This window comes from Erythrolamprus reginae, chromosome 3, assembly GCF_031021105.1.
Source record: "Erythrolamprus reginae isolate rEryReg1 chromosome 3, rEryReg1.hap1, whole genome shotgun sequence".
Lineage (NCBI taxonomy): Eukaryota > Metazoa > Chordata > Lepidosauria > Squamata > Dipsadidae > Erythrolamprus > Erythrolamprus reginae.
This window is the reverse complement of record NC_091952.1, coordinates 185,464,439-185,608,617: the sequence shown is the minus strand read 5'-3', so window position 1 is coordinate 185,608,617 and position 144,179 is coordinate 185,464,439. Positions and strand designations below refer to the sequence as shown.

The 144,179-nt window shown below is 38.6% G+C and overlaps 1 protein-coding gene across 3 annotated transcripts; it reads left to right on the top strand.

Moving 5' to 3' along the window:
• Positions 1 to 50,710: 50,710 nt before the first annotated feature.
• Positions 50,711 to 92,500, top strand: CTDP1 (CTD phosphatase subunit 1). Of its 3 annotated transcripts, none has more exons than XM_070747422.1 (13): positions 50,711 to 52,700; positions 62,463 to 62,546; positions 65,189 to 65,282; positions 66,189 to 66,317; positions 67,178 to 67,328; positions 73,224 to 73,314; positions 74,371 to 74,537; positions 79,112 to 80,185; positions 80,549 to 80,690; positions 83,941 to 84,171; positions 84,993 to 85,152; positions 86,399 to 86,571; positions 91,536 to 92,500. In XM_070747422.1, exons 1-13 carry the CDS (start codon positions 52,393 to 52,395, stop codon positions 91,675 to 91,677), a joined length of 2,946 nt encoding a protein of 981 aa, XP_070603523.1. In that variant the 5' UTR covers positions 50,711 to 52,392; the 3' UTR covers positions 91,678 to 92,500. The 3 variants fall into 3 exon arrangements, with proteins under 3 accessions (XP_070603523.1, XP_070603524.1, XP_070603525.1); XM_070747423.1 differs by having other exon boundaries at positions 52,689 to 53,243; XM_070747424.1 differs by lacking the exon at positions 50,711 to 52,700 and adding an exon at positions 60,523 to 60,548.
• Positions 92,501 to 144,179: the final 51,679 nt, after the last annotated feature.

Below are 144,179 nucleotides of genomic sequence, written 5' to 3'. Positions count from 1 at the left end.
CAGAATCTTTAGGATAATCAAAAACGTTGCCCATTTTCAACAGCATCCCAGGGAATACAGATCATTTCGATAGTAATGAGGTCATCAGGTCTCCATCACTCACTCTCCTTTTTGTCTAGTAGTGCATTATCTTAGAAGCAGTTTACAACTTTTAAGTTTATTGACATGTATCATTTTGAAAGTATGACCAAATATGTTCTCTCTGTGGCTGTCAATCCATTCCAAGCTTCCTCTCAAATGAATACATTGAGAAGAGCTAAGGTTGGAAAGGTCAGCAACAAGACAGAAAAATGGAAAGGCACTAGTGGTATTCTTGCTGTTAATGGAAGCAATCATTTTTAAATTATACTTGGTGGGTGAGTGTGTTCTTTTGTGTTTCCTATAACTTTTCAGCTCACTGAATTCTTTTATAAAATAATATCCTAGAGAGCTGAGGAAATATACTTTTGAGATGAGTCAAAGGAAGACAGCATCACCACGCCCAATTAATTAGAAAAAAACTAATACAAAACAAATACAATTTGTAGCAAAATAAATTGCTACACATTATATCAGGAATCTCCAATCTTGGCAACTTTAAGACTCGTGGACTTCAACTCCCAGAATTCTTCAGCCAGCTTTGCTTTGCTGGCTGAGGAATTCTGGGAGCTGAAGTCCACAAGTCTTAAAGTTGCCAAGTTTGGGGACCCCTGATATATGTCATCTTTACCATCCTAAGATATACCTCATTAGGTTTAGATGATAGCAAAGCTTGCAAATTGGCTGGTCCAAAACTCCTAAATAATATCTTGCCATCCATTCTCAAATTGTTCTATTATCTGAGCAAATTAACTAGCTATCCACTTGCCATTAAAATATGTTTAATAAAAGGACCTGAATAAACTACCCCTTTTCAATCCAAGCAAACTAGAAAGATGCAGGTTGCAGAGCATAGAGAAGGTGCCCAGCCTTGGTAACTTTGTGGGCTTCAACTCCCAGAATTCCCCAGTCAGACCGGAGCTTTTGGAATGCTGGGAGAGGCTAAACAGATCTTTGAAAGAGATGGAAAGGCATGGGCGAAGGAAATGGGAGGATTTTCTTTCATTATTTATTCATAGCATCACTTGCAAGTCCAATTTTATGTCTTCTTCCTATGTCTCTGGCTTCAGCATATCCCCAAACCACAATTTACAAAATCTTACCCTGCTGTTTTTTATAACTCACATCAGTGGTGGCTTGCTGTCAGTTTGAACCTGTTTTTTTAGAACTGGCAGCAGAAATTTACTGCCACTTGCCAAACCTGCAGTGATGACCAGTGGTCCACTCTCTTGAACCAGTCGCCGTGGCTTGCAATCCCCCCACCTCTGCGCAAAGGCTTCTGCGCATGCACAGAGGGCTATTCCTAGATCTTTTGTGCACACTTCCATTGCGGTGCAAACCAGTAGGGAAGGTAAGTGGAACCCACCCCTGACTCACATTGGTCACAAAACATATAACAAAGCAAGGAGATTCAACAAGACACAATTTTACCGGCAACTCCTCCTAATTGCCTTAGGAAGGTCTAGGATCCTCAAAGCTCACCAGTAAATCAGCCAGAATTTTATATCCTAAAGCCATGGAAGAAAAATAATAACAAGTGGTTCAGGCATTGCTATTGGAAGCAACTTCTGCTTTTTCTGAAACGTATCCAGATAGAAACATAGAAACATAGAAGACTAAAGGCAGAAAAAGACCTCATGGTCCATCTAGTCTGCCCTTATGTTATTTCCTGTATTTTATCTTACAATGGATATATGTTTATCCCAGGCATGTTTAAATTCAGTTACTGTAGATTTACCAACCATGTCTGCTGGAAGTTTGTTCCAAGGATCTACTACTCTTTCAGTGAAATAATATTTTCTCATGTTGCTCTTGATCTTTCCCACAACTATCTTCAGATTGTGTCCCCTTGTTCTTGTGTTCACTTTCCTATTAAAAACACTTCCCTCCTGAACCTTATTTAACCCTTTAACATAATTTAATGTTTCGATCATGTCCCCCCTTTTCCTTCTGTCCTCCAGACTATACAGATTGAGTTCATTAAGTCTTTCCTGATACGTTTTATGCTTAAGACCTTCCACCATTCTTGTAGCCCATCTTTGGACCCGTTCAATTTTGTCAATATCTTTTTGTAGGTGAGGTCTCCAGAACTGAACACAGTATTCCAAATGTGGTCTCACCAGCGCTGAAATGAAATGTTCTTTTTTTTTTCATGTCTTGATTCTGTAATGGGCTAACAAAACAAACAAATGAACGTAGAAGCTGACATAGGTCAAGTCTTTAATTGTCTCAGTATCGTCTGAACCCACCATGGTAGTGTTGTGGCTGGTCAACGTCTGACTCAAGTGGTCACGGATTTCGAGGACCTGGAGATGGATGTGTATTGGTATCCTAGGCCAGTGTTCTTGTCAACTGAGTCTGAGAGTGAGAGTGATGTGGAGTTAGAGACTGAGGATCAACAAGAGACTGTAGTACCCCCAGTTATAGTATTGACTGAGTTAGAGGAAGAAGATGAATTAGAAGACGAGCCCATGTTAGATGCCAGAGTGAGGAGGACTATGTCCAGGCAAGAATATCTGAAAAGAATGGGGTCTTGGCATTAGTAGTTCTAGGGAACACTTGGCCATGCCTTGCACTATATAAAGGACAGTCTGGGGATAAGTGGCTGTGGTGAACAACATTTGCAAAAATCATGGCCGTGTGTGAGCTCCGGAGTTCCAGGAGCACTTTATGCTTTAAGATCGCTCTGACTCAAGAAATCTGCATCTCTGAAAAGACTCTGGAGAAACTATAAGTGCAGTTGATTAACAGAATCACTTCAAAGGAATTTTCCTCAAATGAGTTTTGGCTACCGGCCCAGGACCTGTTCTTATCTCAGAGACAATTAAGGTGGGAACACTGCCAAAATGGATTAAGTTTGATTTGATATTATTAATATTTTTCACCTGAACATTTTAATAGCAATGTACTTTTATATATGATCCCCTGAGTGTGTGTGTAATTTTTTCCTGATCGGTGACTTGTCCCGACAGAACAGATAGAAGCCACAATGATCTAGTTATCAGAGTGTAATTTGTTTCATCTGTGTGATGAGATAAGGATGAGATCAGTAGCCCCCTCTACTTGCCTCCTCTCGTTCTCATTATATCCTCGCCTATGATACCAACCTTCCCCAATCCAACGTTCTCTTGATTTGTTGACCTGCAATTCCCATTTTTTTAGCCAATTCCCATTGATTGAGAATGATAGAACTGTGATTTAATGTTCTTAACATCTGTAGAGGAAATTTATTTTCTAATAGGAAGAATCCAATCTTTTATTTATTTATTTATTTATTGGATTTGTATGCCGCCCCTCTCCATAGACTCGGGGCGGCTAACAACAGTGATAAAAACAGAATGTAAAAATCCAATACTAAAACAGCTAAAAACCCTTGTTATAAAACCAATCATACATACAAACATACCATGCATAAATTATAGAAACCTAGGGGGAAAAGAATATCTTAGTTCCCCCATGCCTGACGGCAGAGGTGGGTTTTGAGGAACTTACGAAAGGCAAGGAGGGTGGGGGCTGTTCTAATCTCTGGGGGGAGTTGGTTCCAGAGGGCCAGGGCCACCACAGAGAAGGCTCTTCCCCTGGGCCCTGCCAAACTACATTGTTTAGTTGAAAATGTTTGTCATAATTACAGCATGAAGGGAGTATATCATAGAGCAGTGTTTTTCAACCAGTGTGCCGTGGCACACTAGTGTGCCGTGAGACATGGTCAGGTGTGCCGTGAAGCTCAGAGAGAAAGAAAGCAAGAGAGAGAGAAAGCAAGAGAGAGAGAAAGCAAGAGAAAGGGAAAGAGAACAAGAGAAAGAAAGAGAGAGAGAGAGCAAGAGATAGAAAGAAAGCAAGAGAGAGAGAAAGCAAGAGAGAAAGAAAGCAAGAGAGAAAGAAAGCAAGAGAGAGGGAAAGAGAACAAGAGAAAGAAAGAGAGAGAGAGCAAGAGAGAGAAAGAAAGCAAGAGGGAGAGAAAGAAAGAGAGAAAGAAAGCAAGAGAGAGGGAAAGAGAACAAGAGAAAGAGAGAGAGAGAGCAAGAGAAAGAAAGAAAGCAAGAGGGAGAGAAAGCAAGAGAGAAAGAAAGCAAGAGAAAGAAAGCAAGAGAGAGAAAGCAAGAGAGAAAGAAAGCAAGAGAGAGGGAAAGAGAACAAGAGAAAGAGAGAGAGAGCAAGAGAGAGAAATAAAACGAGAGAGAGAGAAAGAGAGGGAGGGAAGGAGAGAGAAAGACATAGAGGCACATAGGGAGGGAGAGAGAAAAAGAGCAAAAAGGAGAGGAAGGAAGGGAAAGAAAGAGGGATGGAGAGAGAGAAAGAAAGAGGAAGGAAGGGAGAGAAAGAGGGACGGAGAAAGAAATAGAGCAATGGGGAGGGAGAGAGAGAGAGAATTATTTTGTCCAAACTTTTTTTAGCCCCCCCCCCCCCCCCGCTCAATGTGCCCCAGGGTTTCGTAAATGTAAAAAAATGTGCCGCGGCTCAAAAAAGGTTGAAAATCACTGTCATAGAGGCTCTCACAAATTATCTGTCCTGGTGAATTTGATATGTCAGAAAACACTCAGACTATCTTCTCCATCAACAACATTTGCCTTGAGGATTCTCTCAACCACTCCCATCTTGTGTTTATAAAAATTTTTATGGCTGGAAATTACACATTCAGTCCAAGCACAGAGCTGGAATAATTGCCATTTTTATTTCCTAAGTAGGTCTACATAGAAATATGGATCCCTCTAGATTTACTTGAAAATAATTTTTTTTTTAAAAAGTTCACTAATGCAAATCTGGCAGCTAACAAAAGTTTTAAAATACAACATATAAACATTTATACTATAAAAAGTGGAACGAGAAGAGCATCTTATCATTGTGACAGCTTCCTATTTCATTTTTTTAATAAGCAAAGAACCTGATGGAGATCAGGAATAGCTGCCTGTGGGTTCGTTGGCATTCAGGGATACTACATTCCCTATCCTTCTTCTGGAGGAGTTCAGGAGAAATGACAGTGATATCACCAGTAACACAATTCTATTCTGTTTCCCTAATTTACCTTAGTTGTCTAATGATGTCATGAAGTAGGAGACTTCACTTGCGCTACAGATACCCAGGGGTATCAAACTCACATCATCACGCCATTGTCATGTGACATATCGGGACCTCCTCCCTTTGCTAAACCAGGAGTGGGCGTGGCCTGCACTTGATACATCTGGGCCGGGATTTTAACAGCCCTGCTCTACCCTGTACAAGTTCTATAGCTATTAATTCTACAGTAGGCATACAAAGAAGTGTGCAGTTTGTTTACTTGATCCACTAAGATTCCTTTGGCAATTCTAGTGTTCCAAAATTCAGAATGAGTGTTAGAAAAAAAATATGTGCCCATTTTTTTTATTCAGGAAATTTTCAGGGGCTGAACAGATGCCTTAAAGCATACAATACATCCCTTAAAACTCCTGCACATCCCTCCACAACTCAGGCTCTACTTCAGAAGTATACAATCTTGGCAACTTTAAGGCTTGTGAACTTCAACTCTCACAATTCCCCAATCCCGTCCCCCGCACACTCTACTTCAACCCATGTTTGGTGGGCAGTATTCAATGTCTCTTGATATGCCCTTCAAACTGATTAAAGCTAATTTAACTACTTTAAATTTTAAAATTGTAAATTATTAGATTTGTTATGAATTGTTTTATTATGTTGTGAGCCGCCCCGAGTCTACGGAAAGGGGCGGCATACAAATCTAATAAATAAATAAATAAATAAAAGCTGTGTCCTTTCTCAACAGCAATGGAGTGTGCTTTCATTACAAAGTCTTCTTGTGTGCTTTCATTACAAAGTCTTCTCTTGATGTCTAGATTGAATCTAGTATCTTTTGAACAGATAAATCATAAATTACAGCAGGCTTACATGCAATCCATTTGCCAGGGGATACTGGATGGGTTCCATTTTATTCACGTTAATGGAACCTAGATTTGGCTAGGAATGAGAGTGAGAGTATGTATGTTTGTGTAGGATTTTTTATTCATGCTTTTCTGCTGTTTTTATGTATTGTTCTTATTTATTGGAAGCTGCTCAGAGTCCTTTGGGAGTTGGGTGGCATATAAGTACGATAGATAGATAGATAGATAGATAGATAGATAGATAGATAGATAGATAGATAGATAGATAGATAGATAGATAGACAGAGAGAGAGAGATTGAGAGAGAGAGACAGGTAGACAGACAGACAGACAGACAGACAGTAGGTAGGTAGGTAGATAGATAGATAGATAGATAGATAGATAGATAGATAGATAGATAGATAGAGAGAGAGAGAGAGAGAGACAGGTAGATAGACAGACAGTAGGTAGGTAGGTAGGTAGGTAGATAGATAGATAGATAGATAGATAGATAGATAGATAGATAGATAGACAGAGAGAGAGAGAGATTGAGAGAGAGAGACAGGTAGACAGACAGACAGACAGTAGGTAGGTAGGTAGGTAGGTAGATAGATAGATAGATAGATAGATAGATAGATAGATAGATAGATAGATAGAGATAGATAGATAGATAGATAGATAGATAGATAGACAGACAAATAGACAAATAAATAAATAAAATTGCCACCCATCAGCAAAAGCCATGTAGACCATCAAAATAAACCAATTTTTGAGTTGTATATTTATTATTACATTACATATTATTAATATTAATCTTTGGAAGGAAAATAATTTTCAAAGCCCAATACACTAAATTATTTTTAAATAAATATATTCTTACACAAGGGATGCAATACAAATATGAATATTAATTTTTATATTTGACAGCTGTGTAAACAAATTGCCCAGCCCAGCTGTTTACGTCTTGGAAATCATCTCCTTTAATTATTTTTGCATGTAGTCCTAGGTCTTCAGGTGAGTTAGTACAGCTGCATTCTGAGTCAGAGAACTAAGCTGTTATTGTTGTCGTTGTTGTTCTGAGGAATCTGCCAATATATGATTCAAGATTTCTATACTCACATTGAAGCGTTTGGTTAATTTCCAAGATTTGTTCTGCAACTGATTATAGCCAATTAGTAATCAAAATCAGCATTATCAAATATTCATATAATAGATTTAGCATAATAAGTATATTGAAATTCGGAATATTCACCCACTCTGCTTCATGCACATCTACTGAGTCATTTGCAGAGGAAAGTGTGAGAACTCTCTGGGAGTGGTAGTGTGTAACTTTTAGGTTTGATTTTTCAACTATCAGTCACTAGCAATTGTTGCATTGTGGGATAATAAACAAAGGAAACTAATTATTCAAAGGTAGACCAGCCATGAAAGACTAGATTTCTTACACTCAAATTCGAAAGAAAACAGAATTAACTATATTGGTGAAAAACACATTACAAAAATACGATCCACAACAAAACATTATAATAGGAAATATTTTCCTTTATTTGTCTGTCTTCTGTCCCATATCACCCCATTTTAGCAGGTAATCCTCAATTTATGACCACAATTGAGTCCCAGGCTCAATTGCCAAGTGAGAAATTTGTTAAGTGAATTTTGCCCTATTTTACGACTTCAGTTGGCACATTTGTTAAGTGAATCAATGCAGTTGTTAAATTAGTAACACGGTTGCTAAATGAATCTGGCTTCCCCGTTGACTTTGCTTGAAGGTCACAAAAAGTGATCACATGACCCGGGACCCTGCAACCGTCATAAATATGAACAAGTTGTCCAGCATCCAAATGTAAATAACATGACAAATGCTAATTAGTTCAAAATAGGTATAAGCAAACAGAAGAGCAAAATTAAGGGACATTTGTGTAATTTCCCCATTCTGAGGTATACTTTATTAGAGATTGGTTTCCGGATGCAATTCAAAGTGTTGGTTCTGACCTATAAAGCCCTACATGGCATTGGACCAGATTATTTGCGGAACCACCTCCTGCCGCATGAATCCCAGTGACCGGTTAGGTCCCACAGAGTCGGCTTACTCCAGGTCAATAATAATATCAACTATACCAGTGTTACCCAATCTTGGCTACTTGAAGATATTTGGACTTCAACTCCCAGAATTCCCCAGCCAGCTTGGCGGGACCTAGGGGAAGAGCCTTCTCTGTGGGGGCTCCAGCCTTCTGGAATCAGCTCCCCCCAGAAATTCGTATGGACCCAACCCCCCTTACTTTCTGTAAGAGTCTAAAGACTCATCTATGCCTCCAGGCTTGGAGCCATTAGCCCCTAGCCCTCTGGCTGATGAGTGTAAGCATGTTTTGCTGTGTGAATGGGAATGAGTGATTTTAAATGTGTTTGTTTGTTTGTTTGTTTGTTTGTTTGTTTGCTTGCTTGCTTGCTTGCTTGCTTGCTTGCTTGCTTGCTTGCTTGCTTGCTTGCTTGCTTGCTTGCTTGCTTGCTTGCTTGCTTCTTTCTTTATTTATTTATTTATTTGATTTGATTTGTATGCTGCCCCTCTCCGAAGACAATGTAAACAAATCTAATATTAAAAACAATCTAAAAAACCCCAATTTAAAGAACCACTCATACATACAAGCATACCATGTATAAATTCTATAAGCCTAGGGGGAAGGGAAATTTCAATTCTGACGACAGAGGTGGGTTTTAAGGAGCTTGCGAAAGGCAAGGAGGGTTGGGGCAACTCTGATATCTGGGGGGAGCTGGTTCCAGAGGGTCGGGGCCGCCACAGAGAAGGCTCTTCTCCTGGGTCCCGCTAAACGACAATTAGGGTCTTTAAAGACATTTTAGCTATATTAATTGCTTATATTAATTAATTAGATATGTATACTGTATATTGTTTTGATATGTTGTGAGCCCCCCTGAGTCCTCAGAGAGGGGTGACATACTGGTCAAAAAAATAAAGGGAACACTTAAACAACAGAATATAACTCCAAGTAAATCAAATTTCTGTGAAATCAAACTGTCCACTTAGGAAACATCACTGATTGACAATCAATTTCATTTTGTTGTCAGCACATTCAACTTTATACAGAACAAAGTATTCAATGAGAATATTTCATTCATTCAGATCTAGGAGGTGTTATTTGAGTGTTCCCTTTATTTTTTTGAGCAGGGTATAAATCAAATAAATAAATAAATAATGGAAAGTATCTGGCCTAGGTACACCTGACTGTTACAACATCCAATGAAACTCTTATTATTGGGCACGGCTAGGCTTTGGCATTTAATGATTGTGGCCTAAACAACATCCTGATTGATGATGCAACAGTTTCAACTTTCCTGCTTTCAGTAGGTTCTGTTAAGTTTTACTGAATGAAAGGGGGCAACTCTTTATGTATGCTCAGAAGTTAGAACTGTCTCGTTGGCTAACATGAGTAGAGAGGCCGCAAATGCATCATAGCCAGTGGTGTGCTGGTAAATGTTTAACAACAGGCTCTGCCAACTCCATTTATGTCCGTGTGGCTGGGCTGTTAGTCTCCAAACAGCTGATTGGTGAGCTCAGCATTGTAGTTTAACTCTGTTTTCAACCAGCTCACAAAATTCCAGAAGATTTAGCAATCAACTCTCGCAAGCCGATACAAGCTGGCTCCAGCACAGCCCTGATCATAGCATAGATATAATGTTTAGTTGGAACAAATGCATGCTTCCACAACTAGTAGCATTCTTAAATCCTGTATGAAGAGTTCTACTACATCTTATTGCTGCTTTAAAATAAAATTAAAATCCCCATTTCCTTATGAGAAGATAATATCACCATTCATAGTTGAGAATGAAAGATGGAATACTAAGATGGGTCATAGAACTTTCAAATAGTCTCACTGTTACCAGCTGCCTTCCTTGTGACCCTTTCATCAATTTACCGAATTTTATAATCATCTGCTTCACATATAACTTAAAATGAAGTCTGGGCAATAAATTCACTAGACTGACACTACATAATATTTCTAAGTTTGGCACAGCTTGTGTAAGATTCTTGGTAGTGAAGTGATAACTTCAAGGCTTTGCCTATAAGGAATTAACAAATACCTGGTGGAGCAGTGTTAAAATACTTCAAAATACTTTAAAATACAGTGGTACCTCTACTTAAGAACTCCTCTACTTAAGAACTTTTTCTAGATAAGAACCGGGTGTTCAATATTTTTTTTGCCTCTTCGTAAGAACCATTTTTTACTTAAGAACCCGAGCCCGGAAAAATTTACCAGGGAATTTGAGAGCGGCATGAAGGCCTGGGCAGTTTCTTGCCATTCTCCCTTTAATCCCGGCCATCTCGGGCCTTTCGGTTGCAGTTAAGGAGGCTTTGGCAGTCCAGAGCAAACGAAGCATTTTCCTTTCTCTGGGCGCTTGGACAAGGAATAAACCTCTGCCAGCACCCAGAGAAAAGAAACACTCCCTTCGCTCTGGGCAGCTGAGAAGTCACCACAGCGAAGGAACGGCACCAGCTACAAAGCGAGCGAGTGAGAGGACAGAGGAGCCTTTCAGCATGGGAAGGAAGAGGCAACAGGTATCAGCAGCAGCAGCCAGTGTATGGGAGGCAGCCTTGCGCCGGGTGTATGGGAGGCACGTATTCCTCCTCGCCGCCTCAGAGTCCCTCTTTTTTTTTTTAAGCCTTAAAGTTTTGGATTTTTTGTATTCCTCTCACTTCACCTTCTTCCTTTGGCAGCAACTCTCCTCCTCCTCTTCTTCTTCCTCCTCCTCCCACCCAAATTCCGAGCTTTTATTTCTTTCCTAATGGGTTTGCACGCATTATTTGCTTTCACATTGATTCCTATGGGAAAATTTGCTTCTTCTTAAGAACGTTTCTACTTAAGAACCTGGTCACAGAACGAATTAAGTTCTTAAGTAGAGGTACCACTGTACTTCAAAGCCTGTTGTGCTAAAAGCAGGGGTGGGTTCCTCCTGGTTAGGACCAGATCACCCAAACCATTAGCGACCAGTTGGTGACATGAAGATGGCATCCCGGATGCGGTTCCAGTAATGGGCCCCACGCAGTACAAATGGGATCGGCAATCCGGTAGGACTTTTTACTACGTTCCAGGGGCCAGCCCATCCTCGCATGTACCTGTCACGTTTGCAGGAGCCCCTGCACAAGATTTCGCTTCCGTGCATGTGCCTAAAGTGAAATCTCACACAAGGATGCTCATGCGGACAAGATTTTGGCAATTTTTCACCTTACTTTGCTTCTGCATGAAAAATCACTGACATCTCACCCGCGAGAGTATCCTCACACTGGCGCATGTGCAGAAGTGAAATATTACAAGGGGGCATGCACACATGCATAGGACGCCCTCCCACCCATTCCAGCCTCGGGATCCCGTACTGGTAGGAATCGGTAAGTGGAGCCCTTCACAGTCCAGTTTGCTCTACGCCCGTCCGTGCATACCGCCATCTTTTTTTCAGACTTTTCAGTCATTTTTTTTCTCTGTTTGGATGGCTTCTCCTCGTCCTCTGCTTTGGAAAAAGCCCTTCCATCCGCCCCTGGGTTAATACTGACCTTTATTTCTTTGCACGAAGCACAGCTGCGCAGCTCCTCCACTGTGTTTTGGGCTGTACCCACCTTCTGAGCATGTGCGGAAGTGAGTTCACACGAGAGGACGTGCATGAAACGTTGTGATGCAAACAGTGGCAAAGGTAAATGGAACCCATCCCTGGCTAGAGGGTCTTCATATTTAATAAATTTTATTATTTTAAAAAACAAAACACGACACACTTACATAAAAATACAAAATAAGACACATAACAAAGAAAGGAGCTACAATCGCTCCGCTCAGAATAGAAGTCTCCATGGTAAAAAAAAAAAGGAAACTTTTGTTAATTAGATCATTTCAGAGGGGAAAAAAGAATACCTACTTCATATCTCTGTTTATATACATTTCAAAATAAAAAATTTGTATAACCTTGAATTCATTGAGAATTTCTTCTATTCAACCAAATATAGGCAGTCAATCTCCCTTATCTTCCATTGATTCGGATGAAGACGTTTTGGATCCACGCAAGCGCAGAATTATGCGTAGAAGAGACCAAGTAAGGACGTATTACAGGAGATAAGAGCGGCCACCTGTGTTTGGTTGGGGCTCCAGTAATTAGGGCTGCTGCTATAAATAGCAGCATGTGGGTTTGGTCATTGTGGAAGAGTATCTGATCACAGTTCATCAGGAATCCTGTGTTGCTGGTTTCTGGACTTTGTTGATTTTTCACGCCTTTGAAAACAAAGCAGAGCAACGTGTGTGTGTGTGTGTGTGTGTGTGTGTGTGTCTCACTTCGTTGGAAGAAGAAGGGGTGTGAAGTTTCTTCACAGCTGCTAGCTAAGCACTTAATGACTTCTTAAGGGAAATTGTACAGACTACCCGGTTGTTTTGGGACGGGTGCTCTTTGCAATACAACAAGAGTGCTTAGTTTATTTTGACTTTTGGGATAAAGAACATTGTTTTGAATTTTCAAACGTGTGTGTGTCTGAAATTTGTACCCTTGAATTTTCGGGAGGCTCCTACCAGAGAGCCCGGCAGAATAGAGGGATAATCTATCTCCCATACTTTCTGCCCATATTTTTTGGTCATAGTTTTTCATTATGTTTTTGATGCACTTATATTACTCTGATTGTAGTTTTTTTAAAAGTAGGAGACCAAAACTAATAATAATTTGCTTTTCATTGACCAAAGAGCAACAACTAACAGGAGAGAACCTGAGCTTTGTGAAGCCTTCCAGGAAAAAAAAATATGCTAGAAAAGATTTAAAAGCTAAATAGATGTGGGGCTGCCTGAACTTGAACCAGCTGCCATTAATAATCTTTAGACTGACTTTAATGCGAGTTCTATTGACCTCTTTTATAAAAAAAAAAGTGCTGAGGGATATAGGTATAATGTACTTGTGTGGTTTCACATTTTTGAGGCTGGGAACAAGGCCCACAATTCCATATGATATTGTGAGAAAAAGTGGTTAACCAGCAAATGCTCTGCAGGTTAAAAGGAAGAAGAAGAAAAGAAATGTAGGAGTGTAAATACAGAGGCAATCACATATAACATAAGGAAGAATTCTGGCTTCAGACTATAACACAAGGAAGAATTCTGTCTTGAGTGATCTCCGAGTAAAGTCTGTAAAGGACAGCATTCTTATAGAAGCTGTAGTGGGCCCAGAAATTGAATGAACAATAGCAGGAGGGAGGGAGCGCACCACAATTAATGGCAGGTCTTGGCAAAGACAATTATATCAGGAGAATAGACCACCTACAAAGCCAAATGAACTAAATAAAATTTGCCACGTCTTCTATTCATTGTTGCAGAGTTGGAACTTCAGGATTTTTCTTTGATTTAAATACCAACAAGATTTCTTTTGTTTCCTTTTCCTAGCCATAGGACATTGTTCACTTTTTTTAAAATTTTGCTTGATTTAAAACAGCATTTTTCAACTTTGACAGCTTTAAGATGTGTAGACTTCAACTCTCACAATTCCCCATATAGCAAGCTGGCTGAGGAATTCTGGGAGTTTAGATTGTTCAGATTGCTAGAGTCGGAAGGGCCCTATTTGGACCCGGAGTCACTGATCACAGTCACTCATGCCCTCATCACCTCGAGGCTCGACTACTGTAATGCTCTCTACCTAGGGCTACCTTTGAAAAGTGTTTGGAAACTTCAGGTCGTGCAGAATGCAGCTGCGAGAGCAATCATGGGCTTCCCCAAATATGCCCATGTTACACCAACACTCCACAGTCTGCATTGGTTGCGGATCAGTTTCTGGTCACAATTCAAAGTGTTGGTTATGACCTATAAAGCCCTTCATGGCACCGGACCAGACTATCTCCAGGACCGCCTTCTGCTGCACGAATCCCAGCGACCAGTTAGGTCCCACAGAGTGGGTCTTCTCTGGGTCCCGTCAACTAAACAATGTCGCTTGGCGGGACCCAGGGGAAGAGCCTTCTCTGTGGCGGCCCCGGCCCTCTGGAACCAACTCCCCCCAGAGATTAGAATTGCCCCCACCCTCCTTGCCTTTCGTAAGCTTCTTAAAACCCGCCAGGCATGAGGGAACTGAGATACTCCTTCCCCCTAGGCCTTTACAATTTTATGCATGGTATGTCTGTATGTATGTTTGGTTTTATAATAAGGGTTTTTAACTGTTTTAATATTGGATTGTTATATGCTGTTTTTATTACTGTTGTTAGCCACCCCGAGTCTACGGAGAGGGGCGGCATACAAATCCAATAAATAAATAAAATAAATAAATCTTGTAGATCATCTAGTCCAACCCCCTGCTCAAGTAGAAGTCCTTACACCATTTCAGACAAATGGCCATCCAATCTCCTCTGGAAAGTCTCAAATGTTGGAGCTTTCACAACCTCTGCAGGCAAGCTGTTCCACTGGTTGATCGCTCTCACTGTCACAAAGTTCCTTTTTATTTCTAGGTTGAATCTCTCCTTGGTCAGTTTCCATCATTATTCCTTGTCTGGCCTTCTAGTGCCTTGGAAAACAATGTGACATCCGGACTTCTTAAAGTTCCCAAATTTGAAAAACACTGATTTAAGTGATTGGTGCTTAATGATACCATTTCTAAAAAAATTATTTATTAAATTTGTTTGCCGCCCATCTTGTCACAAGGCAAGTCTAGGCAGCTTATTGATGGCATTCACACAAGTAGTTAAAAGATTTGCAAAACTCAGGCTTTTATTGTCTGTTTGTTTATTTGGCTTCTATGCTGCCCAATCGCAATGGGACTCAGGGCGACTTACAGTAATATAAAAAATACAGTAGAATAGAATAGAAGAGAAGAGAATAGAAGAGAGAATAGAAGAGAGAAGAATAGAGAATAGAATAGAATAGAATAGAATAGAATAGCATTTATTGGCCAAGTGTGATTGGACACACAAGGAATTTGTCTTGGTACATATGGTCTCAACGTACATAAAAGAAAAAGATACATTTGTCAAGAATCATGTGGTACAACACTTAATGATTGTCATAGGGGTCAAATAAGCAATGAAGGAACAATCAATATTAATAAAAATCTTAGGATACAAGCAACAAGTTACAGTCATACAGTCCTAAGTGGGAGGGAAAGGATGATAGGAATGATGAGAAAAACTAGTAGAATAGAAGTGCAGATTTAATAAAAAGTCGGACAGTGTTGAGGGAATTATTTGTTTAGTAGAGTGATGGCGTTCGGGAAAAAATGTGTCTAGTTGTCTTGGTGTGCAGTGCTCTGTAGCGACGTTTTGAGGGTAGGAGTTGAAACAGTTTGTGTCCAGGATGCGAGGGGTCTTCAAATGTCCAGTAAGTTTATCCTGGCATGTGACGTCTCAGATTGTTATTGTTTCACCAGAAAAATGAGGGTCTTGTTTTATCAAACCAGCAAAAACAAAAACCCTGATCCATCTCAAAACCAATTTTCCTCTATGTGGAATACAGCAAGTTATAAATTTAAGCAAAAAGCCACTTAAAATGTTTTGCTAGTCGTCTTATTTATTTGATTCATTGAAGAAAATTCTAACCTGTGAAAATCAAAGCAACTATTTGCCAACTTCCAACAGATAGCATAGCAAATTAAAATTAAACCAATCAGGACTAGGTTAAAACCAGTCCTAATCCCTATTGGGAGGCTGTTCCAGAATTAACGTCTTCTACCTTTAACCCCTCTGAAATCTCTTGAAACTGTGGGATTGTGTATAATTTCTCCCTCAAAGTTCTGATTGGTTGGGTTCAGAGGTCGGTTCTAACATACCTCATTGCTGGTTCATTTCCTCATGTGCTTTGTGGGTGCTATGCAGGCATGCTTTGTGCGATAATGAACAATACTAAAAACACTATTTCTCCGCATGCGCAGGAGGAAAAACCAAGATGGCGGTGCCTATGGCGCCACCAAGAGAGCTGCTCAGGGGCATGGCCAGTCGGCCATTGCTGCCAGTTCGGCAAGCAGGGAGAATTCCCACTATCGGTTCTATAGAATCGGTCCGAACTACCAGCAACCCACCTCTGGATGGGTTGCCAGTAACTGGAATAGGTGCTCCCATAAGTTCCCTTATGGTACACCATGAGTAAAAACTAATAATTTAAATTGTGCTTAGAAGCCAATCGGTAGCCCGTGCAAGCCTGCAAAATTATTATTAAATGTCCCAACAATGATGGCTAGTAAGCACAAAAAACATTTGTTTGGAACAATTGCCATTTTCAAGCACTGTTCAAAGACAGCTCCATATAAAGCATATTGCAGTAGCCTGTAATATATCCAGTACTGGATTGAACTGGCTGACAATTCTGCAAACCTTTCAATCAAAGTGAGGCAAAAGGGTGTATACAACATATCCATGTAGACTCCTAAACCCTTAGGTGGTGCCTGGAGTGACTCCAAAAGTTGGCACCAAATTGACATTTTTAGTGTAATAAAGAATCAAAATAATTATACCAGGAGTAAAAATCTGAATTGTGTTTTATTAATTATGTTTAATTACATTTAAATTTAATCAAATTTAGTTTTTTGTTCTGGCCTCTAGCTTTTTGATGTCCTGGCCAACTAATTTAATATGTCTCAGCCATATCATCCGAAGGTCACATTCAGTCTTCAGCATAAAACAAATTGTGCACTGCTGCCATTTAAGTCTGTTACATATTTGACTTTATTGTTGAGTTATAATAATGCCAAATAATAATATATTTTTTCAAAAATATTGGGCAGGACTGATAGGCATCTCAGGTCCATCAACATTTGCAAGGACGATTAGTTCTTTATAGGTAGATGATCATGAATCAAAATACAGTGAAAATGCAGTGGACAGGATAGAAACATAGAAGACTGACGGCAGAAAAAGACCTCATGGTCCATCTAGTCTGCCCTTATACTATTTCCTGTATTTTATCTTACAATGGATATATGCTTATCCCAGGCATGTTTAAATTCAGTTACTGTGGATTTACCAACCACGTCTGCTGGAAGTTTGTTCCAAGGATCTACTACTCTTTCAGTGAAATAATATTTTCTCATGTTGCTTTTGATCTTTCCCCCAACTAACTTCAGATTGTGTCCCCTTGTTCTTGTGTTCACTTTCCTACTAAAAACACTTCCCTCCTGAACCTTATTTAACCCTTTGACATATTTAAATGTTTCGATCATGTCCCCCCTTTTCCTTCTGTCCTCCAGACTATACAGATTGAATTCATTAAGTCTTTCCTGATACGTTTTATGCTTAAGACCTTCCACCATTCTTGTAGCCCATCTTTGCACCTGTTCAATTTTGTCAATATCTTTTTGTAGGTGAGGTCTCCAGAACTGAACACAGTATTCCAAATGTGGTCTCACCAGCGCTCTATATAAGGGGATCACAATCTCCCTCTTCCTGCTTGTTATACCTCTAGCTATGCAGCCAAGCATCCTACTTGCTTTTCCTACTGCCCGACCACACTGGTCACCCATTTTGAGACTGTCAGAAATCACTACCCCTAAATCCTAGCCAAACCAGGATTCTGTGCTTATCCAGCATTCAAGATAAAGGTTCCAATAGAGCTAACAAACTTCAGAGGCTTCAGTGGAAAACTTTCTCCAAATTTTGGCAGATGTTGAGTTCTCCAGCATCGATTTCAAGAATGCAGAACAGCAAATAATTCATACAATGCAGTATGTATCAGTCAATCAAAAATCCAGTATATGAACAATGAGTTCATTATTCCTGGCTTAATTCTGAAGCATTGGTGGGAAGAGCTCAGGGGTCTCTAATGGCTTCAACCACTTTCTCGTAGAAGGTTTGTCTATAGAGTATCCACAGGAAATATTGTACTCAGTAAAGTATTTTGACTTTGCCTCCTTGCTTTCTTTTTTTCCCTTCTCCTCCACCCCTAGGTCAAATATATAAACAAACAAACATGTATGTATGTATGTATGTATGTATGTATGTATGTATGTATGTATGTATGCATTTGGTATATTTGGTTTTGTCGCCGTGTATCAAGAATGTTTTTGTGACATTTCAATGAGATCAAACTTAGTGAGATCACACTTCAATGAGATCACGTCATCTTCAGGCATGTCCTGGGCTTTGCACTTTTGCGAACAAAAAACAAACAAAATCTTTGTTCACAACAGTGCAAAGCCCAGGACACGCCTGAAGATGATGAGTGTGATCTCATCAAAACGTCGCAAAAACACTCTCGATACACGGGGAAAAACCCGAATATACCAAATACATACCTATACCTGTGAAAATCTATGAAAACACACACACACATATATATTCAAACTTAAAAAAGAACAGATGAAGAAATAAACGGAGATTAGTATTGGTTTGTTTCAAACTACTGTATTTAGCTCTCATAAGCAAGCCACATCCTACTAGGATTCTAGAAAGGCTAAAGGAAACAGTATACTCCCTCCCATACCTGGGTATACCAGGTGTTTGACAGAAAAACATTACAGGTACATACGTACATACATACAGTACATACATAATGTTTTTCTGTGCTCGCTTGCTCTCTCTCTCTCTCTCTTTCTCTCTCTCTCTCTCTTTCTCTCTCTCCCTCTCTCTTTCTCTCTCTCTCTCTCTTTCTCTCTCTCTCTTTCTCTCTCTCTTTCTCTCTCTCTCTTTCTCTCTCTCTTTATCTCTGTCTCTTTCTCTCTGTCTCTTTCTCTCTGTTTGTGTGTGTGTGTACGCACACACACACACACACATTAACAACACCAACCATCAATAGAGGCAATTGAGGATCAATTATTAATTCGTGAAATAGTTTGAAAACTGGTCTCCAGTTCTAGAGTGCAGTTACATTAAATATTAGTGTGTGGGTTTCTTTTAAGCTACCTAAGCATTGGGAGAAGGGTTTGAAGGATCAAATCTTCATTGTGTCAAAAATGGAAAATTATTGTCTCAGACATTAAAGGCCAGAATCTCTGGAGGCAATTGTTTTCCCTTTCCCCACCCCTCTTGCGGTTTCTCTTACAATGGGTTTTATCAGAAGAAACCGATCGCTGTCATGCCATATGAAAATTGGATTAGAGGAGGTAGGACAGTGGAATAAGTGCACCAGGGCCAGCGAGCTGCAAGCTGTACCCAGAATATCTTTTATACCTGTTTCAAATTAATCAGAGGAAATGTATTCTTCATATATCATTTAATGGCATGCTGCTGGTTGAATAGCTCTCTCTCTTCCTTTGTCTCTCTTAGATGAGAATGAGAATGCCATATTCTTAAAACTTTAGAAACCCATATTGTTACAGCTTGCAGACTGCAAGAACACTCTCTAGACCAGGGATGTCTAAACTTGGCAACTTTTAAAACTTGTGGCTTGCTGGGGAATTCTGGGAGTTGAAGTCCACAAGTCTTAAAGTTGCCAAGGGTGGATACCCCTGCTTTAGACTATGCCTTCTGAGACTACTAGACATTTTTGTGGCATAATGTGATTATAATATGTACAATAAAGAGGAACTTATTCATAACACTAGTCTAAAGGAGGACTATCCGGTATCTTTCTGAATGGGAACCAGCACTTGCAAACAGATTAAATGGGAAATTGCAGGCAAAAAGGATTATTTTCAATTGCTCCAATTGGCTATATAAACAATTTATTTATTTATTTTATTTTTAATTTATTTATTTTGTCCAATACACAATGAGGGTTTTAGTGGGTATATATATATATATATACTCATAGTAAAATATATCTAAGAAAGAATAGAAGAAAAGTTATAGGAATAGAACATATCAATGAAAGAATAGAAAAAGAGATATAGGAATAGAAGAAAGGAATAGGAGATATAGGAGAGCAATAGGACAGGGGACGGAAGGCACTCTAGTGCACTTGTACTGTGTGTGATGATCTGGTAGAAATATCCTAACACAGAATAATGAGAATACAGATATCTAAGAATGTTTGCTCCAGGTAGAGGAGACTTGTACCTTGGGACTATTCCAGAAATAAGCTGTACTCCAGAAATGAAATCCAGCATGTTCTGACAGGTTGTGAAGAATCGGTAGTGGAAATTTTGAATAGTTTGGAGAACCGGCAGTGGCAATTTTGAGTAGTTCAGAAAACCAAAACATACAACAGTGGGGTATGGTATAGCTCCAGAGTGGGGTGGGAATGGACATTTTGCAGCATCCTTCCCCTGGAATGGGGTGGAAATGGAGATTTTGCAGTATTCTTTCCTTGCCATGCCCACCAAGCCACACCCACAGAACTGGTAGTAAAAAAATTGGATTTCACCACTGCTGTACTTATAGTTAAGCAGTTGCCAATATTGTTCTTCATGATATATTTTATTAATTGACTATAATAGGGTTTTTTTATTCTTATAGTCAAAAACTAGATAAAAGTTCTATAATCTGGTTTATTACTATATATCCAGGGGTGGGCTGCTGCCCGGATGGGGTGGTGAAGCAATGGGGTAGCAAAAATTGAGCTCCACCTTAGATTATCCAATTTGCACTGAAAGATGTTGAAAGAAAATGCAGGGTGTCCTGTATAAGCCACGCCCACAGTGTGGTAGTAAAAAAATTGGTAGCCCTTCACTGCATATATCGTAGTCATAAACTATCCGAATTCCTAGCTAGGGCACGAGGTGAGACAGATTGATATGAGTTCTGGAAAAATAAATCCAGGGCTAGTGATTTGATCAGAAAGTTCTGGCTTCCTGACTGTTTAGGTCTAGGAATATATTGGTTATAACCAGCTGTTGCTTTTTTTTAATGTGGTTAGAAAAAATGTTTTTGCTAACTGTTGTATATTAAATGTGTGATATACTGAATTTATAAGGTTGGGTTTATACAACAAGTTAAATTTAAAAGGGGCTGGCTAGTTTATGCTGCCATTGGTTATAAGAATCCAACTGTTGTAGTGTCTTAATTTATCAGCAAAATGAAGGCAATTGAATTAACTGACTGAAACTATGGTTTAAATAATAACCATCAGTGCATTGTGTGCAGTTTAAGATATGTAGTTCATCAAAGCATGTTATCCAGAAGATGGTTATTGTTTTCCTACAGTCATTCAACTGAAAAGGAAAAATATTCTTGTTAAAATTCAGTTTCTCTTTTCATGAGAATGTAAAGCAAGCTAAAATGCATAGTTGCTTTAGCGTGGATGGTTATTATCATCATCATCATCATCATCATCGTTATCGTTATCGTTATCGTTATTTTATTTCTTAGATTTGTATGCCGCCCCTCTCCCTAGACTTGGGGGCGGCTTACAGCAATGATAAAAACAATATATAATGACAAATATAGTAGTTAGACTCTAAAATAATAATAATACATTTAAAAAGTCTAAAAAACAAAAAAAAACAATATATAAAAAACATACATACAGTCATATCATACACAGAAAACTACTTTGTTTTGCTTTGTTACACTTTTGTGGTAACACAAGAGAAGTGACTGCTAAGAAGGAGTTACATATTTGGAGAATAATTATTCTAAGTGCAGCAAAGGAAAAAATATAAAAAGTTTTGTGTGCCTGTCTTCCTTCTGATGTAGCTTCCATGAGCTTTCAAGTCATTTATCCTGAAGTACTTGTAGGCCCTCTAGTGGTCATAAAATGTCATGGCAAATGTTTGATTAATAATAATAGACAATATAGTAGCTGAATTTGAGAAAAACTTGTGCAAAGTGCAACTTCTCTTACCAACTCCAGATGAGCTTAATCATGGAAATTCTCTCCCAGCATTGCATTTCTATAACCCACTTGTGTCATCCAACCAGAAGTCAGAAGAGGTACAGAAACCAGAAGAGGTACAGAACAATTAGAAATAGAAAATGACTTGGAAGTCTAAAAAGAAGCAGGGATAGAAGCATTCAGAAGAAACAAGAATTTAGGACTTGATACTGAGAAGTTTAAAAACTGCAGCCATAAAACCAAGGATGAATCTGGCCAATGTAGTAATAGCTTGTCTATGATAAGATGTGGACTTGGTTTGGCAGTATCAATTCAAACTGGGAATTTTTGCTTTACATTGCAAACATTACAAACATTTATTTATTTTTTAAAAAGCTAAGAGGACCCATCTTACTTTATTTCTGTTGCACACTAACCCTCTTAAAGTAAACATATAAGTCTTCCTGGATTGCAAAAATCCACACGAACATTGCAAAGGGCTTAACTTTCCAGCGGTCATTTGGATTTTTTGCAACCCAGATCTTGTCACTTAATTTCGGCAGAACACATAGGTCTGAAGCTTTAGTTGACTAAATTCGTAAGGCCCTCATCTCAGAGTCTTTACACTGGTTATGATTACGCTCCCAGCCTTTCCCTCATGGCGGCGGTGGAGGCCTCGTGGGGGTGAACCCAAGCCATCCACTCCGTTGTTTGTTATTGACAATAAGCAAACCCAGTCTTCCACCACCACCGCAGCCCAGCTCCATCATGACAGGACAGCAACTCTCACGTCAATCGAGAGGCGCAGCACGGGAATCGCAGAGGAAACATCACCATCTTGAGTGTGGCGGTTTTGTCAAAGTGCCATCCTGAGTGTTGCTGCAGTCATTGAAGGTACTGTGGGGAATGCGGACAGAAGTCTCGGTTGCCTCACTGCACCTTCAACTCTCCCCTTCTGAGATTTCCCCAGAGCCTTTTTAGGAGAAACTGTTGCTGGCCTCCTGATCTTAAGGAGACATTTATTTCTGAGACAGGTTTCTATTGGGTGAAGCCCTTCCCATTCTGGAGATGTTTCCTATTCCCCCTCACAACCCCCCCCCCAAAACCCAAATGAGCAAGTCAGCCCAGGTGAGGTGGGTGGGGAGGAGGAGGCACAGAATTGCCTGTCAACCTTTTGGGGAATGATACTGTTCTGTTGGGCTCTCTGGTAGAATCCTCCCAAAAATTCACAGGTCCAAATTTCAGACACACACACGTTTGAAAATTCAAAACAATGTTCTTTATAATGAAAATTCACTTAAACTAAGCCCTCTTTTGGTGTAGCAAAGAGCACTCGTCTCCAAACAAACTGATAATTTATTCAAGTCCCTTATCAGTTCTGCGATACTTAGCTTGCAGCTGTGAGGTAATTCACAGTCCTTCTTTTTTCACAAAGTGAAACACACTTTGCTCTGGTTTAGTTTCAAAGCGGGGGAAAATCAGCACACAAAAAGTCAAAGTCAGTAAAGCAGTCACGAAACACAATGATCAGATAATCCTCCACAATGGCCAAACCCACAGGCTGCTATTTATAGCAGCCTCACTAATTACCACAGCCCCTCCCAACCACCGGTGGCCTCATTTTCTTTGATAATAATCTCTCAGTTGTTGTTGCCTATGCATCGCTCTCCCATGGGTGGCTGTATCATTAACTCTTATTTATTTATTTATTTATTTATTTATTTTATTATTTAGATTTGTATGCCGTCCCTCTCCGCAGAACTCTTGTTCTGAATCCAAGGAGGAGCTAGATAATTGATCTCCTTCTGAGCTGTCTGCCACACTCTCCTCCTCCCTGTCACTCATGTCTTCTTGGTCAGCAGATTCCACCGGGTGGGGGGCAAAACAGGCCTGCAGGGTGTGGATGTCTCCCCCACATCCACAGTCCTTGGGGCAGGAGCTGGGCCAGAGCTAACCACAACAGATACCAAGGAGCCTTGAGGGAGTGCATCCCCCACACACACACACATCACACTCCCAATGACTTGATTTGTCAGTGGCCTCTTGAGTCACGAAGGGGTGAACAGGGAGTCTTCGTTCTGTTTACGGGCCAGGGTTTTTATTTAACAATCTCTCTTTCAAAGCTCCCTCAGCCCCGCAGGAGTTTTGCCTTCCTTCGCTCAGAAGAAAGGCTTGACCAAGTAGCCCCTAGAATATGATGACCTGATCTTTCCAAAAATTGGGAGATTTTTGAAATGCCGTGGGATGCAAGACAAATTTTTAAAAAGTGGGACTGTCTCGCCAAAAGCGGGACATCTGGTCACCTTAGTATAGCAGTGGGGTAGCGAAAATGGAGCTCCACCCCAGAGCACCCAATTTATTTATTTTTATTTATTTATTTATTTTGTCTAATACACAATGAGAGTTTTAGTGGGTATATATATATATCCACAAATCCTACACGGGAAGAAACCCGAATATACCAAGACCGTCATGTATATATATATATATGACGGTCTTGGTATATTCGGGTTTCTTCCCGTGTAGGATTTGGAAATTTCTGGCGACGTTTCGATGAGGTCTCACTCATCATCTTCAGGCTGGTGTTTCTGTCCTTGTTCTGAGGCAAACACAGAACAAGGACAGAAACACCAGCCTGAAGATGATGAGTGGGACCTCATCGAAACATCGCCAGAAATTTCCAAATCCTACACGGGAAGAAACCCGAATATACCAAGACCGTCATACCTGTACCCGTGAAAATCTAATAAAACATATATATATGTTTTTAAACAAAAAAAACACCTCATAAAAATCACCATTCAATCCTTCTAATAATTATGATTTTGGACTTTTGAAATTTGGAAACCAGCCTTAAACAAAAAACACTTCATAAAATCACCATGTCAATCCTTCTAATAATTATGATTACACCAACCAATCAGATCACTGAAACATAATCACCAAATCTATTTGCTACATTCAAACCAAATCTCCACCCCCACACTATACACTAGGAAGAAATGACAGTTGCAGACATTCCATTTTACAACAGCACGAAGCTTGGAAACTTCAGCCTGATGATGGTGGATGTGATTTCACCGAAACGTCGCATAAACATGCAAAATATTACACAGGGCAAAACCCGAACTCAGAACAATCTACATACATATACCCGTGAAAATTTACGAAAACAAATATACATATATATATATGTGTGTGTATATATATATACACACACACACATAGTAAAATACATGATGAAGGTTATAGAGGAGATACTCATAGTAAAATATATCCATGAAAGAATAGAAAGAAGATATAGTAATAGAACATATCAATGAAAGAATAGAAGAAGAGATATAGGAATAGAAGAAATGTATAGGAGATATAGGAGAGCAATAGGACAGGGGACGGAAGGCACTCTAGTGCACTTGTACTTGCCCCTTACTGATCTCTTAGGAATCTGGATAGGTCAAGCGTAGATAATCTAAGGGTAAAGTATTGGGGGTTTGGGGATGACACTATGGAGTCCGGTAATGAGTTCCATGCTTCGACAACTCGGTTACTGAAGTCATATTTTTTACAGTCAAGAAAGATGCACTGAAAGATGTTGAAAGAAAATGCATAAGCCACGCCCACAGTGTGGTAGTAAAAATGTTGGTAGCCCTTCACTGCACATAGGCTTTGCCCACCCCAGCTCTGCGAAGGGGAAAATATCACACGATGGCAACATGACACAGCAAGTTTAACACCCATACATTAGACCAAACTAGCTCCTATCAATAGAAGCCTCTCTGTTTGTTTGTCTTTTTCAAATAGCTAGTGGATTATACCATTAGCCTAGTCTGGTGCCGTGTGCATACTTTATTTATCTCTCTCCATATATATATATACACATGAGCCTATATACTATATCACTTTATATGCAAATTACTTGTATTAATAGGTCATCAGTTATTAGCGAAGAAGCTACATGGAAAACGTCCGTGCTTACTTTGTTCATTTCTCTTTGAGACTTGCAAATTCCCCTTGCTAATAGCCCTTAAGACAAAACAGGCAATAAACCCACAGATAAAATCCATAACAGTTTGGAAAACAGATAATGAAACCATGAATTAACAGCAAAAAAGAAAAGAAAGCCATAGAGGCTTGTATAAAAACCCATAAAATCTAAAAATGCAGCAGATAAAATGACTTAAAAATCCCAGTATAAAGTGGAAATATATAGAAAATCTGAAGTTGTTGTGTGTCGTGGAAAGTATAATGAATTAGACACTTGTGTTAATTTCCTTGGAAAGCACATACTCTATTATCACCGGTTCAGCAAAAAATTTTACTACCACATTGTGGGCGTGGCTTATGCAGACGCTCTACATTTTCTTTCAACCTCTTTCAGTGCAAATTGAGTGCTCTGGGGTGGAGCTGCATTTCCACTACCCCACTGCATTCCACCCACCCCTGCACTGGTTGCTCCTGAAAAGGTTTATTTCTAAGCAGTCAAGTATCATGCCATATGTTGTAAGACTCCTCCAGGGCGAAGTGCACATGAAGCAATATCTGATGGCATGCGAGGCATCGCCCCCTATCAGCTCCAGCATGTATGTGCACCCTGGGCAGCTGATTTTTGGCCTTTCAGAGGGTGGGGGAGGCTGCTTTTGCTCTCGCCAGGCTTCAGAAGGCCCAACAGGCCTACTGGAAGTTCGTTTTCAAAATTCCGGTAGGTCTGCTGGGCCCACTTTTCGCCATCCACAGAGTCCGGAGGCTTCAGTGAGACCTGCACATGTGTCCGGGGCGGCGGAGCATGCACGCACACTGGGGGGATGCACGCATGCACAAGAGAGGGTATTTAGAGGGTATGAGACTTTTAATTATTAGTCTATGAGTCTATGGAGAGGGGTGGCATACAAATCAAATAGATAGATAGATAGATAGATAGATAGATAGATAGATAGATAGATAGATAGATAGATAGATAAGTATTAGATTTGTTATGCATTGTTTTATTGTTGTTGTGAGCCACCCCAGGTCTGCGGAGAGGGGCGGCATACAAATCTAATAAATAATAATAATTGTATGATGGGTGTGGGTACACGCATGCATGCTATTGCACACGCATGCACCCTTTTGGCACCTGAGCAAAAAAAAGGTTTGCCTAGGAGAATATCAATGGGGCATTGCCAAGAAAAAGATGAAAGACATGACAAGGAACAATGCAGAAGAGTGGAAGGCCGCTATTGAAGCATCCTGGTCTTCCATAACAGCTCAGCAGTGCCACAGGCTAATAGCATCCATGCAGTAATGGGCTGAAATGATCCGAGTAGACGGCTCTGAGTTAAAACGCTTTATTCTCAGCAGGAAACAAAACAGCCGCGACTTACTTTCACTCCCGAATGAATCTGACAGGAGGCGCGTAAGCCCGGTAGCACAGGAAAAGTTTCGCCCGGCAACAAGCGACGCCTGACAGCTCCTTCAGTTTGGCGCCAAAGCCCAGCGGCCAATCAGAGGCAAGTAAACAGCCCTGGCTGAATATAGTGCCTTTTGCTTAACAACAACTCTTTAACTATTTTTCCTAGTTACAGAAACTTCTGGATTTAACATCCCTCCCCCTTCTGGTTGGTTTATTACAGATGTTTTACTCAGATAGGTATGTAATAAATTCGTCCAAACGTGCTGGTCTTCTGGGTGCCCGCTCAGACCTTCGGGGTTCGTGGAGGACCTGGGTATCCACCGACGAAGATGGCTCTTCCGGATGTGACTGTCCAGCACCCCCATGGCTGGAGCCTGGCTGAGCTGCAGCTGCGCTGGCTTGACTAGTAAATCCAGGTAAGTCCCAGTCTATTTGTTCCTGGTTCCTAGTAGGTCTTGAGTAATTTCCTGTGGGGTGTGAAGGAGGAGAGGCCCCATTACTTATGGTAGCCATATTGTCCCTTATACTGGCAGATGCCATTCTCCCCCTGATGTGATCTATGTGCCTCTTCCAGAGGCGGCCATCATTTAATGCAATTGTATATGTCTTTGGACCTGTTTGTTCTGTGACTAGTCCACTCTCCCAAATTCTGCCCTTGTCAAAATTTTTGACATACACATTTTGACCTATACATACCGAACGTTCCGGAGTTGTGACATTTACAGTTTTTAACTGGACATATGCTGGGTGCAGCCTATCCAAAGATGACCTCAACTTCCTCCCCATAAGTAATTCAGCAGGGCTTCTATTTGTAGTCATACTCGGTGTGATATGTTGCATGAGAAGGAAAGTGTCCAGTCTACCTTGAATTTCCCCTGGGGATGACCTTTTGATGGCCTCCTTGGCCACTCGGACATACCTTTCCGCCATCCCATTAGCCCATGCTGCGTGGACTGAGACTAAGGCATGTTTCACCCCCAACGGGGCTAGGAACATTTCAAACTCCTTGGAAGTAAATTGGGGGCCATTGTCCGAAACTAGAACATCTGGACACCCATGTGTCGCAAACAATTTACGTAATACATTTGTCACTGATGTGGTTGTAGTGGACCCTAGTAACAATATTTCCAGCCACTTGGAGTATGCGTCCACCACTATTAAGAACATGTTATTGTTCACTGGCCCCGCTAGGTCGATATGTATTCTTGACCAAGGGCCCCTAGGGGTGTCCCACTGTGCAGGGGTGGTTTTGGGGGGATTTGGTCTTGTCTCCTGACAGGGCTTACATGTGGCAACCCAGTCCTCTATAGCCCTGTCCAGCCCTGGCCACCATAAATATCCCCTTGCCAAGGCCTTCATCCTGACCACCCCGGGGTGCCCTTGATGCAGCATCTGCATCACTTGAGGCCTTAGGGAATGGGGGATGACTACCCTATCACCCCACAACACACATTCATGCATAACCGACAGTTCCAACCGTTTTGTTTTAAACTCACCCACTATGGGGTCATCTCCATTAGCTGGCCATCCCTTTAAAATATAGTGCAGGACTTTACCTAATACAGGGTCAAGTTTGGTTTCCTTGGCCACCTCTTTAGCTGTCACCAGGGATGGTGTGCCTATGTCTATTAAGAGGACATCTCCTGCAGGGGCTGGGTCTACCACCTGTTGGCCTAATGGGCAGCGGCTCAAACCATCGGCATGATTAATTTGAGAGCCACCTTTATGCACAAAAACATAGTCATAGCCAGCTAAAAATATAGCCCACCTTGACATGCGGGGGGACATGAATGGAGGGGTAGGTTTCCCAGTGGCCAATAATCCCAGCAATGGTTTGTGGTCAGTAATCAATTGGAAAGGGCGCCCCAACAAATAATTATGGAATTTTTTAACTCCTGCCACCAATGCTAAAGCCTCTCTATCAATTTGGGCATAATTTCGTTCAGCCTGGGATAATGTCCTGGAGAAGTAAGCTATAGGTGCCTCTTGACCAGTGGGTAATAGATGGGCTAGGACAGCTCCCACCCCATATGGAGAAGTGTCGCATGTGAGCCTAAGGGGTAATGTGGGACTATATTGAGCGACCACACTTTATGAAGTTAGGAGTTGTTTGACAGCAGTGAAAGATGCCTGTTCTGTATCTCCCCAGTGCCATGGTGCCCCCTTGTGGAGAAGTCTATGAAGCGGCTCAGCTGCAGAGGCTTTATGCTTCAGGAAAGAGTGTAATTGGTCCCTTGTGTCCCCACAAATTAAAATATCATTGAAGTAAAGGATTACCCCCTTAAGCCCCCATAGTAAGCGTTCCATTAGTCTCTGGAAAATACCGGGGGCTACGCTAATGCCAAATTGCAGGCGTGTGCATTTGAAGGCGCCTCTGTGGGTAACTATTGTCTGGGCTAAAGAAGTGGCTTCATCAACGGGAAGCTGCTGGTATGCCTGGGCAAGGTCCAGCCTCGCAAAGACCTTCCCAGACCCTAAAGTGTGCAGCAAGTGCTGCACAACTGGAATTGGATAAGAATTGTGCTGCAATGCCTTATTCAAAGTGGATTTGTAATCAGCACACACACGCAGAGATCCATCTGGTTTAAGGGGGGTTACAATAGGTGTCTCCCATGGAGCGTGCTCAATAGGAACCAAGATGCCTTGAGATTGGAGTTTGTCCAATTGGGCATCTAATTTGTCAAGCAAAGGCAGAGGTACCCTCCGAGGTTTCAATCTCAATGGGGGAATGGCTGGGTCTAAGGAGAAGGAGATTGGGGGTCCCTTATATGTTCCCAAACCTGGTTTAAACACATCTGGAAACTCTTGCACAAAATCAGGTGTGTTGGGTGCAAAAATTTTGTGAACACCGGTGATGGCTAATCCTAAGGGAGCCATCCAATTTAAACCCAACAAAGAATGATTTGCCCCGTCAACGATTAATAGAGGCAACCTATGTTGCACCTTTTTAAAAGTGATAGGGACGCTAGTAGTACCCAACACACTAATTGGGTGTCCCTGAAAGTCTTTGATAACAATATCCGATGGCAGCAAAGAGTCTCGAGACAAGTCAGGTAAATAAAGTCTTAGTTTGTGCCATGGCATCAGAGTATATTTGGAGCCCGTATTAAGCTCCATGTGGCAGGGATGTTGATTTAACAAAAGAGGGACAATAATTTTATTAAGGGGAGAAGGAGTAGTTGCAGAAGCAGGGCTTGCAAGGTTACCTCGGTTGTACCACGGTCTCCGGTTTCCCCGTCCCTGTTGTCGGAATGGCCGGTAGGAACGCTGGGTAGGGAAAGTTGGCAGCAGGTCTTGGTTCCCTGAGTTGTCATCAGGCAGAGAGGCACGGCAGACAGCAGCAATGTGGCCCCGTTTGTCACAGCGGCGGCAGAAGGCGTCCTTGAAGGGACATCTGGAGCGTGGATGTTGACCTCGGCAGCCAGCACAAGCAGGGAAGTTTTGGCGGAGTTGGCGGGGAGGGGGTCCTCGAATCAGGCAGCAGTCGTCGTCCTGGGCATCAAAATCAGAGGTGTAGTAATCTAAAGAAGAGTTGACTTGTGCGCGAGGATGTGCAGTGAGTTTGCAGACAGTTGACAGCTTGTCATTTGATTTCAATTCAGCGGCAGCAGACTCTGCCACTTCAGCTGTCTGAGCTGCTTTGATCACGTCTTGCAGAGTAGAATCCTCAGTCGCTAACAGCTTATTTCGGATGGAGACATTCTTCATGCCGAAGATAATGGCATCTGTCAATCTAGCCTCAGGGTTTTCAAATTGACATTTCGCCAATATCGTCCTGAGGCGAGTTGCGAACTGATTAATTGTTTCCCCTTCGGCTTGGGCCGTGCGGGAAAATTGGTGCCGGTAAACCCTAGCGGGTTTAGTGGGTTTGAAATGAGTGGCTAACTTCTCTTTCAGAATTTGCCAAGAGACCGAATTGGCAGGCTCCGGGTCTGTCAGGGTGCCCGCCAGCTCAAAAATTTGAGTGCCGCAATAGTTAAGGAATAAAGCCCTTTTGCGGCTGTCAGCAGCATCTTGCATGCCGGCTGCCTCAAGAAAAATTTCAAATTTTGCCATATAGGCAGTCCAGGTTGACCGTTCAGGGTCAAAAAGCTCCGGCGGCTGTATGATTGACGGGGTAGACATAATGATTTAATGAGAAAAATATGTCCTCAAGACCCTCGTCGCCAATGAAATGATCCGAGTAGACGGCTCTGAGTTAAAACGCTTTATTCTCAGCAGGAAACAAAACAGCCGCGACTTACTTTCACTCCCGAATGAATCTGACAGGAGGCGCGTAAGCCCGGTAGCACAGGAAAACTTTCGCCCGGCAACAAGCGACGCCTGACAGCTCCTTCAGTTTGGCGCCAAAGCCCAGCGGCCAATCAGAGGCAAGTAAACAGCCCTGGCTGAATATAGTGACTTTTGCTTAACAACAACTCTTTAACTATTTTTCCTAGTTACAGAAACTTCTGGATTTAACATGGACAGCCAAAGTTTTTACTGCCACACTGTGAGTGTGGCTATTTTGTGGGTGTGGCTTAATGGTCATGTGACTGGGCAGGAGTGGCTTGTCGGCCATGTGACCAGGTGGAAGTGGCTTGAACAATCATCATCGTTCAAGTGAGCTGTTAAGTCCTCGACTTACCTTACCAGTGTCGTTTGCTGGAGTGACAACTTGCTTTGCATTTCCCGTGCTCTGCTTCCTGGGTCGCTCCCCCACCTAAGGCTGGGTAGTTAGAAACATAGAAACATAGAAACATAGAAGTCTGACGGCAGAAAAAGACCTCATGGTCCATCTAGTCTGCCCTTATACTATTTTCTGTATTTTATCTTAGGATGGATATATGTTTATCCCAGGCATGTTTAAATTCAGTTACTGTGGATTTATCTACCACATCTGCTGGAAGTTTGTTCCAAGGATCTACTACTCTTTCAGTAAAATAATATTTTCTCATGTTGCTTTTGATCTTTCCCCCAACTAACTTCAGATTGTGTCCCCTTGTTCTTGTGTTCACTTTCCTATTAAAAACACTTCCCTCCTGGACCTTATTTAACCCTTTAATATATTTAAATGTTTCGATCATGTCCCCCCTTTTCCTTCTGTCCTCCAGACTATACAGATTGAGTTCATTAAGTCTTTCCTGATACGTTTTATGCTTAAGACCTTCCACCATTCTTGTAGCCCGTCTTTGGACCCGTTCAATTTTGTCAATATCTTTTTGTAGGTGAGGTCTCCAGAACTGAACACAGTATTCCAAATGTGGTCTCACCAGCATTCTATATAGTGGGATCATAATCTCCCTCTTCCTGCTTGTTATACCTTGTTAGGAGAATGGGTACCCATTCTCCTTGTTAGGAGAATGGGTACTGCCAGAAGCATAAATGCTGCCAGCACCACTTCCACCCACATCTTCTCCTTGCACCTCAGGCGGGAGGTGGCCGTGTGAGGCTGGAGGGGAGCTGGGCAGGAGAGAGGGAAGCTCGTCCGAGGCCAGGAAGGAGGAAAGAGGAAAAAAGCAAAGAGCACAGACGCAGCAGCAGGGAAGAAAAGGAGAGCCAAGCCAAGACTAGTAATCCAGGAAGTAACAGCTGCCAATCAGCTGGAGCTGCAAACGCATCTTCATTTCCGCTGGTGGAACTGCGTTCCTCCCCGTCCTGCCTGCTGCCTACCCCTGCATCCATGTCATGCTGCATTGAGGCAGTAATTGCTGCAAAAGGGGCCCAAACCAAGTACTGAGTACATTTGCATGCTTATAGTCCAATATTGTTCTATGAACAATCCTTTTTTTATTGATCACATGTAATGTTCTAATTTTCTGAAAAGGGAGATTTGGGGTTTTCATGTGCTGTACCCCATATTCATCACAATTATGACAAATCACATCTTGAACTATCTTGCCTTACATATTATGAGTATCTCTCATATATTAAGCTTCACCTTTTAAGTTACATTACTGAAATAAATGAACCTTTGCACGATATTCTAATTTTTCGAGTTTCACCTGTATAAACTTTGAGAAACCCCTTCCAGTTGCATAAGTTATTAAGCAATACACATTCTAATCTAAAACAATATTTCTCAACCTTGGTGACTTTAAGATGCATTCTAGGACTTTAATTCCTAGAATTTGCTGCCCAGGGAATCCTGGGAGTTGAAGCCTATGTATCTTCAAGTTGCCAAGATTGAGAAATGTTGTTCTTAAATATTTTTTTAAATTTATTTCAAAAACATCATAAGACCATTTTATTTTTGCAGCAAGAAACTCGCTATGTATTTATATATAATTACAAATAAATATGTTTAAATATAAAAATATGTAATATCAATATCTTCATCAATAATATTTTTCAGCATAAAAATTCTGTCTAGTTCCTTTTGCTTTTTTTTTAAATCACTGCTTCAGCTGCATGTTTTAAAACTCTGAATATAATTTCCAAACCAGGGCTTTGAGGGACTTTCCTCAAACGGGTTCACTAGATATCTCTTCGAAAGCCAGACATCATACAGTGCTTTTAAGGAGGAAATAGAATGTTTAAAAGTAGATACAAATAAACATGGCTGACCCAAACTTCCCTTTTTGTTAAACTTAGGGAAAAGCCCTTTTATACTTTGAAGGAAAATGTGCCTAAGAGCAGAATCTGTCCTGCTTCTTTGGTCTTTGACAAGATACACTCATATACAGAAGCAAAATGGTGAAGAAGCATGAGCAATTTCTCCCATTAATCATGGAGATGAACTTCTCGTTTCTGATCAAGAAGAGAACATAGTTTCTGAGATTTCAGACCTGAGCTGGCAAAACAGTATTTCCAGTGTGTGACTAGTTCAAAAACCGAATTTAGTTTCTTGTGTGTCAATGACAAATTCATCAAATAAATATACAATTATTTTTAGGCAGAAACATATACCAGTAATATAATTCAGTATTTTAAAATATTGTCTCAGATATAGTTCTTCTCTATCGGTTTTCCCCCTTTCAGTTGTTGTTGTTGTTGTTGTCATTGTTGTTGTTATTATTATTATTATTATTATTATTATTATTATTATTATTAATTAGATTTGTATGCCGCCCCTCTCCGAAGACTCAGGATGACTCACCGCATACAATATAAAACAGTGAATACAGAGAAAAACCTAATTAATTAAAAACTACATAAGCTAAAAAACCCAATACTGTATAATAAAAATCAATCAACAAATTCAAATCACAGCTGTACATCACAATCAGGGGTGGACTACTGCCCGGATGACGGTGAACGCAGTGGGGGAGCCAGTGATGGGCTACCAAATTTTTTACTACCACACCGTGGGCGTGGCTTATGCATTTTGTTTCAACATCTTTCAGTGCAAATTGGTTGCTCTGGGGTGGACCTCCAAATTTTGCTACCGGTACTGTGTACCTGACCATACCCATCACTGGGGGTAGGGAAAATAGAGCTCCACCCTAGAGCACCCAATTTGCATTGAAAGATGTTGAAAGAAAATGAAGGGCATCTTGCATAAGCCACGCCCACAGTGTGGTAGTAAAACTTTTCGTAGCCCATCACTGATCACAATTATTGGCCAGGGAGTCTAGATCTAATTGCCCCAAGCCTGGCGACATAAATGAGTCTTAAGACTCACTTATGTGAGGAGGGTGGGGGCAGTGCGAATCCCTGGGGGGAGCTGATTCCAAAGGGCTGGGGCCCCCACAGAAAAGGCTCTTCCCCTTGGCCCCAACAAGCGACATTGTCTGGTTGACGGAACCTATAGACAGCCAACTCTGTGGGACCTAACTGGACGCTGGGATTCATACGGCAGAAGGCGATCCCGCAAGTTATATCTGACTCTTGGAGACTGTCCCTGCAATTTCCTTGGCAAGGCTTTTCAGAAGGGGTTGCCATTACCTCTTACCTAGAGCTGAGAGAAAAAGACTAGCTTCAGGTCACTCAGCTGGTTTGATGCCCAGGTGGAACCAGAATTCACGGTCTGCTTGTTTCTAGCCTGACTATTATACCAATCTGGTTGTCATTCTCCTTGCCATTACACCAAATTGGCTATCAATCAAGCTCAACAAGCACCAAGGACTTCTCATTTTAACCCTGAGCTACAAATATTCTCTTTTATTTGCTCTTATTCATTCTCTGATTAGGGGTCCTTGGTGCTCTTAGAGCTTGCTTGTTTTCTTGCAGATATTTCATTTCCTAACTAGGTAACATCATCAGTGTTAAGGATTCTCTGATATTACTGTATAAAATCTACAGTCTCTGATCTATATTTGCAGCAATTTGTGTTTGTGCAAGGGACGAGAGACAGTGCTTTAGTTCATTTTCTCCTTGGTAATTGCCCTCAATTTAAACCAAAAAACCCCATTAAATTCAACATAAGCACTTGCCTGGTGAAGTGAGTGGGAGCTAATTCACTTGAATCAATATGCCGTACCTTAGCTATGTTCAGAATTTCTAGCACAAGTATTAGGGCACTGTTAGAGAGGGGCCACGGTTGAAGAGTCAGGACATGGACTATCTTTCAGCACCTTTATTCGGCAGTCCCAATAGGTAAAAACCTGCTGGCAAGCTGCTGGACCTCTCTCTTTTAAGCAGCTCTGCCAGCCACTGAAGGAGGTTTATGTTTTCCATGGCTAAGAGAGCCAATCAGTGATGGTATGCAATTACCATGCTCCATGTGAGTATATTTTTTGATTTGATTTGATTTGATTTGATTTGATTTTGTCAGAGTTTAGTTGGAAATTTAATTCAACATGTTTAAACAAGAGACGACTAGCCCAGATGATAACTTGTCTCCCTGGTTTTGGCAAGATACTAACAGGGTATAACTCTGTGCAGGAACTGAATAAATGCAATTTTATTTGGTCTACAGAGCAGGGGTGGGCAGGAAATGGAATGACGTGGAACACCTTTCCCCCGGCGGAAATGGAGCTGTGTGCACCGCTCCATCACTGCCGTGCATGCGAGATTAAGCTTCTGCTCATGTGCAGAAGCCGAATCTCGCCGCCCCAGCCAGCAGCAACAGTGCCCCCTGCTAGGTGGGCTCAGAAAGCGTGGTGCTCATCCGGCCGGCGTGGCACATCTCTGCCATGGCAACCACGGGGCTGGGTCCTACAAGACACGACAGTGGTGGCAGTCAGTCCCAGCCAGGAGGCACCAGTGGGAAGAAATCCTCCAGGAATAATAATAATAATAATAATAATAATAATAATAATAATAATTATTATTATTATTATTATTTATTGGATTTGTATGCCGCCCCTCTCCGCAGACTCGGGGGGGCTAACAACAATAATAAACACAACATGTACAATCCAATAATAAAAAACAACTAAAACCCCTATTATAAAACCAAACATACACACAAACATACCATGCATAACTTGTAATGGCCTAGGGGGAAGAGCTATCTCAGCTCCTCCATGCCTGGCAGTATAAATGAGTCTTGAGTAGTTTACGAAAGACAGGGAGGGTGGAGGCAGTTCTACTCTCTGGGAGGAGTTGGTTCCAGAGGGCCGGGGCTGCCACAGAGAAGGCTCTTCCCCTGGGGCCCACCAAACGAAATCCTCCAGGAAGGAGAGCAGCACATCGGGGAGACTCTGGCAAGCGGGCAATGGGGGCAACGGGAGAGCGTTGTCTCCCCAACAAGCTGCTCTCCTTCCTGGAGGATTTCTTCCTGCTGGTGTCTCCCGGGCCGGACTGCTTCAGGCCCCAACTCTCAAGGGTGGGTGCACTACACACATGCACGCGCATCCCTCCATCATCGGAACGTTCCAGCAGGGCCGCGAATGGCTGCCCTTTTCTGCTACAGAGCGAGTTTTATAAACTGTATTTGTAAATGCTAAATTGCCTGCAGAAGTAAAAACCAGTCGCAATTGGGATTTTACTCTGACTTGTTTAAAACCTTGCTGCCTATTTACTAGAGCTAGTATATAAACTTGCTTCAATGTTTCTCATCCAGACATGGGTAAAAAAGTAAACATTTCCCCATCCGTTCTCTTAATGGGAAGATATGCATCTTATGCCACACAGGAAATGGCATTAATTTTATGGATGACTAGCTCTTAGCCAGGCTGATTCAGGCGTCATTAGAATGTGATTCTGCCAGGGAATAAAGATTTAGAATACCCTCTGCTCAACAACAACAATAGCAATAGTATTCCAATAGATAAACTATTGCTGCCTGAGCTGATGTATGTATTGTGATATAAATTGAAATAAATATTGTTCCTGTCTTCTGGAAATATCTAGGCATACCTGTGAAAGGCCTGTATCCCTCACATTGCTTGAAATATCTGTTACCTTTAATCAAAATTCCACCTAGCCCACATTTCTCTTTTTCTTTTAAAAATGCCAATTCTTTGATGCTGTAGGGAAAAACAAGAGATTTACAACCTTGTTTCTGCCCAATCACATTTATTTATATATTTACTTACCTACTTACTTAATTTCATTGATTTGGAGGCCACCTCCTCATTCTACACAACTTTGGGTGCTCAAAGCTAAAGCATAAGAAACAATATATCTATAAACAAAAAGACTCCGCAACTATTCAACCAACACTCAAACATCACATTGCCCCAAAGCCTGCAAGAATAGTCATATTCTTGCAGGTGATTTGGCAGGTACCAAATTTATGAAGGGATAGTATATTATTATTTTATGATTATTATTTATTAAGTTTGTATGTCGCCTCTCTCCGAAGACTCAGAGTAGCTCACAACAACGATACATAATACAAATCCAATGATTTAAAAAAATAGAACACTTAAAACCCTTAATTTAAAAACAATCATACAACCCAAACAAACCATACATAAAATGGGACAGCCGGGGGGGGGGATCAATTTCCCCATGCCTGGCAGCAGAGGAGGGTGGGGGCAGTCCTGATCTCCGGGGGGAGTTGATTCCAGAGGGTCGGGGCCGCCACAAAGAAGGGTTAGGCATCATGACAGAGAAAATATGTTTCCTGACTCCAATTAGATGAAACTATTATGTTGTTGGTTTGAGCTCCGAGTTTGGTTTGTGGGCTACTTGGGTTGGTTCATGGCCTGCTGAGGTTGGTTTGTGGGCTACCGTCAGGTTGTGTTGGTGCAGCAATCTTTCAATAGGAAACGCCAAAATATGTCCATTCTACCCAATCTCCACCAGACAGACAAAAACATCCAGATGTGTGTGTGTGTGTGTGTGTTATATGTGTGTGTGTGTTGACTAGGTTCATGTCCACTTATTTCCAAGCCTAGACAAGTTCATGACAGTAGCTGCCGACTATCTACTGTTAAGGAATCAGGAATTACATATAATGTAGCCTTTCTTATATTAGCATCTTACTAACATGTGTATTGTGGCAAAATGCTTTGCTGATTGTTTGATTCATTTGCTAGAACATGTTAAATCTTCTAATAAAGTCTAGTTTTATTATTGCGCAAGGATCTTTCCCCCAAGATTTAACAACTAGAAAATAGTGGCCAAGAGTCCTGGAGAATTAAACATCTTCCAAATAGGTATTGTCATCTCTGGTGTCAGATTTATATCTAATTATTATTTTATATTAGGATAAGCCTGTTCACTCATTAGACAGCATGGTAGTGCATTATTGATAGTTTATGGTATATATATCGATATACTGTATTGGATCACTGTTTTGCTTATTGATACATAAACGTTTCTAACATCAAGACATTTGAGATTAAAAAAGGAGCACAATCATGATGCATTTAGATTTATATAAAAAATAACAGAAAAACAATAACTCAAACAATGCAGCCTTAAATTATTCGCCAGTAATTGTACCACATTCATTTTAATAATTGAGAATAATTTTGATACATGTTATAGTCCTACTCAAGTGCCAAGGCAGAAAATTCAAATCTTACACTGCCATCATGTGGAAAAAAATAGAAACATCAGGTTAGTAAACATACCAGTCCATGGCAGGAAGAGTAAATTGTATCTAGAAAAATAATTACAGTTCAGGGACATCATACTGGCAACATTGATACATTCTGTCAAGGCTATAGTTTTTGTTTGTAGGCTATGGCTCTAAGAGCTGGATCATCAGCAAAACTAAGCAAAGAAAAATGTAAACCATTAAGTTGTGAAATTGCAGAAAATTATTAGGAACTCCTTGGACCAAAACAGAGGTGGATTCCTCCTGATTTGCACCATATTGCCCGTACTGGTAGCAACCTGCTGGTAATGTTACAATAGTGTCATGGATCCAGTTTGGTTAATGCCAGACTGTGGGCGCCATCGTCTTTTTTTAAAAAAAATGTTGTTGTTGTTGTTGTTGTTGTTATTTTTACTATTTGGAAGTTTTTTCCTCTGCTGCTACTTTGAAAAGGGTTCTCCCACCCATCCTGCCTGCCTGCCTGCAGGTTTATACTTACCTTTATTCAGGGGTGGGCTACTGCCCGGATGGGGGGGGGACGCAGTAAGGTAGCGAAAATGGAGCTCCACCCCAGAGCACCCAATTTGCACTGGAAGATGGGTTTTTATTAATATTAATTTTTTTATTGATTTTAAAATACAGTATATAGAGTATAAAACACACACACAACATACAAGAAGTGCTCAGTGATTGGTGCCCACCACCAGACAAACATTCACACGCCACCACCAAATTGGGGGTGTTTTTTATATATACCATTTCAACTCATGAGTAATCTATCTATTTACATATTATAAAGTGATTCCAATTTATTCCTTGTAGCTTGATCTTGGATTCTACTAACCGTATATCATCTTACCTTGTCCCACCGTCCCATCAGTTGTCGCAAATCAGTTTCATTAACTGAATTCATCCTTTTGTCCATAATCTCAAATTAAATATGATCCACCATGTACCGGTACCCACTGAAAGATGTTGAAAGAAAATGCAGGGCGTCCTGCATAAGCCACGCTTATGTAAAGCGTAAAAATTTTGGAAGCACAGCTGATAAGCTCCTCAGCTGTGTTTCGGGCTGATTATAGCTACTGTGCATGCGCGGAAGCAAAATTACACATGGGGGCTGTGTGCGGCCACAGAAATGGACCAAGCACGTACATGTGAAACATTGTAATGCGAACCAGTAGCAAAAGTAAGTGGAACTCACCCCTGGACCAAAAGAAGAACAAATAATTCAACATTACTCACTGAAATCACTAATAATGAAGCTTCAGCTTAAACATTTTGAACATATAATTGTGAAGACTAAAGTCATTAGAGAAGACCTTTAATTTGCAAAAACCAAAGGCAATAGAGATTAATAGAAAATAAGGTAGTTAGACACAATTTCTGAGAATATGAGCATACATTTGCAAAAAGAGAGAGAAATGTTTGCTTAGATACAGAAATGATAGCATCCAAACAACCAAACCAAAGTTGCAGAAGGGATTCTACGGGGATTTTAGAGTCAAATTAAACAACGTACATCTGCATTTTACATTAATGTAAACAACTTTGGATGATGGTCTGTTTTGAATGGGGGAATTAGCTCATTCATCTACTGCCATGATAAAGATAAAAAAAATAACTTTCCTAAAATCCTTATTTATCAAGTGAGAGAATCAACTACATGGGAGAGAAGGAGCTATTAATGCCAACATCAAAACCCACAACGCTTCTTCTTTTACAGTGACTTTGATGGGAGGGAAAGATAGTTTTGAAATCATATTATGAGTTAAAGTTGCACGATCCTAATCTGGATTCCCATCCTCGGGTGCTACTTTAAAATGCATGTTTGTGTTGTTTTGTATTTTGTGTTATAATTAGCAGGTATTTATTATAAACCACTTGGAATTACCTAGAAAACTAACTAGCAGAATTTTCTTTAACGCTAGATAGCAAAGGAGGAAATCATCCAGAGACCACAGCTTCAGATTCTCCTGGGAAGGGGCCAGGTCCATGAGTCCTCCACCCAGGGGTGGGCAGCAGGCAGGACGGGGTGGGACGCAATTCCACTGGCAGAAATGAAGATGCATGCACAACTCCAGCTGATCGGCAGCTGTCACTTCCTGGATTACTGGTCTTGGCTGGGCCACACAGGTAGCGGAAATGGAGTTGCACTTGCAGGTCCAGGTGACCAGCAGGGGGGCACATCTTCTCACAAGATTTGCTTCCTGCACATGCACAGAAGCCAAATCTTGTTCTGACGCACGCACGCTGGTCATCCAGAGCTGCATGTGCAACAGCACTGGTAATGGCGGTAAATTGGAAACTCCGCCTAGCTGAGACCAGGGTGAAATGCTACCCCTTCGGGCAGTTCCTACAACCTTAGTAACAAGTACAGTGATACCTCGTCTTATGAACTTAATTGGTTCCGGGACGAGGTTCGTAAGGTGAAAAGTTCGTAAGATGAAACAATGTTTCCCATAGGAATCAATGGAAAAGCAATTAATGCATGCAAGCCCAAAATTCACCCCTTTTGCCAGCTGAAGTGCCCATTTTTGCGCTGCTGGGATTCCCCTGAGGCTCCCCTCCATGGGAAACCCCACCTCCGGACTTCTGTGTTTTTGTGATGCTGCAGGGGAATCCCAGCAGTGTAAAAACGGGTGCTTTGCTGGCAACGGAGGTCCGGAGGTGGGGTTTCCCAGTGAGGGGAGCCTCAGCAAAATTGCAGCATCGCAAAAACATTGAAGCCCTCGAAACCCCACCTCGGACTTCCATGTTTTTGTGATGCTGTGATTTTGCTGAGGCTCCCCTCAATGGAAACCCCACCTCCGGACTTCCGTTGCCAGCGAAGCCCCTGTTTTTGCGCTGCTGGGATTTCCCTGCCGCATCGCAAAAACGTGGAAGTCCAGAGGTGGTGTTTCCCATGGAGGGGAGCCTCAGGGGAATCCCAGCAGCACAAAAACAGGCACTTTGCTGGCAACAGAAGTCTGGAGGCGGGGCATCCCAGTGGCGGCGGTTTGTGTTTGTAAGGTGAAAATAGTTTGGAAGAAGAGGCAAAAAAATCTTAAACCCCGGGTTTGTATCTCGAAAAGTTTGTATGATGAGGGGTTGGTAAGACGAGGTATCACTGTACTTCCGTTTCTCTGAACAGTAGTAAAAATGCTTTTAAAAAGTTTTTTTTAAAGTTCTCCCTGATTGTCACAGCTGATAAACCTTTTTTTATTTTTTTTAAAAAGCATTTCTGCCACCTATTTCCTGGAGCTGTTGGTTAAAAAAATACTTTAAAAAGGTTTTTTTTAATCCCAACTCTCAGCTGTTTAACAATCGGCTGAAAGGGGATCACTGGAATTAAAAAAAAACTTTTTAAAAGCATTTTTTAAAACTACCTATTCACTGTCTGTAACTGCAACTCTGTGAGGTTCCTGCTTTGTTGCAGGGGCCATTTTGTGTAAGGTCGAGCTGCTTTTGCATTGTGTGTGTCAGTTGTGTAGGAGTCAGTTGTGTAGATTTTGTGTCATTCTTATGTAAAGTGTTTTTGAGCTCTTTGTGGTTCTGTGAAGTTCCTGCTTGTTGTTGCAGGGGCCATTTTGTCTAAGGTTGAGCTGCTTTTGCATTGTGTGTGAGTCAGTTGTGTAGGAGTCAGTTGTGTAGCTTTTATGTCATTTTTATGTAAAGTGTCAAAGTTGCTTTTTGAGCTCTTTGTGGCTCTGTGAGGTTCCTGCTTGTTGCAGGGGGACATTTTGTGTGCTTTTGCATTTTGTGTGAGTCAGTTGTGTAGATTTTGTGTTATTTTTGTGCAGAGTGTAATAGTTGGTTTTTGTTGCAGGGCCCATTTGGTGTGAAGTCAGCTGCTTTTGCATTGTGTACTTGTATGGCTTTTGTGTTGTGTGTGAAGTGTGAAAATTGTTTTTTGAGCTCACCTGGTCACATGCCCATGACCACCAAGTTACATCATTACCAAGCTACGGCCACAGAACCTGTAGTGAAAATTTTTAGATTTCACCACTGGCTGAGACTATTGAAGCAGGGCAGGCCGATCAGGAGCCCAGCTACCAGGGAGGTGGCATTGAAGGGTGAGAGCACCTGCACAACATGGCTGACATAACCGCCCTCCTGTGTTTCCTTACATGGCCAGCAGAGGGGAGGGGAGGCAAAAAATACAATGAAGAACGGCTGGTGGTGGCAGCAACAGAAAGGTGGCAGGAGGTAAGAGGTGAAAGAGTGGACTCTTCATGTCAGTGATGCTTTACAACAGGGGTCCCCAAGCTTTTTACAGAGGGGGCCAGTTCACTGTCCCTCGGGCTGTTGGAGGGCCGGACTATAAAAAAAAAACTTATGAGCAAATCCCTATGCACACTGCACATACCTTATCTTAAAGTAAAAAACAAAATGGGAATGTACTTTTTAGAGGTGGGGAAGAAGTCTGAAATTCATATATGTTTATGTTTTGTTTTTAATTCTCTTTTGTTAATATCTGATTGGCTATACAAGGTTTTTTTGGCTTATAGAAAAATGCATAACGAAAGAAGGAAGCACTTTGGCATAATGGTTAATAAGTTAGAAAATAATTGGTGTTGTACTTTTTGAAGGAACATTAAGGAGGGAATTTAATTTAAAAAATGAATGTAACTGGATGACAAAATTAGAAAAAAAACTTTTGCAACTTTTTTGATGATTGATATTAGTTACTAACAAAATACCGCATTTTATTCATGGAAAATTAGATGGTACACTGTATTGTTTGAATGTATGTTAAGAGAAAAATTAAAAAAAATTACACCCCCCCAAAAACAGTCCTTCCTTCCTCTGTCCCTCCATTTCTCCTTCCTTCCTTCCTTCCTTCCTTCCTTCCTTCCTCCCTCCCTCCCTCCCTCCCTCCCTTCCCTACTTCATTCCTCTCCACTTCTCTTCCCCTCCCTCTCTTTCCCTTTTCTTTCTTTCTTGCTCTCTTTTACCTGTGCTCCTGTCAATCACCAGCGGGCCGGATAAATGGCCTCAGCGGGCCGCATGCGGCCCACGGGCCATAGTTTGGGGACCGCTGCTTTACAAGATGGCCAAAAGGGCAGAGATGGTAGGAGATAGGCAGTTGGGGGGAGTTGCAGCAGGAACAATTTGTGCATAGGCAGGAAAATGTGACTGTGGGATGTTGCCAAAATATACTGCTCAAAAAAATTAAGGGAACCACCCAAATAACACCTCCTAGATCTGAATGAATGAAATATTCTCATTGAATACTTCGTTCTGTACAAAATTGAATGTGCACAACAGCATGTGAAATTGATTGTCAATCAGTGTTGCTTCCTAAGTGGGCAATTTGATTTCACAGAAGTTTGATTTACTTGGAGTTATACAGTGATCCCCCAATTATCGCGAGGATTCCATTCCAAGACCCCTCGCGATAATCGATTTTTCGGGATGTAGTGGTGCGGAAGTAAAACCACCATCTGCGCATGCGCGCCCCTTTTTTCCATGGCCGTGCATGCGCAGATGGTGTTTTTACTTCCGCACCTGGGAAGACCCAGCAGCTGAGGAGCCGCCTGCCTGCCCGCTTGTCCGCCGCTTTTCCGCTTGCCCGCCGCTTGTCCACTTGTCTGGCCGCCGCTTTTCCGCCCGCTGCTTGTCCGCCGCTTGTCCGCTTGTCCGGCCGCTTATCCGCTTTTCCGGCCGCCGCTTTTCCGCCCGCCGCTTGTCCGCCGCTTTTCCGCTTGTCCAGCCGCCACTTTTCTTGTCCGCCTGCCGCTTGTCCGCCGCTTGTCTGGCCGCCGCTTGTCCGCCGCTCTGGGAGTTGAAGACCCAGGGAAGGTTCCTTCGGCTGCCCACCAGCTGATCTGCTCGGCAGCGCAGTAGCAGCGAGGAGCCGAAGATGGGGTTTCCCCGTTGCCCACGCAAAGGGGAAACCCCATCTTCGGCTCCTCGCTGCTACTGCTCTGCCGAGCAGATCAGCTGGTGGGCGGCCGAAGGAACCTTCCCTGGGTGCCGCCCGCCGCTCGAGAGCAAGAGGGGGAGAGATAGAGAAAGAGAGAGAAGGAAAGAAAGAGATGAGAGAGGGAGGAAGAGAGTGTGAGAGAGGAAGAAGCAAGAGAGAGAAAGAGAGAGAGAAAGAAAGATGAGAAAGGAAGGGAGTGACGTCATCGGGTGGAAAAATCGCGATATAGCGTTTCGCAAAGATTGAGATCGCGAAACTCGGGGGATCACTGTATTGCATTGTTTGAGTGTTCCCTTTATTTTTTTTCAGCAGTGTATTTGATCATAGGATAGCAGGGACACTATGATAGTCATAAGGGAAAGGACCAATCCTAAGTTCACTCTTTTCAGTCTTGTCATAACTTTGAATGGTGACTAAACAAATGAACATAGCCCAAGGGCTAGTTATAATTTATCCTGATAAAATTTTATTATCACATGATCATTGGCAAGTAAGTATTTATATCCCGAGATTCATAAAATGTTGGGATAGGAAGCAGTCAGTAGGTCGGCAAGAGTATAAAACAAATGAATAAGGCCTTAAAAACAGCAACATCACACATAATATCCTGCTAATGTGTTGAAAACTAATGACCATAATACATGGTTGCAACTTATTTTCTTTTTATGATATTGCGATAATGAGAACTCAAGATTGTCTTAATTAAACAACTATATAATGAGAGGTTGAAGCTTCAGAGCCTAGGTACATAAAATGCTGAGAATGAATGCTAATCCTTATTCATCATCATTATTCTAGATATTGTCTATTCACTGCAGGGTGAAGACCTCTTCTGCAGGTTTACAACCAGTACGGTCTTGAGCTTTCCTTTGCCAATTCATCCATCCTGTTTTAGGTTTCTTTCGTGGATGTGCTGGTCTTTCTATCTTGTCTGGTGATGCCGAGCATGTATCTTTCCATAGCTCTTTGCATCACTCATAGCTTTAGAATTGATTGTGAGGTTAATGACCACATTTCGCCAGCATGTTAGTCCCTTATCTATATGTAACTGAGTAATTCTAAGTTCTGAGTAATTCTAAACTTGTGACTGAGTTTCTCTTATCTTTGCTACTGGTTTGAGAATGGGAGCGCATGTTCACAATGCTTCCATGCATGCACAGAATGTTTTTGATGATATCTAGGGGGTGCGCGGAGCCTCCCACTGCCGCCACCACTGGTTTGCCAAACTGGTGTGAACTGGTAGCAACCTACCACTGAGGATAACCAATTCCCAGTTTATGCAGATATCTGGTAGAATTCTGCCCAATCATGACAGCAAACTAACAAAAGAATTTGCCCTGATATTTTGGGTTTTGTTGTGAATTTTCTTCCTATTATATAACCATGCCTTTATGTAGGCATAAAGAATAGTCCTTTTTAGTGAATTAGATACCTAGTAAAAGAAAGAAAGCAGCATTTCTAATTCCTGTAAAACCACAAGTGTTAAAATTCTGCCCGCCCTTTTTAACGTAGGCTTTCATCCTCCCTAACACATTTAATCTTTGTGAAAAATGAAGCTTTTATTTATGTTTTCATCAATCTGATTTCCCTTCAAGAACAGATGTGTTTATATAATTTTATTCCACCTTATTTTTATAAATAACTCAAAATAAACTCAAACATACCTAATACTTCTTTCTTCTACTTTTCACTTCAGGCATCTTAAGCAAAATCCCAAAATATTCCTCTTTTTTTTGGTACTGGTTTTCATTTTATCCACCCTTTCACTAGCTTCCTTTATAATTTTAAAATCCAATCTTACATAATTCGTGCTTATACAAACCTATTAAACTTGAATGCAGTGTGTGAATTCTACGCCTCCATTTTCCATTCTAGGTGGCTAAATACAGCATATATGCAAAAGACTTTTTTTAAAATGAAAGACATCTTTTATGGCCAGTACATTAGTAATGGGGGGGAAAGGCCCTCTCAAAATAGCTTTTAATACTTTCTCATTCGTTTATAAACATTTGTTTAGCCTTCCCCAACAGGTTGCCCCACAACTGCTAACCTTGCTAGATGATTCTATGGTGAAGAAACACCTCAGGGACCTACCTATTTTATTTTCAATTATTGTCTTGTGTCAAAGACTATGAAGAGTAACTCTGACACACCCACGTTTTTCGCCTCCTCATCCCTTGCCAAAGTGTGTGAGTACTGTACATGGTATATATACACCAGTTCTAATAGTGCCACTTTGGCAGAATTGCTAATAAACAAGCCATTGCTGTTTCCTGCATCACAGTCATATAATATGAATACATGTTTAATTATACATTCCATTCCTTAGTACATTTTAATCTTTTAATGAAGTCAGTGATAAATCATTTCAATAATTTTCTGCCCCAGTTAGCCAATGTGTAAAGAGCATTCAGTAATATGCTATACAGTGATCCCCCGGTTATTGCGTTCCCGACCATTGCGAACAGGCTAATTTGCGATTTTTCAACCCGGAAGTCAAAACACCATCTGCGCATGCGTGCCCTTTTTTCTATGGGAACGCATGCGTAGATGGCGCCGGTCAGATCAGCTGCTGGGTGGCTTCCCTGGGTCTTCTCCTGACTCCTAAAGCGGGGAAGTTCGCCAGGAGTCAGCGGAGAAGCGGCGCGCCTGTTTTAAAAAATCGGAACCGGCCTGGGGGGGCTTTCCAGCAACCCACGAGCCCCCAACCCAGGCTCGTGGGTTGCTGGAAAGCCCCCCCAGACCGGCTCCGATCTTTTAAAACAGGCGCGCCGCTTCTCCGCTGACTCCTAAAGCGGGGAAGTTCGCCAGGAGTCAGCGGAGAAGCGGCGCGCCTGTTTTAAAACGATCGGAGCCGGCCTGGGGGATCGAAGCCGGCCTGGGGGGATCGGAGCCGGCCTGGGGGGGCTTTCCCTTTCAGGGCGGGCGAGCGGCGGGTGTGGCAGCAGCGAGGAGTTCGCGTGGGCGGCGGGGAAACCCCAATCTTCGGCTCCTCACTGCTGGGAAGTAAAAACACCATCTGCGCATGCGCAGATGGTGTTTTTACTTCCGCAGCGCTACTTCGCGAAAACCCGCTCGTTGCGGGGGGTCCTGGAACGGAACCCTCGCAATGATCGGGGGATCACTGTACTGGAAATGAAGGTTCTATCCAAGCAAAACATAATATAGTTTTATGAAGAAGTACCATATTTTTCAGAGTATAAGACACATCTTTTTCTCCCCTAAAAGAGAGTGGAAATGTTGGTGCGTCTTATACACCGAATATAGCCATTTTTGGCTTCCGGAAGTCCAGGGGTGGGCTGCTGCCCGGATGGGGGAAAACGCAGTGGGGTAGCGAAAATGGAGGTCCACCCCAGAGCACCCAATTTGCACTGAAAGATGTTGAAAGAAAATGCAGAGCGTCTTGCATAAGCCACGCCCACAGTGGTAGTAAAAATTTTAGTAGCCCTTCACTGCTGAAGTCCCATCCCTGCATCCAATTTTTATGAATGGTGGGCTGGTTTTTTTCAAAAATGGCTTGCGGAGAGGGTTTGGGAGGCCTGCAGATGCTCCTGGGGGCTGGGGGAAGGCAAAAACACTCCCGTTTTGGTGAACAATGGGCCATTTTTCACAAACAATGGGGGCATTTTTGCCTTCCCCCAGCCCCCAGGAGCACTCTGCAGGCCTCCCAAACCCTCTGCCCACCCCATTTTTTGCAAAAAAAAAAAGAAGATGAAAAATGATCATTTTTTCTCAAAATTTACAAAATGGGGACATTTTTGCTTTCCCCCAATCTCCAGGAGCATTCTGCAGGCTTCCCAAACCCTCTGACTGCCCCATTTTTCACAAAAATGGGTCCATTTGTGCAAAAAAAAAAAGAGGGATGCTCGGAGAGTTTGGGAGGCCAAACACGTGGACTTCAACTCCCAGAATTCCTGAGCCAATCATGCTAGCTCAGGAATTCTGGGAGTTGAAGTACACATGTCATAGAAGAGCCAACTTTGCCTACCCCTGGTCTAGACTATTATTGCCTCTTGTGAAACAATTGACATGCTGAAAGTATACTGCTCAAAAGAAATAAAGGGAACACTCATATAACACTAGATCTTGTTGGTTGTGTGGGAGTTGAAGTACACATGTCATAGAAGAGCCAACTTTGCCTACCCCTGGTCAACTCATCGTGACCTGATGGACAGTGTTCCTCCCGGCCTTCCTGTTCTCTACCATCCTGTGGATGTACTTTTTTGATGTTTTTGATGTTAGGTGTCCATTTTAGATCTTGTGATATGATAGAACCTAGAAATGTGAAGGTCTCTACTCTTGATACTGTGTTGTCTAATATTGTAAGAGGTGGAAGTATAAGAGTATTTCTCCTAAAGTCTACCACCATTTCTACAGTTTTGAGTGTGTTCAGTTCCAGACTGTTCTGGTTGCACCACAAGGTTAGTTGTTCAACCTCCCATCTGTATGTTGATTCATCATTGTCTCAAATGAGGTTGGTTATTGTTGTGTCATCTGCAAACTTCAGTAGTCTTATCATTGAATCTGAAACTTAATATAGATCACTTGTGATTTATAGTTACAGCAATAGTAATGAGATCAGTGAAGAAATGGCCATGGTTAATTTGTGGAACTTGGCACTATCAAGTGTGCTCGCCACCAATTACAGGTAGTTCTTGACTTACAACAGTTTACTTAGTGACTGAAGTTACAAAGGGACTGAAAAAAGTGACTTCTGACCATTTTTCACACTTATTATGATCATTGCGCATCTTCATGGACATGTGATTTACATACAGATGCTTGACAACTGGCTCACATTTTTGTCCCGGGATCATGTTATCCCCTTTTGTGGCCTTGTACACAATTTTAAAAGGAAACTGGGGGATCAAATTGCCCATGCATATTCGTCTGAATAGGGACCTCCTTCCTCATACCTCATTGCAGCCAGTAAGGGCACACAGAGTTGGCCAGGTCCCATCCACCAAACAATGTCGGTTGGTGGGACCCTGGGGAAGGGCCTTCTCTGTGGCCGCTCTGACCCTATGGAATCAACTGCCCCCAGAGATTTGATTATCTCCTCCCTACCAGTTTTCTGGAAAACTGTTAAAGCCTGGCTTTTCCGGCTTCCTGGAATTAAGACTGATTGTTGCAAGTATGGTTTTATAATACATGTGATTTTAGTGATGCTTTTTATTGGTTTTATACTTAGAGTGTATTTATACTTGTTGTTAGCCATTCAGAGTCCGTTTGGAGTGCGCGGCATATAAATTAAATAATAAACAAAGAAACAAAGAAATAAATAGCAATTTACTTTCTCCAGATTGCACACTTTAAAATATTAACCGAGGAGCAATTTGGAGGAGAATTGTCATTTTTCTATGGAAAGGTAAGTATGTGATACAAAGTACAGTGTTCCCTCGATTTTCGTGGGGGATGCGTTCTGAGACTGCCCGCGAAAGTCGAATTTCCGTGAAGTAGAGATGCGAAAGTAAACACACCATTTTTGGCTATGAATAGTATCACAAGCCTTCCCTTAACACTTTAAACCCCTAAATTACCATTTCCCATCCCCTTAACAACCATTTACTCACCATTATTACGGGTACTCACCATTGAATAAGACACTTAGTGATTCTGATATTTATAAACATAATTATTTATTAACAATAATTATTTTTTTTGTTATTTATTTGCAAAAATTATTAGTTTGGTGATGATGTATGATGTCATCAGGTGGGAAAAACCGTGGTATAGGAAAAAAACCCCACAAAGTATTTTTTAATTAATATTTTTTGAAAAACCGTGGTATAGGCTATTCGCGAAGTTCGCACCCGCGAAAATCGAGGGAACACTGTACTGAATTTCATAGCTACTTCATTCTCAATTATTATTTTTTTGTAACCCAGTAATTCCTCAATATTATGTGTGAGGGATGTAGAGAAAGCTATGGCTGACAAATTTTCTCTTAATTCCCGAAATATATTTGATCTGATTTGAAAGTGATGTTTCCATATTTTTATCATGCAACACAAAAGCCATTAGTTTTATTCAAGTATGACCTCTGAGCAGAATCACTATGGTTGCTGTGCATCACTCAAGGAAAATTCTGCTGTATGTTTAATTGAAACAATTTCCGTTTTATTTACAAGAGTATCCTAAGATATTGTGCAAGGCATGTTACAGTATCATAAAAAAATGCATCCTATTAAACAATATAGCTAAAGAAGAGTTGCCTTGTCAATATTCTGTTTAAAAACTCTGAAAAACCACATGGAATAAAAACTACCTTAATTGGCCACCTACTTTTCATGACCATGCTGCTGCTATAGCAAATACAGTATTCTTAATATTTAACAATATTTTAAAAACCCATTATATGTATGTTTCACCCCAGAGTGTGGGCTATGTGTGTTGTGTTCCAATACTGAAGTGGCAGGAGGCAGGTTGAGTAACTTCAGTTCTTTATTGGTCAGTGAGCAAACATCAGCAAAGCCCCCAGGAGGGCTAAGGGTGAAGGTCTTAATCCCATCACCCAGAAGATGAAGGGGATACATCTTGTTATGTAGAATAGACTGGTCCAGGCTATTAATACTGTAAAGGTGAATCTGTTATTAGGAGTGAATCTGTTTCCTGCCTAAAAGCATATTTCTCTATTTTTCTAGGGCACAGGTCCCAAAACTTGACAACTTTAAGACTTGTGGACTTCAATTCCCAATTGAAGACTTGTGGACTTCAATTCCCAATTGAAGACTTGTGGACTTCAATTCCCAGAATTCTCCAGCCAGCATAGCTTGTTGAAGACTTGTGGACTTCAATTCCCAGAATTCTTCAGCCAGCATAGCTGTCTGGAGAAGTCGGGGAGTTGAAGTCCAGAAGACTTAAAGTTGCCAAGTTTGAAGACCTCTGCTCTAGGGATATTCTTTATAATATTCTGCCTTTTATTAATATCCCTCAAATATTTTATTCCTCTCGAAGGGAGGGTGGCGCTGACTTCCTATAGCAGGATTTAAACCATGGTTTGAGGGAGATGGATACGACTGATGTCTGAAGACGAATTGTTACCAACTTCGACAGTCAAAAAACCCCCACAGCCATCGAGCGGCTTTTTTCCTTGACCGCAATCTGGCGCGCATGCTCAAACCCGCCACAGAAATGCATGCTGGAACTTGTAGCTGAAGGAGGGGGGAAAACCCCTTTGCAACCACTCATCCCACAATTCCTCTCGAGGGGGCGAAAAACATGAGACTCTGTTATGCAGTCCACGCGGAGGGGCGGGCAAGCACAGTATAAGCCCGCACTTGCGTCACCGCGGAGGCGAACGAGGCCTGAAAGACGAAAATGGGCGTGGCTCCAGCGCCTACGTCAGAGTTGGGAACGAAACAAGAGCCCGTTCGGTTGAGCTTTGCTCCCCGACTCGCTCGAATTTTAAGCGTCTGTCCCTTTAAGCTTGTCCGGGCGCGAGAAAAGGCTGTCTTGCGCCTGCGCATCGGAAGATTGACCTCGCGCTCGTTTGGCGCTGCTCGTGACTACTTCTTGTTGTTATTTTTTTTTCTGAAGGTGGTAGTTGGGTGTGGGGGAGGGTAAAAAAAATAACGTTTTGCGTTCGATTCTTCCAATTCAACCGATAGAGGCGCCGCCGTTGCCATAGCGACCTGTCCTTCGACGGGCCCGGCCTGGGACGAGATCTCAGCGGCCGAGGCTATGGAGGAACCCGGGGCAACCGCCTCGGTCTGTGGAGACACAGTGGCTGCCGCCGGGTCTGAAATGACGGAAATCCTCGTTCCCGGCCCTCAGCCGCTACGGCTGCTCGAATGGAAAGTAGCGACCGGAACGGCCGTGAAAATCGGCTCCGTCTTGGCCGTCTGCGCGCCTATCCAAATCCCAGCGCGGCCGGCCGCATTGGCTGTCGAGCCTGGCCTCCAACGGGCGGCCGAGCGAAAGGTCAAAGCCGAGCGGCCGGGAATCGTACGAGAGCTGCGAGCCCAGCCGGGACAAGTCATTCCTCCGGGGTAAGGAAAAGGACGACGGCGAGGAAGACGAGCTGAGTGGGTGGGCCCGTCCCTGAGGGGCGCCGCCTCAGATCCGCGGCACTCGGAACCCCTCAAGTTTCGGCTTTCGGGGTGGAGAGATGGCGGCTGGGCTCGCTCGCTCTGCTTTTTCCTCAAGCGCGGTGAAAGATGAGGAGGTTTGGGGAAAGCGCGCGAGGGGCAGGCCGTCCCTTCCCCGCCCTCTAGCGCTGCGGCGCCGGTGACAGACGAGGCCCCGCTCCTTTTCTCTTTCTTCCCTCCCCGGTTGCAAGCCGACGCCGTCATGAGGGAGGCTTTTGGCAGGCCTAGGTTGCCGGCGGAGTGGTCGAGAAAAAGTCTCAGTGCCTGTTATATAAGCGCCTGACGCTGCGTGAATACGGGAGGGGGATCCTGCGGGTCAGCGCAAGGAAAAGCCGCAGTCTGCCTCCTTATGAGAGGACGCTCGATGAATTGGACTTTCTTTTATTGGATCTCTTGGATTTCCCCCTCCCCTTTTAGGGGGGGGGAGGGGAGGAGTGGCTAATTGTAAGTTGCGTGCATAAGTGCACCAGAGTGGCTTCCGTCCCCTGTCCTAATGTTTCTCTTTTACTAGTATCATGTATATAAATATTATATCTTTGTATACCACTTGACAAAACAAACAAGTAAATAAAATAAATAATTGAAACCAAAGCCTAAGAATTTGGAAAGAGGAAAGAATAGAAGATACATTTGTTTAGAACAGTGGTTCTCAACTTGGGGGTCAATAGACCGTTTCACAGGGGTCGCCTAAGACCATGGGAAAAGACAAATTTTTCATGGTGTTAGGAAGTAAAGCTTCTATTCTGGCACCTTGGAATATATGTTTACAATCTGACCAATCAGGTGTTTACAGTGGGGGTATTCCTCTGACCTTCCTGCCAATCAGCTTAAAGATCTGTGGGGAGAATTGGCGCTAGACTTATGGTTGGGGGTCATCACAACATGAGGAACAGTATTAAGGGGTCATGGCATTAGAAAGGTTGAGAACCACTGGTCTAGAATCATGAGGTACAACACTTAATGACTGTCATAGGGTACAAATAAGCCATAAGGAAACAATATTAATAAAAATCTTAAGGATACAAGCAACAAGTTACAATCATAAGTGGGAGGAAATGGGTGATAGGAAGGATGAAGAAAAAACTAGCAGTAATAGTGACAGTTTGACAGTGTTGAGGGAATAATTTTTTGAGCAGAGTGATGGCACTTGGGAAAAATGTTCTTGTGTCTAGTCGGTGTGTGGTTGGTAGGTTTTGGGGGTAGGAGGAAAGAGGAAAGTAAAAATTGAGAACTCAAACATTGCCCCCTTGATCAGTTTTTCATGTGTTTACATTTTGATTATGCATCCTGATGACTATGAGCTGTCATTCAATGTCACTTCTGTAACTGTATTAAGGGAGATGATATAAGAAGCCCGAGTAGACTGAGGCTGGCAAATCATTTGCCAGATATTTATTTATTTATTTAATTTTTTTTTTAATGTCGCCCTTCTTCTTAGACTCAGGGCGGCTTACAACATGTTAGCAATAGCACTTTTTAACAGAGCCAGTATATTGCCCCCAGAATCCCGGTCCTCGTAACTTGAATTATCTTGGTCAGAAGAATGGATGACTGCCATTAATTCATTAATCTTTTTCGTGTCAGTAGAGTGTGATCATCTCTGATGCCCTGGTAAGATTTTAATAAGTTAATGTTTTATGACTATCTGATTTAAGTCGAAAGACCTAGAAATAATTACACTGGCTAATTTGTTGCAATCCGCCCATAGTCTTTGGGAGTTGGGCAGCATATAAATTAAACTAATAAATAAGTGAAATAAATAAATAAGTTTTAGAGCTTAGAAGATATTTCAAAGTTTTTAAAATTTTATAATGTGCAAGTTCTGTTACATTGCCCAGTTGCTTTCGATATCTAGGGGTTTCGGATGAAGAGAATGCTGAACAGTGTGAAATACCATTTTTTATTTATTTTACTATATTCATTTGCATAATGAATGCAAATGAATATATATTCTCTGAAAACTTTCAGAATATCATCCATTACTCAGATACATTCAGAGGGAAAGATGAAAGAATACAGCTAACAGATATACAGTATTGCAAATAAACAATACTGCAGAAAACTGATTTTTTTAAAAAAAAGAACTAAAATGCATCAACTTTAACTTATAATGACCTTTCAGTGAGAAGGTAAATTATCTTCAAAAAATGCTTCCAGTGCAGAGAATTCATTTAAATATAACTTCATGAGAAATAATATTATTTATAAACCTCAGTGTATGGTTTGGAGCTCTGTAAAACTCAAAATGAGTATTTTTATTTGCTTTTGAATTACACCTAGAAAGAAACTAAACATTTTCAGGAAGTTTATATTTTTCTTTCTAGTATTTATCCCTCAAGTGCAGAGTGTTGTTGATCTGTTGGTTGTGACAGGAATTGACCAACCAGTTTGTCACCTAAGCCTGACATTGTGGGTAGTGACTGGTCCAAAGTCATCCAGCCAGCTTTCATGCCTAAGGTGACACTAGAACTCACTCCCCTAGTTTCTAGCTTGCTTCCTTAACCATCCAGACCAAATCTGCTGTCATAGTCTAGATTAGAAACTAGTCCACAGGAAGGATATCTCAGTAATCTTAAAGCAAAGATAAATGTGTTACATATGTACTTTCCTAAGGAAGGAATAAATTAGCATGCTGTTTTATTCAGAACTGGAATGAACAGTATTCCTGAGTACATGTCGTTAATATGGTATATAATTGCATCCAGAGGTTGCCAAATGTCATTTGATTTATTATAACCTTCTACCTATTTAGTATTTAGTATAGCAACTAAAGTGGATAATAATAGATAATTTGAGATTCTGAAATCTTGCTCCAAGCAGTAGAAATGTGATTCTATCTTTTTTTTTCTTTTGTACATTTGAAAGAGCAGGCAGATTGCTGCAGAATGATAGGTTTCCCTGTTACCTTTGCCTTCTAGAATTACATATTAAATACTTGAATCTTGATATTTTATGGACATGTGTGATTTTCTTCGCTATTTTTAATTAAAGATATAATAATTTTCTTGCTACCTATCTTACTAATCTGTGAAAATTACTGGTGCTTTTACCTTTAATAGAGGAAAGTGTTATTGGCTGGAGTTAGGGACAGGATTTTTTTATTAAATAGGAACAGCTTGTTTGTTTATTTATTTATTTGTTTATTTGTTTGTTTGTTTGTTTATTTATTAGATTTGTATGCCGTCCCTCTCCGGAGACTCGGGGCGGCTCACAACAACAATAAAACAATGTCCAACAAATCTAATAATTTAAAACACTAAAAAACCCTTATTAAAAGCAAACATACACACAAACATACCATGCATAAACTGTATAGGCCCGGGGGAGGGGGATATCTCAATTCCCCCATGCCTGACAGCAGAGGTGGGTTTTAAGGAGTTTACGAAAGGCAAGGAGGGTGGGGGCAGTTCTAATCTCCGGGGGGAGCTGGTTCCAGAGGGTCGGGGCCGCCACATAGAAGGCTCTTCCCCTGGGTCTCGCCAAACGACATTGTTTAGTCGATGGGACCCGGAGAAGGCTAACTCTGTGCGACCTAACCAGTCGCTGGGATTCGTGCGGCAGAAGGTGGTCCTGGAGATATTCTGGTCCAATGCCATGAAGGGCTTTATAGATCATAACCAACACTTTGAATTGTGACCAGAAACTGATCGGCAGCCAATGCAGACTGCGGAGTGTTGGTGTAACATGGGCATACCTAGAGAAGCCCGTGATTGCTCTCGCAGCTGCATTCTGCACGATCTGAAGTTTCCAAACAGTTTTCAAAGGTATCCCCATGTAGAGAGCATTACAGTAGTTGAACCTCTAGGTGATGAGGGCATGAATGACTGTGAGCAGTGAGTCCTGGTCCAGATAGGGCCGCAACTGGTGCACCAGGCGAACCTGGGCAAACACCCCCCTCGCCACAGCTGAAAGATGGTTCTCTAATGTGAGCTGTGGATCGAGGAGGACGCCCAAGTTGCGGACCCTCTCTGAGAGGGTCAATAATTCCCCCCCCCCCAAGGGTTATGAACCGATAGATGGAATTGTCCCTGGGAGGCAGAACACAGCCACTCTGTCTTATCAGGGTTGAGTTTGAGTCTGTTGACACCCATCCAGACCCTAACAGCCTCCAGGCACCGGCACATAACTTCCACTGCTTCGTTGACTGGACATGGGGTGGAGATGTACAGCTGGGTATCATCAGCGTACTGATGATACCTCACCCCATGCCCCTGGATGATCTCACCCAGTGGTTTCATGTAGATATTGAATACGAGAGGGGAGAGGACCCACCCCTGAGGCACCCCACAAGGGAGAAACCTAGAAGTCGACCTCTGATCCCCCCCTAACACTGACTGCGACCGATCAGAGAGGTAGGAGGAGAACCACTGAAGAACAGTGCCTCCCACTCCCAACCCCTCCAGCCGGCACAGAAGGATACCATGGTTGATGGTATCGAAAGCTGCTGAGAGGTCAAGAAGCACCAGGACAGAGGATAAACCCCTGTCCCAGGCCCGCCAGAGATCATCCATCAACACGACCAAAGCAGTTTCCGTGCTGTAGCCGGGCCAGAATCCTGACTGTTGAGCCTAGATAATCGGCTTCTTCCAAGGACCGCTGGAGTTGGAGCGCCACCACCTTCTCAACAAACTTCCCCATAAAGGGAAGGTTGGAGACTGGCTGATAGTTGTTAAGAATGGCTGGGTCCAGGGAAGGCTTTTTGAGGAGGGGGCGCACAAGTGCCTCCTTGTAGGGATCTGGAAAGGACGACCTCCCCAAAGAAGCGTTGACAATCTCCTGGACCCAGCTCCGTGTTACCTCCCTGCTGGCCGAGATCAGCCAGGAGGGACACGGATCCAGTAAACAGGTGGCGGAACTGACAACTCCAATTGCCTTGTCCACTTCATCAGGTGTCACCAGATCAAACTCTTCCCAGACAGGTGGACAAGTACGTGCCCCAGTCACCTCGACTGACTCGTTGTCAGTCGACTCTTATCCAATTAGAGTCGAGGTCTGCCCGGATCCTAGCGATTTTATCAGCAAAAAACATGTTAAAATCCTCGGCACTACTCTATAAGGGCTCCCCAACTCCCCCCTGTTTAAGAAGGGAGCGGGTCACCCTAAACAGCAGGACTCTTGTTCATGAGTTCTTCTTAAAACTTGTCTAAATTTAATTTCATTTTATTCACCTTGGGTGTCATATTACTGAATTATACCATAGTATTGGCTTTGACTGTTACACCTAGATTAAATTAAATGCAACTGATAGTTGTATTGAATATGACTTGGATATTTACTTTCTTGAAGTTTCCATTTAATGGTTTGAAGAGGCTATTCATTTGTTTGAATATTTCAGAGTCTCAAAGCGGGGTGAGAATAGGCCTGAATTAGCAGTTCCATCCTTTCCTCTTTCCACCCTTTATGCATTCAACAAGAGATCTGAAGACAAATGAAACAAAATGAAAAAGGAACTCATATTGACTTTCTATGCAATCCAGATTCTGAATAAAGCAGAATTTTTGATCATACTAACACTGTACTTTTCTTTCAAACCAAAACAAGTATAATTCCCTTTCACCTGAAACTATTAGGAATAGTTTTCCCCCCAGAGTTTTTAGATTGTAGTTTTTCTATTTGTTCTAGTAAAACAATTGAAAATGATGTGGATATTTTGCTTCCAGGGACATTTTTGCCGGGAATCCTTTATATATAAATATGAAGAGCCACATCATAAAGATATATAAAACTGAAATAATTTTCTTTATTTAGGATAATTAAGTAAACAGCACATTAGGAATGAAGGAAATTCAACCTTATTCTCCCATGATATTAATGATGTTGGAGTAGGTGTCAGCCACCCTTTCTACATTTGGAATTTTTCCCAGAATTTCTATAAATCATTCAAGATTTCTAATTCAGCTAGTGACCACTAGATTGAAGTGATATATAAATTTGATAATTAAATTCTCTCATAAAACGTAGGACAAACAATTCTCAGGATTTTGATAGTTTTTAAAAAATATTTTTATTTAATGTTGGAAGTTATAAACAGAGTTTGGGGTGTTTTTCATATTTGTAATGTAAATAGTGTATTTGAGACCAGCCATAATTTGACATTAAAATGCTGTCTACAAAGATGTCATAAAAAATAAATGTATTTGCCCTTAGAAAAGTGTATGCAATGAAACACTGATAATTATTTATACAAAAAGAAAACAACCCTTGAAACCTTGTATGCTGAGGTGAGACTGTCATGTTATTGTATAAAATATGACCTATCTATTTTCCCACTACTGTATATTAATCAATTTTATAACACTAGCTTATAAAAAGAGTTGTCACAGATGGTTGTGGCAGTATTGACCTAGTACTGTGAAATTCTCATATACTACTTTGTTCACAATTGTGCACAAGTAATGTTTGTTTATTATGGAATGAGTAATGAAGTCCAGGCTGATGTGTATCTTATTCCAGTATCTCTGAAACTATGTTCATGGAACATCAGTACAGTGATCCCTCTATTATCGCGAGGCTTCCGTTCCAAGACCCCTCGCGATAATCGATTTTTCGCGATGTAGGGTTGCGGAAGTAAAAACGCCATCTGCGCATGCGTGCCCTTTTTTTCTATGGCCGCGCATGCGTAGATGGTGGAGTTTGCATTCCCCGCCGCCCACGCAAAGGGGAAACCCCGATTCGGCTCCTCGCTGCTGCTGCGCTACCGAGCAGATCAGCTGCTGGGCGGCCGAAGGAACCTTCCCTGGGTCTTCCCCCTCTTGCGGGCGGGCGGGCGAGCGGCGGGCATCAGCGAGGAGCCAGGGTTTCCCCTTTGCGTGGGCGGCCGGGAAGACCCAGGGAAGGTTCCTTCGGCCGCCCAGCAGCTGATCTGCTCGGTAGTGTAGCAGCAGCGAGGAGCCGAATCGGGGTTTCCCGGAAACCCCGGCTCCTCGCTGATGCCCCCGCTCGCCCGCCCGCTGCCCGCCGCCCGCCAGCAAGAGGGGGAGAGATAGAGAAAGAGAGAGAAGGAAAGAAAGAGATGAGAGAGGGAGGAAGAGAGTGTGAGAGAGGAAGAAGCAAGATAGAGAGAGAGAGAGAGAAAGAAAGATGAGAAAGGAAGGAAGAGAGTGACGTCATCGGGTGGAAAAATCGCGATATAGCGTTTCGCGAAAATCGAGATCGCGAAACTCGAGGGATCACTGTATTCACCAGATATTGGAAGGAAATCTACAACCTGGTCCTAAGATAGGTTTTGTGGATCTTGGATCCATGTAATTTAGTTCATTGTCAAAAAGCTGGTGAAGGTTATCAAAAAGCTAGTGAGTCATCTGGAAAGGAGTTTTTTGTGCTGGAGGTGGAAGAAAAAAGAGGATTGTATGGAAAGGCGAGCTGTTTTTGCCAGAATAAAACTTTGATGCCGATTTGTCTAATATTTTTCTTTTTAAATTTGTGTTAGAGTGAAGTATGGAAGCAGCTGGACTATCAAAGGCTTTTTTTAAAATTCAACACTAAATAGTTTTTAAATTAGTCAAACCCCATGAATTACATATTTGCTTTGATTTTGAAATTTTGGAATTAAAATTTGATTTTGGAGACTATCGAAATTTAATCTGGAAAAATTCTGAAAGAAATAAAAGGAATTGAAGACCGCTCTGAATTTTTGTGTTGGTGACATCTGTTGGGGAGGCTGAAGTAGTAGTTGGTTGAATTTGTTATTCTTTCTTCACTGACTATGACCTTCATGAGATGGAGCTGAGCAGACTGTTGCCATAACAGGTGATAAGAAGCAGCTGGGAACTTGCTGAGAACCAGAAGAAAATATTACTGATTAGAACTTTATTTCAATTTGGAAGGAGTAAAAGACAGACAGTTGGCTTTATTGGGCATACATTGGTCTTTTCAAATTTGGACAAGATGGAGGAAATAAGAGATTTATTCAAAGAGATTATGCAAGACATTTGTGACTGAAGAGATCAATATGGAAATGTTAATACAGTATTGTTGTTTCAACTGAAAGGTTTAACCAAGACTATATAGAAAATGATGAAGAGGAAGGAGAGGAGCTATGAACAGCTGGGAAAAAACTCCTCAACAGCAAGATGTAGTAAGATAATGATGCAAATACAAAATCACTGCCAATTGAACTTTATTTTAAGATTGATCAAGGGAGGAAGGGATCCCAAAAGATAAATGATTTAAAAGGTGGTCAGTTTAAAGAGGGGGTAGAGGGTCACATGTTTGATGATGATTATATGAAAATAAGCACTATTATTGAGAATAGATGTGACCTGACACTTTGGAATGGGCAAAATAAGAAAGAAATTGGGATGGAAAATGGGAAATCTCTAAAAATTGCTTCTTTTGGCAGTAAGAGAGTGAGGAAGAAACTATATGATTTTCAAAAGATAAGAAATATTAGATATAAAACAACTGGGGTTTGGCAAGAGGAATGGGAATTTGAGGATGGTTGATTGATTATTAAAATGAATTGATGTAAGGATACAATTAGATTGAAACAGCATTGTTTTTACAAAGGATATATGAATATAAAATTGTATCAGAAGGATAGAATTATATGGATAATTTACAGCTACATTTATATTTATAAAACTGTAGTAAAAAGCTGATGTGAGTTAATGTTTTTTTGGAAATGAGTGTTTTCCTTTTCCTTTTTAAATATTAATTAAGCTTGGAAAAATCAAAATAGATATAGAAATTAAGGTGGAAAGGTATAATAAATGTATTGATTTAATTCTAATAGGTCATATGTTATATGATTACAATATTATGATAAAGGTTTAAAATATTGACCTGATTAGATTTTGGTCTTTTCTTTTTCTTTTGATTATTCTTAAATTCTTTATTAATATTAGTATTAATATTAGTAATAGTTTTTTGGTTCTTTTTTCTTTTCTTTTTTACTATTATACTTTCTTTTTTTCTTAGCTTATAAACTTTTTAATTTTATTTAGGAAGCGGTGGGAGGGGTTTCTAGAATACATGAGTAAGGGGAGTAAATATAATGTCTTAATTGTATTTGTAAGAATAAGATGAAATTATTGTAATAAGGTTAAAGGAAATCAACATGGACTTTAATTAGAAGAAAATTTGGATATCTGGATGACAAAATTAGAGGTCAAGGTTGGGGGGGTATGATTGATACCAAAAATAATTTAATTTGGAACTATTAAACTTTTTGGGGGGACAGTTATCTATGATTTACTAATTATATTTTTGTGACAGTGGATTTTTAATATTCGTTTCAGCCAAGTTCATATACCAAAATAAGCTGAATATTACGAACGCATGTTTAAAAATCTTCTAAATATTGATAATCAGTAATCACATACGCAACTACATATGCCCTATTAAAATTATATGCATAATCTCTATATATGGAGAAAATAAAATAATAATATTATTACTGAAGCTGTTCATAGCTGTTTCTCATTCACAATCAGTCATAAAGGTCCCTTGTTTGAAAAATTACATTTTGTTGGTTGAAAAATTAAAGAAATATTTCTTGTATAAAATAAGATAGCGGGTATACATAAATAATATACATTGTGTATTTAGTGTCTAGTTTGCAGAGATTGTGTATAATTGACATAACCTATTTTTGATAGAAACTTAAATTTGATCTTAAAACTTAATTTTTTTTATTAAATCAGATTCTTTATTTCTTTTCAGAGGTGTGCTACTAAGGCTAGAAGCATGTAGCCATCCTGTTGTTATGAAAGGCTTATGTGCAGAATGTGGTCAAGATTTAACACAGTAAGTACTATTGTATGGAGCTGGATTTCTCTTAATTATATATAATTAAAATTGATGATTATAGAGTCCTCGACTTACAACCAGAATTAAGCCCAAATTTTGTTGCTAAGTAAGATATTTAAAAAGTGCTATTGCTAACATGTTGTAAGCCGCCCTGAGTCTAAGGAGAAGGGCGGCATAAAAATTGAATAAATAAATAAATATTTGTTAAGTGAGTTTTGTCCTATTGTATGACCTTTCTTGCCACAATTCTTAAATGAATCACTGTTGTGATTTGGTTAGTTAATTGTTAAGTAAATCTGGTTTCCCCATTGATTTTGCTTGTTAGAAGATTACAAAAGGTGATCACATGACTCCAGGACATTGCAACCATCATAAATCTGAGACATTTGCCAAGCATATGAATTTTGGTCGTGTGACCATGGAGATGTGGCAATGGTCATAAGTGTGAAAAATGGTCATAACTTACTTTTTTCAGTGCTGTTGCAACTTTGAATGGTCACTAAATGAACTAATAATTTGAAGATAATTTATAGTAGAAAATTTAGTGTGGATTTAAAAGTTGGTATAGGTAGATATCGACTTACAACAGTTCGTTTAATGACATTCAAAGTTGCAGTGGCACACAAAAAAGTGATTTCTGACTATTTTTACAACTTGCGACTGTTGTAACATCCCCAAAGTGTCATGTGAGCAAAATTGAGGTGCTTCGCAACTGACTCATATTTATGACAATTGCAGTGTCCCGGGATCATGGGGCTACCTTTTATAACAATATGAGAAGCACAATGAATGGGGAAGCCAGATTTTTACAACTTTGTTACTAACCGAACAGCTGCAATGATTCACTTAACAATTATGGCAAGAAAGGTTGTAAAATGGGACAAAATTCATTTAAAAAATACCTCAGCAACAGAAATTTTGGGCTCAGTTGTTGTAACTTGAGGATTGCCTATACATAAAACCATAGTAAAGTACCTCTACTTAATAATGCCTCTACTTAAGAACTTTTCTAGATAAGAACCGGGTGTTCAACATTTGTTTGCCTCTTCTTAAGAACCATTTTCTACTTAAGAACCCGAGCCCGGAAAAATTTCCCAGGAAATTTGAGAGCGGCACGAAGGCCCGGCCAGTTTCCTGCCATTCCCCCTTTAAGCCCGGCCATCTAGGGCTTTTCTGGGCTGCCAGAGGAGTAATTCGGTGGCACTTAAGGAGGCTTTGGCAGTCCAAAGTGAATAAGCCTCTGCCAGCGTCCAGAGAAAAGAAATGCTCCCTCCACTCTGGGCAGCCCAGAGCAAACGGAGCGTTTTCCTTTCTCTCGGCGCTTGGAGAGGGAATAAACCACTTCGCTGTTGTGACTCCCTCACGCTGCCTCCCATACACCTGGCACAAGTTTTCCTCATGGAGTGTCTGGGCATAGAAAAGCGAAAGGGGGCGCTTTGCCCCGGCCGGATCAACTCAGCTTCAGCCAACTGGAGAGTCAGCACAGTGAAGGGAAGGCGCCGGCTACAAAGCGAGCGAGAGGAGAGGGGAGCCCTTCAGCATGGGAAAGAAGAGGAAGCAGGTAGCAGCATCAGCAGCCACCTTTCAGTCAAAGGAGCGGGAGGTCCCCCCCTCTCGCCCGCCTGGGTTTCTCTCTCTGGCGTAGTGTATGGGAGGTAGCCTCGTGCTGGGTGTATGGGAGGTGCGTGCTCCTCCTCGCTGCCTCAGAGTCCCTCTTTTTTTAAGCCTTAAAGTTTTGGATTTTTTGATTCCCTTCACCTCACCTTCTTCCTTCGGCAGTGACTGTCCTCCTTCCTCCTCCTCCTCCCATCCAAATTCTGAGCTTTTATTTCTTTCCTAATGGGTTTGCACGCATTACAGTATTTGCTTTTACATTGATTCTACTTACAAACTTTTCTTCTTAAGAACCTGGTCACGGAATGAATTAAGTTCTTAAGTAGAGTTACCACTGTGGTTCCTCTTCCTTAGTGAGGGCTAGTGAAGAGCAAATGAAAGGAAACGAAGCTTGGGAGGCAGCAGTGGAATTGATGCTGCTTCTCCCAGCGGCACTTCAAGTCCCCCCCTGAAGCATGTGTCTTATCCAATCCAAATTTTGATATTTAATGAGACTATCCAAATAGATTTTAAAGTTGTATAATAAATAAAAAGAGCCAGAAATCCTATTTTGGAAAAGACCTTGTGTTTTTTGTCTACTCTTTGAATAAACCTTGAGTGCTTGAAGTATGCTGTTTGTCAGGTTCTCAACGTATGATAATTTTTTTATGTTTTTTTAAAAAACCTTGCCTTTATTGTTTTTATAAATAACTCAAGGTGGTCAATATTCCTTCGTCCTCCTGTTTTCCTTACAACAGCCCTGTGAGGTGAATTGCCTTGAGAGAGCATGACTAGCCCAAAGTTACCCAGCTGGATTTCATACCTGAGGCAGGACTAGAACTCACAGTTTCATGGATGAGGATATGTGTGTGTTATGATGTTATATGGTAATTAAGCACAGTGTTTACTTGTGTACGACTACTTGACACATATAATGTATGAGATGGTTGTGAAAATTCATAATACAGTAAGTTGGTTGGCCCTTTACCTTTTGACAGATTATCAATTCATTTAATATTCTTTGTTCCCTTTCCCTCAATTATTAGGTTACAAAGCAAGAATGGAAAACAAAACATGCCCGTTTCCACAGCAACTGTATCAATGGTTCATAGTGTCCCAGAATTGATGGTTAGCTCCGAGGCAAGTATGCTGCTCCTTCTTTGTTTTTGAGAGAAGTCCAGAGTTCAGCAAATTTCATTAGAGATATTTCTTCATAGTGCACATGTTGTCCATCTTAGCCAGTATTGGAATTGAAAGCAATTCAATTTCAGAAACCGTTTTGTAAGATATTTTTTAAAAATCAGCTTTTGATGATGGAGCAGTTGCCTATTTTAAATGTCAGTATTAAATAGAGAGATGGCATATAAATCTTGTAAATTCCCAAAACAGGAAAATGGTCTTCTGCTGTACTATGTTACCCATGTTTATTACATGTATGTTTCCTTTTGGGGGGAAATACACTAATCATATTCTGATCCTGTCTTTTCCTATTGTCCTTGATGGGATATAATTGTGGGACTTATCTCTGTGGTGTTACATCTATACTTTACACATTCAGCTTAATATGCTAAGTTTGGAATATAGTATCCATCTCTAGCATATGTTTGCATGAATGGTAATAAAAACACTTATGTTCAATGATATTTTATAAAGTTTTCCCCCCTTTTTAAATGAAGCATTATACATAGCATGACCAATTATTTATGCATCAATACAATAACAAATAAGCAGAATTTAGTTTACACCACTCTTTCTCACAGTACAAAACAGTTATGTAGGAAAACATTCTGTTCTACTTCTTCACATGCATCTGCTACTTACTGTGAATAAAAATAAAACCATATTGGTAAAAAATTTCATAATTTAAATGTTAGTATAGTCTACTTTGAATAAATAGGTAAGTTTTAACAGGCTTGAACCTGAAACACTGCTACTTTCAGAATTCTAAGTTCCTCATTACAATTAAAAAATAAATATAATGATATTTCTTCCTTTGAGCCTATGGTGTTTGCATTAATATAATATAATATAATATATATATTTTAGCAAGCCGAACAGTTGGGGAGAGAAGATCAGGAAAGGCTACGCCGAAATCGAAAACTTGTGCTGATGGTAGATTTGGATCAGACATTGATTCATACCACAGAGCAACACTGTCCACAGATGTCTAACAGGGTAAAGCAACTTTATTAATTACTACTCTCTATAATAAGTATAAAACCATTTAAAATAATATTTTAAAGTGAAACTGATTTGTATGAAGTAATTCTTTAAAATGGCCATGATGGATGGATGGGCAGACAACAGATAGTTATATATGTAGATATAGGCTTGATAGTTATATATGTAGATACGGAGTGTGTACCAAAGTTTGACCCCATAGAAGATTGATTATATAAATTAAATATATAATTTATATATTATATAAATTTAATATTAAAATAAATTGCCATTTTCTTCTAACATTTCTTACTCATTTGATGCATGATTATTGAACTTAGCATAGTAGTAGAACACTATAGTTTTCTATAGTAGCGCAGTAATTTCTATTTGGGAGGGACATCAGAGGTGGGTTCTTACTGGTTCTAACCGATTCTACCAAACGTAGTCAACGGGTGATGACATCACGGAGCTGGTTCTGTCGGTGCGGGTCAGTGGCTGCCGCCATCTTGTTTTTTGACTTCTACGGATGCACAGAAACCAAGGTTTTGGCACTGTGCATGTGCGCGTGCTTTGCATAGCACAGTATGGCCACATGGCGCACAATGCGCGCACAGCCATGTGGTATAAGAGGAAGCAAACCAGTGGCAAGTTAAGTCAGAACCCATCCCTGAGGGACATCATACTGTGATTTGTCTGTGGAGCCTGACCTTACCAGATCCTAATTTCTTTGTAATCCAGCCATGGTTTTCTTTTGGAAAACCATGCAGATTTTTCCCCTCATTTTTCATATATGTTATCCATATACATATGGATAACATAATGTATATGACATAATGCCTTAAGGTTTTACTGTGGATCTTTTTCTCCCTTAGGGAATATTTCATTACCAGTTAGGTCGAGGCGAACCTATGCTCCATACACGATTGCGACCTCATTGTAAAGAATTCCTAGAAAAAATTGCCAAGTTGTATGAGCTGCATGTTTTCACATTTGGGAGCCGACTTTATGCACATACTATTGCAGGTAAGTAGTACTCTGCATTGGGAGATGCAGTGGCTCAGTGGTTAAGACACTGAGCTTGTCAATCAGAAGGTCAGCAGTTCAGTGGTTTGAATCCCTAGTGCTGTGTAACAGGGTGAGTTCCCGTTACTTGTCCCAGCTTTGGACAACCTAGCAGTTCGAAAACACATAAGAAATGCAAGTAGAAAAATACTGTGCGCCTTCGGTGTTTAGTCACTTATTTTCCAATAAATGTTCAGATCTATTTACATCAAAACCTTAATTATAATGCTCCTAAAATGTAAAAATATTAGTATTTAAGTTATGTACTAATTTCTAACAATCCTATACAGGTAGGCCTTGCTTAATTATCCCAATTGGGACCAAAATTTCTTGTCACTCAGCTATGCAGTTGTTAGGCAAAACATCACATGTCTGCATCACTTAGCAATAGCAATTCCCGTAGTCCAGGTTCTTGTCATTAGACTAGATCCTCATGCTACTCCTGCTCTGCTCTTCTCTGCATACTACTCCTGCTCTGCTCTTCACTTCAACTCCTTCCACCACTAAACCCCTTCATACCTTTGCCATTTTTCTTGCCACACAGCATATTACTGCCATTATTTACTCTTGAACCCTCCACCACCTTTTCCCCATTGACCTTTACCATCTTCTTCCATTATTGACGAGGTGCATCTGGACAAGACAGCTGCTGGTCCTTTGCGAGGTCAGCAGCAGAAGGAAGAAAATGGTGAAACTGGAGGTGACACAGGGGAAGCAGAAATAGGCAGTGGAGTGCAAGGTGGCCAGACAGAGCAGAGATGGACGGGAATTAGGGGTGTGTGTGTGTGAACTCCGTCACACACACATTGTGGCAGGAAATGTGGACAGCTCCCAAGCATCTGAATTTTGATCATCTGATCATGAGGATGCTGCAATTGCCATAATGTAAAGCACTAGCTATAGCTACCATTCGTTTAGCACTATTTTAACTTCAAGCAATTGCTGAACAAATAGTCATGAAACAAGGGCTACTTGTATTGGAAATGTTAGAATGTTTGAAGTTAAATATTCATCCCTTATATAAAACATTTACTTAGCTAAAGAGGAATAAGAATATAAATATTTCAACAGACAGTAGTTCATTGTTTAAATCAGCTGTAGAATTGTGTCTTGTGATTAGAATTCAGTGTTGGAATTTTAATTCTATTTTGATCCAGCATTCTTAATTTTTTTTTACATTTCTGAATAAAATATAATCAAGAATATCTATAGTTAAATGACCAGCTGTGTATTTTGTATATCCTTTTCTTTGAATTAATTTCAACTTTATCTGAGCCTATTAAATAATCGCTATAAACAATAGCTAAATAAAATCCTGAATGAATAGATGAAGGTGAATATATGTTTCATTCTTTTATAGTATAAAACAGCTCATTCTCATTCCAAAGTTAGCCTTGTTGAGTTAATTATAAGTAACCACTAGCAAGGATTGTGAGGAAAATATAGAATGTATCTATATTTAATAATTAAATAATTCTGATAATTGTTGTAATAATATACTGTACAAGTATTCTCTTATACTGTTATTATTTATCCATATATTCAAGGATTAACATTATTTATTAATCACTTTGATTGAGTCACCCAATAAATTGCTTAAATAAATAAAGGTATTAAAACTAATTGTAAATTTAATATTTTGGGCAAGATATGAAAGGATTGAAAACTTGCGGAGTTTACTTCTTGAAATATAAAAAAATAATCAAGCTGATTTTTTTGTTATTGGGGATTGAATGGTATACAATCCCCAGGAACCCCATAAATTAATTGGGCTAAAAATGTCAGCATTCTCCATTCCAATGTTGTCATAGTGTCTTTAACTATGATCCTGCAGTCCCCAGGACAGTAGAAGGACAGACTGGAAAAGTTTTCTTATAAACCAATATGATTATAAGAAAAAGAATAGAATAGGTTATTTGTTGTTTTCTTAAACCAATATCTTGAATTAATAGTAGAAAAAAACAAGTTTGTTTCTTCTTCAGTCAATTAGATATTATTGGATATGTTTATCCTTACAAATCCCATTTAGATCAGATAAGATATTGTGCCAACCTTTTAAAATGCTTGAAAACCATGCTTCAGAAGAAAATCAGATTGTTTATATACAAATCTACCTGGCCCATCATGAACAATGGATTCATTTAACAACTATGTCATGTCTTTAATGACCACATTATTTACTTTATGACTGCCACATTCGCAAAAATGGATTGTAAAGTTGTAAAATTGTTTCAGTCACATGATGATCCACTTTACAACCATCAGAACTTATGAGTATAATTACCAGGCTCAGGTATGCTCACAAGTCGAAGACTACCTGTATGTTTTATTTGCTTATGAAGCTTTTGCCCATTTCCTTACACCTTTCGTATCAAGCCTGTTATGTCTGTATGATTCTCTGCTAAATATGATATTACTTTTTAGAACCATGATGCTATAAACCATTTTGTAAGCTACCCCGAGTCTTCGGAGAAGGGTGGCCTAGAAATCCAATTAATTAATAAGTTGAAAGAGGCTATTTGAAACTTCGATTCGTTCTCAATACAGAGATCCAAATTCAGCATCAGCAACAAATGGTTCACAAACACACTGAAGCAGGAAGTCTGTCATGTTTGTACATTAGTTCCACCATGGAACAGCTGTTTTTGGTATTCTTTTCTAACATTCATTTGGGCCTGTCTAGTAATGTAAATGCATTGATCCTAGGCACATACTCTAGAATAAAACATGTTTTGATTTACCTTCTGACATAATTTTTTTTAAAGGCTATTGTGCATTTCTCCAATGTTCCTTCTCTTCAGGCTAATTATATCCAGCTCATTCAGTTTTTTCATTTCCTTCATTAAATTTCATTCTGTTAGTTTCATTCTCTTACCCATCAGGATTCTTTTATATTTGGTTTGCATATTATAAAAATATCCTATCCAATTTTGTGCTTTCTGCAGATTCGATAGCCATTCTTTTAGCTTCTTTACCCAAAATTAAGAGGACTAGGATTGAGCCCTGTGACATCTGTCAGTTTCTTCAGTTTCATGAAAAGCCATTGATGAGAACTCTTTGAATCAATTTAAGTCTGCTATTGCTATTGATACTAAAAGGGCAAATGCTATCTTGGCATGTTTTAACGGGCATAGAGTACAGATCAAAGGACTACTGTTTAATTCAACCCTGTCTGGTCCAAACCCCTCTTGGAATATTGTATTCAAAAAGAACAATAACATACTGGAACGTGTTTAAAGAAAACAGTGCAGGGTCTGGAAATGAAGCCCTATGAGAAACATTAAAGAAAGTTGGTCATCTTTGGTCTTTAGAAGAGATGACTGAAGGGACATAATAGGCTTTAAAGAATTATTATATACTAGACAGAGTCAGCTTATTCTTTATTATCCCAGTGAGCAGGATCAAACTAATAGTTGAAAGCTGCAGTGCAGGAATTAGATTCAGGATAGACGTCAAAAAAACCTCCTGGTATAAAGCTGTCCGTTTGTACAGCTGCCACACAAAGTGATGAGTTGTCCTTCCCCAGAGATCTTCAAACAGGCTAGATGGTCATCTGTTAGATGCACTGCTGGATCCTGCACTGAGGAAGAGGTTGGAAAGTACTCTTAAGGTTATTTCCAACTCTAGAGTTTGTGATAATTTTTTTTTTCATGGATACATATATAGCAGATCATACATAATTTAAGCTCTAGATGGCAGCATTTTGCAGCTAAATGTATGACATTTTTAAAAATGTATTTAACAGATGCTGTTTTTATTTTTAAAAGTACTTTTGTTCTACATCAAAATGAAATAGAACTTTATTCAGCTTTGACAAAAACATATTTTACATCTATGCCTGAAGTAATGTTTCTTAAATTTTACATATGTACCCAATGCTTAGAATTACAATTTTTTGTCCTTCAAAAATACAAAGAAATATCTGCTGTAATACTTTTTAATCCCAGAAAAAGACAATAGCAAAATATTTCAGTAAAGCTGACAGGGAGACTGTGGATTCAGTCAGTAGGAGTTAAATTTTACTTTTTAAATTAATTTTTAAAAATATAAATATATATAGAATATTGAGAGGAGGAGTTAGATTACTTTTGTTTGCTTATATAATGCAAGAGAAATAATTTTCTGGCTGTTTCTGTATTTATAATTCTTCATAAATGAAGACATGATTAAACTGTCTGCCCTTCTGAGCCTGTGTTTTGTATCAAATTATAGAAGAGTACATTGTTTAATTGTTATGTTGTTCCTTTGATTTAAATGTACTTAAGTATGTATACAGTACATTAATTCATACAGACTAGGGAATTCAATTAAGTTCCAAAAAAGATAACATTGGGAAACAAATGTATATTTATATTGCTGTTTCAGTAAGTCTTGCCTTGTCTGCAGGAGGTAATAGTCATTTGTGAGAAAGCCTGTATATATGAGGAAATTTTGGCTAAATGTGGGCTGTTAATCTAGTCAGAATTTGTTTCTTATGTAGGTACAGATACAGAAAAATAATTGACTATGTCTCAGTTTTATTTATTGAAATGTTTTTTATTTTAATATATTTATGTCCTTTTGTTTTCCAGTTAAGTGGCTTGTTTCACTTCAGTAATTTTATACATTTTTCTAAAGTTTATCTGGTGATGATTCTCTTTAGCTAATCTTTTCAATTCGTTATGTCTAGGTACTCAAGGGGTCTCACAACAGGGATGATTCTACATGAATTTGCTGAAATTCTTAAGCAAACACTGGTGAGTTAAGGTTGAATTTCTATCCTTAACTCTCACATTTTCTTGCTTTTGTGGGTTTTAAGTTATTACTTTAAGATGCAGTCGTTTTGGCCTACATGCATCAGCTTTAATAAATGACCTGTGATATCTGGAGGTGTTTTGCTAAAAGTCTTTTAACTTAAAGAAAATACTGTGTAGTTGCCAATAGATACTAAATGGCTCTAAGTGCATTACTTCCTGAATCACCAGTCATGTTTGAACATGGAATTCAGACAATTATGGTCAAAACTTTTAACTTTTTAAAAAAATATCTGCTTTAAAAAAGCAAGTTTGTATTGATTACCTCTAGAGTATAAGTATTATAGAACCAGCCAAGCTGGGTATTGCCTATCTGATATATAATTTATCAGGTGCTAAATATTTTACACTACTAGGCAAATGGCAAAATCAAGAGATATTTAAGATGATTTTTCTCAAATCAGAAATTTTGATAAAGTTGTGATAAAACTGATTTTTGTATACCACAAACTAGACAACACAATTATGATTTTTTTAAAAAACAATACTATTACAAGAACAGCTATGTGGTATTTATACACAAGTATTAGAAGTATAACTTAAACCTGCAACTGCAAGAAATTTCTATTGAAACTATTTCCTTATCTTGCCCATTTTGCTTAAGCATTACAGCACATCTATAGTACTTTGCCTAAAAGCAGCAAAACATTTATCAACATTGAGACATGCTATTGATAAATGAGAGACATTGTTCAATCCTGAGACTTGCAATGAAAATATATACGTGATCAAGATGAAGTATCTTGTTAATATTTACAAAATGACATAATGTTAAAAAGCAGACATTCTGATTTAAATTTCAAGTAGGAATTATAAAATAATAGACCAGCTTCAAAATATTTTGCTTAATATTATTTATTACAGCAAGTTATAATGTATTATTAGTAGATAAACATATTTTGGAATTTAATAATACATTTTATTTATATAGGAAAAACTAGATGAAAATGTATCCGTGTGTAATTTGTAGTAATCTAGAAGACAAACACAAAGTATACAAATCCCTGCAGAAAATGTATTAATAGTGGAAAAATTAATTTCAGGCTTTTTTTCCCTTTAAAAGCATTTTTGGACTCTGAAAAGAAGCTTTTTTCCCATCGAATATTGTCAAGGGATGAATGTATTGATCCATATTCAAAAACTGGCAATCTTAGGTATGTATTGTGAGTAAACTGTTATTTATGGAATAAACATACAAAGTATATTGGCTGAAATAGCAGATAAAAATAAAATAAATATGACCAGTATTTCCTCTATTCTAAACTTACATTTCAATTACATGCACAATTATTTCTGTCAACTTTTGAATAGAAAAATTTGTAGTAGCCAAATTGAATGCTGTGTTTGTGTCTGTATATCATTTGCCCTAAGCTTTATTTTGTGTATTTCTTTCTAACTTATACTTTGGGAGCAAAAACGAGTACTAGTTTATATGAATATTTAAGACATTGCTATTTTGTAGAGTACATTTTGGATTTTTTATTGTATTTTAATAATTTATGATGCTAAATATATTGTTAGGCACAAGAAATCAGGGACCAAGCCTTTCAAATGAGTATAAATTTATTCCATGCTAGCTCTCTACAGGCAAACTGGATATAGATAAGAGTCAATGGAAATAAAAGACTTAGATTTTTTGTGGCCTGAAGGGACTTCATACTGATGATGCTCCTGACACCTCCCTTGGGCTCAGCTGGTCATCCACATTTACCATGAGAATAATTCTAGTTTTGTTTATTGTGTTTTAATTTTTTAAAACTGATTTATTAAAATGTAATAGTGTATAACAAAAGTTCTAATTTATGTATGTACTATCTTACTAACTTCTGTGCATTTTATTTAGACTGTCAGGATCTTGCCATTGCTTTTTTTTTAGTGTATTGCATGAAGTTTGTTTTTTGTTAACTCTGGGTTTTTTCTCTTGATGCCCCTTCCTCGGTAATTAAGCTAAAGTATTCCACTGAGCAAACATATCTGTTTTTATCTTCATCTGAGATGAATTCCTTCTTTATCTAGTGACTGGTTGCTTTAGCCAACAGAGGATCATACTTGACTGGTTGATGGTAGAACTAAATAACAGATGAACCTAAAAAAATAAATGTTTGCTTATATGTTTCTGTCAACTTGTCATACCCTATTTATTGGTAATTATTTTAGAGTTATTTAAAAGTAGACAACCAAAATAAATTAATTTTGTTCTCTGGTTGTAGGAACTTATTTCCTTGTGGAGATTCCATGGTTTGCATTATTGATGACAGAGAAGATGTTTGGAAATTTGCCCCTAATTTGATCACTGTGAAGAAATATGTATATTTTCAGGGTATAGGTGACATTAATGCACCACCTGGCTCAAGGGAAGCTCAAATGAGAAAGAAAGGTAACTAATATACACAATGATGTAAAACTATGTTCCAATTTTCAATATTTGCATCATACAAAGTCAATTGCCATCATCTTTGTTTAAGCAAACTATTATGTAATCTATATTTCTATATATCTATATTTCTACTATATATCTATAATATTTCTATTATACGTTTAGTAGATATCTATGATCACTTTTTAAAATGATTACAAGATTGTTAGAAATGGATATATATAAAATGGTTTTTATTGCATGAGAAGTAATCAAATGCTAATAAGGCAACTTAGTTACACTTATCAACTACCGTATATACTCGAGTATAAGCCGAGGTTAGAAAATGCAGTGGCTACTGGTAACTTATAAAAATGGAAACCAATAAAATTACATTAATTGAGACATGTTTTAGAATATTTATTTTAAAGAAAACCAGTAAACTAGCTCTGTAAATTTAAAAGAGGGTAAACAAATTAACAATATTAACAATAAATTAAAAAGTAAAAAAAGTAGCTCAATCAGCAACAAAGCTAAAACCTAAGAGTTAGAATCCTTCAAAACTGGATTCCTTCTCATCATTAATTGGATTTACATTATTGTTCTGTTTTTATATATGCTGTCAGCCACCCTGAGTCCTTGGAGAGGGATGGCATACAAATCCAATTAGATAGATAGATAGATAGATAGATAGATAGATAGATAGATAGATAGATAGATAGATAGATAGATAGATAGATAGATAGATAGATAAATCTGTATCCAAAGAAGAGCTTCAGCATTAGCTGCTGTGAGGTTATCAGCATGACCTCCAACTCTGTTATTGTTGTTTGTTGATTTTGTTGTTGTTTTTGTTGTTGCTGCTATATTTTGTCCATGTCAGCCACATGGTCTACTAATGAGTCTACAGAGAGGGGCTGCATACAAATCTAATAAATAATAATAAAAATAAATAATAATAATGACAAGAAGCTAAGTTCACCAGTTTCTTCCAAAGCCAGGCTGAGCCTCCAAGATTGTAAAAGTTGAAGCCAAGTGATTGTAATTCTCACCGGCCCAGAGTTTACAATGAAGCAACCACATTTAGCTGGAGAAAAATATGCAGACTCATCTATTATGCCTTAACGATCCCTTAAGCCCTTTGCTCAAACGGGGAACTGGAATAATTGCTAAAGGAGAGAACAGGAGCCAAACTGCACCTGGTGAACCACAAACACGTGCGGTGCGGTTTTGGCAAGGTGGATTTTTTCCGACAGGCTGGTCTCCTGGATGTACGGCTTTGACGGGCTATTTTAAATGACGAAATGACAGAGAACTTGTCTTTCGAAACACTGTGAAGCGGCTGTGGGAAGGGTGAGTTGCCTCCTTTCCCCGGCACCAGCAAAGTTGCCAGCCAACTGCTCCGACGGCGTGCGAGAGGGGAAAAGCCGGTGAGGTCGGGGGGGGATTCCTGCTTCATGAGTCCCCCCCCCCCGACCTCACTAGCTTCGCATCGTCTTTTCCCCTCTCGCACGCCGTCGGAGCAGTTGGCTGGCAACTTTGCTGGACCCGGGGAAGGGAAGGTAGCTGCCCTACCCTTCCCACAGCCGCGTCACTTGGAGCCCCCTTTTACTTCCCTCTTGGAGCTCCTGTCGGCATCTTGCAGCTGCCTTCCCTTCTCCGGGTCCAGCAAAGTTGCCAGCCAACTGCTCCGACGGCGTGCGAGAGAGGAACAGACGATGCGAAGCTGGTGAGGTGGGGGGGGGCTCATGAAGCAGGAATCCCCTCCCCCCTGACTTCCCATCGTCTGTTCCTCTCTCGCACGCCGTCGGAGCAGTTGGCTGGCAACTTTGCTGGACCCGGAGAAGGGAAGGCAGCTGCAAGATGCCGACAGGAGCTCCAAGAGGGAAGTAAAAGGGGGCTCCAAGTGACGCGGCTGTGGGAAGGGTAGGGCAACTGCGTGCGAGGAGAAAAAGGCGAGGGGAAGCCGGCGAGGTGGAGGGGGGGAGAGAGAAAGGGCGCATGCAGGCACCCTCTCTCTCTTCTTCCCCGCGACTGCCCCGATGGCGTGCAAGGGGGAAAAGGCGAGGGGAAGCCGGCAAGGAGGGGGGGGGAGAGAGAGAAAGGGCGCATGCAGGCACCCTCTCTCTCTTCTTCCCCGCGACTGCCCCGATGGCATGTGAGGGGAAAAAGGCGAGGGGAAGCCAGCAAGGTGGAGGGGGGGAGAGAGAAAGGGCGCATGCAGGCACCCTCTCTCTCTTCTTCCCCGCGACTGTCCCGATGGCGTGCGAGGGGAAAAAGGCGAGGGGAAGCCGGCATAGTGGGGGGGGGACTCGTGAAGCAGGAATCCACCCCCCGACCTCACCATCGCCTTTTCCCCCTCTCGCACGCCATCGGAGCAGTTGGCTGGCGCCTTTGCTGGAGCCAGGGAAGGGAAGGCACCTGCAAGAAGACAGAAGCTCCAGCTCTAAGAGCAAAGGCAAAGGGCTGGCGTCTTTGCTAGAGCTGGGGAGGAGGCAACTGCCCCACTCTTGCCACAGCCGCTTCGGTTGGAGCGCCCTTTGCCGCCACACTTTGCCCTTTCCCACACCCGCCCAAGCCAGCAATGTCTGACAGGCTCCCGCGGTGCGCCCTCTTGTGGTGATCCGGCGCTCTCTTGTGGTGACCCGAGTATAAGCCGAGGTCGGGTTTTTCAGCCCATTTTTGGGGCTGAAAAACTCGGCTTATACTCGAGTATATACGGTATATTTTAAAAGCTGCCCCCTTTTAAGGAAAAATCTGCATCAATATTTTAATTATATTGGAGCTTTTCCAACAATATTAGGATAGATTTTTTAATAAAAAACAAATTGATATAGTAATAAAGAAATGAAGTATTTTTCTTTGATATGGCTTCAGCTGGGATTCTGTTGTCCTAATACTTACAGCTTTATAAAGAGAAGTGAGAGAAAAAATTGTTGCAAGAATACATAATAACTTGTCTATCATCTAATCTAATATAAAGGTACATCTAATATACTCCCAAAAATATGGTAATTGGTAACCTGCCAATTACCGTATTTTTTGGAGTATAAGATGTACTTTTTTCTCTTCTAAAAGAGGCTGAAAATTTTGATGTGTTTTATACTCCAAATGTAGTCCCACCCACCTACCGACACCTGCATCCGTGTGTCCTCTTCCTGGCTGTAGAGGTTGCCACTGACAATGGCTTGTGTTTTGGGGCTCTGCATTACATTCTCAGCCTCCATATGCTTGACATGCGGTGCCCATAATGGTTACCTGGAACAGCTGCTACTTTCTCTTACCCTTCTGTGCTTTGCCTGCTTTTCTAATTGCTGTTCCCTCCAGTGATCAGCTGTGCTTTAGAAGCCCAGCCCCACCTCAAAATCAGCCAGCAAACTAATGTGCTGAAGCTGACCGGCTAAGGACTAGCCAGATGAATACTTGTTAGGCAGAATTCCCACCCACCCCTCTATTTCATCCACAAAAACTAAGGTGTGTCTTATACTCTGAAAACTACAGTAATCTGATTGAACCAGGTCCAAATTAGGCACCTCAACTTAAAAAGGAATTAATAGCCATCGTAGGTGCTTCTTTGAGTAGCTCACACATTGTGTTGAACTACAATTTATCCATTATTAATTGACAGTGGTTTGCCTTATAGATAACAATAAGATATAGACTTTGAATTATAAGCCACAGTAGTTGGATTTATATGTTGTGCTTAGCCACATAAAAGCCCAATGAACACAATGCAATGTTTCAATCCAGCCAGTGACAGTAGAACTAAATATGCCTTATTAAAAATTGAACTTAATTAAAGCAGAAGATAGAGTCTGTTGCACACTTCTTAAATATGCCCCCACTTCTGCTGTTGTATATTCATAAGTGCTCTTTACGCGATAGCTGAAAAATAAGGGTGTAGTGTTTTTCCTGCCTCTAATTACATGCCCAGAATGTTCTCTCTGCTGCTTATCTCTTATGAAAAGTAAGGCAAAAGAGAGTTAATCCCGGCTATAGGTGAAATTTATGAAAATGGACATCTAAATATGTAGAAACAGAAATATACAAATTTTTTTTTCAGTGAACTGTGTCACTATGCTGAAGCACATCCCCATTTTGGTGTTATATTTTAATAGAATTCACACTATCCAGCTGGTGTACTTCAGTTAAGAAAATGATATAAATGGAAAAATCTCCTTGATCTCTTGTACTCAGGGAGATAATACATTTTAATTGTATAAATTTTAAATAGAGATATAATCTTGTAGATAAAGATGAAATAATGTGCTTTTCACTATTTTGTGTAGCAAAAATATGTAACGTAGATTATTGTTTTTAATCCTGAATCAATTAAATCTCTGTGCAACATAAAGTTATAATTTGCTCGGCTTCCTTCCTTCCCCATGGATAGTGGTAGGGAAGAGGGAATGTCATTAACTAAGTTCCATGAGCAGTTTTTGTATTCCTTATATAATTATTACAGAAATCATACAGGCCCGTTTTTTCCTTAAATAAAGATTTATTTAACTGGATAATCTATATTCTTTGGTTGACTTGTTTTCTATACTTGTATAAGCTGAATTTGAATGTAATTCATTGTATATTTAATTTAGCAAATCATTCCTCAAAATCAATGGATACGTCGGATCCAGCGGAAGTAATAAAAGATTCTGAAGAAATAAAGAACACTGGAAATGTGGAAGAACAGAGCAATGGCATTAAGAAATCTACAAAAGAAATAAATGGCAATAATTCTGTCAGCAGTGAGACTTCGCCACAGGATTTGAATTCTAACGATGAAGGAACAACAGACACTTTGTGTGATTCCGATCAGATAACAGATGTTCCTAATACAAATAATCAGATGAAAGCCAAGGAATCTTGTGTACCTTCAGATCATGAAAACAGGACAGTTACAGGCAAACAGCAGATTCAGGACAAAACATCCAATTGTTTGGACTTTGAATTATCTAGTGATAGTGAAAGTGATAGTGGCCTAGAAACTAAAAAATCTTTATCCTCTTCTGCCTCAGACAGTGAAAATGAAGGGAAAAGAAGCTGGAAAAAGTCAAAGCATTCTGTGCAGGAAGAAAAGGGTGTACTTCTGCTGGGAAATGATACAAATGTTGAAAAAGATGGACAGTTGAATCACTCGGGAGACTCTGCATCTTCACTTACTGTCAATACCCATCCGAAAGCTTTGGATTTGGAAACACATGAGGAAATTGAACAAGATAGCCTTTATAGTCTAGGAAATGGTTGTGTAGACAAGAAGGAAGCAGAAACAGAGTCTCAAAATAGTGAGCAATCTGGCATAACTGTAGGAGAATCTTTAGATCAAAGTATGGAGGAAGAGGAAGATGATGACACAGATCATGATGACCATTTAATATATCTTGAAGAGATTCTTGTCAGAGTACATACAGACTATTATTCCAAGTATGATAAATATGTCAGAAAAGAAGCTGATGAACTTCCAGATATACGAAAAATAGTGCCAGAACTGAAACAAAAAGTATTGTCAGATGTTACCATATTATTTAGTGGATTATACCCTACAAATTTTCCCATAGAAAAAACACGGGAGCATTATCATGCTATTGCACTTGGAGCTAAGATCACAAAAACTCTTGTACTGAATGAAGATGACCCCAGTAAGCCAACCCACCTTATTGCAGCCAGAGCAGGTAAACAGAAAATAAAATTACTTTGAATTTGAAGAATGAGTCTCCCCTGGGTAGTTGTCATGTTTTTCCTTTGTTGTACTAATTAGATCCTTTAGTAAAATTATACACTTCTTTTGCACCGAGTTATAATTAAAATTAAATTTTGATTTTCATAAAACATAATACATCTGAAAATCAATTCTGCCATCATAACTGTAGTACAAATTCTTATTAAACAAGTTATAGGATAAATCTCAGAAAGTTAGTATTGTTTGTATACAGTATTTTAAGTTAGTGGTGCTCGTATATGTATAAAGTGTAGCAAGAATTAACTTACCACAAACATTTTATTTCCCAAACACTCATATTTGATTGTCTAAATAGGCACAGAAAAGGTTCGGCAAGCTCAGAACTGTAAAAATCTTCATATTGTAAATCCAGATTGGTTATGGTGCTGCTTGGAACGATGGGACAAAGTTGAGGAACAACTGTTTCCTTTGAAGGAGGATTACTTCAAAACACAAAGGTAATAATTGATTATATGGAGATTCTGTAGTTATGTGTGACTTGCTTGTTTTTAAAACTGAATGTCCTGCCTTTAGAAATAAAGTAAAATAAAAAGTTCAATAAACTTAGAAAAGACTAATAAAAATGGATCATGCAGTTAATAGTGGCAGTGGAAAGTTTATATTTTCAGATTTGCAAAATAAATATTTATTTCTTTATATCTATCTATCATTAGATTAGATTAGATTAGATTAGATTAGATTAGATTAGATTAGATGTCTATGCCACCCTTCTCCTTAGACTCAGGGCGACATAGATATTAATCCTCCCAGACAGGAAACATAACTAAATGAGCAAAATCTATTTAAATTTATTTTAAGGCTACATTAACAGAATCTTGACCTAAATATATGGGGGTTCTTAGAGAAATCAGATTATCCAGATCCATTTCAATCTGGATTCAAGATAAGTGAAACTACCTTGGGTAGATGGCTGAGTATTGTAGGCTTTGGGTAGGTGGGTGAGTATATGGTAGGCCATAAAAGAAGTGTAGCTCTTCTGGACATATTTGCTCTCAGCCTTGGTAGCACCTTTCATGGTATCCTTCTATAATAACTCTGGAGATTAGGAGTGGAGATATTTTTTTGCAGTAGAGCTCCTTTCAGAAATAACTTCAATTGGTATTGGAAAGAATCTAAAGTCCTTCATTATAGGGTGCTGCAAGACTCTGTTCTTTCATTCCTCTTCACCCACAACCCATAACATGATAAAGAACAATTTGCCATCAAAAGAGGCAATGTTGGAGGTGTGAACATTCTAAGAGTCATTTATTGCAAGATCAACTGGACTTGAAAAATAAACCTTACTGAGTTAATTTATGTTCCTCAGCCTTAGAAGGAAGCTCCCTTCAAGTGAGAGAATTGATTATTTTTAACTTACTTTAATAGAATCTCAGGCAAATCTATCTAGAATGATTACAAATAGTCCTCAATTTACAACTACAGTACAATTAAACCCAGAATTTTGGTCATAAATTGTTTTGGACATAAGTCAGGTTGCCATATGACTGGACTTAATTTTATAGTTTTATAACTCTATAACTATAAAATTCTTTTTAAATAAAAACCTATATAATATATAGTTTATATAAACTATAATAAAATTATAGAGTTATAAATAATTTTATATTTCTATGATGCTTATTAAGCAAGTTACAGCAGTCATTAAATGAATACAATGGTTGTGAGTCCATCTTATCTAATGGCCTTTTTTTCCTGAAAAATGACAAAAACTTGCAAAATATGATCACATGATCATGGAATCCTGCAACCTGCCAAAACTGTGGGGTAGAATAACAATTGTAATTTAGAGGATAGATCTTTTTTTTAACTTTATCATGACTTTGAATGCTCATTAAGCGATTGATTGTAAATTGAGGAACACCTGTAGTTGTAAGTTGAAGACCACCTGTAATTAATAAATGAGTTATTTACTTTTGAATGGATTGAGAATAATTGTGATTAGGCTAGGCCAATGATGGCGAACCTTTTTTGGTTCGCAAGCCAAAAGGGAGTGTGTAGGTGTGTTAGCATACCTTCATGTGCCCACCCCCCTTCCCTCCACCCTGCCCATGCACACCGCCCCCCATGCTGCCCTCCCCCCAACTGAATGCACACAAGCCTTTCTGAAGCCCCAGAAGTAGTGGTGGGTTCCTACTGGTGCGGTCCTGAGAGCCACACTGATAGAAACCCACTGATGATGCAATTTCTGGTGATCCCCCCCCCCCACTCTCCTGAGAAGGAGCTTCTCAGCTGTTCTTCAGATAAAGAATAAAGGTCAGCATTAAGACGAGGGCAGGTGGGAGGGCTTCTTCCGACATGGAGACGCTGGGAAAAAATCACCAAAAATTGCAACATCAGTGGGTTCCTACCAATGCGGCACTCTGCACTGCACTGGTAGGAATCCACTACTGTCCAGAGGTGGAAAAAAATCACCCAACAGACAAAATGGAACTGTGTTTTCCCAAAGTTCCGGTTTGTCTGTTAGGTAATTTTTTTGCCTGCGGGGCTTCAGGAAAGTTTCCTTGAAGCGTCTGGAGGGCGAAACGGCCTTTCCCAAGGCCGAAAATCAGCTGGCCAGCAGGTGCATGCATGCTGGAGCTGACACAGGGCAACACCTCGCGTGCCCTCTGATATGGCTCCGCGTGCCACCTGTGGTACACATACCATAGGTTCGCCACCATGGGGCTAGACCTACAGCCATCCTGTGCTGGTATGTATACTAATCTAAGAAATAGTGGTGGGAAGAATAAGGAACACAAACTTCATAGAAATAAGCAAGAGCTATATATTGATCTATGGGATTAGGTAACCAGAGCACTGGATAATTTAGCAATAGCATTTAGACTTATGTAGCATTACTTCGGTGATTTACAGTATAAGCATTATTTGCAAATTGTCCTCAAGAAACTGGATCCTCTCATTTTACCAACTTCAGAAGGATGGGTCAACCTTGAGCTCCATCAGGATCAAACTCCAAGCTGTAGCAGAATTTTGCCTGCAATGCTGCATTTTAATCACCGGGCCATCATTAACCACTCCTAGGGCAGTGTTTAAAGTGCAGTATTGTTCCAGCAAGCCTCTGCCTATTAATCCTACAGCACCTTGAAGAGAAGTTATGTACTTGGATGTTTGACCAATAAATAAATAAACAATAAATACTGTTTATTTGACCAATAAACAATAATAGATTTTGTTTTATGCCCTCTGATTAAACTCCAATAAATAATATTGACCTCTTTACAGAAACGAATTGCTTTTAGTTATTCTACAAATACAGAAAACGTTGTATAAAATGAAAACATTTTATGTGCAAATTTCTATATTGGTCCTGGATCTAGTCAGCCCTATGCAGTTAATAAATAGGGCAGTTAAAGTAGAGGTGAATACTAGCTGTTTCTTTTTTTTGTATACTTCTTGTCTTTCCTATTTTTGAATAACTTATTTATTTGATTTAATGTCTTTTTTTAATTAATTATACTATAAGTGTGCTCTCATAGTTGTTTTAAAAATGTGAGATGGAAGTGAAATAATTATCCTTTTTGTTTTTATAGCGCTTTCATATTAGTTCTTATACATATTTACATTCCCAAAATCAATTATTCTATTACAATGCAGATGATTTTCTCTTTATACTTTATATATCATTTTCAGGGGGGGAAACCAGGAAAAGCTGGTTGCTAATAGTGTTTTAAATATTTAATCTAACAGAGAGAACAGTCCTGCCATGTTTCCAGATATCCCTAGTGCTTTCCAGACTGCTCTTTTTCATCCAACTGCCATTCATCCAAAATGTCAGCCTGGGCCTGAAGTTCGACTTTATGATCCCAATACTGGGAAACTAATTAGGAAAGGATCTCAGAATTCCAACCAGTCTCCGTATATTCAAGCACCAGCTCCTCCTCTCACTTTACCAGTACACGGGGAACATTCTTTATTCAGGTACATAAATATATGATTTTCCTCTTTTCTATTACATTTAACATGGAAAGAAACAATTCCTACATATTTGTATTCAAAAAGTGCTTTATTACAAAACTGAAAAACAGTGCAGTGATCATTTTTAATACTTAATAAAATATTTGCAGTACCTTTATAAATAATTAAAATTTCTAATTTCTGTACATCTTGTTTTCAGTTAAAAATATGCAATTACGGCTGTGAATCTTTTATACAGGATAATATAATTTCTTACTTTTTCCTGTAATTGTCAGAAATATAGATAACCATTGTTATAATTTGTGACATAATAGATGTTATTTTAAAGGTGTGAGAGCTATGGCAACAGTTAATTAACAGTTAACTTTGATGTACTTTGCTAAACTGACTTATTTTATATTTTTAATTTTAGTAGCAAAATCTCACACTTCTAAACACAGTTTCTATTTTGATAACATTACCTGATAAAATATGAATCAGTATCTGTCCAAATAAAATTATAAGTACACAAAGCACTTTTAAAATATACATATGCTTTGAAGTCCTTTGTTCTTAATTCTTTTTGTTTTTATAAGTTCTTTCAGTGGTGGAGAGATTCCTAAACTTTACTTTGATACTGGCAAGAGAGGAGGCAGGAGGGCATTCTAATTGATATTTCCTTTAGAATTCTTTGAACTATGACAGATGGAATTCCAAATTGAGTAGTATGATTAATATATTTTTCCAATGCACAAATTTTGAAATGGTTGTTTATATTGTGCCAAAATTGGCATTTTGTTCAGTCCCAGTCATAACACATTTAATAAGGAGATCTAAATTTTCAGAGCTGTTCAACCACATCAACAGCTTTTTGATGAAGAAGAGATTCCAGCAAGTGAAAATGAAGAGCCTGGCCCATCCAAAAGGAAGCGCCAGCCAAGTATGTCTGAGACTATGCCACTCTATACTCTGTGCAAGGAGGATTTAGAAAGTATGGATAAAGAGGTAAGTAAAATAATTGTTCATTAAAAATTTTAAAAATTATTAATAGTGTGTAACGAGGCCATAACTTTGGTTAGGTACAATTATCTTGGATCTCCTTTTATTAATATGTCCCATGATGAGGAAATGACAGTTAAGCTCAAAGATAACTTCTTTTGTTTCCATTTATTTAATAGTAGTAATAATAATACATTTATTATGTTTATCCACTTTGAATGAGTTAACAAAAAAAATTTGGTTGTCTTAGCAGAAATTATTCCAAACAATGAATATTTTGAACTTTAGAGAAGTTTCTTTGCCAGGCGTAAAAGACGTATAGCAATTGCTATTTTTATAAATGAGAGCTCATGAATATCAAACTATTATTTAAATAAAAAATACATATTATAAGCAGCTCTGAATCAAATATGTGGAACACCAGCTGTAATATTTCAATACAAACTACCCCCAGTAGATCAATCCTACATCCAGATATCTTGTAATATTCTAAAATTTAAAAGCCCACGTAATAATGTAAAGTTTATCGATTCTCCAGAACTTTTCAATAAGGTATAAATAATAAACCTTACAGAAAAAAGTTATAAATTAAAAAGATGAAATGTGAAAATAACATATAGATAGTAGTGATGCAAATGCTGAGGTGTTTTACACCTCGTACTAATCCAAATTATTAATTCTACATTTTCAGAAATATAAAATCCAGCTTTCTGATTCCAGAGAGCCTTTAGGAGTACAGAAAATTTTCTTTTAGAATTTTCTTAGTTCCATGTCTGAAACCTCATCACGCGATGGATATGATTCCTTTTTTAATTTCCAAATACCCATTGTTCTTTTTCTGTCCCATGCTAATAATCTTTGTCCCATGTGAGATTTTTGAGATGTTTTGTTTAATTATTACTTATTGAAAAACCACACAAAAACAAAACCATCAGTATTTTTGCTTTGCCTACGTCGTTCATTGATGTTTAATACATTTTTTAAATTAAACCTTTCAATGAAAAAAATAATGTCCTGCTTTACATTGAAATTATCAATTAATTCTTAATATTGTTGCATTAATTTAAACGTTACATTCCATTGTTTAGAAGAGAGTGGAGTTAAAAGTAATAAATATGTTCCAAGTCAAACATGCAGATGTCACATTTTGAATATCCAAATTGAAAAGACATTGTTTAAAATGTATTATTTACATTAGTATTTTCCTTTTTTTCTGATATTCCCCCCACTCCCAACTAATATTCCTTCACAGGTTGATGATATTTTAGGAGAAGGTAGTGATGACAGTGACAGTGAAAAAAAGAAAACAGAAGAAGAAAAACAAGAACCACATAGTGCTATAAAAGAGACTCAAAATATAAAAGTGGAAGAAAGACCAGTATCAACATCATCAAGTGAAAGAAGTTTGACAGGCAGTATACCCAGGTATTTATTAACATTCTTAAATAAATCTTTCAACATACGTTTCTGGGTTTCAAACGCAGAAAGCAACAAGTTAAATGATTGCCAATAGTTCATTAAAGCCATGGGTATTTGTTTGCCTGTGTATATGAGGACCCAGATTGTGGGGGCAATATGCTGGCTCTATTAAAAAGTGCTATTGCTAACATGTTGTAAGCCGCCCTGAGTCTAAGGAGAAGGGCGGCATAAAAATTGAATGAATGAATGAATGAATAATGGAATGGTTTTATGGAAAAAGACGTAGTCGTCAGCTTATAGCCATTTGTTTGGTGACAGTTCATAATTACAGTGGTATTGAACAAGTGACTTGCAACTGGTCCTTACACTTACAGGTGTCACAGCATCCCCATGATCAAAAAAAATATATATCAATCATTTGACAACTGGAACGTATCTGTGATACATACACTGTTCTAGAGTCACATGATCACCATTTGCAATTTTCCTAGCGGGCTTCCAGCAAGCAAAATCAATAGAAGAAGCCAGGTTCGCTTAACAGAAATTGTGGTGATTTACCTTACAATTGTAGCAAAAAAAGTCATAAAACAACATGGCTCACTTAATAACTGCCTCATTTAGCAGAGCAAATTCTTGTCCCAATTGTGGTCCTAGGTTGAGACTACCTGTTTATCCTTCTTAATATATTATTGAAAGGTAAGCTACCTGAAATACAAGAAGATTATTAGGGATTTCCTAAAATATTAGCCTGCTTTCTCATTCTTGAAATCCTGTACCCATCTAAATGTTTATTACAAAATACCCCGTATAACAAAGAGGGGTTAGACAACCAAATTTGTTTCATAAAATTAATGTTAACACTAAACATACTTTCATGATACATTTTACTGTTATAGTTTAATTATTATGTTTTCTGATTCTTCATGACCTGATGGACATCATTAACCATGCTTTTGATTGCTTAGCATTTTCTCCAAAGACCTGTTTCCTAACATTATATTTCCAAAATATTTAAGATTTGGCTTCATTGTGTTGTTTTGTTCTCCAATGAATTGTGTTTACCGGTAGCCCAATCATCAGCATGTTCTCCATCAGAATCATTAGATTGCATAAGCATCTTCACCACTGCAAAAGGATTAGTATTAGCATAATGCTACAAATTGATGTGCATAATGAGAGATTGAAGTCTGATAAAAACAGAACATTGCCTCATAATAACATAATGTAAATTTTCCATACAACACGATTGAGGAACAGTTCCTTAAGTACTATCTGTGCTGGCAGCAAGTAATGCATTAAGAAGACCTTTGTCAAAGAAATGGGTGAAAAGGGAAGTCATATAGGGTTATCTTATTTTATTTGATACCGTTAAGAGGCTTCCCAACTCCAAATGATTCCGTAATGCATGTTGCAGGGGCTCAGCCACCATTCTTCCCCCAGGCCAGAGAGAAAAAGACAGATTTTCACTGACTTTCCAAAGGTTATTAAGGAGGAAGCTGTATAGAGCCTGGGCAGGGATGCTGTCCTAGAGAGCAAGTGCTACAACTGAGAACATACATGTTTTCCAGTGGAACAATTTATTAACTTCATCAAATTTGCTATCAGCTCACTTTTCTTTCTGTTGCTTGAAAGTTTTCATAGAGCTAAGAAAGTTATAAAACAGTAGCTTGCAAATGATACTAATATAATTTACTGAGCATCAGGCTTCAGAGTCTGAAACACATTATTTCTATTAAAAAGTAGTCTTAAATTGCTGTTCCACAATGTAATAAATCCTGTAATTATATAACAGGTATACAAATGGTCAAAATATTAAGTTAAAACCCAATTATTACAGACGTTTTATTGAAATCATAGAATCAGATACATGTTAATGAGGGAGGGGAGCTCCTAGTCTCCTGAGAAGTGGCCTAAGCTTAGGCAGGAGCCATACAAATTAATGTTACTCAGTAACAATAAAGCTTTTAGTGGTAAAAATTCTGGTGCCATGCTTCTAAATTTATTATGCATGTGATGATTTTATGAATCCCATCAAGCTACACACACTGCATATTATATTATTAAAGCAATATCAGCCTAGATTGATTAAAGTAAAGGTAAAAATAGTCATATATGATGATGACTGTTTCTCATCGTCTATCTCATCCCAGATCTATATTATACCAGTACATTTTTCCCCCAAAGTATTGCTGGTTTATTGATGAATAACATTGAATTTTAGTGTGTAGTTCTGCTTAATCGTGTTTTTCCTAAGAAAGGAGTTGATGCTTCCCAGGCATTCATTAGGTTGCAGTAGATCCAGCAATCCCAAATCACCTCCAGTTTTGTATCAATAAAGAAATGGATTGCAGCAGTTAATTATTTCTAACTGTGTCTTTAGAAAAATGGTCACCACCAGCTGTTCCATAATTTGGCTAAGTTGCCACTATTTCTTGCAAAATCTGAAACACTATTAAGCAAACATGACAGCTTGTTTAGAAGTAGAGAGATCAATGAATTATCATGAGATAATACTAGGCAAAGCCCCCAGTAAATACATCAGATAACAGCAGTAGATACAAATTTGCCAAATACAAAACTAATTTTATATTCATTTTCAGAGAATATTTCAGTAAGAGCAATTCTATGACTTCCACAAAGATAAAGTTTTTTTTTCAGGAGTTGCTTGCATTATATGAAAAGCACAATGCAAAATTATCTGAACTATATTCAAGGAAAAAATTTCAATCAATTGCCAGCTTGTGTTTCACTCTAGTGTACTATCTAATTGGCACAGCTGTTATTTGAATTAATTATATTTCCAGAAACTATAAAGTGATAGAAGATGCCAGTAGGCATGTATTAAGATAATCCTAGGATGTTGACAGAAAATGTGCTATTATGAGGAGCTTGCAGAAAACCTTAAATAAAATATTCTCAGAAGTCAGCAGTGCTAGAGCTCTTATTGCTATTTAGGAAACCAGATCAGAATCAGTTTTTAAATTTATATTTAGATTAATAGTTAATTCACAGTAATTAAAATTTGAATTTAAATCAGTGGAGATGGATAAGTGAATTTTGAAAATAATTAATTTCCAAAAGGTATATTTCAAAGCGGCTATTCTTTAAAAATAAGGCATTAAAAATCTGGCTATGTTCAAGGATTTTTGGAACTGTTGGCTTAAAAAATATTTAAAAGTCATTTTATTGAGCACTTTGGATTAAGACTGTAACAAATTATACAGGAGAACTTCCTTTAACTGCCATGTCAAGGTATTTTTACTGTCAACGTTATATATCAGCCCAGTAGCAATATATACTATTCCCATGGCTCCGCCATCCTCTGCTTTTCTTCGCTGTGACTAATACAGAGATGGCTTTTACACTGAATTTATTCTTCCTTTAAAAAAATGGAATTAGACATATGAAAAGGTACACTCTATCAAAGTTTTTTATTTCTTTAAATGTGGGCAAATCAATGTTATCATTATTCACACAATATAATAATATAAAGATGATGTGATTCAATAAAAAGTAATCATTTACTTAACTATGTCATTACCTTCTCTGGAAAATTGTTCACCCTTTTTCACCTGGTATTGCCCCTTTGACAGAAACAACCTCATTGTTATGTATAAGGTCCACTTTTGGTTTATCCTCAATCTCATGACCATTGATCTCATCCTGAAGCACCCTATGAACAGGGTGGGAGTGGCTTAACAGTCATGTGATTTGGTGGGGTGGCTTATTGGTCATGTGACTGCGTAGGCATGGTTCTTACTTACCTCACTGCCAATTCGCTTCCTCAAGATGGCGACCACATGCACAGTGCCAGAAACTCGGCTTCTGCACATGTTCAGAAGAAAAATAAAATAAAAATAAATCATTTTTTAAAAGCCCAAAACAAGATGGTGACCGCATGCAATGCTAGAAATGCGCCTTCTTCACATGGTCAGAAGAATTAAAAAAAAAAAAAAGTTGGCAGCACGCATAGAACAGCACTGACTGAGCCAGTTAGGTGATGTCATCATAACATCATCAGTGGGCCGCTACCAGTTCAGGTGAATCAATCCAAACCAGGACTTTTCCAAAATCATAGGCATCTCTAATCTTTCTGAAAGCCTCACAGTTCTTTTGATCTAAGAATAGTGGTACCAGACAGTTCCACAAGTGTAAATGCTAAGTAAATGTTCAAGGTTTCAATCAAACAGGTTCCTCCTAGAGCAGGAGTGTCAAACTTGTGGGCCATGGGCTGAATACGTCACGTGCTGGCTCCACCCTGCTTGGTTTAGCGAAGGGGGTAAGTTCCAATATGTCACATTATGCCATCATGATGACGTAAGTTTGACACCCCTGTCCTAGAGCCTCTCTAATGAAACCAACATTTGTAATTGATCTGGTGCACCAGATTCTAAGTTGGAGTATTAGGAGTGGTGAAAAATGTAGAAATATTGAAAACACTTCCCTCCTGAACCTTATTTAACCCTTTAACATATCAAAACATTTAAATATGTTAAAGGGTAAAATAAGGTTCAGGAAGGAAGGGTTTTCAATAGGAAAGTGAACACAAGAACAAGAGGGCACAATCTGAGGTTAGTTGGGAGAAAGATTAGAAGTAATGTGAGAAAATATTATTTTACTGAAAGAGTAGTAAATGCTTGGAACAAACTTCCAGCAGACGTGGTCGGTAAATCCACAGTAAATGAATTTAAACATGCCTGGGATAAACATATATCCATCCTAAGATAAAATACAAGAAATAGTATAAGGGCAGACAAGATGGACCGTGAAGTCTTTTTCTGCCGTCAATCTTCTATGTTTCTATGTACACTATACTTAATTAAAAATAAATTTATACTAAATATTTCTACACACAAAATTCACATTTTTTCATTCAAATCACACAATGGACTACAAAATGTAAATGTTGCATTATGTTCATTATATTCCCATTTATCAATATTAATATTAAAATGTTCATACCTATACAGGGGTCACAAGCGAAAGCTAGCTGATGATGATGTTGCCAGTGAATCAAGTAAAGGATCGAGCAATGAAGATGAAGAGGGTAGCAGCTCAGAGGCAGATGAAATGGCAGCAGCATTGGAAGCTGAATTGAATGATTTTATGTAACTGAATTTATGCAGTAGTGAGCTTGTTATTTGAGCTTTTTGCAACCACTCAAGATTTGAATGGGCAGGTATTTCCCATCACCTCCAAAAAAGTGTATATTTTGCAAATCGCATAGGAGGTGTAATGCATTATTTTGCAAGGTCTGAAATAGATGTTTTTAAGATACTAAAAGAATGTATACTTTTTTAAAAGGAAAAGTATTAAAGAGGGATTCAGTGTGATATGCCAAAGACATACGTTCTGTAAAATCTCCTTATACAATGGTGCAAAATTTTGAACTGAAAGGTTTTTTTTTTTAATTGTCATGACGGCTTTGGGAACCAAGCTTCAAAAAGAAGGATCTGAGGAATGTATTGCATGATTGAGCTAAAAGGTTAGCTGAGATGATTTTCTTCATAGTGAAATGTTACGGAATAAAAAAGTTTTTTTTTTTTTAAAGGAACATTTTATATTTGTATAGGAACTGAGAAGGCTATATGCAAGCTTTATGAATTCTGCACTTCATGTACCCATCGCTTGCTTGAGACAAATGTAATAATTGACTTTCATGTTTTGTTACTTTATGGATTAGTTGTATTCTTTAAGATTCCATTTAAATTTTAACCTCTGTAATTGCAGTTTAAACACGGGTTATTCTGTGTATTACTGTACTGCCATTTAAAAAACCTTTTATTTTCTGCTGTATTTGAAGGGAATGGCTGCAAGCTAATTCTAGATAGTATTTTATTTCTTTGAAAGAAGAGATGTAAAGTTTTTTGTACATTCTATTTCATATTTGATCTACAAAACAGATTCTTTTCATTTAATAAAAGACATTTTATAAGCTGTGGTTTCAAGTCATGAATTGAAATGTTAATTTCCTAAGATGTATCTTTTCCAAGATTAGATATAATGAATTCTTAACTTTATTTGAATGAAATCAAAGCATAATAGGTTTTTTTCATGCTTTCTATCTAATCTATTATGTTAGCTTATCTATATCAGTTCAGTCATAGAGTTCTTAATGTGTTTGAATAGATGCTTTATTTTAAGTAATTACTTTTCAAAAAGCACTTGTTGAGAGGAGGTTTTTAATTTTTAATAAAACAAATATCAACAATAAATATCTTTAAATGATATTAGGAATTAATTTATAATTGAATTGTGCTTTCATACAAGTACAGTAACACCTCATGATACGAACTTAATTGGTGCAAGGAGGAGGTTCGTAAGATGAAAGATTCATAAGACGAAACATTGTTTCCCATAGGAAACAATGTAAAGTCAATTAATCCGTGCAACCAAAAAAAAACCCCGTAAAAAAACGGCTTTCGGCGACTGCTGGGAAGCCGCGCGGCTGTTTTAAAAGGTGACAGCCGGCCTGGGGGGCTTGCCAGCACCCCCCTGAACCCGGGTTCGGGGGGGTGCTGGCAAGCCCCCCAGGCCGGCTGCGACCTTTTAAAACAGTCGTGCCGCTTCCCAGCTATCTCCCAAAGCCGAACGCGGAAGTTCGGCTTTAGCGTTCGGCTTCAGGAGACAGCTGGGAAGTGGCGCGGCTGTTTTAAAAGGTCGCAGCCGGCCTGGGGGGCTTCCCAGCAGCACCCCGAACCGGAGGGGTGCTGGCAAGCCCCCCAGGCCGGCTGCGACCTTTTAAAACAGCCATGCCGCTTCCCAGCTGTCTCCTGAAGCCGAACGCTAAAGCCGAACTTCCGCGTTCGGCTTTGGGAGACAGCTGGGAAGCGGCGCGGCTGTTTCAAAAGGTCGCAGCCCGCCTGGGGGGCTTCCCAGCAACCTCCCGAACTGAACCCGGGGTTCAGAAAAATTTTGCCTCTTCTTACGAACTTTTTTCGAGTTACGAACCGGCGTTCGGGAGGCTTCTGGGAAGCCCCGCCGCCCGGCTGTCACCTTTTAAAACAGCCACGTGGCTTCCCAGCAGTCTCCGAACGCCGGTTCGTAACTCGAAAAAAGTTCGTAAGAAGAGGCAAAATTTTTCTGAACCCCAGGTTCGTATCACGAGTTGTTCGTAAGACGAGGGGTTCGTATCTTGAGGTACCACTGTAATTTACCTAAGTGGAATGTTTGTCTGTAATCCACAATCTTGCATTCTCCAGATAAATTTCAGTTGAAACTGTCTGTTATATCTCCTTAAATAATGCCATATACTTCATTGATGTTCTGTCCAAGAGAAAAGAAAGATCTAACATAGTATAGTTACTTATTATGTATTAGTAAATAACTCTTTTTAAAGTATCTTTCTGGTTGAATAGATTGATATAAAATGTGCTAATGTCTATAAAGTAAATTCATTTTGTTGGCAAGGCAACTACGCATGCTGCTTATTAGTAAAATTGATCTTGATTTTAAATGAGCTAAAATTTCTTCCTTTAGTTGTAGTTAAAAAGTGGGATGTCAGCACCAATGCTATAATTACTGCATAGAGTGTCCTAACATTTTTTTTTATGAACCGATAAATGACATTATTCACTAGGAGCAAAAGAATAATAGAATAATAGCGTTGGAAAGGACGTTGGAGGTCTTCTAGTCCAAACCCCAATTCTAAATGTTTGCATATGCTTTGCCACATAACATGTAATATCTATGGGAACCTTTCTTGCTAGAATTTGCTTGAACTTCTTTTTTGCATATATACTGTTAGTTTTGCAATTACTGCATATTTTCCATTTGTTGCTAATCAGATATTGCTGGTACTACATCTTTTACTTTTCCATTATTTTAAATAAGGAGACCAGCCATGGCTTTCAAATGCAGAAAAGGCAATACTGTTATGGGGCAGACTTGTAGGGCATCTTGTCCGGGGATTCCCAATCTTACAGATACACTGGTTCAAAACATATTTAAAACCACAAGTATCCTGCTCCTCTCCTTCAAAGTAGATGTGATAAAAAGTAGCAAAACTAACATGGAGTTGAAATTATTTCCAAACAACATTGTTCGATATACATGTACTATAGTGTGTGTTTACTTGTAAGGTTGCCAAAGATGAAGCTACTCTGAAAAATTTTCATATATTGAAATGAATGGCTGTGGATGCTTTGGGGTATCTATGGGAAATAATCTGAAAAGTCAAAATGGTGGTTGTGATGGTGCAATTGAAACCTCATCTGGTGTTTAATGTCCCTAACTCTAACCCAATACTTAAAGGAGAAGATCAGGAGAAAATAGAGCAATAATTAGATGAAAATGGATGAATGTTGAAACAACTTGCAGATGACAACACAGCCCAGATGATCAACTTTTGCTGAGGTTCTCAATGGTCCTATTGAGTGGGGCTTCATCTCATGATCACAGATTTCTCTTTTTAATGATTTTTATTAAATATAAACATTAAAAACATTAAGAGCAAACATATATACAAACAAAATGACACATTTACAAATATACATATCAATCTCTTTGGCATTTCTACAGTACATTGTCTTAATGTTAAATTTGGATTTATATATAGTTCATATAAACTGTATTTCCTTTACAGTTTTTATCTACTTATCTATTGGTAAGTATATATATCCATTACATTCAAAGTTATAAAATCCTATATTCTTTAATTAAACATTAATATATACATTTATACATCGTTCTTCATTTATTCTTCCTGTCCAAGTAATTATAGAACAAAATATTCTGAAACTTCTTTCTGATTTAATTCTATTGTCAACTTATTTAATTCTGTGCATTCTAAAATTTTCCTAATTATGTTGTTAGTTGGTATATCACCATGTTTCCAATGTTGTGCCAGGGATATTCTCACTGCTGTCAATATATGTAATATAATATACCAATATTTTCTTTCTATTTTTTGATTAAATATTATTTATTATTTGGATTTGTATGCCGCCCCTCTCCGAAAACTCGGGGCGGCTCACAACAAGTGAAAAGACAATCCAATACATAATCCAATTTAATTAAAATATTATAAATTTAAGAAAAACCCCTATACTAACATACACACACACAAGCATACCATATATAAATTCAACGTGCCCAGGGGAAGATGTTTAGTTTCCCCATGCCTGACGGCAAAGGTGGGTTTTGAGGAGTTTACGGAAGGCAGGAAGAGTAGGGGCAGTTCTGATCTCCGGGGGGAGTTGGTTCCAGAGAGTCGGTGCCGCCACAGAGAAGGCTCTCCCCCTGGGGCCCGCCAACCGACATTGTTTAGTTGACGGGACCCGGAGGAGGCCCACTCTGTGGGACCTAATCGGTCGCTGGGATTCGTGCGACAGAAGGCGGTCTCGGAGATATTCTGGTCCAGTGCCATGAAGGGCTTTAAAGGTCATAACCAACACTTTGAATTGTGACCGGAAACTGATCGGCAGCCAATGCAGACTGCGGAGTGATGGTGAAACATGGGCATACCTGGGTAGGCCCATGACTGCTCTCGCAGCTGCATTCTGCACGATCTGAAGTTTCCGAACACTTTTCAAAGATAGCCCCATGTAGAGAGCATTACAGTAGTCGAACCTCGAGGTGATGAGGGCATGAGTGACTGTGAGCAATGAGTCCCGGTCCATATTCCTATTAAAATACTTCTAGTTTCATATTAATTTTCTGTTCGGTTATTTCTTTGAGCGAGATCTTTTTCCAGAATTTTTTTATTATTGGGCTGGTCACCACATATGATAGTATGTTCCATTTATGTGTTGGCATTTCCAATATTTGGGGTTCATATTTTGATACATTTTGGCCAATCTCACTGATGATAGATGCCATCTGTAGTACATTTTATAAAGGTATATGAGGCTGCTTTTGTTAATTTATAATTTTTACTCCAAATTTTTCCCATTGGTCCAAGTTAATATTATATCCAAAATTATTAGTCCAACTAATCATATTACGCTTAGTGATTTCTTCCTCCATTTTATAAGTTAGTAAATATTTATAAATTTTTGTTATTTTTTCCCCGGGCTCCAATAAGATTTTATCTAATCCTCATTTCTCGTTTGCTATTCCAAATTTTCTTTTATCTTCCTTTAATCTAAATCTAGTATGGCCGATAGTCAATTTTGATTCCTTGTTCGTTCAGAGTTTCAATATCTTTTAAATTTCCTTGTACATCTAGAATTTCTGCATATCTGACCATTTTATGTTTGTCTATTGTGTTGGGGTGATTAATTGCTTCCATACTGGAGGAGTTGGGGTTTCTTTATAATGTTGGTGTTTTATTTTTGCCCATGTTTTATATAGTGATTCTCTAATTTTGTTGTTTTTGAAATAGTGTGTTTTGTGTTTTTCATCCCATAAGAACCTGTGTCATCCAACCTTTATATCATGTCCCTCGAGTATTAGTATTCTTTTATTACTAAAAAGTATCCAATCCATTATCCATTGCAATATAGCTGCCTGGTAATAAATTTCCTAGTCTGGAAGTCCAAAGCCCCCTTGCTTTCTGTTACCCTGCAAATATTTTAATTTGATTGTTGTTGTTTTCCCTACTCAAATTTTGATATCCTGTTTAAAGTTTCAAAATATTTTCTATCTAATTTTATTGGAATGGTTTGGAACAAATAAAATAGGTTTGGCAATACAGAGATCTTAATAGTTTCACATGGTACACATTGTCAGATGTGAAAAAACAAAACAATGTATCATGAACATGTAGATATTACCTATGTAAGGCTGAGCATTATATGTTGTAGAAGAAGAGAGAAGGGACAAAGGATGGAGGAGGAGAAGGAAGAAGAAAGGAAAAGAAAAGGAGGAAAGAGGAAAGGAAGAAGAGGGGGGGAGGAAGAAGAAGAAAGAAAGAAGAAGAACCATATTTTTGGAGTATAAGACGCACCTAGATTTTAGAGGTGGAAAACAAGGAAAAAAGTATTCTGAACCAAATGGTGTAGTAATATATTATTTAATAAAATACCAGTGTAGCAGAATACTTTTTACAACCATGTATACCTTTTATAACCATTTACACTTTTTATAAACTTCAAACTTGACAGCTTTAAGACTTGTGGACTTCAACTCCCAGAATTCTTTCTCCAGGCATGCTAGCCCAGGAATGGGAGTTGAAGTCCACAAGTCTTAAACTTGCCATGTTTGAAGACCCTTGCACCCCTGACGCCTAACCCATGGGTCTTCAAACCTGACAGCTTTAAGATTAGTGGACGTCAACTCCCAAAATTCCTCCTCCAGTCATGCGAGATTGGGTAATTAGAAGGCAAAACTATGGGACATTTTTCGCCCATTTTTTTACAAAAATAGGAGCATTTTTGCCTTCCCCCGTCCCCAGGAGCTCTCTGCAGGCTTCCCAGACCCTCTGTCCGAAAATGGGACAACAAAAAATGGCTGTATTTAGTGTGTAAGACACACCAACATTTCCAGCCTCTTTGGGGGAGTGGGGCAAGATGGATCTTATACTCCAAAAAATACGGTAGCTCATTATAGTTGTTAGAAAATGCAGAGCAAAATTCTTGTAAGCAATTTCTCTTCAGTTTTATATTTTGGCTGTTTCTCATATTTTTACAGCCTTTAGTGCTTGTGTTATCTTGGCAAGCTTTTTTCCCTGAACTGAAACTGCGTTTACACTGCGGATAAGGTCATGAAGCACTGCAAAGCCTGCTTTCCTTTAACTTAGAGCAGATGGCTCGCCTTTAGAGGTACCAGTAACAGAATCTGGAACCTAAAGACATTTTCCAACCTGCCTTATTTTTTTTTAACAGCCCTCCATAATAACAAGGATCACATGCTGTTATAAAAGGGTGATAAGGGCTAATAACAACACAAAGTTTATGCAGCACTGTAAAAGAGAACAATCGCGGCCAGGCTCTCTGAGGCTAAGTGTGTTTAGCATCCTGTGACTGATAAAAGGAAGTCGATAGTCCTGTAAGTCCTAGTAATGTATCGCCTTGGAAGCTAACAACACCAGATAGCACTGAGAAGTTATTAGCTTTCTAAGTTGTTATATCAAAGGGTAGACTGTAAATCTGGGCTGCATTTTTCATCCATTGAAATTCATAACACATTTTGAAATATACTTTTTCAGCAAGCTATGTGATAAAGAAACATGCAGGCGCTCTCGAAAATTATTGTGCAGTGATTTATTTGAGAACGACACTTATTGAAATGTCACTTTGAAGAATACCAATTATATTTTGTTCTTTTCTCCATAGTAGAACTTAGCGTGGGTTTACATGTAGCAGTTATTTCTCAACTGAAGGCCACTTATTTGACTGACTGACTTTCAGAGAACGTCTGTATTTTTGCACTTTGCAAAATTTTGTGTAGAAAGAGGCTTGAAACGCTTAATTTTCCTTTATATTCAGCATAGGGTATACAGTCCAGGAAAATTATATGACACAAAGCTGGATATAGCACACCAAGTGTTTCTTTGCAGTCCCCATGCTATCTCCAAGCTTTTGTGAAGTTCTGATTTAAACTTTAAGCTAAAATATATCAAATCTCATCAGAAAGAGACCTGCAGTTTGTAAACGATGGTTTATGTTTTGATGTGTTGATTATAATATTTAGTAAAATATCTTTAAATAAACCACCATTTACTTTTGTACACACCTGTTTGATTCTACTGTTACTGAGTTCTATAGTCTTCTAGGGCAGTTGATAATGGTTTTTATTCTGTAATAGTAGTATTCTTTACCAGAAATAATTCATTATACATTCCTCTATTAGAAGTCACACGTCAAATCAGCGTTTTGCAGTTTTTTCCCCTCGGGGTTTTATGGCAACACAGTTATATCTTCTGATTAGTTTAATCAGTCTTTTAAATGGCCTTTTTAATTGTACTTAAAATTCATGACTCAGTAAAGCATAAGAATATAGTTTCAGGAATTGTTTTTCAGAAGAGTAAATACTGTATTCCCTTCTAACAATGTTGATCTGGTTCTACATGTTCCTCTAGACTAGGGATGTCAAACTCACGTCGTCACGACGGGATCACGTGACTTTCCCCCCTTCATTTAACTAGGCATGGGTGTAGCCGGCGTGTGACATATCCAGCCCATGGGCCATGAGATTGACAGCCCTGCTCTAGACTGTTCTTGTACTTAGACCTAACTAATATCAAGGATCCATCCATTTCACAGAATGGTTGCAGCTCATGTAAATATTTGCTTGGAAAAGTTGCTTTAGGGAGTTATTTATTTTATTTATTAGTTTGTCAAACATGTACAAGATAGCAGTTATGAATATGAACATGGACATGAACGAAGGAAATGAATACAAATAAATGAGGACAATAGGACAGGGATGCACACTGGTACGCTTATGCACCCCTCCTTTATGGACCTCTTAGGAATGGGGTGAGGTACACAGTAAGTAGACTGTTAAATGTTGAAGCTGTGAGGGTTCGAGGATGTAACAACAGAATCGGATAGAGCATTCCAGGCATTGACCACTCTGTTGCTGAAGTCATATTTTCTGCAATCGAGTTTTGAGTGGCTTACTTTGAGTTTTTATCAATTGTTTGCTCCTGTATTAGTGAGGTTGAAGCTGAAGACGTCATTGACAGGTAAGATGTTGTAGCAGACAATTTTGTGCACTATGCTTAGATCAACCCTCAGGTGGTGCAGTTCCAGATTGTCCAAGCCCAAAATTTCAAGCCTGGTGGCATAAGAAATTCTATTATGAGTAGAGGAGGGGAGTACTCTTCTCGTGAAATACCTCTGGATCTGCTCAATCATATTAATGTCTGATATAGAGTGGATTCCAGACAGTCGAGCTATATTCTAGAATTGGTCTGGCAAAGGTTTTGTATGCCCTAGCTAGCAATACAATTTTGCAAGAGAAAAAGCGTTGGAGGACAGGAGGAAAAGGGGGACATGATCGAGACATTTAAATATATTAAAGGGTTAATAAGGTCCAGGAGGGAAGTGTTTTTAATAGGAAAGTGAACACAAGAACAAGGGGACACAATCTGAAGTTAGTTGGGGGAAAGATCAAAAGCAACATGAGAAAAGATTATTTTACTGAAAGAGTAGTAGATCCTTGGAACAAACTTCCAGCAGACGTGGTAGATAAATCCACAGTAACTGAATTTAAACATGCCTGGGATAAACATATATCCATCCTAAGATAAAATACAGAAAATAGTATAAGGGCAGACTAGATGGACCATGATGTCTTTTTCTGCCGTCAGACTTCTATGTTTCTATGTTTCTATGTAAAATTTGGTTAACAATTCTTAATGCCTTTTTGGCAATGCTGTTCAGTGAGCTCTGGGGCTTAGATTATTTGAGATGAGTACTCCTAGGTCCTTGACAGAGTGAGGGTCTTCTGTGACGTCGTTTCCACCCAACTTGTATTTGGTGTTTTGATTTTTATTGCCAATGTTTAGGACTAAGTATTTATTAGTTGAGATTTGGAGCTGCAGATCTGTTTAAATATATATTTTGATTCTCCTTTCCTTTTGGTCTATCCCTCAACAAAAGAGGAGAAGAAGAGGATAATTTCCTGAACCACACAGTCAATACTTCCCTTTTCCCTGGCAATGCAGACCAGTGGTGGGATTTTAAAATGTTTACTACCAGTTTACTATGGCTTGGCTTGGTGGGCGTGACAGGGGAAGGATACTGTAAAATCTCAATTCCTACCCCACTCCAGGGGAAAGTTACTACCAAATCCCTATTTCCTTCAATCAGCTGAGACTCATATGCAGAAAATAGATGGAGGCAGAGCAAGTCAGCAGTGGTATTTACCAGTTCTTCGAACTACTCAAAATTTCCCCTACCGGTTCTCCAGAACTGGTCAAACCCTGCTGAAACCCACCTCTGATGCAGACTGTAGGAGCATTATCCCACATCGGCTGGGGATAGAGGAAGTTATTCATTTATTAATTGGATTTCTATGCCGCCCCTCTCCAAAGACTCAGGATGGCATAGAAATCCAATTAATAAGTAATTAATAAATAATTTAGTATTGTTATACTAAACAAATGATTTCTCTTGGGTGATGGCAGCAGGAATTGCACCAATCCATTGCATCAAAGTAGGAAGTGCAGCTAGATAGTGCATAAAATGAGAAGGTTTCTGGGAAACAGGAAACCTCTCAACTTTTCACTCTGTAGATTTAGTCAAGCCACTACAGCTATAGAGAAGAAAGTCACAATATGTGCCAGCAGCTTGAGTGTGTAGCTTTGATACGGGTGATCCTGACTTCTCCATTCAACTTAAGCCTCTGTCTCTTTCTCAGAGGAAGAGTGTAATGACCAGTTTACAAAAATACGATCAACTGACTGGGTGATACCCTTGCTTATAGTTACATAAAAGAAGACAATGGGATGTTCCTAACTCCATTTCCACATAGTTGTCTTTGTCCTGCTATAGTATGTTGTGGTTAGCTCTGGCCCAGCTCCTGCCCCAAGGACTGTGGATGTGGGGGAGACATCTACATGCTGCAGGCCTGTTTTGCCCCCGGTGGAATCTGCTGATGAAGGCTCCTCTGACCAAGAAGACATGAGTGACAGGGAGGAGGAGAGTGGGGCAGACAGCTCAGAAGGAGATCAATTATCTAACTCCTCCTTGGATTCAGAACAAGAGTTAATGATACAGCCACGCATGTGGGGAGCGATGCATAGGCAGCAACAACTGAGAGATTATTATCAAAGAAAATGAGGCCACCTGTGGTTGGGTGGGGCTGTGGTAATTAGTGAGGCTGCTATAAAGAGCAGCCTGTGGGTTTGGCCATTGTGGAGGATTATCTGATCGTTGTGTTTCGTGACTGCTTTACTGACTTTGACCTTTTGTGTGCTGATTTTTCCCCGCTTTGAAACTAAACCAGGGCAAAGTGTGTTTCATTTTGTGAAAGAAGGACTGTGAATTGCCTCACAGCTGCAAGCTAAGTATCACAGAACTGATAAGGGACTTGTACAAATTACCAGTTTGTTTGGAGACGAGTGCTCTTTGCTATCCCAAAAGAGGGCTTAGGTTAAGTGAATTTTCATTATAAAGAACATTGTTTTGAATTGTCAAACGTGTGTGTGTCTGAAATTGTATCTGTGCATTTTTGGGAGGATTCTACCAGAGAGCTCGACAGAACATAGTACAGTATATTGATACAAAACACAGTCCTGTAGATAATAACAGTTCTATGGAATATTTAGCACTCCTGATTCCCTATGGCAACAGCAGCAAGAGCTGTGTCCTTGGTTTTTCATTAATAACAAAGATAGACACATCGTACATGGACCATCACAGACATAACACCACTTCTAAAAATGTAACAAAGCTGGGTGAATAAAAGAATTAGATTAGGAAATCAGGAGGGCCAAAAAAACAACAACCCACAACTAAACAACAATTCATAGGCAATCAAAAGAAAGTGTTTTTTTTAATTGCTAAGATCTGCCTATGAACACAGAAATGGATTTAGAACAATTAATGACCTGCTACTGCAATAGAGGGACTGCTTTTATCTGCACTTTAGAGACCACTTTCAAGACAGAGTAAAGTATCTGCCAGTGCAGTGAAAGACAAGAGTGCTTGGCGTTTATTTTGTCAGGGATGAGGGTTTTGCTTTGCAGCAGACCTTTTTTATTTATTTTTTATTTTTAAAAAGAACGAGTGCATCCAGCTAGGCATTTGGCTCTTTAGTTAAATATACTTACACAAGGCAGTAATGAACACTGCTAATTTACAACAGCAAATATTTTAAGAGCTAGTTGGGATCTACTGTATGAAATATTAATTTATATGAAACATTTATAGTATAATGTGTTTACCTACTTTTTTGAGTTTCTGACCCCTTCTTAGCAGCAACTACCTCTGTGATAATTAAATCACCCTTGCCTTTGCTCATGCCTGCTTTAGATGTAAAAACCAATGCTGAAGGATAATGGGGATTTTAGAAAACAAACACCCAGTTAGGAAACCTGGATAATGAGCCAGATCTTGGGGCCCTTCTGCCACCTAAAAATTCAGGTGCCAGATGGGTTGAGAAGATGTGTTGAATTAATCTGATCAAATTTAGCAGAAGATTAAGGGAATGCATAATGGAAAGCTCACCCCTTGTGTTGTGGTTAGCTCTGGCCCAGCTCCTGCTCCAAGGACTGTGGATGTGGGGGAGACATCCACATGCTGCAGGCCTGTTTTGCTCCCGGTGGAATCTGCTGATGAAGGCTCCTCTGATCAAGAAGACATGAGTGACCAAGAGGAGGAAAGTGTGGCAGACAGCTCAGAAGGAGATCAATTATCTAGCTCCTCCTTGGATTCGGAACAAGAGTTAATGATACAGCCACACATGTGGAGAGCGATGCATAGGCAGCAACAACTGAGAGATTATTATCAAAGAAAATGAGGCCACCTGTGGTTGGGTGGGGCTGTGGTAATTAGTGAGGCTGCTATAAATAGCAGCCTGTGGGTTTGACCATTGTGGAGGATTATCTAATCATTGTTTCATGCCTGCCTTGCTGACTTCGACCTTTGTGTGCTGATTTTCCCCCCGCATTGAAACTAAACCAGAGCAAAGTGTGTTTCACTTTGTGAAAGAAGAAGGACTGTGAACTGCCTCACAGCTGCAAGCTAAGTATCTCAGAACTGATAAGGGACTTGTACAAATTACCAGTTTGTTTGGAGACGAGTGCTCTTTGCTATACAAAAAGAGTGCTTAGTTTATTTGAATTTTCGGTATAAAGAACATTGTTTTGAATTTTCAAACGTGTGTGTGTGTCTGAAATTTGTATCTGTGAATTTTCAGGAGGATTCTACTAGAGAGCTTGACAGAACACCTTGGGGTTTGATGGCAGAGAAAAAAAGATGCAATTTTGTTCTTTTGCTCACATATTCGTGGAATACATTTTTTGTTCCAAAGCAGAAATGCTGTTCTGAACCAAATGGAAGAATCCAAAAAGGTTCTAACAAAAACATAGATTGAATTACTGTGTAGTCAATCTCAAAAGCAGAAATGGTGGGCTTGGTGGCACACAAGATTTTAGGCTCCAGTTTTTCAAAATGATAATGCATGATTAAGATGGAGATTAAGACTTGATTACATCATCATCATGAGTAGATGTTCTCTCAGGATATTCCAGGATTGTCTTCTCATTTTGTCATATAAAATAAGGGATCTTTGTCACATTAAAAAGGGGGTCTTTTATCAATTGTTGCCAGCTCAGATTCTATCAAGATATTAATGAATAGGCAAAATTTGGATTTGTAGTGTTTCCTGGAATCTACTCCTTGAGACTATATGTTTGGGAGCTATTGGTTTTTATTTTTCTATATGATTGATTGATTGATTGATTTGATTTTTTTTTAATGCTGCCCTTTTCCTTAGACTCAGGGTGGCTTATAACATGTTAGCAATAGCACTTTTTAACAGAGCCAGCATATTGCCCCCACAATCCGGGTCCTCATTTTACCCACCTCGGAAGGATGGAAGGCTGAGTCAACCTTGAGCCGATGGTGAGATTTGAACTGCTGACCTACAGATCTACAGTCCGCTTCAGTGGCCTGCGGTACAGCACTCTACCTGCTGCGCCACCCCGGCTGTTACTTGTTCTGGTTTTCAGAATCCACCTTTTCATTTAATATAAGAAAAACAAAGATATTCAGTAAGGAACTGGGAATTGAATCCTTCATCCTGTTGTGTTTCTGTTGTGGCCTGTCTACATCCTATGCAGCTGGTCACGCATCCTGAAGATCAAGAGGCTATTGTGGTGCAGTACCATCAGTCCATGCACCTGACATTCAAGTCCAATAGCAATGAGGTCAGAGAGGATTTGGTGTCAGAAGCTGAAAGCCAACCAGGGCCTTCTGCACCTCCCAGGTGTACATGAGTGACTCAGGAAAAGAGGAGGAGCCTCTTGTTGATGCTAAGGCATGCAGGGATGTTAGAAGGCAGGAGTGGCTATGCAAGAAGAGGCCTCTTCTTGAATAGAGCTGCAGGCTAATTGACTATTTAAGACTTAGCCACATCATGATTCAATGTGGAGGTCAACCTCGTTCCGTTTCAGATTTCTTGTTCGTCTCTCTCTCTCTTTTTCTCTGACATTCTTGTTCAGCTTGTGATTTAAAAATTGGCTTTCTGGCTTCTGCTAATGACCTCCATGCTTTCTGCCAATCTTTCATAAGTTTCAGGGAAGGATATCTGCTTGGAATCTGGCTTGTTTTTTAAGACATTAATTAGCAGCTGGCTAATTAAAGACTTACTATTTCCTAAACTTTTTAAAAGATACAATTGCTAAGAAAATATTAGGAGTAAATGATAAGTATTTAAATTAATTTGTGTGTGAATATTTCTTGGTGGGCTCGCCACTAGGACAGAACAGCTCTAACACGTAACCATTCAATACCTGGAGACAGTATATCACCCATGAATGCTGCACTCCAACAGTTCCTTCTGCACTTCTTATATTTCTTAATCTTGTTAACTCCAAATCACTGAGAATGAAATCCAGAAAAAAGTTTTACTACTAATCACTCCAGTTCGGTAGATCAATAGAACTTTTAAACTCTATTGATCATTCCTAGCCCACACTACACTCAGTACAAAATGGAAGAATTTCTCATTCATTTAAGAAACAAGTATTTGTATTTATTTATTTTTTTGCATGTGTCCTTTGGTCATAGGCGCCTATCCCAGAATGTAACACAAGCTCTTCTTCCAGATTGGGAAGAACCCAGGTACAAAAGATACAACCTTCTATATATTCAACTGTTTCAATAGGAAATGATAGGACAGATCTCTCTTTACAGTTGCTGCCAATCAGAATGTGTAAGACTGAGAAAAATAATTTGATATGTGCTGCCTATATTCACATTTTCCCCAAAAACTCAGTGTCATTATTATCTTCATCCATAGTTGTAGGCTCAATAATTTAATTTGGGTTTAGGTTGCCAGTTAGGGGCTATATTGCCAGGCCTCTGCACTTGGCTGGGTGAAAGAATGGGTAAATTTGAGAGATAAAAGACTGCTCCGAGTCTTCAAAAAGGGGCAGCATACAAGTCTAATAAATTATTGTTATTAATTATTAATTAACTCTGGAGGGACATAATCTCCAACTAGGATGGCATGTTTTTCTGTGGTATGGGAAAAATAAAATATAAGGATGTTTTCAAAGACACCTTGTTAGAAATGCACTATTATTAGTATGGGGGGAAATGAAAGAAAGACACTACATGAAAATGCCAGTCTGGGTCTCCATAATGGAGGCACTGATGCATCCAAATGTGATTAACATTGGGGGGGGGGGGAATTGCAAGGTATAAGAACATTTTGAATGATAAAGGTGAGCTTAAATCTAAACAAGAACTAATCAAGGGATTAATTTAGCATGGTGGCCACACATGCAAATACAATCAAGATATGAGAAAGATGCAAGAATGTATGGTTTCTATAAAGAACCAACAGAACTAGATCAGATATTACTAGGGACAGACAAAAAATAATTTTAAAAATGTAGAGCTACTTATTGACAATGAAGGGTTGCAAAAAAATTTGCTACCACGCTGTGGGTGTGGCTTGTTTTGTGGGTGTGGGTTGGTGGCCATGTGACCAGGTGGGAGTGGCTTGACAATCATGTGCCCATGGGTGGCTTAAAAGTTATGTAACTGGCTTAAAAGTGGCCAACTTGATGTCACTCACATCAAGGGTTTGAGTTAGGGTGCCTGGCCTCTCCTCGCCGCAAAGAGATACAATTTCCCTATCTATTTACTATTACTGAACATCCAAAATATACTATTTAATTCTATGTATATATGCCATACACAGCCACACAAAAATATACATTATCTACTATATAAACTGCATGTGTATACACACACACACACACATGCACAGCTCTTCTAAAATTATTACACATTCAACCTAATTTACTACAATAGGAAAAACATACCCAGAGTCCAGAAAGGAAAAAATTAAAACATTTTCTACCGGTTCTGCATACCTGACCAATTTTTTTTTTACCAGTTCTGCATAACTGACCGTATCCGTAGGAGCCCATCACTGCTTATTGAGTATTAAAATTGAAGAAGAGTAAGTGAAAAAACAATGATAAGATGGGCTAAAAAATTTGGTTACTCAATATTAGATCAATAGCAGAAATTGTGGGATAAAAAATGTAAACTAATAATGTCAACGGCCTATATGGTAAATTTATACAAAATGTTTTATAGGTGGCATTTACCACCAGCGAGGTTAACAAAGATGTTTTTAAACTTATCAGCTAAATGTTGGAAGTGTAATCAGACACCATATTATCATTTTATCATATGTGGTGGACATGTCCAAAGATAAAAATATATTGGACTAAAATACATAGTTGGTTAGAAAAATGATAAAGCAAACATAGATTTGAAACCAGAAAATTTGCTGGCAGGGATATTATCAGAACAGTATAATAAAGAGAATACATACTTAATTCTGCATTAGTAACGGCAGCAAGAATAGTGTTTGCACAACAATGGAAAAATGATGAGGTCAAGACAGATGAAAGTGTAATAAAAATATTAAAATGTGTTGAGATAGATAGATTGACACTTAAAAGAAAGAAAAGGAAGAAACAGAATATGTTTTAACATGGGATTTATTTTACCAATGTTAACTAACAGAAACAGAGGTTAGAATCTAAAAGAATTTTAAAAGATAATAAAAATTTGTATTGTAAATATTGCAAGATCGACAAACTAACTTATTATTTTAATACTGATATGTTGATTAAGATTACTAGTATGATTATGGTTATTGTTGTATCACTACTTAAAATTAATTGTGTCCAGACAACAGTGTTCAGATAGACATGTTTTTTATGTTTTTAAAGAAAAAATGTACCAATAAGGTGTAATTGTTTTTCTGGAATGGACTACTAAAAAAAAATTCAATATTTCAGATTTTTAAAGATTGACCTATGGTAGCAATGCCTAGGCTGGAACAATGTACCTGAAAGAAACTATCACCTGCTTCTACGTGTTCTGTCCCAAATACCATCTTAGTACATCAATTTCTTTCTTTCAATAAGTATGACATGCATGTAGGCAACTGTAAATTAATCAAGACACTTCTCTCGCCGCTTGGGAAGAAATAGCAAAATTGATACTGCTGTTTCTATTCTGGGTGCTGCAATTCTTGGGAGCCAGAAACCATAGAAATGCTCTTGTGGATTGTATTATTGCATCCCTTTTCATTTGACAAATAGCCTCATTGCTGGGCAAAACAGAAGCTTTGTAAGCCAGTGGCCTCATTCATCCAAAGAATATCTTTCTTCATTAACAATTGTCAAGATCCCTCTCACAAAAAAGTGGGTAAATAGAACACAAAAGACTAATTAAAAAGGCTATGTCAGACCAAAGCCATCATTTGGAGTTAGAAACTTTGGCCTGACACAGTAGAATAGTATTATGGTAACTGGGAGGGGTAGTAGCACGAGAGGGAAAGTTACTAGCCACAACAAATTCCTTTCTTAGAGTCCAAGGTCATCCTTTGTTCTGCACCAGCGGATGTAAGGAGGTGGTCGGTGAAATCCCTGCATTCGGACTGATCCTCATGATGAACTTGTGGGTGTGGTGATGGGAGATGAACCTTAACCTGGGTGGGGTACTGGAAGGAAGTTAGTATCAGGATGGCAATAGTGTGACCAACATGGCTCTGATAATAAATTGAACCTCGGATGAGAAAATTGGACTGGAATCTGATTTATTTCTCAGATGCTATTTGGAGCACTGACAGGCTAAATATTAGAAGTCAACTATCTCTAAATATTATAATATTTTATACGATGTTATTTATTTATTTATTTATTTATTTATTTTATTTTATTTTATTTTTATGCCGCCTTTCTCCTTAGACTCAGGGCGGCTTACAACATGTTAGCAATAGCACTTTTTTAACAGAGCTAGGCTATTGCCCCCACAATCTGGGTCCTCATTTTACCCACCTCAGAAGGATGGAAGGCTGAGTCAACCTTGAGCCGGTGATGAGATTTGAACCGCTGACCTTCAGATCTACAAGTCAGCTTCAGTGGCCTGCAGTACAGTACTCTATCTGCTGCGCCACCCCGGCAAATTTTGAATAATAGTTGGAATTTCCTAAATAGACTGCATTGATAAACCAGGTGTTTAATCTGACCCAAAGTTTTTCTTCGTTTTTCTGGTCTATGAACCAAAAATATCAGATTGGATCTGGAAACTTTTGCATTCAGGGCATTACTAAGCTGTAGCTCTCCAATCCCCAAAATATTTGCATGTCACAAACTAAGCTTTAATCTTACATGCCCTCTTTTCCTTCGAGAGGAAAGGACTAACCTCATATCCAGCTCCCAGGTTGCCAGAAGCTTTGATCCAGCTAGTCTCTATAAAAAGAACACAGGTGCAGAAAGTGCTTGGCAAATTGCTTTGTTTATGGGCCATTTAGCTGTGGCAAGGAAATGAGAAAATTTCCCCAAAGTTTTATCAGAGCAAGAAAGGCCTTCTGGCTAGGGAGAACTCTAGTGGAAAAATAGACTACTGAAAGCCTTTGTAAATGGTTCCAGGTTGGCAAAACCCTCTGGATGAAATCAAAAACAGACAGGAGCCACACAATATCCTCCACATTGGGCTTTAAAAACAAACAAACCCTAATCGTTCTGCACATGAGGACAAGTTTGAAAAAAGCTGCTTCTAAAATGTGGCCCTTATTTTTACAGCCAAAGTTAAATGTATGCTTTTGTTAAGACTCAGCGCTGCCTTTTGGGGACTTTGTTTTAGAAGCAACGGATGAAACAGCTTGCCCAGAAATTTATAGATTCTTTTGCAGAGCTTCTTAACCCATAACGGAGTTAAGTCAGCCACAGTTTGGTTTGAAGCCAACTTGACTTTATGTGCTAACTTTAATTCTAATATTTCAATTTAGAATCCTGGATCAAATGCACCTCTAACATATGGCAATTGCCTTTTCTGAAATAATTCTTGAAACTTTGTGCTGCAGCTGTTTCTGCCCTCCCCCCACCCTTTTAAAAGTTGTTAGCTCTTCTTAGTCATAACTATTTCTTTAAATATCTATTATTATCTAGCAAACAGTATATATCAGACCTGGAAGGATTTCCACCTCCACAAATGTTTTGTATTAACTGAATAGCAACATTTTCAAAAAAATAAATCTGATAAATGCTTGCAAATATGAAACTTTCTGCAGATCTTTTTTAATATGAAAAGCATTTTCCCCTACTGGCATTGCCCATGCCATTTGGGAGAGAGATTAATGGCTGGAGAATGCCAAAAATATAATCTATGATTATCATTGTCCTACAGTGGATGGCCACTGCATTATTATGATTACCATTATTCAGGGAAAACAGAATGAGAAGTTTAGTCTAACATACTTCCGTATCTAAGATCTACCTATTCTTTCCACTGTCTTCAAAAAGGGCAATCCAACTCTAAGCTCCGGTTAATGGAAATCATTTTTGCTAACAAATTAGGAGAAGGGAATCTGTTCTCTCTGATCTTACTCATTTTAAAGCAGCTAGTCATAATAAAAAGCAGTAAAGGAGAAAAGCACATAGCAAGGCAGTTTGGTTTATTTTTACATTATAAAAGGGCAATTAAAGCAAATCAGGAAAATATTCTTATCGACTGTTCAAAGTTAAGACAGACCTTTAAAAAGCTACTTATCAGGATGAGACAGATTTCTACAAAGCTTGGGATAAATGGTACCTCTGGTTAAAAAAAAGGAATTATCTAAAAATTATTCATCAAGAAAAATATCCAACAAAAACAACTTGAAAAAATAGCAATTTACATCACAAATCATAACATCAAATTGAAACAACAAACTGTAAACATCGATCGACACGAACTCCAACTTTACAAAGAAAATAAACCCCTAAATGAATTATATATATTGGCACTAAAAACTACTTTCAAAACATATCGATAAAGCCTTAGGGTAAAACACACCAACTACGAGCTCAAACTACAGGCCGCAAATCATGAAAGACCCAGCTCTAACGCTGGTTTTCGCTTCTCTATCCCCCCCTTCTTTTCCCTATCCCCCTTCCTTCTATATCTACTTCCCTCCCTTCACAACCGCCTTCTCCCACTCCCCAATTACTACATAAGTAGAGTGTAAAAAATGTACAATATGCATATCTCTTTTGTCTTTCTGTATTTGGTTTTTATTGTATATATTTAATAAATTTATTTTCAAAACAAAAAGCTACTTATCATCCACTTTTGATGTTCCAACATTGCGTGCGCACACATACTCTCTCCTTTTAATGATTACATAATTATTTAGTGACACAAAAATTGATAAAATTAGATGATGTTCCACTTTATGACCATCACAACTTACAACCGTTAATTGCCAGACTCAATTATGATCATAATTCAAAAGAGTAACTACATAATACATGTCGCTTTCTATTTAAATGCCATGATTTTTTTATCTCAATCTTCACCTAGGTCCTAGGGAGACAATCCAAGGGTCAATAAGGGAAAATAATTTGATAGGATTAGCTCTGTAGGAGTACTCTATAGGAGTAGCTCTATTATATTATTTAAAGATGTCCCGAAAGAGCCAATAGCTTCATACAATAACACATTCTTTTGCATTTTGCACTCCAAAGTATGCAATTGGTACTTTCCATCACTCTCTCATTTTTACTTCATTGTTGCTTAGACTTTTCCTGGAAACTGCTTTTTGAGCAACAATAGTTCAGTACTCCATGCCACAGGCTTTTAAAAATGGATTCAGGAGCCTAGACTGAATCATTTAAATTGGCCGGCCAGTCGCCTTCTTGTTCTCAACCCACACACAATTTCCTACAGCCTTTATGGCATTAAATAGAATATAGTTGTGTTATTAACTCAGTAGTGACAGTGGAGTAGAGTTGGCCAGGGTTGTGTTAGTAATAGGCTTAATGAAGAACAAAGAGTTTCTAGTGGCATCGCAAGCATTTAAAGAAAAGACATTTAGTGGCGGTGGGAGAGAAATTATAAACCCCAGTAACCCTGCTTTATATGCTGTATATTTTTGTAAATAGTCGACTCTAATGCTCTAACCACTTAAATAATGGTGGGTAGGGATCTTGCTGTAATAAAACCAGAAAAAGGGTGAATAGCGGGATAGGCTGGGTATTCTAGCTAGCAACCAACTACTCCTCCATAGTCATTAAAGAGAGGACATTAACGAGTATTGTTGAATTTCAGCAATACAAACTATTCACCCGTGTCCTGACTTAATTGCCTTCTTAGTCCCCAACCAGAGTAGCAATCTCACTTTCTGCACAGCAAATGGCAATTTCTGTATAGCGGCTTAATTATTATGCTTTCCCATTCAACATGAAAGCAGTGCTACTATGCACAGCGCATTCAGAAATCTCGCTATGTCTTTGGTCAGCTGGACTTCTAGATAGCCTGCTCTTAAAAACTCTAAAGAGAACGAGACACATTGTACTAATAAAAAGTTATAGCGGAGAAAAGAAATTGTGTTCAGCACTTGACAGGAAGAGGGGCTAAAAGCATATTTCTCAGTTCCCCATTTCCATTTCATTTGTGCAAGACTAATTTTATATTCACCTTGCAGCACTGATGCTAGAGAATGATTGCTTGGGGAAATTATCTTTTGAGTTGATAGGAAATGAGTGCTGATAATCAGATATCGATAATCTTTGCATTTCTTCATGGATAATGGCTTTCTCAATTAAAGAAAAAAGAACAAACAAGGGGCACAATGTGCGCTCTCTCCCTCTCTCTCTTTCTTTCTTTCTCTCTCTCTCTCTCTCTCTTGGTTACTCATTTTATGCTTCTATTATATAGAATAATTTATGATCCACAATGTCTCGGTTCATACATTAAATGTATGCCTTAGTGCAAAGTACAGACCTAGTTTGGTGGTGATTTTACTTTATAGAGCAATCCTATGTTCTTTTAACTAGAAGTGCATTCCATTAAGATCCATAAACACAAGATTGCCAAGAGGGGAAATATTCCAAGGTCAACATTGATGGTTATAGCAGGGATGATGAGATGATTCCCCCAGGCCGTTCCGTTTTATGTATGGTTTGTCTGGGATGTATGACTGTTTTTACATTAAGGGTTTTAAACTGTTTTTAATTATTGGATTTGTACTGTGTATTGTTGTTGTGAGCCGCCCCGAGTCTTCGGAGAGGGGCGGCATACAAATCTAATAAATAATAATAATGATGATGATGCAATCTTACACTCATATAAGTGGGAAAGCTATTGACTAGCCTTGAGTTTCATGTAGGAGACTATTTAAGGCTTCCCTGAAGAAGGTCTGTCCAGCCATTGCAGATACATTCATTGGGAGCCTACCATTTCTGCATAATTAGATCTACTGTCAAACTGTTCTTATTTGGAACTTCAGATTCCAACAATGACAACTAGCATAGCCAATGCAAAAAATTAGAATAGTTTGAATGTTCAAATTTGTTCTGGGCTGGGAGTAGTGAATACGATAGCATTGGAGAATGAAGTTGTTTTGTCAATTATTTACAGTTCAATTTATCTCTCTAAAATTATAATCCAAAAGGATCACCAAAAGCAATGCTATTGCATTCTTATTTCAGCTAACTCCCTTAAGATATTATCTTTTTCTGTTTCTAATCTTGATTATCTTTTTTTTTTCTTTATTCTTTCTATTTGCAAATTCTGATAAATAGCTCATTTAAAAAACAGGCTTATCTGGAATGATCTTCTAATTATTACCTTTTTTAAATGAAACATGAGCTCGTTATCTCAAATGATTAACTAGGTAGTTATGCCTTTCTTAGGTAAGAAAACTATTGATTTAAGCATAATGTTCAAGATGTAATTTATCTATCTATCTATCTATCTATCTATCTATCTATCTATCTATCTATCTATCTATCTATCTATCTAATATCCCCCCCCCAACAGCCTGTTTTGGCCAGCAGAGACACCATGGGCTAGTCCTTTAATATTTCCAGGCCAGCCCCGCAGGCCAGATTTAAGCACCCCAGTATACAGAACAACTACTGTATATAAGGGTTTTAATACATGCTACTATGAGATATTACTTGAAGCCAAGATCATCCAACAAAGGCTATCATACTTTGATCATGCAAGATGACTCATTTGAACAGGCAATCATGCTGGGAGTGTTCAGTGGAAAAAAAGAGAAGGGGGCACCCTAGTAGCTGTTGGCTGGACACTTTAAAGGATGGCAATGAGAATGACCATGATTGTTATGCTCCCATCGGAGTCTGAATCTGAAGATGAGCTGGAACAAGAGTCAAGAGAGACTGGGAGGGTGACTCTGCTGGCCTTGAAGGAAAATGGGGAAGAGTTAGGACTGGGGAAACTGCACTTTTCAGCATTAGAAAGGCTTGCAGATGGGGAGGAGCAGGAGAGACAGAGGCAAAGAGCAAGGACCATTCCCACCTGATCCTAGAGCACAGAGAAAAGGCAAAACCAATACAGACTGAGCCAGCTATGAGGAAGGAGAGAGCCCGTTCCTTTCACAAGACACATGAAGGAGCTGCTGGTGGGAGAGGCATTTGTTGGGGGGGAAATGTTGAATCTGTGGAGCCTTGTGTGCAGTTGCCAATGCCTAGAGATTACTGTGCTTTGTCTTGTGGGGCTTGAACAGTTTCCCTGCTTCGCTGAACATCTTGCACTGGTTATTGTTTAGCTAACCTGACTTACTGGAGTTCTTGTTCTGGTGACTGTTTAGCTAACCTGGCTTGCTGGAGTGCTGGCCCTTGTTACTGTTTGGCTAACCTGGCTTACTGGACTGCTGGCCCTGGTTAGTTTGGCTAAACATGGCTTATTGGACTACTGGTCCTGGTTACTATTTGGCTAACCTGGCTTACTCAACTGCTTGCTCTGGTTACTGTTCGGCTAACCTCGCTTAATGGTTAACTCGCAGCCAGAGGCTGGTGAAGGTGCATGTGAGAGCTTTGCTCCAGGACTTGTAGTAAACATGAGAACATTTGGGGGCAAAGTTGGAGCAATAAAGGAGAGTTAGATTTGTTCTCTGGCTGAGTTGATTTTCATACCATGCCCCAGGTCATCACAATGATGGAGCTGAAGGAGGCAATGCAAGACAGAGGGGCATGGAAAGTGCTGATTCATAGAATGGCGGATATGACTAAATGGCTAGTGACGATGCTGCCACTATGAGATTTTTCTTGATGCAGTTACCACATTGCATTTTTTTGCAATAAAATATTAAATAGAGATGAATAGTTTTGATGTTCCACAAGCAATTAAGCATGGGAAAACAAAGTAACTGAATTTAAAGATGCCTGGGATAAACATATATCCATCCTAAGATAAAATACAGAAAATAGTATAAGGGCAGACTAGATGGATCATGAGGTCTTTTTCTGCCGTCAATCTTCTATGTTTCTATGTAAAGTGAAGGAAGGTTCATATATGACTCTTTCCCATCTCTACTGTTAATTAAGATTGGCCCTCGTAAAATATCACCTCTATCACTTGTATTGTGCCAGCACTCTTTTAGCACTCAGAGTACGTTCCAAACTTTCCCTTCTATTTCTATACAATGTTTCCTTCCATTGGATCCTACCCAAAGCAACATTATCCTGTTATAGTAGTTTCTACAACAGCTTCTTTGAAAGGAAAGCAAGAAGACAAAGCAGAAAAACAGACTGATGCTATTCAAGTGCCCTCTCTACCTAGCTTGGGTATGGCATTAGTTTGGACATTTTGGAACCACACTTTGAGCCTTACAATGCCATGAACAAGTAAAAAAATGCCTGAACTTAGAATTATCTTAAGGCACCAAAATGAGCTTCCATTTTGATTCCTCAAAGAAAGAAGAGAACAAGAAAGGGGAGTGTAGAAGGGTGAGAAGCAGAGAGGTTTTGTGACAGGCTTCCCTGACTATAAATAGCTAAAATAAGGCTGATACGGCAGTTGAATAATCTGAGTTTCGTAGTTAGTTATTTGATGGAAGTTGATGGTATCTGGAGAAGCTCTCAATTAAGAAGCAACCTAACAGGACCGACACAGACTTCAGAGGACAATCAGAACCGCAGAAAAAACAATTGCTGCCAACCTGCCTTCCATTGAGGACCTGCATACTGCATGAGTCAAAAAGAGGGCGGGGAAAATATTTACTGACCCCTCGCATCCTGGACACAAACTGTTTCAACTCCTACCCTCAAAACGTCGCTACAGAGCACTGCACACCAAGACAACTAGACACAAGAACAGTTTTTTCCTGAACGCCATCACTCTACTAAACAAATAATTCCCTCAACACTGTCAGACTTTCTACTAAATCTGCACTTCTATTCTACTAGTTTTTCTCATCATTCCTATCATCCTTTTCCTCCCACTTAGGACTGTATGACTGTAACTTGTTGCTTGTATCCTAAGATTTTTATTAATATTGATTGTTTCTTATTTGACCCCTATGACAATCATTAAGTGTTTACCACATGTTGTGATTCAGCCTGAGGCTCCTCAGGGACCGGCTGCGTCTCTGCTGGATCCATGCCCGGAGGAGGAGGACAGTGAACAGGAGGGGGAGCAACAGGCAGACGGGGGAGAGGAAAGTCAGGAAGAGAATGAGGGAGAGCAGCCTGAGAGCCCCAGGGGGGGGGCTCTCCCCAGCCAGTAGCCTGGACTCATTGGATGAGGAAGCACAGGCTATAATTGACATGAGACAGCGGCGTGCAGCTCAGAGACGGGACCAATTAGAAAGGTATTGGCATCACTGAATTGGCAACAGCTGGGTTTGGGTGTGGTTCTCCTCAGCAGGGTTTACAAGGCAGGCCAGCCCTTGAAGCCATGTGGAGCGTTATCAACTGGAAGTTCTGTGACCCTGCTTTGCTTCTCAGCGTCTCTGATCTTGGCTTGTGGCCTAGAAGTCTGGAAGACTTGGGGGAGGCGTATGTTTGTTATCTCCAGTGTTGTTTTTGCCAGCAAGAATCCTGTTTTACTTCATGGCCTTCGTGAAACATCTTTGACGTTCCAGCGTGTTCCTGTTTGTAAGGACATTTTCTGTTACCTGTGTTTGCTTTGACTTATATAAACTGCCTTTGCTTTTTACCAGTGTGTCTGGCTTCTCTTTTTGGGTTGGTGTTTGCTTCTGGAGAGACCCAGACAGAACACCACATGATTCTTGACAAACGTATCTTTTTCTTTTATGTACGCTGAGAGCATATGCACCAAGACAAATTCCTTGTGTGTCCAATCACACTTGGCCAATAACATTATATTCTATTCTATTCTATTAAAATGAATAATTAAATAGAAAAAAAATATCTTAGAAGTCTTATGTTGCGTAACAATACACAGCTAAATTAAATGGGGTTAAGGCACAAAAATACAGAGCTAATCAGTAAAATGGAATAAATATAAAAGCCTTTTAAAAAATATATATTTTGTTGAATATATTAGTTACATGTCCACCGATATACTTTCCCCCCACATACTGTAGTCATGATGAAATTTAACATAAAAGGGGAATCATTCTTTGGAGAAAGAGGGCTACCTTACCTTATTTTATAAATTAACATTCAGCATATATTTGAATGTTTCAGCATTCAGCATATATTTGAATGACCAACTGCTTTGGTTGCGCTAACGGATGATATCTGGCGGGCCCAGGATAGGGGTCAATCCTCTATCTTGGTGCTTCTTGATCTCTCAGTGGCTTTCGATACCATGTATCCTTTTGCGCTGGCTGGAGGGGATATGAATGGGAGGCACTGTTTTATAGTGGTTCACCTCCTACCTCTCCAGTGGGTCACAGTCAGTGTTAGCAGAGGTCAGAGGTCGACTCCCTTGTGGGGTTCCTCAGGGGTTGGTCCTTCCCCCACTGCTGTTTAATATCTACATGAAACCGCTGGGTGAGATCATCCAAGGGCACGGGGTGAGTCATCATCAGTATGCTGATGGTACTCAGCTACACCTTTCCACCCCGTGTCCACTCCATGTCCACCCTGTGTCCATTCAGTGGAAGTAATGTGCCAGTGTCTGAGGCTGTTAGGGTTTGGATGGGCATGAACAAACTGAGATTCAACCCCAACAAGATGGAGTGGCTGTGGGTTTTGCCTCCCAAGGACAATTCCATCTGTCTGTCCTTTACCTTGGGGAGGGGGACTTCTGACACCCTCAGAGAGGGTTCACAACTTGGGCATTCTCCTTGATCCACAGCTGACATTAGAGCACTGTGGCAAGGAGGGCGTTCGCCCAAGTTCGCCTGGTGCACAAGTTGTGGCCCTATCTGGACAGGGAGTCACTGCTCACGGTCACTCATGCCCTTATCACCTTGAGGTTCGACTATTGCAATGCTCCCTACATTAAGCTACCTTTGAAAAGTGTTTGGAAACTACAGGTCATGCAGAATGCAGCTATGGTCATGGGCCTTCCCAGTTATGCCCATGTTTCTTCAACACTCCACAGGCTGCATTGGCTGCCAATCAGCTTCTAAACACAATTCAAAGTGTTGGTTATGACCTATGAATCCCTACATGGCATTGGACCAGATTACTTATGTCTTATGGGACTGCCTTCTGCCACATGAACCCCAGCGACCGGTCAGGTCCCACAGAATCAGCCTTCTCCAGGTCCCGTCAACTAGACAATGTCACTTGGCAGGGCCCAGGTGAAGAGCCTTGTCTGTGAGGGGGGTCAGCCCTCTGGAATCAGCTACCCCCAGAGATTCGCACTGCCTCCACCTTCCTTGCCTTCCATAAGAATTTGAAGATACACTTGTGTCGACAGGCCTAGGGATACTAATCATCAGCCCCTGCCTATGGATGAATGTATGTTGAATGGAAAGTATGCTGGCAGATTAGAAATGACTGTTTTAAAATTAAATTGGGGGTTTAGACTGTTTTTAGTTAATAATTTAATAATTATTAAATTATTAATTTTTTAGTTAATTTAATTTAATAATAATAATAATAATAATAATAATAATAATAATAATTTATTAGATTTGTATGCCGTCCTTCTCCGAAGACGAAGTTATTATTGGATTTCAGCATTGTATTGCTTTTTACATGCCATAAGCTGCCCCAAGTCCTTGGAGAGGGGTGGGATACAAATCCAATAAAGAAATAAAAATAAATAAATATATTTACTGTGAATTGATGATAATTAAAATGTTGTAAACTGGCATTAATCATATACATTTAAGATTGTGTTGCTATCTTATGAATGAATCATTTTCATTTTTCCTTCATTTTTACTTAAACCAAAAAGCTTTCCAGGTTTTGATGAAAGTTTCAGGACAGGCTTACATTGATTATAAACCTTCTGCAACTTTCTGATAAGGATGCCTGGAGGCAATTAAAAACAATATCAGCTCCTGAATTTTTGCTGAGATAATCGTTTAAATATTTTTTGAAACTTTCAGCTAACCTAAATATCTAAGAATCCAGAACCAGAGTTGCAGATACATTGATACAGAAATGAGTTTAAAGGTTTATACTTCAAAATCTGTTTGAAAAAGGTAGTTCAGAAAATGTGGGAGAATTTTTTTTAAAGCAGCAGAGACTCATGAAGAAACCTAGGTATAGTTATAAATATTTATTCATGGGGGTTTTAATTCTCAGGCTAGGAAAATTAGAAATGGTGATGCACAGCTATAGCCAATGGTCTTGCAGACAATTGAAGTAAATGGATTTAAAATTTGAATTCTCAGTCCTGCTAGAAAGGTTTGTGCTAAATAATTGTGAGTTATGTTTTGAGCAATGAATAGCAGAAGTTGTTAGGCCAACATACCCCTTCTACACAAACAATGAATATAATAGAAATTGTAACTAATTCTATAGAATGCTAAAATGTAACATTTTTCTAAATGTTGAAAATCTCTATGTGACTCTGATTTTCTTTACAATAAAGAAGTAATTTGCCTTCTTCCAGGATTTTTTTTAATTATTATTATTTTATATCGACAAACATACAAACAACATTAAACATTAAAACTTATTTATATACATAATGACTAATATCTTACAATTCTGTTTTAAGTACCTTATGTTCCCTTAATACTAATTCCCTTTCTTTTTTTTCTATCCAGTTATATAGTTTCTCCCACACTCTATAGTAGTTCTTATTTTGTTTGTTCTGTATTTCATATGTTAATTTACTTAATTTAGCACAGTCTAACATTTTCTTAATCATCATCTCTTCGTTTGGTATCTTTTCCTGTTTCCAAGTTTGTGCGAATGCCAATCTTGCTGAATTTAATATTTGTGTTATTAGGTAATAGTCTTCTTTGCTGTGTTGGCCTCTAATTATTCCTAATAAATATATTTCAGGTTTTGTTTCTAGTTTGTATTCCAGGATTTTTTTTTAATTCCCCAAATAGTCCAAAACCTTGGAATTTCCTGATATCCCTGGGAAATCCTGCTTTCCTCGCTCAGGTTTGAATCTGCACTTGAGTTTCTTTTTCAATATCAACCAATTCAACTAAGTGCTTACAAAAAGAAGTTTTGCAAACTACTTACCATAAAGTCAATCTGGATTTCAGAGGTAGTATTCAGCAGGTTCTGATCAGTTCTGGAGAACCTGTAACAGAAATTTTGAACAGTTAGGAAAACCAGTAAATACCACCTCTGATTTTTCAGTAACCTTCCCCTGTGGGAATGGAGTGGGTGGCAATGGAGATATTATACCCTGTCACGCCCACTAAGCCACAAGACTATGTGATGCCCAAGCCACGCCCACAGAACTGGTAGTAAAAAAAATTGAATCCCACCACTGATGGATTTCATGTGGTCTAATTTTAAACCAAAAATACTTTACTGCTGTTAAAATTACTTTTATATAAAACCTTCATTTTAAATAGCTCTAATTATACCATGCAGAGAGAAGCTTTTAGCCAATGAATGTTTCTAAACAGGGGAGGGTTTTAATATGCATCTCTTTCTAAACAGAAATATTGTAAGGAAGCTTCAATTTGTTGCTTTATAAAACCTCAACGTCCAAAGTTCCCCGTTTTTTTCTCTCTGAGATACTGAGTACCTAATCATCCATTATTCTCTACAGTACATTTTAATAGCCACTGTAAAGTCTTTTAACTGGATGCATAATGAGAAAATCCCTTCCAAAGCTACTTTGTTAGCATTTAATAAGAATGCCCAGTTCAAGACTGGCTAAATTTAAGAAGCAGGTTCTGATTGAAATTAGCAACCCTTAAATAACCTTAAGATAAACAGAAATAAGCCTTTCACAGAAGCTAACCTGGAAGAAGAAATTTATGAAGCACAAATACAAGTTTTTGCTTCAATTTAAATAGCTAACATGCAAATTATATCTGCTGCAAACTAAATAATATAAACTCTGCAATTAATAATCAATACCCAATAAAATAATAATGATGATGATGATGATGACGACGATGATGATGATATACACAACACAATCTGAATGGTTTCAAATGAGCCTTCTGTCAGCCTCTGCATTGCTCTTCATGTCTTGTCTGCATCGGCTTCCATCAGAAGCAGGGGGGGAGGGCATTGAGATTTGGGAGGGGAAGCTATGCTGGAGGAGCCTGAATAAAGTTTGATATGTATAAGGAAAGGCAGGGGGATACAGACAGCACACCATTGTCTGCCTGGCGCAGATGCGCGGAGCAGACCTGCTTATCACCAGCCCAAAGTTAACGACCTCTACATTCCAGATGTATGACACACAATGGAAGATGCACCCACCTGACACTTATGGACACAACAGACTGGGAGGATTGCCAAGGGGAGTAATTGGGGATTACTTTGTAAGATGCATCCTGTGCGCCTTTTTCTTCAGACTTTCCTTTGCTTTCATTGCCTTCACTTCCGATATAGTTTAGTTTAGTTTAATCAGATTTGTATGCCGCCCCTCTCCGCAGACTCGGGGCGGCTCACAGCAACAGCAATACAAGACAAATCCAATATTAAATTAATTTTAAGAACACCACAAGTTAAAAACCAATCATACACACTAGCATACCATACATAAATTTTTTAAGCCTAGGGGGAAGGAACATGTCAATTCCCCCATGCCTGACGACAGAGGTGGGTTTTAAGGAGCTTACGAAAGGCTAGGAGGGTGGGGGCAACTCTGATATCTGGGGGGAGTTGATTCCAAAGGGTCGGGGCCGCCACAGAGAAGGCTCTTCCCCTGGGTCCCGCCAAACGATATTGTTTAGTTGACGGGACCCGGAGAAGGCCAACTCTGTGGGACCTAACTGGTCGCTGGGATTCGTGCGGCAGAAGGCGGTCCCGGAGATATTCTGGTCCGGTGCCATGAGTACCTAATCATCCATTAGTAAAAGTGCTCTTTGAAGTTCAAAATGGACTCTGAGTTTTACTCTCCTAAATTCTGAATGAAGCAGACCTTGACACCTTCCCTGAGACCATCATAATATTAAAAAAACTGGAAGTACTTTTACCATTCTACATTCTCTTACAGTTTTACTCTCCTAAATTCTGAATGAAGCAGACCTTGACACCTTACCTGAGACCATCATAATATTTAAAAAAAACTGGAAGCACTTTTACCATTCTACATTCTCTTACAGGCCATTTTCCAAGGTCTGCATCCACTAGCCGATTTTTATCAGAATGCTTTGGAAACCACTAATGTTTAGGGATTTTTTTTCATAAAGTTTCTTTATACCTTCATAAGCAACAATGTTTCCTTGAGGAATAATTTAATAATTTCCTCTTAGCTATCAACAAGGGCATTTTTGTTATATAAACCCAACTAAATATCAGGATGAAGGGCAATATTACTCTATTAATATCGTGTTAATAAATGTAAGATCTATCCATTGATTTATCTAACATTTTCCTGCTGCCATGTGACCTAATGACTATTTATGTGTCACAATGAGCAGCTCTCCATTTGTCATCCTGAACTTGTTAATAAGCAATTTCGGCAGATGGCCGTGAGCTCCAGTAGAAAACAGAAGAAACTTCTTTCATGTTCTCACTGTCTCCATAGTGTTCTTTTGTAACCTTCTGCTTTGTCTTTTATTTTTCTTCTAAAATAACATTCTGTCCTAATTAGAAAAATGGGCCAAGATCTGGATCATTTCAACTAACCTTTTCTGTTTTTCTCAGTGCACTGACATTTTTTTGGTTCCCCTTCCAAATATGGCCTTGTTTCAATCTATTTTCCTCACAAATGATGGTACATAGCCAAAAAAGTGCCAAAAAGTGAATTATGAACTGTTCCTCATATCTGTATTAAGGTCTGTCCTCCATTGTTGGTGTATGGAGAAAAGTCAGTGAACTCTATCAACATTTTTAGCAGAAAGCATAATAGGTCTATCACCTAGGCTAGAATAACAACTCTATTTGTATAGCTTTGATGGCTTAGAGAACTTCATGATGTACCTAACTGACAGGTAGAAACTTCTTGATTTGAAAATATGTTTTCAGGTTATGTTAGTGGGTATCCAAGCATTCAGTTTGCGCAGAACTTTCCAAAAAACCATTTGATTTGATTTTATGAACACTTTCAATAGCATTCTTCTTTGAATTGGGCAGAAAAAGAGAACTGTGAGGCTATTAATTCTTCTTTCCCAGACTGTAGCTTTTTAAAGTTCCCCTACCCAATTCAGTGGGGATAATAATATTGCCATTGGATTGCCTGGAACAGGCAATGATGCTTTGGGGATTTAAAATCTAATCTGGATATTTGTGAAAACCAGCAAATCATGAACAGGATTCTGTAAAGCTAAAGACCTCTAAATCTATTTAATATCCCTTAAAGTTTAAACAAATACTGTAGCAAAGTAACCATTCCTAAATTAAAAATAAGCAATGATTGATTAATTATCCATTATTTTATTATTCAATAAATACGAACCATAAAGCCCCACTGGCCTTGCACAACATTTTACAAAGATTTGTAAAACAAAAGTCTGGAGAAAACAAAGGGAAATAATTAGAGGAAAAGTGTTGTTCTTAATTCATGTAACTACTTTGTTTCTACAGTATTCTCTATGGTCATTATAGAAATGAATATAAGCTATTTGAGAGGCATTGGCAAGATTAATTTCCATTTTGGATGCACACAGTTGGTTTCTAAATTAGCTAGTCTGCTCAGCAGAAGATCTTGACAGTAACTGTAAAGTATTCAGTAAATATCTCTGCTCCTTGTTAGAATAGGAGACAAAAATAAAATCCTGCAAAGATGCAATTTTCAGAAGCAGAAATTATATAAAACTTCCTACAGAAGATTGCTTAGGTTAATGAAGAGTTTGTATCCAATGTAGTAAAACTAAACAGAGTAATGACCTTATATCTTTTTTTAAAAATTTAGTTTGTCAAACATGTACAAGATAACAGGTATAATCTTGAAACTAATACGACTATATCAAATTATGCAGGCTAATATTAACAGTGCCTTCAGTTTACAGCTATTATTTCTGGGCTGCATAAGTCTCAACAACCACTTGTTAAGAGCAGAATAGAAAAAAAACCCACGACAGCCCAGATTTGTACAGTCAGATATAAGGGGCGTTGGTCTTACCTGATATGCTCTTTCTCGTAGATGTGAAGCTATCATTTATGATGGGTTGACCTCATCTGTCAGCCAATGAGGACTGAGTCTGTTTAATGTTAATTCTGCCTCTGTCTCCATAGCTCGCTTTTGATGAAGATGAAGCACAGACTCAAGGTGGGGTCATTAGAACAGTGTGCACTAGGAAATCTTGAGGAAATGTCTCTCCCCAAGAAATTAGTTTGTTCAACAGAACCCAGAACCAAAGTCAAAGAAAAACAAGACCTTAAGTCAAAATAAATGGGAGGCTCTGGATGATAGCTCCTCATCTACATTAAGGAGTGTATCAGGTAAGACCAACACCCCCTCTCCATAGTAGGTAGAGGTATCATCCATGATGGGACTTGTCAAAGCTAATTGTCCAGCAAGAGGGAAGCTGAAGGTCCTTGGCCGATACTGAGGTAGGACATGCTGAAGGACACTGTGACTGAAGGCTGCCTCAGCAGAAGCAAAAATGTCAATTTTATAATGGACAAATGAGGTTGAGGACACCAAGGTGGCTGCCCTACAGACCTCCTCCAAAGAAGCTTGGGTAGACCAGGTAGGAGAGACTGCCACCCTGCGGGTAGAGTGAGCCATTATCCCTGGAGGACAGGGTGCAGCCTATAAATCATATGGCTTTGCAGTGGTACTGCGGATCCACCAATCCACAGTGGAGGAGGACACTTTTTGGCCCAGGGAAGTCGGATGAAATGAGGAAAAAAAGGACCTCGAACTTCTGCAATGCCTCTGTGCACTTGAGATAATTGTGGAGGGCACTCCTTATATCAAGAGTGTGCCACTTGTGTTCCAGGGATCTGGAAAGATGTGGACAAAAACTAGGCAATATAATCTCTTGGAACCAGTGATGCCATGAATTTATCTTAGGAATAAAGATGGGATCCAGGAAGAGCACCACACAACTAGTATGAAAAATGCAAAGGTCCTTACAAACGGAAAGAGTCACTATCTCTGAGATCCGCCTGGCCAGGGTGATTGCGTGCCATAGGTTTGCATCTAGAGCAGTGATTTTGAACCTTTTTTTGTTCATATGCCAAAAGGGTGTGTGTTGGTGTGCTAGCATGCATGCACATGCCCACACCCCTTTCCTCCCCTATGCATGTGCAATCCCTTCCCTGTATTTCCCCTACACATGTGCACAATCTTCCCCCATCCCCACGCCTGTGCACAGGTTTCACTGAAGTCTGGGATGGTGAAAAAAACAATCAAACGGGCAAAATGAAAGTTCAGAAAACACACTTCAGGTTTGCCCGTTGTGCTGTTTTTTGCACTCTGGAGGGTTCAGGGAAGCTTCCCTGAAGCATCCAGAGAGCGAAACGTCCTTCCCCAAGGCTGAAAATCAGCTAGCCAGCAAATGCATGTGCACTGGGGCTGACATAGGGCAATGTCTCTCGTGGCCTCTGATGTAGCTCTGTCTGCTACCAGTGGCACGCGTGCCATAGGTTTGCCATCATGGGTCTAGGGTAAGAATTTAGTTTTTCAAAGGCAAGGGTTGAAATAAATGGCCTAAATAGCCTCTTCCAACTCTATGATCCTGTAAAATGAAATTTTGAAAGGAAATTTCAAAAACTGTGCTCTCCTGGCCCACTGCATTTTCTGCTTTAAAAGTAGGAAAACATTATTTGAACCTTTTTGCCTCTCTTTGATTAAACAGAACAATGTATATCATTTCAACCTGCTAGATATTTTTATCTGGCTAAATATTCACATGCATAATGATCTGAAAAATTGTTGACACATTCTATCTTTCTAGTTTAAGAATTGTTGACGTGATTCCTAAAACTCGTTATGAAGCATTGTTGCTTTCTGCTCTATGCCTTTATATTATTTTTCAAGGTTGAAATCCTTTTTGAAAGAAAAAGAAAGAAGATGAAGCATTTCCATAGATGCTGAATTCATGCATTAGTTGTTCTGAAATAATAGCAATACTTAAAATTCCAGAAGCTGGATCGTATTATTGAATTCTATTCATTCAATAACGTTCTTTCATTTTTGAGAAAATAGTATTATTTTCAATGATACTAGCAATAAATATATAGAATGTAATGTAAGTACGGAGAGGGACAGCATACAAATCTAATAGATAGATAGATAGATAGATAGATAGATAGATAGATAGATAGATAGATAGATAGATAGATAGATAGATAGATAGATAGATAGATAATGGAATGGAATGGAATGGAATGGAATGGAATGGAATGGAATGGAATAGAATAGAATAGAATAGAATAGAATAGAATTCTTTATTGGCCAAGTGTGATCGGACACACAAGGAATTTGTCTTTGGTATATATGCTCTCAAGAAAAGCATAAGGAGAATAAAATACATTATTCAAGAATAAAAACATACAACACTTAGTGAGAGTCAAGGTTACTAATAAGCTATCAAATCGTACTAGGAAGCAGATAAAAAAAATATGAATTGAAAGTTACAAGCAACATGATTATAGAAATGAGGGAAGAGATAGATACTAGTAAGGAAGAAAAGAATAATGGCAATACAGTCTTAGTAAATAATTTGACAGTGTTGTGGGTATTAGTTGTTAAGCAGAGTGATGGCATTCGGGGAAAAACTCTCCTTATGTCTAGTTGTTTTGGTGTGCAGTGCCCTATAGTGTCGTTTTGAAGGTAGAAGTTGAAACTATTTGTGTCCCGGATGTGGTCTTATAGGCATGTTTAAGAAAGTCGGATGCTTGTATGATTTTGAAAGGTTAAACATAATTCTTAATACAACTATCTCCAATGCTCTTTTTTTCCTCTTCATCTCTATTTACCTGATAATTTTATTCTGGTTATTTTATTGTGAAGTTCCTGTTTGCAACATAAACAATGTTTTAAAATGTATACTATTAGCTAGAACTGAATCCAAGCAATATAAATTGGATTATCATAACTGAATTATATAACCTCGGTGTAATTACTTAGGTACATTAATAGATAAAATGGAGATTTGAAAAACTATCAAAGCTTTCCTGAATCCCAAACAGATTAATTTAGCTAGTCCATATTAAAAAATTGATAAATGCACATTATTTCTTAATGTGTATTATAACAACAACAACAGAGTTGGAAGGGACCTTGGAGGTCTTCTAGTCCAACCCCCTGCTTAGGCAGGAAACTCTACAATACTTCAGACAGATAGTTATCCAATATCTTTTTAAAAAGTGTATCTTTTTATCATTTTGAATTTACATAAAAAGAGTCTCTTTTTTATTTCTACTTCTACTTAGCCACAATATGTTATATTGAAGCACTACTTTAATGCTCTACTATCATCCCAGTGCCAAAGAAACCCTCTACCAGAACAACTAGACACAAGGAGAGTTGCTCCCCAAATGCCATCACTCTGCTTAACAACTAATTCCCACAACACTGTCAAATAATTTGCTAAGACTTTAATGTTCTTCTATACCTTACTAGTATCTATCTCTTCCCACTTATTACTATAATCATGTTGCATGTACATTTCAATTTATATTGTTTTTATTTGTTTCCTAGTACAATTTCATAGCTTATGAGTAACCTTGACTATTACTAAGTGTTGTATCCTTTTATTCTTGATGGATGCATTTTATTCCATTTATGTACACTGAGAGCATATACACCAAAGACAAATTCCTTGTGTCTGTTTTTTAAAAAAAATTATTAAGCAGTTTTAAAAACAAGAAACAAAAAAACCCCAGAAAATATAAAAAAGAATGAAAGAAAGATATATATACAAACCTACAAAATATACATATATACAAAATCCAAACACAAAAACTGATACAACTACCACATTACAACATTACAAACAGAAACCTTAACCCTAACATTGCATATAACATTATATCTTTATCCTTTTCCTAGTCTTGCATATTGTTTTACCTTTATCCTTGTCTCTCTCATTGTTCATTGTAATTAGTCTAACTTACCACTTTATTCACTTATAATTTTAAATTTTTATCTTCATATCTGCTAAGTTTGGTTTTGTTTTCTAACTAATTGTACCATTTCAACCATATTTTGTAAAACTCAGTATCCTCCTTATCTTGAAATTCAAATGTTAGTTGGAACATCTCCACACATTCTAAAATTTTTGTTATTATTGATTGGCTTGGTGGGACTTTGTCTGCTTTCCAAAATTGTGCATATGTTATTCTGGCAGCAGTAATGATGTGTAAAATGAGGTATCTGTTTTATTTTTGCATTCATAATTCCTAATAAAAATAATTCTGGTAATAATTGTATTTTTTCTTGTAATATTTCATTTATCCACAACCTCTAGATATGAGTTTAATTCGTTCCAGAAGGGAGCTTGTATGTCGAACAACTCGTATCTGGAACAAATGGCTTTACACTTTGTTTTTCCCCTCCGAGATAACCAGAAGCAAGGATTCTTGCGCCACCTAGTGGACGCTCGGCTCGTATCCCGAATTTGAGCTCGGGTCTGGAACAGAAATTTCTCTCCCCTCGTGGCTCGTAACTTGGAATACTCGCATGTGGAGCAGTTCGTATCTAGAGGTACTACTGTACCTCTTGGCCTCGAGGCACGACTACCATCCTCGTGTGTTCAATCACACTTGGCCAATAAAGAATTCTATGTTAAAGTGTACAGATTTGCTGAACTGTCTTTTATTTTTACTTGAGCTTTTTGTTGGTGTTTTATAAATGAGACCAAGTTTAATTGGAAGTTATTCTATGCTGTTTGATATTATGGTGTACTTTAGAACAACAGGATATAAAAAATGATACCAAGCAATGCCTCTCAGCAAGGTAGCTGCGTGACCAGGTATTGGCCAGGCATATTTTGAAATATATTAATTTCTGAGAAACTTGAAGTGAGACTGTTTCATAAGACTTACATGAAATATTTCACATTAATACAAAAGCAATCCATCAATTCTAGCAATTTACTCTATTTATTTATTTATTTATTTATTTATTTATTTATTTATGATAATTGGAAAATTGTCTTTCTCTAGGTCTTGAAGCTAAATCAAGCAAGAGTCTAAGCTGTGCTTGAGAAGTTTAGACTATAAATTGAAAACCTTTTATTTATATTATTCATTACTGAGGCTGCAGACTTGTTTCCTCGTGGTTTTATTTATTATATTAGACCATAAGGTGAGAAAAGTTGCCTTTGTTTCCTAACTATTACATTTAAACAAGTGATGAGATTTCCTATACTGTATATCAATTATGTTTGCAAATTGAAATGTTATACATATTTTTTCCCAATTTCTGAAATGTTTAGCAATTTAAATATGTTTTTCTTGCCCACTGAAAGCTACTGTATGATAAAAACAATCTTCTATTCTTTTCATGCAATATTGAGAGAAATGATTATTAATAAAAATAGCAATTTTGGAATTGCACAATTGTGTCTAATACTTAAATTAGATTAAATATAGAAATATCCTTCCAAAATTAACCCGAGCTGTGCTAATACACTCTAAAATCACCCATTATCTGTCATTTTCATGAAATAATAATCTAGCAGCTAGCCAATAGTTTATTCTCTGACTTTGTCGACTTGGTGTCATGAGTTCATCCCAATGCTGAGACAGAGATTATATAGAGAAAAACTATGGGGGAAATAGTGGAAGCAGATTAGTGTCAGTTTAAAGCAACTTTGTGTCAGAGTTTAAAGCAAAGATTCTGAAATATTTTGGCCAACAGGCATGTGTGTGTGTGTGTGTGTGTGTGTGTATGTATGTGTACTATATATATATATATAGCTGTGATTTATCAATAAGTGGGACTTACTAATTTCTCAAAATGTCTTCTACAGCGGATGGCCAGCCATACAATAAAAAAGTAGGAAGAATATTAGGATAAAAGTACCAGTTCATTAATGACCATGGACTCAAAGCCCTTAGACATCTTTAGGAAGGTTAAGATAATGATACATTAGGCTGGTCTTCAACTTTAGATTAAAAGTTGATAAAGCTATTGGGAATATGACTGTGGATTATGTCTCTCAATAAACATGTTCACAATAAATTCTTAATCCAGTTCTACAAATGGATGGAAGTAATCTTGCCATTACAGTTTTGAAAAACATTTCACCCTCTTTTATTCTTAATTAAGATAAGCTTAACAATAGTTTAAACATCATAGGAAATGTATACCAAAGAAAATTCATGGAAAAATAACAGACGTTATCCTGTCCTTCTTGATAGGCTGCTAAATATAATTTATTTTCTATCCAGAGGGAGAAAAATCTGCTCATGGAGGATCTCCCTGAATGGCAATTTATAGATTAGATTTATAGATACTAGTGACACCATCTTTATATGTCATGCTAAAGAAAGGCAGGGGGAGAGAGGATAGATAATACGTTAACAATTTATGCTCTTGAGGAAAGCCCAGTTTTGCCCCATTTCCCCAAGAAAAACAACTATGCACAAACGTCACAAAAGCAAATAATTGAGAGGAAAAATATTACTAGGACCAAAACAACTGTTCTCTATATCATGTTTATTCTTAGCAGTAAAATTTCAGGCCATGAGCCAATCAGTTTTTACTTTGCATTTTAGATAACAGCCATGACAGTGTATCTATTCTGCTCATTATTGATGAATTTGAACTAAGATCCATATACCAGGGGAATAAGCCTGTGTTCAATCTTGTGCTTGAAACAGCATTTTTAATTTTCAGACAGTGATTTTTTCTTGGCTGGTGGACTGAATTATCTGCAATATAAATTTGAAGCATTTTCTAAAACTAACATAATAGTAATTAGTCAATGTGCAACAAAGGATGGTGCCAGGTGATCATCTCAAAGTCTTCTCATTTCATAACTTAAATGGAATTTATTTTATTTATTTATTTGTTTGTTTGTTTATTAGTTTATTAGTTTATTGGATTTGTAATTTAAATTGGGCTCGTATATGGTTGATTTAGTTTGAATATGGAGCCCTCAAAACTTACCCTTCCTACCCAATAGATGTGCATAGTGATGTCTTGGTCAATAAATACTAAGCTGCTAGACATGACTGTTTTCACCACCACTCAGTTTTGTGCTGAAAATCAAATATCTTTACAAACAAACAAGAATTGCTAGGCAGTGCAAACTACAGTGTGCAGCTGAATAGAACAAGATGCAGCTGCTATTGGCACTATCTGCTGTTTGTAAAATCTCATGATTGCATTCCAATTGAAACCTGGAATCTATAACTAGAGTATCCAACAACAGCATAGAGAGATTAGTGAAGGATGAGGTTAGTCTGCATCACAAGCACTTTAAATCCAAAACATGAGAAATAATAATGTCCAAAACATGAGGTAGGTTCTATCCATGCTGGCAGAGAAATTATGAAATTAAATTTCTTGAGGTTGAGAAACACTGCTCTAAATATGTAATTGTGACTGATATCTCAGTACAATGACTTAAATCTAAATTTAAACATTTAGGACATTTATTTTAACATTTATTTAACCTATTGGAGTATATTTATTAATAATTTCTTGGGGAGAATCCTTCAATCAGGACAATCCAAAAGTTTGACTCAATGTGCCCCAGTAATCAAAGCTTGTAGACATCTTATTCATCAGTACAAATGTCAGTTGGTTTCTGTTCTTATCAGAATTTTAAAAATTCTTCCCTTACAGTCACTATAAGGGAAGCAATTTAGACTAGCTCAATGAGTTTCTAAATTTTGTCTTAAATTAGTCTTGGCAGACGGCTGGGCAGACTTTTCATTCTTTGAATATACAATCGTTCCTGGCATGATTTTGCTCAGCATCTCTCTCACTCTCTTTGCAATATTACATTTTCTGATATCAACACAATTAATCTTAGAGGCTGGTAGAAATGGGATTAGGGAGATTTTTATAATAAATTTTCCCTTTGAAGTATGGAGCTTACTCACAAGGATATAGGATTCCAGCCTATAGAACTTCATATATTTTAATAACATGAAGGTTATTTATGTTTAATTTGATTTTCATATATTATTAAAAGTATGGAATAGTCTTCATATCTTTAAATATTTTTGTAGGTCCAAAAAGTCTTAAGTTTATTTATTTATTATTTATTAATTTGTCTTCTATGCCATCCAATCCTGAAGGACTCAGTTCTTGTCTTTATCAGGTAAATAAGGGTGTCAACTGCTTTGTGTCAACCTATTTTTAGTAATTCCTGCAAGCCTGTTTAGATTTTGAACATATTTTACAGCTTCAAGGAATTGGAAGATTCAAGATAGATCTTGTCTCTGTCTTTTTTTCTCTTTCATCTTTTTCCCTTTTTCTCTTTCTGTGCTGCATTTATAATTAGAAAAGTGACAATAAAGAGGTGAAAATTTGGGAGAGAGCTACGATAACCAATAAAGTTCATAATAAGCATCACTAAGTCAAACAGTTGGAGAATAGTTAACTTATAATTGCTATATTATTGTGTTTTTTAGACAATTTGTCTACTTTTTCTACTTTTTTAAGGTAAAATAATATTGCTGAATATTATCCTACTGAATTTTATAAAATAGAGTAGGAACTATATAATGGCTTCATTTCCAATTAGCAACATGTCATTAGCATTGCTCTTACTACGTAGTGTCACTAATCATTTTCAGTGTATGACCCATATAGATAAGATTTCATTATAGAATGAAGTATTTATGCTATGAAGTATTTTACTGTTTTTATTTAAACAGTACATTTAAAATACATCAATAAAGTTACAGTAAAGAGCCACGAACAGATTATAATGAGATTCCCTCACAAAATGTTTTTATTGATCCCAATTGGATTAAAATGCTGAAAACTAATAATTGATCAGTTCAGTTATAGTTGGGAGATACATTAGGGAAATATATTAATTGGCTGAATGTTTTAAAATCAGAAATGTATATTTAAACTACTTGGACAAATGATACAGGGAGAAAGACCATAGAGATTAAGCAATATATATATATATATATCATACCATAAAATGTTATAATTTTATATAATATATATAGTATATCATAAATTCAGCAAAAAAAACATGTGACATATATATATATATATATATATATATATATATATATATATATATATATATATATATTCGTAGATTTTCACGGTTACAGGTATGACGGTCTTGGTATATTCGGGTTTCTTCCCGTGTAGGATTTGGAAATTTCTGGCGACGTTTCGATGAGGTCTCACTCGTCATCTTCAGGCTGGTGCTTCTGTCCTTGTTCTCAGGCGAACACTGCGAGATCTGAGCTGCCTTCCTTCTATAAATACTGGTGGCTGGGTGTGGTTTGATGGCTCAGCAATTGCCTGCTGTGTAGAAACTTCCTGGTGAGTCAGTGGGGTAACAATTGGGATCGTTGATGTAGCTGAGGTATGCTGATTAGTTAATGGTTGTAGATTAGGCGTGATATCCTGAGTAGTTGGAACTTGCAGGCTACTTGATTGTTTTACAATGTGTGTTCTGAGTCTGGTTTCTATGACTGGGATACGTTTGAGGGCTGGTTTCCAGATGTCTGGTAAGCGAGAGGTATCATCCCGCTTGTTCATATTTTGGGGATGTTTTTCTATCTCGATAGCTTCCATGATTATTCTTTTGCTGTAGTGTTCTGTTTTGGAAATTAATTTGGTACTGTCAAAATCAATTTCATGTCCTGTAATTTTGAAGTGTTGGAAAAGGGAGGAGGTTTTTTCTTTTTTCTTTAATGCATTCTTATGTTCTGCAACACGTGCATTTACTCTCCTGTTCGTTTGTCCAATATATGTGGCTGGGCAGATTTTACACGGTATTTGATAAACTCCCTGGTTTTCTAGTTGGATATTGTCTTTCGGGTTTCTTAGGATGTTGGCTATTTTTTTATCTGTACCAAAGGCTGTCTTGATGTTGTGTTTGCGGAGAATTTTACTGATTTTATCTGTGGTGCCTTTGATGTAAGGGAGGAGGGCGATGCCATTGTCCTGTTCTGTGTCTTGGTTCTTGGGGGGTGTCTCTTTTTGGATTAAGTTGTTGATTGCCTCTCTTTGGAATCCATTGGAAATTAATACATTTGTGTGACTGTGTAATTCAGGTTCCAGGTGGTCTTTGTCGGCTAGGCGTTTGGTTCTGGAAATGAGGGTCTTGGCTACGGAATTGATCTGTGCGGGGGGGGGATTTTGTGTTCAAGTAGCGGTTGGTGTGTGTCTTCTTCTCACAAATGTATTAATTTCCAATGGATTCCAAAGAGAGGCAATCAACAACTTAATCCAAACAACTTAATCTAGGGCGAACAAGGATAGAAGCACCAGCCTGAAGATGACGAGTGGGACCTCATCGAAACGTCGCTAGAAATTTCTGAATCCTACATGGGAAGAAACCTGAATATGCCAAGACCGTCATACCTGTACCCGTGAAGATCTACGAAAACAAATATATATATATATAATTTATATAATATAATATATTATATATATTATATAAAATTATAACATTTTATTGTATTTTTTAAAAAAAGAGTGAAATCATATAAATAAGTAAAGGAAATAATCATGTACTGTACTCCAATCTTTGTTATCATTTGCCTCCTATGTTTTGTAGGTAGGTGGATTTGTTAACATGTTTAGTTTTATAGTTTTATTATAGTTTTTATGTTGTTTATATTTTTTTATTGGGAGCCAACTAAAATTGGGCAGAAATATTAATATATTAAATAAATAAGTAAATATGTTGGTAGACAGATGAGCAAATATATCAATGTTTTAAATAAGCAAAATAAATAAATTTTACACTTCTCACTGCTTAAAAATAAAGAATACTGTAGCTTTTTAATAGAATAACAGAATAACAGAGTTTGTAGGGTCCTTGGAGGTCTTCTAGTCCAACCCTCAGCTCATGTAAGAAATCCTATGCCATTTCAGATAAACTATAGTCTCTTCTTTAAAACTTCCAATGTTGGAGCACCCACAAGGTCTGGAGGCAAGTTCAATAGGCACTCTTCTGGTAGAAACATTAAATATAGTTCCATCTCAGCATGCAGTTTTCCCTGTCACATTTAACATCAAATGCAAATAGGAGGGGCAACACAAGATAATATTAAAATTGTATAAAAACAGTGTGAAAGAATCCCCCATGTTTTGAAAATATTATTTTTCTTAACTGGCACTTTGTTGTTAGCTTGCTTCCATTTTCCTAAAAAGAATTAATTGCACTGAAAAATAAAACAATGGTTAAAAATATATTTCAAAATTCCAAAAAGACAACAGCTATAATACAGTTGCATGGTTGGTGGTCAGTATATACCTTTTAAATTATTCATGTTTCCTCCTGTGCTACAGAAGAAGTCAAACTAAGATGCCTGCCAAGATCAGTACATACTGATGTTATTACATGTGGCAACATGCTTGCTGGTTGAGAAATACATCAGCTAGGTCAGTAGGAAACAAGATTGAGATTAGTTGGAAGAGACAGAGTGTAGATTTACATTCCTCCAGTGTATTAAGTGGCCCAAAAATACTTATAAAGACCAGCAAATTCTACATCTGGATTTGCTAAAATTCATATAAACCTCCCATAAGCAGAGATGGGTTATGAATTAAACATTAGATTGTGCAATTCTACGTGTCGCTATTGAAATATAAGCCTGATGTTATTCAACTAGCTTTTGCCCGTTACATAAACACAATATATCGCCCTAAGGGAGAAATGAACCTCAGGTAAAATAATAGTTCTTGAAGACTGTACTGCCTACAAGCTAACTTGATCAAATTTTAAATGGATAAAACATCAACTAATCTGCAAACATCAACTGCATCAACTACTCAGGGTCAGTGTTCCCTCTAATTTTTTGGGGGGGTGGGCGGAAAAGTATAGTGTCTGAGCGGCAGTCCCTTCGGAACTGGGTGGCACAGAAATAATAAACAAATAAATAAATAAACAAACAAACAAATAAATAAAAAACCCACCCTGTTTTGCCTCAGAGAATTTCAAAATAAAATACTGTACTGTGTGTCTATAACAGTGAGCTCATAATAGGGCAACTCTATCAATATCAAAATGCCACTTAAATAGTTGAGCTAGTTTCAAACTAGATTTTGATTTTCTTTCTCTCTTCCTTACTCCCATTCTTTTTCTTTTTCTTTTTCTTCCTCTCTTTTTTCTATCTGTTTCTCTCTCTTCCTCTCTTCCTCTCTCTCTCCTTCCCTCTCACTCTTTCCCTCTAGGCTTCTGGGCAGGTTTAGAAAACTCTGAGTTGATGATGATTTTTAAGTGAGCGATTGCTCACTGCTCAGCTTAGAGGGAACTATGCTCAGGGTGTTACCCCATCAACTAATCAGGACATTTGTCCTCACTTTCATTTGTCCTCACTTTCTTACCTATGAGCTTTAGGGAGTGCCCCCTTGTCCTAGTATTGTGTGATAGAGAAAAGAATTTTTCTCTATCCACCTTTTCTGTCCCATGCATGATTTTATACACTTTGATCAAGTCACCCCTTAAATGCCGTCTTTCAAGGCTGAAGAGACCAAGGCGTTGTAACCTAGTATCATAAGGGAGGTGCTCCATTTCCTTTATCATTCTTGTTGCCCTTTTTTGCACCTTTTCCAGTTCCATTATATCCTTCTTGAGGTGCGGTGTCCAGAACTGTACACAGTACTCCAAGTGTGGTCCCACCATCGATTTGTACAGAGGCAATACAACGCTTGCTGATCTATTTTCAATTCCCTTCCTAATTTGCTTTTTTTTACTGCTGCTGCGCACTGGGTTGACATCTTCATTGAGCTGTCCACCAAAACCCCAAAATCCCTTTCTTGGATTGTCTCATAAAGTTTTGTCCCCATCAGTTGGTAGGTATACTGTAATTGGGGTTCTTTGCCCCGATGTGCATAACTTTGCACTTGTTTAGGTTAAAATGCATTTGCCACTTTGTTGCCCACTCACTCAATTTCGAGAGATCCTTCTGGAGCTCCCGACAATCTGTTTCACTTTTCACTACCCGGAACAATTTAGTGTCATCAGCAAACTTTGCTACCTCACTATTTACTTCTACATCCGGATCATTAATGAATAAATTAAAAAGTAAAGGTCCCAAAACTGAACCTTGGGGTACACCACTTCTTACTTCTTTCCATCCAGAGAATTGTCCATTTATTGCCACCCTTTGCTTCCTACAATTTAGCCAGTTACCAATCCAGGACAAGAGCTGTCCTCTAATTCCATGGCTGAAGAGCCTTTGGTGAGGGACTTTGTCAAAAGCCTTTTGAAAGTCAAGATATACAATATCAACTGGGTCCCCTTTATCTGTGCGTTTATTTACACCCTCCAAGAATTCTAACAAGTTAGTAAGACATGATTTGCCTTTGCAGAAACCATGTTGATTTTCTTTCAGCAATGCCTGTTTTTCTACATGCCCAGTAATTTTATCTTTAATAATGGTTTCCATCACTTTACCTGGAACTGAGGTTAAACTGACTGGTCTATAGTTTCCTGGATCACCTCTGGATCATTTTTGCTGATAATGAAAAGGATGGGAGACTAATATACTGTAGATCTATTTCAAGCTATTTTGCTCTCATCAGCTAGCCATACCCTTACTGGAATTTGGACCTGGGCAGTATGCCTGTAAGGCAGTAGCTTTAACCTCTAAGCCACAGATTCTCCTCCTGTTTCAGCTTCTATCAGGGCAGAGTTATGCTCCGTCCGGTACCCAAATATGGGAAGGAGCATACTGATTGCTTTTTCCCTCTCAGCTCCTCCAGGGGCAATTCAAGAATTCAAAAATTAACTGCCTTGAATGGCCCCTGGAGGGGCCAAGGGGCAAAAAGGAAGCAGTATTACTACTACTACTACTACTACTACTACTACTACTACTACTACTATTATTATTATTATTATTAATTAGATTTGTATGCCACCCCTCTCCGTAGTCTCGGGGCGGCTCACAACAGTAATAACACAATATGTAACAAATCTAATAGTTAAAAGTCACTAAAAGCAAGCTCCCTCCCATATTTGGGTATGCCAGGGTGATTTAACAGAAAAAAACATACATATATTTATTTATTTCTTCAATTTCTAGGTCCCTCCTTCTCCTGAGACACATACACACACACGTGTGTGTGTGTGTCTAAAAAGAATCTAAAAAGTGGGATAGGAACATTAGATGAATATAGAGCAGCATAAAGGTTAATATACGACAGACTATCAAATTACAAAGTACTCTGGTATGACAAACCAGCTGCTCATTTAGTCTAGTTGATGGCATAGAGTTGATGGATTTTAAGTGCTGCTGCACAGAACCTGGCAACATCATATGTTGTGACAGGGTGGGTATCTGAAAACAAAGGGGCAAAGGTTTTCTCATCACCTTTGAAGAAGGCAATGGTGTGTCCCTTGCCTGGGGATTCTTTCTTTGATCCAACTGTTTAAGACAATTGTAGACTTGTCTGTAATTATTATAAACCTGTCTCCAGCTTCTTTTCTTAGAAAGATGGTGGAGAATATAGTGATTCTATAGCAGCAAAGAACTCCAGAGAAAGAGCATTATTGAGCCCTTGGTAGTCAAGAGTCAGGCTAATAGAGCATGGAACCTGCATTAGTTATGCTTGAAGTTGATCATTTGAGGGACTGGGATAACTAGGACAAAGATGTTATAATATACAATTTTGGCTATAATACACGAAGGGGAAATATGTCATGAGAGAATTGAAATTTACATCATGTCAAAATAATCTTGAAGATAATTTATATAAAATAATATATCATTGGTAAATATCTCAAGAAAAAAATGTCTAGAATGGGTAATGGTAGGTCAAATTTATGTTCATAATGTAAACAAGAAGAAACACTTTATCATGTAAAAATTTTTTGACACCAATACATACACTAATTCAGTGCTTCTTAAAGATTAAAGAACCTTTCAATTGAAACTGGATGCTTTTCTTCTGAGACTGATGTGAAAGTCATGAAACTTTGTTTTTATATATGATAATTGTAGCAAGATAAATGTACAAAGGTAGAAAGCTTTAGCACTATCATAATGATTGATGACAATGATGGAACTGGCAGAGATGGCTAAATTGACTAATTAGAAAACAGACAGTATCTACATTTATTGCTGACTGGAAACCCATTTTATACTTTTGCATGAAACAGAGAAAATGATCTTAACTTAGCGAACCACAAAAATCTTGGTTACTGTAGTCTTCTATTGAGGAGCTGCTGTCCAAAATATATATGGACAATCTCATAACCTCTCCTTTCTCTGAAAAGCTTCTGCTGGACAGGATCCATCCTCTGGTCACTATCTTCATTCTAATATCATCCCTGCTCCTTCAGGGATGTCTAGCTCACCATGTCCTCACTGTAAGTTTCTACTTGGGTCACCTTTATGAATATGTATTTTAGTTCAAGTTCATGATTTCAAGGAGCTTAAATTACTATTATTTTCTATCTCATCCACCTCCACATTCTAGAAGTTATACAAAAATGTTAAAAGCTTTTCTAAAAAATTAATTTTTTAATATAAAGTTTTTTTTATAGACAAACATACAATAATTAATTAATTAATCCATAATTAATCCACCAGTGCACCATCTGCATGCTTCTTTTGTGCCTTCTCCCTATTCCCCCATTATTTCTCATATCCTAGTGTTTATCATTTCATTTGTTATAACATTTCACCCCTCTTTCTTTACAATATTGCTCTATACATATCTCTTCTCCAACCAATAATAAAATTGCCCCCATCTTTAAAAATTCCAATTCCTCTCTTTCTTTAAGTATCAAGGTCAATCTATTCATTTCTGCACAATCCAATGTTTTCTTAATTATTTCTTCTTTAGTGCTTTTCTCTGCTTTCCATCTTTGCGCAAATATTATCCTTGATATTATCAGATGTATAATCAAGTATATATTTCCCTTACTAAATTTCTCTGTTAAGATACCCAACAGAAACAGTTCTGGTTTTAAATCTATATATTACTGTGTCATTTCTTTTAATCATGTTTTAATTTTCATCCAATAAATTCTTACTTCTGGGCATGTCCACCACATACGATAATACAATTCAGGTAACTGGTGACATTTCCAACATTTTGCAGATTTATCTTTAAATATTTTTGCCAGTTTTTCAGATGGCATGTGCCATCGATAAAACATTTTATACTGATTTTCCTTATATAATAATAATAATAATAATAATAATAATAATTTATTAGATTTGTATGCCGCCCCTTTCTGTAGACTCGGAGAGGGGCGGCATGCATATAAGCTTTGGATATTGTTAATTTGTAATTCCTTTACCATAACTACTGCTATTTTTCTAACTCAATTGAATGACCAATTATTTTTACTTAAACTATCGTTTCTTTACAGGTTCTTCTGTTAGTTTAATACTGAATCGGTAATTAAATGTTTTTAAATTATGTGTTCATCTGTTCCTGTGAGTATCTTAAACCATATAGTTTAATGTCTTTTTCATATCTTGTTCATATTTGCATGAGTATTCCAGTCTAAATCAATCCCGTTCTTTTATTTGTTTCCGTTGCAATTCCCCCCTGTCCATTAAAATATCTTTATAACTAAGAATGTTACTAGTATTAATAATATTTGGATATACAGTATTAATACTTCCATTGTTGATAACATACTGGTATTTTCAAATAATGTTTATGTCTAATCTTCTCCCATACTTGTAGTAATGCATTTCTTACATTCTTTGAAAGTAAATGTGCATCTTACTTCTGCCATACCATAAAAAGGCATGCCATCTCAATTGTAAATCATAACCTTTCAAAGTTAATAGTCTTATATTTCTAAATTCAATCAATTCTCTCTCATCCAAGTCTATGTTGCTACCTGGTAATATAATGCCCAATTCAGTAGTCCAAATCATCCTTGTAATCTCACATCTTGTAGAAGTTTTATATGTACTCTTGCTTTTTTCCCTTGCCATATAAATTTCCTTACTATTTTATCAAGATGATCAAAATATGTCATTTCTAGTTTCATCGGTATTATCTGAAACAAAAATAATAGTCTCGGTAATATGTTCATCTTTATTATTGCACTCTTTCCCATCAATGATAGCTGTAGATTTTTCCATTTCTCCAGGTCTTCCCCAATTTTTTTAAAAAAATTATCGTTGAGGTTAAATATATTGCTAAATATTTTATTTTCTTCACAATTTGAATTCTCTTTTCTGTTTTTCTGTGATATTTTTGACCAATATTTTTTTCTTTGTTTATTTTGAAACCTGCAACCTCTCCATAGTCTTCTATTTGTTCTAATAGTTTAGGGCCTGATATTTGAGGCTCCTCCGGAATAAAAACTAAATCATCTACAAAGGCTTGTGATTTATATTCTTCTCTCTTAATTCTCATTCCTTTTATTTCTTCATTTCTTGGAATTGAAAAACATGAAATAAATTTAATTGAACAAGAAATTTTGACATATAAATTAAGATCAGCCAAACAGAATTTTTTTGAAAATCCAAATAAGCCTAATAGATGGCCGTCATATAAATTGAAAAAGCAAAAAGAGAAGAAACTAATTAATCAACTTCAAGATGAAAAAGGAAGCATATGTTATAGAAATGAAGAAAAGAAATTCAAAATTATTATGAGATATTATATAATCAAGAAATGGGTCCAGATGGAAACATAAAACAATTTTTAGAGAAATCGGATTTGCCTAAAATACCTGAACAATATAAGGGAGCGCTAGAAGAAAGAATAACGATGATGGAATTGACAGAAGCAATCAAAAAACAAAAAAAATGGGAAAACACCAGGACCAGACTGACTACCAGCTGAACTATACAAATCATGTCAAGATATGTTAAGCAATATAATGTAATTATTTAATTAACTTTTAGTGAAGGCGGAGATTCTAGATTCTTGGACAGAGGCGTATCTTACACTTAGACCTATAAAGAAGATAACTGACTTATAACAAGTTAAAAATTATAGACCAATTTCATTGTTGAATGTGGATTATCAACTTTTTGCTTCAATAATGGTGAACAGACTAAAAAAGCTGTTAAATGAATTCAGTCTTATGAACCAAAATGGGTTTTTACCTAAGAGACAAATTAGAGACAATCCGAGGATAACTTTGAATACTTTGGAATATTACAAGATACATTCAGAAAAACAAATGTCGATGATGTTTTTAGATGCACAGAAAGCATTTGATAACGTGAATTGGCAATTTATGATAGAACAATTGCAGACAATAGATTTTGGAGAGATTTACAAATATGATAAAAACAATTTATAACAGGCAATCGGCAAAAACAATGGTGAGGAGAGATGACAGAAAAATTAAAATAATAAAAAATTAAAATAATAAGGGTGTCTTTTATTTATTTATTAAATTTGACTTCTATACACCCAATCCTGAAGGATATATCTCATTTGCTATTTTTATTAACATTAAAAAAATTAAACAGGAAAAAAGTTAATCAGAAAAATAGAAACCAAGGTGAACAGATGTGACCTAGAGTACTCAAATGTTTGAAAGGAAAATTGGTTTTTAGATGCAAAAGTATCTAGTGCTGAAAAGTTTCAAGGAAAAAGAGAAGTACATAGATACACAATAGACTTAATTAAAATATTGGTACATGTTGATAAAAGAGTGCAAGGATAAACTTATAAAATCTATAAAGAAAGAGGCAAAAAGGTTAGACATAAGGAAGGCAACCAAGGAAACAATTCAGGAAACTTGAATACAAAAGGGGTGGGTGGGTGTAATATTATTTTGCTAACTAAATATTTAAAGAGTTTAAAGAGTGGAAACTTATCATCCCTCTTGGGTAGACAAGAAATAAAACATAATCAGCTGAACTAAATGTACTTTATTGTAAGGCTACATGAACATTTTCAGTTAGTAAGCACAAACTTTCTACCTTCCACTTTTATTTACTTGATAAATTAGGGAGGGCCCTTTACTTTTTTTCTGACCATTCAGTGACTGTTGGCTCTTGCCAATCTTGTCTGATCATTTTCTAGGCACTATCTCTTCTCCCCATTCCTCAAGGTCACCCATTACAAAAGGTTAAAGTTAAATGTGAATAATAATTAATATCCATAGACAGTTCAAAACAAAGCTCTACAATAGGAGAATGAAATAAAATGTATTAAATACCTCTAATAAACATAGAAACATAGAAACAAGATTGATGGCAGAAAAAGACCTCATGGTCC

Excerpts from the sequence above, each read along its gene's own strand:
- CTDP1 (XM_070747422.1), top strand. The coding sequence starts at position 52,393 with ATGGAGGAACCCGGGGCAACCGCCTCGGTCTGTGGAGACACAGTGGCT. Across the intron at positions 80,691-83,940 it reads GATTACTTCAAAACACAAAG|AGAGAACAGTCCTGCCATGT; the intron begins GTAATAATTGAT and ends TTAATCTAACAG. Across the intron at positions 85,153-86,398 it reads TAGAAAGTATGGATAAAGAG|GTTGATGATATTTTAGGAGA; the intron begins GTAAGTAAAATA and ends ATTCCTTCACAG.